Genomic DNA, 135030 nt, shown 5'->3' with positions numbered 1-135030 from the left:
TTTTAAATCTTTAAAACAATCAAATAACTCTTATCTTTGATATTTTTATCTTTTTAACATTAATTACAAAATCATTTTATTTTTTTATAATTAAAATAAATAAAAACGCAACTAAAATAAACCCGTTTATAAATAAAGTATAAAGATAAGATTAGATTAGTCTATAAAAAATAAAAAAATTAAATTAGATTAGCAATAATAAAGATTAAAGAACAACAGCAACAAAGGTGGTGGTGACCAACGTGTTTTCTTTTTCACTCACTCTATAAATTTATATGAGGCTACAGGGTTTATTTTTATCTTTTTAATTTTAAATAATCTTCAGATAATTTTATAAATTTAAATATAAATTTTAAGTCTTTAAAACAATCAAATAACTCTTATCTTTGATATTTTCATCTTTTTAACATTAATTACAAAATCATTTTATTTTTTTTATAATTAAACTAAATAAAAACGCAACTAAAATAAACCCGTATATAAATAAAAGTATAAAGATAAGATTAGATTAGTCTATAAAAAAAAATTAAATTAGATTAGCAATAATAAAGATTAAACAACAACAGCCCAATATGAGTCAATAGGGTATTTGTACAATGTGTATAATAGACTGCTTATTTAATTCAATATGAGTTAAAATAAAAATTACCCACGAAATAATAAATTTAAAAATTCTTATTCAGTTATTTCACATCAAATTTCAAAAAAATCTAGTTAGTTATTTCAAAAAAATAACCATCTAATATCCTCAAATACTCTCTTCTTTTTCGACCGGCGGTCACCCCACCTTCATCAATAATCATCCTATTTCACCGTCGCTACTTGGCTTGCCACATGCCACTCACCCGTAATAAAAATAACCATCCACTTAAGGATAAAAATAATCATCTGCATACCTAATGAATTGAACATCTAACATATTTTAATTATATATAACTAAACTCAATCCAATCAAAATAATCATCTACATAAAAATAAAAATAACCATCCGCATACCTACTAAAATGACCATCCTAAATTGACCATTAAAATAGAAGAAGAAGATAAATAAACAGAAGAAACTATTATTGTGGTGAAACATAATTTTAAAGGACTAGTCACAGGGGCGGAGTTAAGACAAGGGGGCCATGGCTCCCAAACTTTTGGTAAAAAAATTAGTAATACTTCTTCAAAAAATAAAAAATTAGTTCAATTGGCTCAAATACTTTGCTATGATTTAAAATACCAAAGTTCAAATCTTCATCTTTTGTTTTTATTGCACAATAATTTTTAGTTTTAACTATTCAAAACATATTAGATTTGGACTTAACTAAGTGTATTCGTATTTCGCAACTCTTCTCTATTCAATAAGCAACACTTTCTATATTTTTGAGTTCAAATATAAAAAATTAGGTATTTTTTATTTATGTAATTTTGTATTATTTTACATTTTACTTTCTATACCTTTGATGTTATTGTATTTGTATAAATTGATAAAAAAAAATTTAATAAATATTATAAATTTTAATATTTGTCATTCTAACTTCTTTTTTACATATTTTACAGGATATATATTCAAATTTTTATATAAAATAATCATGAAAAATCAAAGAATTGATGCATTTTTTAAGAGGAATGCTAATATTTAAGAAGGAAAACATATAACTTTTACAATATCAACACATGTAGATAGTTTTTCTACTTTAATGAATCACGAAAAAAGTGAGATACAACCTCCAAAAGTTCAAAGAGTTGTATCTGATGAGTTTGACCTTAATTCTTTCGAACAAGACCCTGGAAAACGACTTTAAATTTGGCAATATCACCCAAATCAGAGAGATGAGGTTAGACGAGCTTATCTTAAATGGAGTCCATATCAAAAGCATCTTGACAATTATCTTCTATCTGCCCCCCCAAATTTTGTTTCAAACTCCGCCACTGACTAGCCATGTTGTGAAGCATAGGGCTCAAATTATGAAAGAAGCTAACCATGCTTAGATCCGAAGAAGAAGAGCATGGTAGTATCATCGGTAAGAAGAGGCTTGAAGGAATGGGAGAAAGCGAAGTTGGTTCGGAAGAGAGGCACGAAAAAAGCGGCAGCAACGTTAGGCTGAGCGTCGGAGGGCGAGGCGCATCGGGCTGACCGGCGGAGGTGAGGACGGTGTCGGTGAGAGGATGAGGCAGCCTCGGTATGGCCGCGCGAGAAATTCAGTGACGCGAGGTGAGAACCGTAGAAGATGACGGTGAGTTTTGGACGTGTATTAGAGGTTACGGTAAGATTAGAAATAACTGTATATAGTGTGAATGGATTTAAATACTAATCTTAATTTTTAAATTTTAAAATTTAAAATTAAATAATTAATTAATGATCTAATTTTTAATTTTAATTTTATCTTTTTTTTAATTCATTGTACACATTGTACACAATTAATATTGGTTCCAATACTTTCTCATAAATTTATATGAGGCTACAGGTAGGGCTGGAAGTGAGTCAAGTCAGCTCATGAGTCAGCTCGAGCTCGACTCGTTAATAGCTCGATAAGCTAAGCTCGTGAGCTGGTGAGCCAAGCTTGAGCCTGAAATTGAGCTCATAAATTAAATGAGCCGAGCTTGAGCTTGGATAAGCTCAGCTCATTAGCTCGTGAGATGACTCGATTATATATATATATATATATATATATATATATATATATATATATATATATATAACAATCTTAATTATTTAATATTTATATTTATTTTGTACATATAATTTTAATATAGGACATAAATAAAAAATTTATAATTTATTGATAGATAACAATATATAAAATTAATCTTTTCAAATATTTTTAAAAATTTATAAGTTATAATTTATTGATATAAAATTATAGATTATGTATTTATGTTTCTCTTATTTGAGCCAGCTCGTGAGTTCGAGCCAGCTCGTGAGCTTTTGGTGAGCCGAGCTTGAACTTAAGAAATAAGCTCGATTGTTAATGAGTCTAGCCGTGAGCCAAGCTCAATTTTTGTGAGCCGAGCTTGAGCTTGGTCTAGCTCGGCTCAGCTCGGCTCACTTCCAGCCTTAGCTACAGGTTTATTTTTATCATTTTAATTTTAAATAATCTTCAAAAAAGATAATTTTATAAATTTAGATATAAATTTTAAGTCTTTAAAACAATCAAATAACTCTTATCTTTGATATTTTTATCTTTTTAACATTAATTACAAAATTATTTTATTTTTTTATAATTAAACTAAATAAAAACGCAACTAAAATAAACCCATATATAAATAAAATATAAAGATAAGATTAGACTAGTCTATAACAAATAAAAAAATTAAATTAGATTAGCAATAAATAAGATAGAGTAAAATCTGTAATTGTGATAATGTAAAGCAGTCTTGTTATATATACAAATTTTTGTGGCAACTAAATTCAATCAAGTTGGTTCAAATTCAAAAAGACAAGTCACCAAAAAAAAAAATTCAAAAAGACAAACTTTAAGTTAGAGTGCGTATTTGTACTCCTCTAACAGTTAAATAGTGGAAACGTTAGTATAAAAAACGGTTCTTTCCCCTCAATCAAAATCACAACGCTAAAATTTAAATCAGATTCAAAATCTCTTAAAATTGTTGTGAAAAGTCAAAGAATTTTTAAAGTTAAATTCAAAATCTTCACTAAAAAATATAGAAAGAGAACACAAAAGATTATTGAAAGCATTATCCACTAATCATCCAGAAGTGAACAAATATAAAAAATAAGAAAAGGAAGAAAACAAATGATAAGCCTGCACAAAAATATGTGGTGTTTTTTGGTGTATTTTTCTAATTTTATAGTTTTTTTTATGATTGTTTACTTTTCCAAAATGCGGGAAAAAACTATTGATATTTCGCAAACTAGTTCCACTCCACAGAAATTCACTATGACTCTTTGCAAACGTAAGGTTCAATATCTAAAATTTTTTCTTTGATAAAATTTTTTAAAACATGATGTAATTACTCTAGTTTTACTTAATAATATTTATTTTGTTCTTAGAATGCCACATGTAAATTTGGCAAGTGAAAATGATCCTATGTTTTAAATACAGACAAATTATTATAACAATGTAATCAACCAAGTGATAACATATAATTTATGTTTCTCTTACCATTTGTTTAATTCTTGTGCTACTATATTCTGCTTTTGATTTCATATTTTTTTTAGAAAAAAAAAGTAATTTAAAATTTTATGCAAGAAAAAAAAAAAGAAAAATTACAACTATATAAGTTCTTATACAGCAGAAGTTGTATTTTTATTGAATGTTTGAAATGTAGTTGTGAGATGATTTCGATGTATTTTAAGTTCAAAGAACAAGAAAAATCATTGAATAAACCAGCTTCTATTCAGAAAGAAATAATAGATAATAATTCAAAAGGATAAATAATTGTTCTTCCGAAACAGACTCATTCTCAATAAGAACCAGTAGATATGTGAGTTTTTCAATTCACTTTCAATGTTTTATTCATTGAGTTAATTATTTGCACCTAAAAATGTTTATATCATATTAACTTTTTTATTTTTGTTTATTTTAGAATTCCACCTCAAGTATTTGCTCCTCTTTCGAAAACGCCTGATCAAACCCTCCCTAAACTCACAAACTGCTACAAAATCTTCCGAAGAGGAAGATATAGACGAAGAAACTATTAATCGTAAGTATTACTTAAATTCTTTTTTAATATTTTTGGTGGATTTGATTTATCTTTCAATAAATTACTTCTGATTTGAGGTGTACTTAACGTTATTATTCTTTTTTTGTCCATTTTGAGAGACTTTGTTGATGCATTTGTTATAATTAGCCCATAAAAATTTGTTATAGTGCTTCTGGTGTCATTTTATGCATATTTTATTGAGTTGCATGTCTTTTTTTAAATAACGGTATATTTAGTTTGTATTTTAGTATATTTTATATAAATTGAGGTGCATTTGATTTACTTGTATTAATTAAATTATTTTTTATAATCCTGCAATCCTCCACAATCTCAACAACTTGAGACAAAATCTCCAACTGAGGAATATACCAAAGAATAACCTCAACAACCTCAAGAAGAATCTTATGAGTAAGTAGCTCCTACTAATGTATAAGTTCTACTTAATAAAATTCTTTTTTAATATTTTCTGTATATTCTTAAACTATTTTATGTGTCATCATGCAGTTGTCCACCCACTCAAACCGTGAATGATAGAATAATGATGGTTGCCAATGCTGCATTGAAAAATAATTTTCTTGCACCATAATTTAGTCTTGGCTTTTCTCAATCAAGTGAGGAAGCTACACTTACTCAAAAGGATGAACCACCAACTGACAAAAAAAATATCAAAACAACCCAATATTGATGGAAGAGTTAGCTGAGGTAATGAATATTAGGGTTGCAGCAACATTAAATTATGCTAAGAAAAAAAGCTTCTCACCAGAAAAAATACAGCCTACATTGAGTTTCCTTGACAAGTTCAAAATTTTCGTGAGACAAAAGAAAATAAGAGACGATTTTAAGAAAAATGCTTTCATTGGGTCACAAATATCAAGACTTATGATAATGAAAGCTATCTAATGAGTGGAAGACGACTTTTAAGTTGAACTATAAATCTCAACCAAAAATAACTAGAATGCACTTTGATTCTTTAAAAGCCAATTTAGATATCGAAAATAACATTAATAATTTTTTTTTATGAGTTGTTATGCTATGTATGTATTAAGTTTGAGTTTTTTTTATTTTCATAGGTTATCTCGGCAATGTGTCAAATTGTGAACAATAAAAAAAATTGAAAGATTTGAAAAATTCATATACTGTCTCTCTCCTAATATTGCGGTAAGCTGTAGTATATTAAAATTTCAATGTATTTTTAAAACATATTGTTTGTTGTAACTGTTTCTTTCGGTATATTATATAAATTTTACAGAATGCCGCATTGGCGAGTCATGAGGACAAGTTCATTCATCCAAAAACTAATAAGTCCTTCCATATTGAAAATTATGAAGACTACATATCGTTTTTAGACAAGAAAAAACTTACATCCCATCTATTTGTAAGCTTTCAGTTATAAATCTTTTTAAATAATTCTTTTATTAGGTGCCAATTAAACTAAAGAATTGTTCTATCTAGCAAAACTTCAAATATTTGCCCCAGTTTGTTATCCACAGCAGGTGGATATGGACAGCGGATGTTGAAAAGAAGAAATTTTATGTCCTTGACCCATTAAATAAAAAAATCTTCTTCGAAAGGCAAAACAGAACTTAATAAATTTGTTGTAAATAAAGTTATACCAATAAACAGTGCACCAATTAAAAAGAGAAAGTGAAAATTATAGAAAGAAGCGAGAAGCCAGAAATAATTTTTAATATAGAGATTAAAATAGTGGTTTGGTTGAATATTGATATTTAAAGTATATTATAATATTGTGAAAGTACAAAAAAAATATCTAACACGCATTTTGCGTATTGCCAGAATGATAACACGTGTTCAATACGCACCCTGTGTGTTACTAAAATGATGACATGTGTCCAACACGTATCCTACGAATTACCAAAATGATGACACATAAATATCCTATGTGTTGACTTTCTATCTGCAAAATTCACCCATATATAATTACACAAAATAATTATATTTTGAACAAAAATACCAACACTTTTTTCATATAAAAAAAATTAGGCACCAGAGGCATACTTTACCAACACACCTCCCCTTTTCTTTTCTATTGAATTCATTCATCGCAATATGCTTTTTGCAGTCACTCCCCATTTCAGTAAAACACTTTTTAATTTAGATGTGGTTGGGAAAATGGTGTAGGATGCAGTTATAGAGTGTATAGGTATTTTACGCAATTATGGTATCAGGAACAAAAATCGAATCGTTTAATTTTTTGGAACACAAATCAGACCCTCCGATTTGTGTATCCCAAATTTTTTTAACGTTTTAAACACAAATCGGAGGTCCGATTACCTTTGCCAAAATTTAAAATTTTTTTTCTACATCCATGTCTAACATCCACATCCTCCACAACAACGCATAACACACACATCCTTCTCATATCCAAAAAAATAAGCCTCAGTAAGAATGTATCTGCATATACACCAAAGCAAGACTTTGTTCACAATCTAAGCTAAATTATATTCAACCATCAACGACCCACCCATTCTCTTTTAATCATCAAATATATCTGCATATACTACTTGTTAGCTTATTTATATATGCTAATTAAGTGGCCGGTGTTTCATTTCCAATTAACTTATCTGATCATCAAACAAAACCCAACTTCTTCTCATCATCATGCTCTTCAAACTTGTTAATTTAATTTGCTGATACATGATGGATACAACAAATTAAACCTGCAGCAGAATAATAATGCTACTGTCTTCACTACTGCTACTTGGACAGAAGCTGATCATAATCACATCATTCACCAAATCCCTAACATCATGCCTTCTTCAAATGCATCATCATCCCTCAACAACCACTACTGCACTACCCTCTTCTTCTTCTTCTTCTTCGGGGTTCCTTGGTGACATACTTGGAGTAGTGCACCTAGAACACCGAGAACAAGAACAAGATCATGATCATGAAGATGAAGAGCCAGAAGAGGAGCTTGGAGCCATGAAGAGACAAATCAGGTTGATTCAATCCACTACTCCTCATCAACCCTCTTCTTATATAGTGTTTTTTGTTATGGCCATATTTTAATGTGTTATTTTATTTTTGTTTTTGGATGGGATTATGCAATATATGTGATAAAATAGTTAGACATAATTAATCGGAAAAAGATTAAAAAGACAAAATATTCATGAAAAAATTAAAAAACATGTAACTATTTTTAAAAATAGAAAAATTTTTATTACTAAATTAACAGAGTTTAATAAAAAAATTTTTAAAGCCTTCCAAAATGAATCTAAATAAAACTGAGTTTCGTAATTTTGTTAATTATCTAATATTGATTTCATGAAAAGATTACATTAAAGCTAAACGAATTTTTTTTTGCAAATAGCATAATCTTCCCGTACTCACTTAAAAAGTCGTGGGTTCGAATCTCTTTATATTTGGTAAAAAAAAAAACGAAATTTTTTAAACATTTTAAATTTTAAAAACCAAAACAGAATTAGACCCAAACTTAGGGGACTAATTTAGTATTTTACCCTCAAATTTTTCTAAATTAGAGAATTTTGTTATATATTTAATTATTTATTTCTAATAAATTATTATATTACTGTTTATTATCAATTTATCTTTTTATTCCTGATATTATTATAAAGGGTCATATTTAAAAAATACTAGAAAACCAACACCTTTAAAAAAAGAATAATTAGCCAGTATTAGTTCAAAAACAATAAAAAAAAAATATTGACTACCTGAAATCTCTCGATTATAAAATATATTATTAGCCTTTGAAATTCTAATTCTTACTTTAAATTCGTGAATAAGATCTATTCTGTAAAGCTACAAAGAGACAAGTGCAAAATGTGATGTTGGTTTTAGAGACTTTTTGCAAAGCATCTGGGATGAAGATTAATGTGGAGAAGTCTAAAGCGCTTTGCTCCAAGAATGTCTCTGCAAGAAGGAAAGAGGTTTTCACTGGGGTATCCTCTATCAGATTTGTCCAGGATTTGGGCAAGTATCTTGGAGTTACCCTTAGCCATTCTAGAGTGACTCGTTCAGCTTTCAATGGTGTCTTGGATAAGATTCGGAGTAGGCTAGCAAGCTGGAAAGGGAGTTTACTCAATCGGGCTGGTAGACTCTGCTTGGTTAATTCTGTTGCCGTTGCTATTCCCACGTACCAGATGCAGGTTTCTATTTTTCCCAAAGGAATCATTAGTAAATTGGAGTCTATGATGAGGAATTTTCTTTGGAAAGGACAAGTTGATGGAAGAGGATTGAATCTTGTTAGTTGGAAGGTACTGGTTACTCCAAAAAAATATGGAGGTTTGGGGATTAGAGATCCTTATTGTGTAAATATTGCTCTTCTTGGGAAGCTAGTTTGGACTTTTTTCCAGCAGCCAAACAAGCTATGGGTCCAATTATTGGATGCCAAATACCGATCATCTCTATATGACTGTTTTAGTTATCCTAAGAACAAGGACTCTCCCATTTGGAGGTGTCTTTGCAAGGCTTGGAAAGTGTTGAAGGATGGGTTTGCTTGGTGTATTGGAGATTTGAACCAGAATTTTTGGTTTTCTAGCTGGAGGAGAGAAGGACGGTTATCTAATGAGATGGATTATGTCCACATTTCTGATTCGAATCTCCGGATACAGGATATTTGGTCGGTTGGCAGGTGGCATTTGGCTACTCTTTATTCTCCTTTATCTCAAAATCTGAAAGATAATATTCTCTCTTACAATCCAGATGAACAAGCAGGTCCGGAAGTGGGTTGGTATTGGAGTGGGTCTGCTGCCAAAGTCTATGACTCACGCAATGGTTACTTGTGGTTGTGTAAGCAGCTGTTTGGTTGGGAGGAGAGGGAGAATTGGCTTTGGCTTTGGCGTCAGCTTGTTCCGGAAAAGCATAAGTTTTTGGCTTGGTTGTGTCTTAAGAAGGCTCTTCCTACTGCAAGTTTTCGCTTTAGAAGAGGGATGTCGTCATCGGATAGGTGTCCAAGATGTCTTTCTAGCCAGGAATCGGTTATTCATTGTATTCGGGATTGTCCAAAAGCTCAGCTTGTCTGGCAAAGGTTAGATATTCCTTGTCATCCTTTGGATTTGAAGAACTGGTTCTTGTATCATAGCAGAGAGCACTCGTTCAAGTTCTTTTCGGGACTTTGGTGGATATGGCGAGTAAGGAATAACGACATCTTTAATCCCCATGAAACTTGGCCTCCGGAAAAAGTCATTTGTCTGGCATTAACTTCAGAAAAGGAGCTTAGAAATATTTTTGAATTACAACGTATGTCCCTTCCCTCTACTCTAAATGGTTTTTGGAATCCCCCATCCATTGGTACTTTTAAGATTAATTGTGATGCTAGTTATTTTGGTTCGGGTGATAGTGTTGGTTTTGCTTGTGTTATTAGAGATTGTAATGGGAGCTGGCAAAGGGGGTGTTTGGGAATGATTGAGAGTAATAGTATTCTTCAAGGAGAATTGTTTGCTATTTGGAGAGGATATCTCTTAGCTTGGGATGTGGGTCAACGAGATGTTATTTGTGAGACGGATTGTGTGGAAGCATTTAATCTTGTTACTCAAGATGGTTTTGGGTTTACTGATCCACTGGTGCTCAAAATAAGAGATATCATGTATTGGAATTGGCGTGTTGACTTTCGTTTGATTATGAGAGATGCAAACACGGTGGCAAATACTATGGCAAAGATGGCGATGAAGTTACAACTTTCGCATGTGGAGCTTCTTTCACCTTGGGAAGAGTTTAAGAGTTGTCTTAAACGGGACTGTCCCTCTATTTAAGCAGTTTCTTGTTTTGTTTCTTTTGTTTTTCTTTGTTTAATTTATTTCAGTCACCAAAAAAATTCGTGAATAAGAAGAAATTTAAAAATTTTAAACCCATCTTTCACTTCTCTAGAGCCTCCTTCAAATCCTTCATTTTTTCCTATTGTCCCTTAGAAGTTACAACTCTAGAATACACCAATAAGACAACGAGGAAAACGATTATTAGGAATACTTGTCACTAATCCAATTCGTAGCCTTCTATCTCTGAATTTTATAAATATGATCTAATTTGTAAGTTTATCAAATTGATTCGTAAGATCAGATTATGAATTTTAGAAATATATCTGCATTTTTTTTGTGTCTATATATCTGCATATTTGATTTACAAATTTGATTAAATAATAAAAATATTATAAATAGATAAAATATATTATAAAAAAGAATTGATGATATTTTGAAAATAAACAAATCTAAAAGAGTGAAAAAATTGATTTAAAAAAAGTTTTTTTTGTTTTATTTTATTACTAGTAATATCCAATATCCAATTATAACGTACTTAATGTTATGAAATATTGGAATATGAGAATGAATATGTTTATCAAAAATATTTTATAAATACAAAAAATCAACCATCGAATATAAAGTGGCATAATCATACCTATACATATTATACATATAGCATTGTCGTATATTTATCTAATTCAATTAAAAACACCTTCAAATAAATTTTTCAAAATTAAAAACTTTAGTAAAACCTTATAAATCAATAAATATTACATTTATCCTTATATTTATGTTTATTAGAAATAAATAATATATAATAATAATAATAATAATAATAATAATAATAATAATAATAATAATAATAATAATAATAATAATACGAATAATTAAAAATAATTTTAAACACCATTTAATTAAATCTGCATGTGTTATATAAAATAATTTATAGTTAATTTCAGTTATATTAATTTAATGAATCATTTTAAATCAAAATAAGAATTTTATAATAGTAAATCAAATAATAAAGTTTGATTTTTTTTATATTTATTTGAATTTAAAAAAAAAACTCAAGTATACAAGAATAGTAAAAAAATTAATTCTTCTCTTATAGAATTGCACATTTTTTATATTATTAAATATTATTTGAACACATTATTATAAACAAATATAAGCAAAAGAAACAAAAATAAAAAATATATAATTGTGAATAAATACTAAAATATATATGCTTAAAATATTATTTTAATGAAATTATTTATATGATTTAAATCACAAATATTAATTATTTTTTTATAAATTTATAATTTATAAATAAGTTATTAAAAATATCAATATACTATACTCAACAAAAAATTTAAAGACCAAAAAGTTATTAAAAATTTGTTATAAAAAAATAATATTTGTTGCTATGAACATAAACAAAAAAAATTTTCTAATGATAAGTTGATAATTGTAGTATATATGTTTGCACCCTAAAAATGTTGTTATAGAATACGTTTGGATAAAAAAAATTGGATATAAAAGAATAAAAAATTCTTTTTAGCATATCTCAAATTAAAAGACATTTATATAAATATTCATCATATATTTAATAACAAAAAATATATATAATATTAGAATTTATGGCCTTACATTTTGAAAAACTACTTAAAAAAAACAAAGAGCTGAGACTAAGAGCATGCCTCAAACAAAAGAGAAAAAAAAATCAAAGAATTGTAATTACTTCACATATACTTTTTTGTAAACTAAGGCTTTTTTTATTGTTAAAAAGGGACAAAAATTATGTTAATCCAATAGATATAGGTCCACTATTAAGCATTTACTAATTTATTGTATTAAAATTAATTATTAACACAATAATCTCTCATCACATGGATAAATAGTATAAAGTAAATTGTCTATCCTGCAGTCATGCTTTAAAATATTCAAAAAATATCTCCTTCTGTGACACTTGTCATTACCACAAGTTACCACTACAATTCTATACTTATAGAAGTCAGCAGCCATCTACGTAGTAGAATTCACCTTATTAGAATCATGTTAAATATCAAAAGCTACTTTTAAAAAGTGAATATCTTACTGTTAAAATGTCATTACATGTGCATGATTTCATCGATTTTGTCAAAAATTGTCGGAAAAAGTAAAACTGGAAAGACATGACAATTGAATTAATTCTTAAAATGACCTTAAAATTTGACCTCCAACTCAATTTACTTCTTCAATTTTCAATTGACCTAAATTGTACCATGAAATTTTAAGGCTTAAGTCAAATTACTCCCTCCGTCTATTTCCGTCGCCAAAGAGATGACGTAACACGATTAAACGACGTCGTTTTGTTGTTTAGGTGTTTGTGCCTAAACAACGTCATTTTACTCCTCTCCTATTCTTCTTCCTCCTCCCCAATGTCTAAATCTCCCACCACCCCCATTGCCACCACCCTCAATCATATCTTCCAATAAAAGGGTGGGAGGTTCAGACATTGAGGAGAAAGAAGAAGAGGGGAGAGAAGTAAACCAACATCATTTAGGCGCAGCACGGCAGCAAAACGATATTGTTTAATCGTGCCACGTCATCTCTCCAATGATAGAAATAGACAGAAGAGTCAAATTGAATCACGCTTTAAAATTTTAGAATACAATTTAGGTCAACTAAATTGAGTTTGAGATCAAATTTCAGAAATTATTTTGAATGGTAACAATTGTTTCAACTCCTCCAAAACGAAAGGTCATGCTCGAAAGTCCAAACAATGGATCTTAATATTAATTTATAATACCACTGCAACGATTATTACAATTTTAAAAACTTAGACAATGATTTATATATATAAATGAGCCAACAGTAGATTATTTTACAATCCTTTCTGCAAGCAAACCAGAGTTACAAAATAGTTGAGGTCGGAAACCTAATAATAAAAGGAGTATGCATACAAAAAGCTACCAGAAACGGCTAAATATATGCCAACTTCCCTAGCACTTTGTACATTCCCTAACCTTGCATTTTTCTTTTTCTTTGGATACACCATGAAACAACCTACCAATATAATCCAATGGATTTAATTTCATCTCCAACTACGAGAGTAACGATCATCTGAGTGCATTCGAGATGTTCGATCATAATCTCTGTCGGGTAGGCTTCCAGAGGTTGAGCTTCCAAATCTACCAAAATCTCGGTCAAAGGAGGAAGAAAGCCTCTCTGAACTTGAGTAATGAAGAGAATGAAAGGAAAAAGGCCTGGAGGGTTCTTCTTCATGCAAAGGACTTCTCTTACCGTCTGAATAGGACCTCGACATTGAAGGACTCCTTGCCAAAGAATCATGCCCACCATACCTAGGATGAAAACTATGCGTATAGGAACCGTATCCTGGGTCCCCGGGGGGACCATCATCCCGGAAATCCCCAGAAGATCTTTGCTCACGAAAGTATCCTCTGCTGCCATAGTCTGAGCTATAATTTGATCTATGGTGTGTCCTTGAACTATTTGATGTATCTGAACCCGAGGGCCCGGCTGCCCACAATTTATCATCAGCATTTTTTGGAATAGGAGCATTTATTCCTGGGAATTCAATGGTCATCTTTCGTTTTGGTTTTGAATAATCAACTTCCACAATTTCTCCATCCTCTTGCTCTGCAATCTCCCTATCAGTGTAGATTGTAATACCAGAAGGTTCATCCTCATCATCCACATCTAAATTCCATACCATGTTATTGGAATAATTAATTAATTTGATAGACAAAATAAGAAAAAGGAAAAAGATAGAATACAGTACATGGAGCAAACTTTGACAAATAAAAGACTAAAAGAGACTTGCAAATAAGAGATAACAGCATGTGCAGCATTAAATTGTCTAAAAAATTACTATCATATATAAAAATTTAAAACATTTAAAACATTAATAAGTATCGAATCCAATACCATATATTATACACCACTTAGTAGTCTCGTGTCATGCCTACAGTAACTGACATCTAAAAATGAAATGCACTTGTGAAATCCTCACACATGACTTCACACCACTATTATATGAAAAGCGCATTTTTCTAAGAGCTTGTTTGGAATGCTAGGAATTAGAATTCACTCAAGAGTTGAATTCTGGTTCTTGCTTTGGAACAACTAAAAATGAATGATTTGAATTTCTTTGAGAATTCCAATTCCCATTTTTCCTTCATTTGTAAATCAGGCCAAAAAGGGTCTGATTTCCAAATCAACTCTCACACTCTTTAAATTAAATGCTATTCCATTAATATATTATAGTTATTCCAAATCATGAAATTGAATTTCAAATAGAAATGAATTCTTTTCTTAAAGGAAATAGAATTCTTTTCTCATGTTAAATGGTTTCCAAACAAGCTGTAAATAAATAAATAAAATTCTGTATTAAGAGGTATGTGAGCAAAATGCAAATATTTCTTGCTGTCTTGATCTTGAAGTTGCCAAAAGAGTTCAGCCCTTGGGTTGTTATATGAACAATTTCACTTGTTTTTAATTGGGTTTATATCAGAGGTTCAACAAAGTGATCATGAAAATAATTTTACAACTTTGGCCCTCTAAAAAAGGGTAATTAAGGTCAAAGAAATGTATTTTACCAAGATATCCAGGTGGGTACCCTAATTCCCGCATTCTGTTAAGCCAAGGAGGTGGATCAAGTTCCTGCACAAGAAAACATTGTATAATTTTATGAAAAAATAAAATAAAAATTATGATGTCTTATTACTCTCCATTGTATAGTTATGCAACCTATCAGTACAATCATTTTGCCAATATTTAGACTAGAAAATACAGTACAAACAAGTAGTTGAACAAGCAAAATATTATAAGCTACTTCACATGACATACCATAAATAAATCTATTCCTTGGGGGATTGTGTTACTAGTAGAAACAAATCACATTTTGTTGGTTAAAGAAAAAGGAGAAACTCATGATACCCCAAAGTTCAGTTCATCGTTAAAGGAACACTCTATCTATATTGTTAAGGACCAAATAAATATAAATTTCATGGGAAACTTAAGCAGTATATCTGAAATGGCATCTAAACTAAAGTGCACAAGTGTCATTTAGTTATTCATACAGGGTCAAGACACTCAACTTTTGAGTCACTAACTATCTAATTAACATTTTTCTTTCATCTCCTCTTTTCACCTTTCCATACTTCCGAGGGACTAGAGGAAGGTAACCACCCCAAGTCATGTGCTTCACTATACTGTCAACAGAAGTGCAATATAAATTCCTTGAATAGATTCTGAGTTTGTATGGATTCCTTGAATCCTTTTTTGCATACCCAAAGGATACGACCGTTTTGTTTTTCCCAATTTGGAATATATCCTGTCCTCCCCTAGTTAAATTTTCCCTAATTTCTCTTGATATAACTTTTTTTTTTGGGGGGTGGTGTGGGGAATTGAAGATTTCATTGCCTAAAATGAGCAAAAACTCTTACCCCCAAGCCCAAGAGTTGACGTGTTACATCATCAAGAGCACCTGGCCTCAAACCAGCATACTTTCCAGTTGGAGAATCCTGATAATATCGAGTTGGATTTCGAGAACTCGCATTCTGGTTTCGACGGGTCTTGTGCTGCTTGCGAGCAATATTGACAGCAGCACTGTCACGAGGCCTTGTACAATCTCTCAAGGAATGGCTGTAGGAACCACAGTTGAAACACCGGGCAGCATCATCCACAATCTCCAAACCACTACAATATGAAAAAGGAAGTTAAGTACAGCAGTTTCTAATCGAAATTTATCAAGTACAATCAAATAACTGGATGCTTCATCAGGAATTAATGACAAACATGTAAGTTCAAAATGCTGAAAAAATATAGAACATATCAGATGTGAAAGCAATGTAATTGGCCTAAGAAACCTCTATGCATTATGAAGAATCCAGAGATGTTCCCATAACCCCACAATGGTTGATCTTAACCCAATAAAATGTTTCTCCCCTTTTTCCTAACATTGGTGTGAAAAAGAGAAAAAACCTGGAACTGCTTTGATTTCTCTATTTAAATGATCATCCACAACTGTGAGCCCAACCAGAAGGAAAAGCAGCTCCTTCACATCATTAGGCACAAGGCACAGCACTACAAAAATACAAGATGCCAGAATTGTGGAAGCAACAGGAAAAATATATAAGCAACTGATATTTTCTTTTTCTTAACCATTGTGATAATGTAAGCGAAATTCAACTGAGACTGACAATATCCATATCCTTGCTTACATTGTATTAGCGTAACAGGCAGTCAATATTTCCCCATATGCTGCTCCCAATAAAAATTGAACAAAAACACCCGAATCTCAGTGAACTTCAGTTTGTAAATGAACTTTCCAAGTAAAAAGAATTAGGAGCATCCCCTGGTTCAAGCTGGTTGTCTATGTCCCAATATCCCAGGATAACACAGTAAAATAAATGATGTGTTCAAAGCATCAAGCAGCAGCTCTTGTACAGGTTTGAGAGCCACACATGGTAAAACCCCTCCCTTAAACACCGATATCAGCAAATCTTTCCAAAACCTCAAGAAAAAGAATCCTACAAGGTACATACATTATCCACCAAATGTCTATCCAAAACCTTGCCACCTTAATACGAACTCTAATGTTAAGGCAAATCATTGCAGAGAAACAGAAGCAGTACAGAAAATATGGGCTATTCTGCAAGCTATTTACCATAGACAGCTTAACTGATAAATCCTACCACCAAAACAATACACCATAGTCAGCTACAATCATCTGCCATACCATATAATGTGAGATAAAAATTACTGTAACTGGCCAAGTAAGGCTTTGCCTGAATGTCAGCATGGCCCTTGAGCCTAAGCTTCCAGTTCTTTCCTAAACACATGTATTCCCTTAGCCTTCTTAGCCACGAACACAGTTTGAATACTTCAGAAGATCAATAAGGGTGTTTCAAATCACCAAAAATCCGTAAGCTTTATTTGTACCTTTGAAGACATAAATTTGTCTATTCCAAAAGTCTTTATCTGCCTCAATGATGGGTCATCAAGCTAAAAATGGAAGGATGGAAGCTTACAATTTCCCATGACAGTAAGGACATGAATGAGCAACGAGATATTCTCTTAAATCATGTAGACCAAAAAATACTCACTACTAGATAACTAATTCCGGCATATAACCTAACATCAGAGAACTTTATGGTATTCATTACAAATGGAAGTTGTATTGCGGCATTCATTGTAAATGAAAGGAATGTCAGAGGATATAAATAAATCAATATTGTAACTTTGCTTTAAACACCACTTAAACCTCACAATAGCAGGCAGTGAATGTCTCAACCATTGCCAAAGAAGTGGTGAATGCTCGTTGGGATCTCCTACAGTGTGACACAGTTATGAACAAGATTTTTTAAGCCTCAACTATGGGCTACAGTAACCATGAATCTAAGCTGAAAATTGTCCTGCGAAAATTTGCAAAACATTATTGTAGATCCTAGACAGAAGTGTCTTTGCTGAAACACTAAAACCAATTGTTCTCATTCATCTTAAACACAAAACAATTGTACTCTATTAAGGGGGAGTGGTGTCAGATGGAATTTGGGTTAGAGTTTGGTAGGGGAGAGAGAGAGAGAGAGAGAGAGAGAGAGAGAGAGAGAGAGAGAGAGTTAGTTTATATTGGACAGCTAGAGAAGAGCCAAGTGTAGTTCAGACAAATCTCGAGAGGTAAGCATAATTTACCCTGAAATTAAATAATATATTACCACTCAACTGTTCTTAAATCAGCATATCCCAATAAAGATTTCAAAGCGGGTATGACCAACAGAAGGTCTTGTCCCAATTAATTTTCAAATTACAACACCTTTGGTAAAAATATTGTTTCCAGGTGCCAATATTTTCCAATAATTTGATCAAATACATAGCATTTTTACCACATCTCGGTCTTAGATGCTGCTGTAATACCAAATATTGTTGCCAAGCGCCAGTTTCTACCACTTAAAGGAATATGTCCAGCTTTAAATAGAAGACACTGGGAATACAGTTGCTAACTCGAAAATATGGACAAAATGATCTTTATAAAGAAGTATTGAAACTCCTCATTGCAGAGTAAATAAAACGAAAAAGATAGTGTCAAATACACTGTACACAAGAGTTCTACCAATTGCTAGTCTGCTCAAAGCAAGCTCCCAAAGAACCAAGAAGGCAAATTTTATAAAACTAAATAGATACTTCTAAAAGGAAACAGACTTTCTTTCTCAGATCATTCTCTAAACCATTAAGGGAATCTAAAATATGGGAAACCTAACACACTTAAAAGTATGAAGGTAATAAAATTAGAAATTTAAAATAGGAATAAATTTTTCAAGGCAGCATTTTAGTTATGATTCTTTTCTAGAACCACAAAACACAAAACTCTGGTGAGTAGCCACAGTGATCAATTGTTGAGCCATCAAGCCAAGGCTTTATGAGCAGTGCAACATCACATTTAAATAAGAATCAATGTTTTACAAGCCAACTGTTTAATTATGATTCTTTTCTAGAAGAAAGAAGAAACACTGTAGCCACAATGATCAATTATTGTGCTAGCAAGCAATTGTTGGATATGCACTGCACAGTTGCACATGTCATAATAAATATGGTATTAATTAATTAATAGAAAGAAGATACTTCCACTACTCATATTTCATATTATTTATATTTCAAACATCATAGAAGCACATGACCAAGAACTAGTAAATTAGATGCAACTAGTTTTCATCTAAAATAATAATAAGTGACAGCATATACCCATCCAAGTTACTTGAACCATCAGCTGAAGTCAATCCCAAAGCATATCCACGATCATATAGAGGTACAGAATTATCATCTACAGGTACAAAATCTTTATTCTTATCATTTCTTGTCTGTTTATCCATCCAGAATGACTGCAATATAAAGAAATTGGATAAAAAAAACTGGCATAAAAAACAATAATATTTTCCTGTTTTCTAAGGTGAATATTGTTAACAAGTGCACATATTAGTAATATGATAACATGCTAATTATCCTAATAATTTATGGTGTAACCGTAACTAGAGATGGGTTTCCACAATCCACATTGATATAATAAATAGTAATATAGTGCATTAAAATTAGTAACCAATAACAAAAATGGACTGACAAAAATAGAAGTGTTAAAAACAATAGAAAAATAAAAATGGACAAGGCAGTTATAACAAGACGCAATGAATGCACGCTGCAATGGCTACTGTAACTTATCACTACGACTATGCGAACCACAACTAAAACATCTATTCCGGGATAAATCAGATTACAACCATGAGAGTGACTGGACTAGTTTCCTAGCAGTGGAATTGAAAGCATACAGGCCCACAGTTAAGGAGGTTGTCATAAAAAGACTAACTTACCACAGCCGAGTTCTTTTCAAGGCCAACGTTCAGAGCAGGAAAAAATGTCTCCTCGCCAGATTCCAACACATCGCTAGGATCCTGGAGAGACAAACATAGCTAACTAATTCATATCATGGTTTGGGAAGCTAAAAAAGCAAAATAAATAGTATTCAAAGAATTGGCATCATTTGTTTGCCAACACATCAATGATCTAATCTAAGGATCCTTCCAATTCAAGTTCTCAAGATCACTCAAATTGTCTACAGGTCAGTTCCTACAAGACTTCGGTCAATCATAGACAAATGATGATTTCTTTTCTCATGAATATTCACAGAAGACAACTTTTGACAATAATAAAACTTTGTACCTCATTCATCCCACAAAATAAATACCTATCATATGTTTACCAATCACTGACACTACATGGACTGTAGCTCCACAATTATAAATATAAAAACTACAATTCTCATTCCAACCGCATGCTAATAAAGATATTCACATTTTTGTCTATTTACATGTTTTATTTTGATCATATTTTATTCTCTAATTACTCATTTAATCACTTTAAACTTTAAAGAAACATAAGCTTTCATCAAAAGAATTTTAAAACAACAGGCCTTACATTGGATGAAGAAACATGTTTAGCATGCCACTCTGACCACTGCTGTAGTAGCTCTTCAAGCTTCTGTCTACTAGCTCTGGAAAGGGTCAACACATAAAAAGTTAATCAATGAAACCTATCATTCAATTAAACTTAAAGGCAAGATCAGATATTTGACAATTAAAAAGATACAAAACTTGGTTTTTCAATTTTTTTTCCCCTTTCCATTTGCGTATAAAGATCATATCCTGTTGTAATATCACATACCTTGTTAGGGAATTATACACAAAATGAACTGATGGTTGATGTTCATCAACAGCAATCCGGGCTCGTTTAGCACCTAAAATAGCTATTACACATATTACGGAACTACAAGTCTTTTGAAAATAATAAGAAGCAAACCATCATCACCTAATTGATACTACATACTCTTGGTCTGATATGAAAAATCACATACATTGTTACAGAAAGGATTTACTGCAATGACAGCATACAGAACTTAAGAAGCACAAGAGAGACTAATTAATTTTCATTCAAGGAAATCAACTTTCTTCAACAAAGAATTATATATGCAACATTTTGGATGACCCCTGGTAAATGTGTTTGGTTGTTTTATTCTAGGAGCAATGGGAGAGAAGGGAAGGGGTTCCAACAGTAGCTGTGAGCTTATTTTCCTTCTTTAAACCCCTTTCCTTTCCTTCCCTCCCTCCTCCCCCTTCAAAAATAAAACCCACAGACACAAGCAGAAACTTCAATTGACTCTCCAAGCTACAAATCACTAGCACATAGGAGAATAGACAAACACACACAAGGATACATCTTCCATCCAACACACAGTTTCTGGTGGGACTCCCTTCGCCCTTCAAAGAAGACGAGAGGCTGCCATTCTCGCCATTCGCTCCTTTAACTTCCTCGGAGATCACGACAGTTTTGGTTACTTCGAAACCCACTTGCAAGAGAGGGGCACCGCACATGGTGGCGGCAGGCTCAGCAGAATCCTCAGCTTGGCATGGCGGCTTCTCATCTTCCAAAGAGCCACTTACACAGTTACTAGCTCTGCTCTTTTCACCTTCAGAACCCGAATCCATCTCCATATCCATTTCCATTTCCTCGTTCAACTGTTCGTGACTATCCATATCCAATGAAACCCCTTTTCTCCTAATTGCAGAGGATAAATAATAAATTTAAATTTTCATCAGAGAATTACACTGAAAAGGTGAATATATGCACCCGCAAACATGTACATATTGCTAGCATTGCGTGTTGGGTTAAGAGTTCAAAATGAGAGAGGGAAGTGAGTGAAGTGCGAGTGTTAAAACATGAACACAGAGAGAATTGGGGAAGAAACGTTACCGATTAAGAGAAAGGTAAGAAGAGACAAGAAGCTGAGTTGCGGTAAACGACGTCGTATTGGCGTGGCGAGGTGGAGGAGCGAAGGACGCGAAGGGGGAAGAAGCTGAGCAAGGGAGGTAAAATTGGAGGAACCCTAGAGCTGGGAAGTTAAAGCGTCCCTCAACTGAAATTTGATGGTGGATCCAAAATCCAAACGCTGCCCTATGAACAGACGCTGCGTTTTGGTCTATAACTACTTGCCACTTGCCACGGAAGATCCATGTGACTGCTAGTATTTTTTTTTTTGGTGACTGCTAGTATATTATAAAAGATAATAGTCAAATTGGTCTTTTAAAGATTATTTATTTTTTAAATTGATTCTCAAATAATTTTTTTAATCATATTAATTGCTAAAAGATAAAACGTAAACTAAATTAGTCCTTTCGCCAATTAAATAATGACGTATCACGTTAAGTACCATGTGTCATGATGGTATGGTAGGTTAATGTCATGTGTCACAAGATAATTAGTTGACGTGTCAAGTCAATAAGACAGTGACTGTCATTTGACATATCATAAATTTATTTATAATCAAATTAGTCCTTAAAAATATACATGTAAGTCATTTTTATCCTTAAAATTTTAAAAATTGATTAAATTAGTCTTTATATAAATTTTTTATAATATTAAATTTTTAATATTTCTTAATCCTACTCATTTTAATCTTATTTTTCATACCATAACAAATAATTTTTTAAATAAAATAATAAAAATAATCAAATTATTACAAAATTATTTTATCATTTGTATTTTAAAATTTTAAATTATAATTTTTGTAATAAAAATATTTATTTAAATGAGTTTATCAAATTATTATTGATTATATATTCAAAAATTTAATATTTTGAATCTTACTTAGTAATATAGTGGTTATTTTAAAATTTAAATATTTTAAATCTCACTAAATAAATATAATAGTTATTTTAAAAAAATATATTAAAATATTAAAATTTAACGAGTAATCTCACATTGTTTTTTTAATTATTGAGTTCTACCATATACATTAATCAATAATAAAAATTATAATTTTATAAAATCTAAAAAATTTAAATTTTAAAATAATTGATATTTAGTGAGATTTAAAATATTAAATTTTTGAATATATAATCAATAATAATTTGATAAACTCATTTAAATAAACAAATTTCACAAAAAAACTACCATTTGAAAAATATAAAATTTTAAAATACAAATGACAAAATAACTTTGTAATGATTTAATTATTTTTATTATTTTATGTAAAGAGAATTTTATTTATTAAGATCTAAAAAATAATATTAAAATTAGTAGTATAAAAAAATATTTAAAATTGAATGTTATGAAAAAATAAGATAAATTTATATAAGGATTAATTTGATCAATTTTTAATATTTTAGGGATGAAAATGACTTACGTGTGTATTTTCAATGACTAATTTGATTATAGCTAAATTTATGACATGTCAAGTGTGCCACATGTTACTGACCTAGCCCGTCAATCAATTATCTTGTGACACGTGGCATTAATCTACCACATTATTATTAAATTGACCAAAGATGATAAGAAATTAATTAGGGTTTAATAAATTCGAAGTATTAAAATCCAATGGAATGGGACAAGAAAAGGATGACACCAAGAAAAGGAATTTATTGGCATAAAAAGACACACCCCAAAAGATACCATAGAAATATAAAAGATAGATAAGGATTTTTTTTCTACTAGACCTCTAAGATACCTGTTCTTAGCAACCTAAGTCACCGGAAAAGATTCCCTACTAGACCTTCAAAGAACTTATCCTTGACAACCTAGATGGGATGAAGTTGAAGAAACTCCACGCAAAATCACCTTAGGTTGGATCTTTCAATTTTCTTCATGCAACAAGCGAAGCAAATCACTCAACTCACTTAATCACACAATAAAACGTGCTTAAAGCAATTGAAATTTATTCATAGAAAGTTGTGTAAATCACTAAATTGTCTCACAAAAGATGTTAAAATAGGCCCTAACAAACTAATTAAAAGATAAGATAAGATACTTAATTTGAATCTCTTAAAGATAAAATAACTAATTTAAATCAAATTTGATCTTATTGGATTAGTTCATATTTGATTTAAATTTTAAAATTCTAAAGATATGATAATTAATTTAAATTAGATTTGATCTTATTAGATTAGATCATGTTTGATTTAAATTTAAAATCTCTAAAATTACTATTAAACAAATCAGAAGTAAATCAAATCTTTCAACAAACTCTAACAGGTAACAGCAAAATAAATTAAAATAAATGTCTTAAAAAATTTGAAAATTAATAATAAATTATGCCTCCCATTAAATTTAAAAGAATAAATTACCATTTGTACCCATATAAGAATAAAACGACAATTGTAACCACGGAAGATGGCCTTCGTGTGCCAAGAGTACCCTAACGGATCAATTACGTAACCAACATCTGGGTACTCTTGGCACACATAGGCCATCTTCCGTGGTTACAATTGTCGTTTTTTTTCAGCGTCTGTATCTTTCATTGGTACAAATAGTAATTTATTCAAATTTAAAAAGTATTATTGGGTTTCTTATTGTCCTGCGTTAACCCAATGGGCCTTTTGACTTGTTGTCCTTTCAACACCACTGTTTTTGAGATGAACTATTGGTCTTTTTGATGTCCAAGACTAGCATGGTACAATTCTTCTAATATTCAAATATTTGAACATGACGGGATTATCATTCCGCCCCTTAGTTTTAAAATGACAAAAATACTCTTCTAACCATGTATCATCATCTCCCTCTTCAAAAAGATTTGTTCTCAAATCTTGGATGAGAACCTCTTCTTTCCTCCAAGGAATCCAAACGCAATCTTCGGGTTCAAATATCATGGTTTGATGGCTATTTTCTCCCCACTGAATTGTGGCTATATCCTTCATGTTACAAGTTCAATCTTTTCAACCATACTTTTACCATCTTGTCTAAAGTGTATAATTTATCTTTCTTCCTTTTCATCCATAATGCCTCTACAATTGACCAGTAAATCTACAAAACCTAGAAAAATTGATATAAAAATACTAGAAATTTCATGGTTAGATGTATGAAGAACTAAAGATTCTGTGAAATTCAATGATACTAATGCACTCCTGTCTAAGTTAGAACTTTCTAAATTTATTTCACAAGTGTGTTTATTGCTCTCAGTTTCTTTTTCGCTCATTGACTCCTTTCGCTCACTATTCTCCTCTTTTCTCTCAAAACTCTCACTTTCAATCAAACATGGATTCTTTTCACTCAAACAGTCACTCTCTTTCTTAGTTTCTTTTCTCTCTTATATTTTTTAAATTGCTCACATCCCAATGACCCTATTGAGAAATTCTGCACTTTTGAATCTTTCAATGACACATCTCTATGTACAACATACTAAACAAATTCTTCCATCTTTGACTTTAAAGAAGATTTAAAGATATGTGTAGAAGAAATCATCTTCTTATGTCGATCTAAAATATTATTCTTGAAATCAGAAACTTTGACTTTTGTCTTATCCTCACATTTTGCTCCTTTTTTATTAACAAAACGTGTTTAAAGTAACTGAAATTTATTCATCAAAAATTGTGTAAATTGTCTCACAGAAGATATTTAAATAGCCCTTAACAAACTAATTAAAAGATAAAATAAGATAACTTAATTTAAATCTCCTAAAGATAAGATAACTAATTTAAATCAGATTTGATCTTATTGGATTAGATCAGATTTGATTTAAATTTTAAAATCCTAAAGATATGATAACTAATTTAAATCAAATTTGATCTTATTATATTAGATCATATTTGATTTAAATTTAAAATCCTTAAAAATACTACTAAGCAAATTAAAAGTGAAATCAAATCTTTCAACAAATTCTAACAGCAAAACAAATTAAAATAAATACCTAAAATATTCAAAAATTAATAATAAATTATACCTCCCATTAAATTTGAAAAGCATTATTGGACTTCTTGTTGTCCTGCCTTAACCCAATGGGCCTTATGACTTGTTGCCTTTCAGCGCCACTGTTTTTAAGACGGACTCTTGGTATTCTTGATGTTCAAGACTAGTATGGTACAATTCTTCTAGTATTTAAATATTTGAAAGTGACAAGATTGTCATTGTCCCTTAACTCTAAAATAATGAAAATGCCCTCATGACCATGTATCAGAAAGAGTTTCGACTTATGTTTTATCTTTCAGGGGCTAATATGACTAAAAAATTCATTTGAGAACTAGTTTAAAAAATGAGTGATCTTTCAGGGACGAATTTGACTATTAACCCATATTATATACGATACAACTATATTTTTCTTTTCCATGGTATCTACCAGCCCGACACAGTAAAGACTAATCCGTCGTGAATCGGAGCTTCATTTAAGGATTTGTTTTTAGCCAATAAATTACTTATTCAAACAAACTAATGAACTAACTACTAGACTTGTAAACCTCGCGAAATTAATAAATAATTAGCCAATAAATTAATTATTATTCAAAAAAATTAGAAAATTAAATTTTATGATTTAGAGAAGTAGAAATACTAAAAATACGAATTTTGACATTAATTTTAACGATTTTGACTCAAAATAAGATTAACGGACCGCACCAGTCAAACCAGACCCAAACCGAGCCTAAGGCCTTATATATAAACCAAGATCCAGCCTTCTTCTCCCTAATAATTCCTTGGAAGCACGTCGAACTTGTGGGAGAGGAAGGAAACAACATAACCCTTCCAAAAATTCAATCGTTCGTAACTTTCAATCCGGAGCTCTAATTGACGAGCTGTTAGTGACCACATGTTTATCTCTAAATTCTCTACAAAATCTTTCGAAGAATTTGGTAAGCACTTTACATTTTCTCACTCATACCTTCTCTATTCAGTTTCAAAAGTTGAGAATTTGGGTATTGAAAAATTACATGATTTTGATGATTTAGGTGAATTCTAGCGGTGTATATTCATTGGATTTTGTCTATTTGACTCGTGGTTAACGGTAAAAAAACCCTAACCCTTGTGAATTGATGATTTAGTGAGCTCAATATTAATTATAGTGACATTGTGTGAAATTAGACTGTGTTCTTGTTGATTTAGAGTTTAATTGGGTGATTTGAAACGAAATCCAGGTGATTAAGCTTGAGGAATTGACATTTGAAAGCTTGGAGTTTGTGAAAGGAGAGGTTTTTGAGGTGTTACAAGTTTAGGGAGGAATTGGTCAAGGTATGGTTTTAGTTTCTCGTAGATAATATATAATGTTTTTGTGAAAACATAGGCTAGATGACCATAGGATATGTTGAAAATGTGGGGATATGTTAATGCTAGAAACCTTGATGAAAATGTAAAATTATATTGCGAATGATTCGATGAATGATGATTTTGTTGAGTTGGTTATAGGAATTGTGTTAATTAAAGTTATTAATAGGAGTTGATGAATGTGAGTATAGATGATGAAATATTGAGGATTGGTTGAGTTATGTGTGTGTGTGTGTGTGTGATGAAAGATTGAGGATCGGTTGATTGTGTGAAAGTTCTAATTTTAAAGGAGATGCTGTCGAAATTTTTATAAAAATTAGAGATTTGGTTTGAAGTATTATTTAGATAAGTATGGATAAAAGAATTATATTATTTGACTTCAACTTATAAAGAAAAGAAATGCATTATGTTTTAGAACTTGATTTATTAAGAAAAATTTTAGGTTGGAGTTTCAATTTATCAAGAAAAGTATTATGTTTTAAGTTTTATTTAGTTAAGAAGAGAATTATGTTTTGAGTGTGAATGATTGATGAACAGAATGAGAGGTGTGAGATGAGGATGAATTTGATATAAAAATATTTTGTGGAGATCGTGGTTATTTACCGCCCACTAGATTTGATAAGAAATTGTTTTGTAGGGATCGTGGTTATTCACCGTCCACGTGTGTGCTGTTTTCCAATTGAAAACGTCTGTGGGGATCGAGGTGGTTTACCTCCCGCAGATGGTGGGGACCGAGGTTGGCTATATAACCAACATATGAGACTCCTCAGCTATAGGGCAGGCATACATCATATGCATATGTGTGTTTTGTTTGATTGTGCGTTAATTGGGCTTGCCTATGTGATTAGTATGCTTACTTGCTATATTTAATACTTGTTGTATCTGTATCCTACTTGTATTTGCTTTGTTTGTATTACTTGTCTGTACACCGGAGTTTTGGAGAATTTGAGGAAGGCGAAAATTAGGGCTTAAGTTAGAAAGGAATTAGAAATAAGAACCTTAGATAACCTACTCCGCTTATGGTTTTCAATTTATAAACTTTAAGATTTAAATCTGAGTGTTGGAGTTCTAGGATCGTCTCTGACTTTTCTAAGACCTTATATATTATGTATATAGGCACCATTACCATACTTAGAACCTCCAATTCTTATTCCATAGCTATGTTGTTTTCAAATATAGATTGAGATGTGCCTCGATGAGCATCTGGAGGTTCTTATGGCAAGCGTAGTTGAAAAGTTATATATATATATATATATATATATATATATATATGATGTTTAATCTTCTTGGAAGCTTTTTGGAGAACTAGGTGTTTTTTTTTTATGCATGTTGAGTTACTTTGAGATATATACTTATGCTTATATATGTATTTATACTCCAACTAGCCTTAACTTTACAGGTTGCATCCGGAGCTCGATATTCTGTATTTTTGTTTTTTGGTACTCGACTCTTTGTATATATTCATGTCTTACTCTTGTCTTTTCTCCAATTTTACATTTTCGAGTATAATGCACTTTTCTTTTTGTAGTTTTTGTTTAGACTTTTTTTTCAAGATTTTTAGTTACAAATTTTTTTAACTACATTTATGTATATATTTTATTTTTTAGAGGTCGTAATAGCACACCACCTTTATTTTATGGCTTAAACATAAAACTTTATGTGATAAAGTATTACAAGACCAATCCAATTTGGTTATATACTATACAACTATATTAAGCATGTTTTGATAACCAAACCGGACCCATGAAAAATATCTGAATAGAGCCCTGAGGAGGGATCATGGGTTTAAGCTCAACTACGAATTACTTGACTTTTAATAAATAGGAAATAGTAGAGATGTCAATATTTCTCACTTGGGGATCTCCGCTCTTTGTTTTGATATAAGAAAAAAAAAAATAATAAGAAGAAAGAAAATAAAAAAAAAAAGGTGATTTTTTCGTGTTGTTTGGATAAGAAAAAAATAAATAGAGAAAAAGTAAAAAAAAAATTATTTGGATAAAAAAAAGTGAGAAAAAATTATAAAGACATAAAATTATATTAATATCCTTATTTATATTATATATAAATTATAATTTATTAATAATAAAAAATAAATATATAATTTTATTAATGTTTGCACATTTTTCTCTATTTTCATCTTATCTTTAGAGAAAATATTTTAATGGACTCTACACTATTTCTTTTTTTTACTTTATTTTCTCTTTCAATCCAAATAAAAAAAATTTTAATTTTCTACCTATTTTGTCCCTTTCAATTTTTTTTTCTCTTCAAATTTCCTCAATCCAAATAATATATAAAGGTGGAGAATAATAGTCTCGGGGGTATTCCTATCCTATTCTCTAAAATCACCAAAATTCATGAAACGTCAAAATAAGTTAGTAGTATTTCTTAAAAAATTGGTCGTTTGTCAAATTTATCTCCAAATGATTTTATCAATTAAATTAGACTCAGTTTAAATAAATAACTTAATTAAACTCTTTAAAAATAAACTTAAAACATAAAAAAATAAACTTAAAATTATTTTATATTTAATTATTTTAAATAAACTTAAAACGTAAGTAATTGGTTTTCGTTTTCGTTCAGTTGCAAATCTTAGCATTTTCAATTAATAAATTTAACAGAAGTTATATCAATAGTTTGAAAACATTAGGGGGCAAAATGAAATAAAAGTTTTAATTTTTGGCACAACCGCTAGGAACCAAAAAATAATGCATTGCAACAAAAACGCAAAGCGGGGAAGGGGGAAACTAGATACTAGATAGGGCTCCAATACCTAGAAAACTAATATTTAAAACAAACCAGTTGTTTCTGCGGCCTGTGGAGAGAAAATGCAGTTACATTACTGACTACAAAAAGAGCAGTACTAAAATTATCGTCAAGTTCCTATAACAAACAAAGCATTCATTTAAATTAGCAAATACATTGCATAATGAAGTCAAAATTGTATCCTGCACCAGAATGCAGATCCCTTCAGCTCTTTTTATGAGCTTCGTCTATTTTCTTTTTCCGTTGCTTAATGAGATCATTTTTAGCCTGCTTCCGTTCATTCGACATCTGAATGACATTAAAATAAAAAGAGTCAGAGGAAAATAGTTAGAATTTAAAGTAAACCTGCAACTTTGCAACCATAAGTTCAGGCACATAATTAATTGATTGGGGAAAAAAGAAATAACACACAAGCAATACCATCGCCATGAATTAAGACACTACTTGTTTCCTTGATTTATTTGACAGTACCAGGTCATACCATATTATCTTAACACTATATTGCAGATTAAATTCTTACCACTTTCTATATAAGTTTTGTAGTTATGGGATACATTCGCTAGTGTGTCTGACACAGGATAGTACCAAAACTTATGCAGTGCTAGAAGAAAAGCCTAAGCAACTCGGTATACAAAACAAGGGATAGAAAGCTTTACCTTCATGGCTTCCAATAGCTTCCGCTTTTTACGAGACATCATAAGTGTACCCATGTCGTCAGCATCATCCTTTTGCTGAGCATTGGCAGTGGATTCTTCCCGAGTTTGTATCTCTCCAGTTGAGAGTTGTTTATCAACATTGGAATCCATTTTACCATTCGTAACACCTTGAAGTTCTTTTTTCAAATCATTATGGTATTGCTGCTCTAGCATCATCATCTGCAATGCAACCATTGGAATTGAAATACTTGAGTACCCGAATAAATCTAAAAATATCGACTTCAGGGCTCCACTCATTGTATCGTAACTGTACACCGATCCAAGAATATGCATACCTTTTGCTTTCTTTGAGCTGCTTGGTTGGCCTCTGCCCGATCCATAATACCTTCAACCAGAATATTTTGAGGGTCTTCCAGATCTTCTTTTCCAACACCTGGGAGTGGAAGGACTTCTTTTCTGGCGGCAGCTTGCAATTGTTTAATAGTCTTTGCATAGTCAGGAATATATGCTCCTTCTTCCTCGTAATCAATAAAAGGCGACAAGTGTGGAGGAGGTATCCTATTGACCAAAATGAAAAATTATTGTTAAGATTGAAGTACACATACATTGACATTACAGGGTAAACTATCGCAAACGTACCCAAAAATTCATGCCACTGAAAAAACTAACCCTGAAAGATATGACAAATAAGCCCTTGAAAGAGTTTAAAATGTGACAAAAAAAACTAGATTAGCTATATATTCTCAACAAGAGCTTTAGAATATTGAATTTTGATATGACTTTTTGCAATTATGATTAGAAAAATAAGACCTTCCATCATTAAAATCTAGAGAGTTTATGCCAAGTGAATTTCTTTTTTGCGATCTTTTTTGTAAATGACCAAAAAGTTCCCTAGAAAATTGAAGAAAAAGGTATTGAGATCAAATTTTGCTCCGTATTCTCACATGCACAATGTAAATAGTTATCCAAATGTTGAAAATATAGATCAAATGCCCAAGCCCTTAACCAAATACAAAAGCCATTTGACACTTGTAAAAACATTGTGTCTTTGTAATATTCATCACGTTTTTAAACCTGTCAAATCTTTTTGTAGTTCATACCTTCCAAGTGTCATTTTGGTAGTTTACATGGATTAGATATCAGAGCAGTTCCTTCATGTTATAATAGTGTACATGGGTCGGGGCCAGGTTTAGCTAGACCCGGACCTGACCCTAACCAGAAAGGACCAAATTAGACCGGGTCGACTCGACATTTAATTATATATAACAAATTAATAAAATTTTACAATTAAATATAAAATTTAACAGAACATTTAACCAGAATAAATTATTTTATAGAAAATATAGTATTATATAATATAAAAAGTATTTAGGTATAACATACGCCTTTGGGTTGGATTGGGTCTACCCCAAGCATATGACCCAAACCTGACCCAAAAATGGCACCGGGTAAAAACAAGAAACCTGAGCCTAAAAAAACATGCTACAGGTCAGGATTGGGTTGAATCTTGAACACCACTATATGTTAATGACTCAGTAAGGACAATAAAGAAGTTGAATTGGTGTTCTATATAACACAAAGTGATGGATTTGGAATTGTGTCTATTTTATCCAAGTGTAAAATGCAAACAAAAAAATGTTTACACAAACTAAACAACAAGCCCATATAACAAAGTACATGTACATCTAGACAATATAGAAGATAGATGTTGCAAATAAATAGCTAAAACACAGCACATCGGAGACAACTCAGTAAATCAAAACTATGAAATTACCTTCCAACCATATAATCCACTGTTGGCAAAATAATCCGCGCATTCACAGAGTCAAATACCCACTGTGGTTGAACATATTCTCTTGAGAGGAACTTATGTCCTTGTGCATCCCTGTCAACAATCTTAAAATTGAAACCAATAGCTAAGTGAGTTGACATCATAAGGTATAACAAGTCACCTAATCCTAGAAGATAGTAAGAAAAACAAACCTGATGTGTGATGCTCTGGTCAGATTCCTGAAAAGGTGCTCCCTCTCCTTCCCAGGAAACTATACCACCAAAAGCAGGAATGACAAAAAGCAATGATTCCCTTGGTACCTAAAAGATTAAGCCAAATTAAACATGATTAGTATTAAAATGTTGGAACACCTTGATAATGGTTGCAAAATTAATCTCGGAAGGAGATACAGCCTCAAGAAAAACTTCAAAAATAGTTTGGTATGATGGATTGTATTATATAAAATGGCATCCATTATTGATTAACAATTTCAACAGTAGTCATGTTGTAACACTGAAGCATACAAAATCATGTCATAAAGTCACAACACAACATGTTCACATTTTTCAAAGCATTGAAAAAGAATAGGTTAACCATGCTAGGATTATATAAAAAAAATCTCATTTTTCCAATTCGAAATATGGTGATTATCTTTAGGCAATCTTTTCTTTTGCTACAAACAAATACAAGGTTGTCCTGTTCCAAGGTTTGGCATGGCATGAGTCTCAAAAAGGTCTTACAATGGTAATTGCAGATAACCTGCCAACAGAAGTCTACCAGCAAAGCATTAAAGAATCTATGCAATAACCCAAGACAAGATTATTTCATAAATTCTTACAATCTTTACAGGTTGAACCAACCCTCCAACAAATCTAATGCTATCTAATAGAATCTAGCAGAAATTTTAAAACAAGGTCCTTACAAAACCTGACACATTCAAACAATACATAACTAGATAATATGGAACGTGAATTGTTGGTATGTTCTATAAGTTTTTATTTGAATTATTCAATATTTTAATTATTAACATCCTCACTGAAACCTTTTTTCTAAATAATTGTTAGATAACACAAAACATAACTTAGCAAATACTATGTATCCGGAATCTCTTGGAAACAGTAACTCACTTCTCTGCTCAAGAAGAATTTCAGATCTTTAAAGAGATTTTTACATTCTCTTGTATCTTGATCCTCTTCTTCCTCAGAAGCAGCTTCTTCAACAAGTTGCATTAGTGCACCAGGTTCATTTGTAGGAAGTTGATGCTGAAGTTGAGCAAGTCTTAGTTCAGATTTTTCATGTTCAATATCATCCCTTTTTGGCTTGGCATCACCTTGCTCAGACTCAGCTACCTGGGATGCTTCAGAATTGACTACAGAGGGTATGGCATTGACATTGGCATTGGCATATCTTGACAAAGCGTAAAGATCTGCATAATTTGAAAAGAAAATTATACACAACATTATTCATAAAATACCTGCAGCAATTGAAGTTGAGAGTTTCACATAAGTTAAAGAAAACACTACCTGCTGCCAAAGCTTCCAACCGAGGATCTAGTATAGGGGGATACTTCAAATTTATGGAATGATAGAGCCGGAAATTCACAAAACCAAGAAGAGGCTACAGCAAAATTCATCATGGCAGATTATAAATTAATGAACTCAACATCACAACCAAACCAAAATAGAGATGTATTCCACCACCAATGGATTACAACATGCACAACCAATACAATAGACAGACACGCCACAGGTGTAGGCACCTAACGTTGGCATTACATGATCCTTACACAATACTAATAACTATTTCAATGAAATATTCACAACATTAGAATTCACAGAAATATAATCCTATTAATTCAGGTAACAAGGTTATCAATGGTTTAATATTATGAAGAACAAATATAAACATTAATATGAAACTAACCTCATACAATTGCAGAAAATTTAGCATGGTGATGACGTCAACATCATCAGACACAACCTGTTGTAGTGAATGAGGAGTCAACCACGTTATCTTCTGACCCTCAACCTCTGCCTGCAAAAACCTCTTACATAAGGCAAATGATGCTCACCGGATTAATTAATGAACATTATATTTACCGCAATTGGTACCTGGTAGTATATGCCTTTGACAGATACAAATGCTTTTCTCAGTTTGTGAGTGCGAGATATGAATGCTTGCCATTCGTGTGCCAATCTAACATAGGTAAGCCACAAGAACAAGAGAAATCAATAAAAATATCACAGCCCTATAATATTGTACCTTTTTGGAAAAAAAATACTTAGGAAATGAAAGAATTAGACACAAAGGCCTAAAATCTTTCTCATAAACTAACTCAAATTTCTCAAATTCTGATTATATACCTTCTACATTTATGGACACATTCTATATCAATTTTTTTGCTCTCAGCGGCAGGTAATGCTGCAAAAAGATGCACCATTGAAAGACAGTCATCTAGTTCCCCAAGTGCATCCACAAATCTTGGGTACCTATAATTCATAGGAAAATCTAATAAACTGGAAATTCATCACCAGCTACAGGATAGAATATCAAGACCACCAAAACAAACAAACCTCTGACGAATAATCCTATCTATCTTGGGTTTAGGTGTCTTCTCCCGCAGCCTTTTTGCACGTTCAAGGTTTTTCTTTGCCTCTGCTTTCTTTATTTTCCTCTCATGTACTCTTATCTCTCTATGTATTTCAAGCAAAGGTTCGTGATGAAGAAAGGCAACATCCTTCACATGGTAATAAGTCTGATGAGTTCCTTTGAACTTCTTCTTTGGCTCTCTAGGAGTTACACCCTTCAAAATGCATAGTTTCCTAATATTCACAAAATCCAATGTAAGAATAGGTGTACAGTACAGTACAGTACAGAAGGATAAAGTTGAACCTTAGATAATTCCTACAAGGGCACCTTAGACTGATTCATATATGTGGAAGATACCTGAAAAGGGGTAGATTGATCTGCAGTTGTTTGAGTGCTTGTGACCTAGTAACAAACTTGGCTGCATTGCCCTCCTTTTTCTTCCCCTGCCACAAGAAAAAAAAAAAGTCAAAATCTATTTCCTCTTCTTTCGGTATAGACATTAATTACTGTTTACAGGGAAACACCAATACGAACAACAAAACACACACACCACCGGATTAAAATACTGAGGTAGAATGAAACCAAGTGTATGAAGTACTTACCGGAGGTCTGTAGTGCTTCACAGCCTTCACCATAGTTGGCTATTAGCAAGAGAAACTGCAAAGAACGAAGAACAAATTAATTCACCTTTGTCAACGGAGTTTGGATCTGTAAAATGAAAACTTCATCACTTTATTAGTCTTCTCAGTTTTAAAGACCCCACCAAACTCTTAACATCCACAAACTCTAATAAATATAACACCTACTTTGCCTAATTAATTCTTTGACAAGCTAAAGACAGGAGCAAAGAATGATTTCCTATTTCCAATATATTGCTCATACCATCAAGCTAGAACAGTAATCCAAAGTAACAAATAAACATACTTCACAAAACAAATTAAATTAGAGAATGTAACAGGTCTAGCTGAGCCTTATACGTTAATTACATTCCTTAATTACAATCTTCACCACAAGCATTTAAATTTAAATTAACATCAGTCTTCATACTATATTCTCAAGACATCTAAGTAAGACTTCCCATCCAGTTCGGGAGCAAAACTGCCCTTAATGTTACAAAACTTTCATCATTTTCAGTGTTAAAATTATATCCAAACTTTGCAAGTAAAACCATTAAAAATAAAAACAGCATCCGCAATAACAATGGCAGTTTAAAAAAACAGCAGCAGCAAAACTAGCGGTACTAAGTGAGAAACCGTAGCAACAATAACAATGTAATAAATTAGGGTTCAAAATATAATCCACAGTAACAACAAGTGTTAAACTTTAAATAGCAGCAACAAAAACAATGCAATAACCAGTAAACAACGGCAGAAACCAGTACCAGGAGGATAGTTCGACGACCGAAGACGGCAAAGCTCGAGGAGGAGTTCCGGTGAGATCGCCGGAGCCGATTGAAGTGGAGCAGACCAGCAAAGCCGCTCGAGGGAGAGGGCGGCAGAGTGGCGACCGAAGAGGGTGTGAGGAGAAAGAGGAGAAGTGAATAATATGTCAGCGTTAGGGTTAGGAAATTCTAGTGTTTTAATATACACATTTTTTTTTATTTTTCATTAAAAATATCTTTTATATATAAAACTATAGGCTCACTACTCACTAGTCACTAATTTACTACTCACTACGCTTATCGTTAAAATTTTTTTTTGCTATAAATAAATAATAAAATTGAAACGCTGCCAGATTTTTACTTTGAAAGTTGAATTTTATCTATTTAGTTGAAATGTTCCCAGAAATTTGTGTTTTTATTAAACAATTTTCGTGTTACCTTTTGATAATTTATGTAGTGCTTGGAAAAGGATTTATGTCTTCTTAATTGTTATTTATAATTATTTAATAGAATAAATTATTAAATTAGTTTTCAAAACATCACTTATTTTTTAAATTAGTACTCGAAAGATATTTTTAATTAAATTTATCCTCCAAAAATTTTAAGTTAGTCATTTTAATCTTTTCGTAATTTGCGTTAGCTAACGACAAAATTTATTAAAGTGACGCCATAACACACATTTAATAGTCCTAATTTGCAACTAATATAATAAGTGAATTATACGATAAATATGTAAGTTTACAAATCTCTTTTTTGATGGGATGAAAGAGAGATTAAAAAATGTATGACCCACACTTTGAATAATAATAAAATAATAAAAAATAACTATAAAAAGAATTTATTTTCTCTCTCTATACCACTTTAATCTGTATAGTAGAGTGCCCCAATTAAATTAAATCAATCCGAAATTGAGGAATTTCAATGTCTCAAGTTATCCCTTTAATTAAGTTTTGATTCGATTTAATTTGTAAGTTCATATATTTATCTTATTAATAGTCAATTAAAATTCTTATATATATATATATATAATTGAGGAATTTCAATGTCTCAAGTTATCCCTTTAATTAAGTTTTGATTTGATTTAATTTGTAAGTTCATATATTTATCTTATTAATAGTCAATTAAAATTCATATATATATATATCTTAACGTATCACATTAATAAATTTTAGCACTGATAACTGTTATAAAATAACTAAATAATAAATAAGGAAGAGGTAACAAATAAAATAAAGAAATATAAAGAGAGATATTAATAGTGTGAAAAGAAAGAAGAGAATGTTTATTGTTGCTGTGTGTTTTTATTTCTGTTTATAGGTGCACATGATGACATTTTTCAAACTACAATAAATGGAGTCATCCTTGATAAACCAAGCTACATTGGAAATGTGCATCCACATAAGATCTTATCACAACACTCCCCCTTGGATGACCATTTAGGATTATTGCCTCGTTAAAACCTTACTAAAGAAAAATCAAGTGGGAAAAAACTTTAGTGAAGGAAAAAGAGTACAATATCCTTTAGTGATAGGGACTGCCTCATTAAAAACCTTGTCAAGAAAAATCCAATAGAAAAAAACCTGACCAATAAAAAAAGAGTACAGTCTCCCCCTCTTGCCAACATTATTTTATATCTCGAAATCGGCGCATCCCAATCTGATGTACCAATCCTTCAAAAAAAGATTTTGGGAGTGACTTTGTGAATAAATCTGCCAGATTATCACTTGAGTGGATCTGTTGGACATCAATTGTCCCTTGATTTTGAAGATCATGAGTGAAAAAGAATTTGGGAGAAATATGCTTTGTTCTATCACCTTTGATATATCCGCTTTAAGTTGAGCAATACATGCTGTATTATCTTCAAACAGGACAGTTGGAGCTATCTTTTGATCAATCAGTCCATATGATGACAGAATATATTGGATCACACTCCTCAGCCAAAAAACACTCGCGATTAGCTTCATGTATCGCTAGTATTTCAGCATGATTAAAGGATATTGCTGCAATCGTCTGTTTTGTGGACCTCCATGATATAGTTGTACCACCATATGTGAATAGGTATTCTGTTTGAGATCTCCCTTTATGTGGATCAGACAAATATTTAGCATCTGCATAGCCAACTAATTGTGACTTGGATCCATAGGGATAAAACAATCTCATATCAACCGTTCCATGAAGATATCAAAAGATCTGTTTGATTCCACTCCAATGTCTTCTGGTTGGAGAGGAACTATATCTTACTAGTAAATTTACAGCAAATGATATATCAGGTCGTGTATTATTAGCAAGATACATTAGTGCGCCAATAGCACTAAGATATGGTACTTCAGGACCAAGGATATCTTCATTCTCTTCCTTAGGACGGAATTGATCATTTTCCACATCCAAAGATCTTACGATCATTGGGGTACTCAAGGGATGTGACTTATCTATATAAAATATTTTCAAGATCTTATCTGTGTATGTTGTTTGATGAATAAAGATCCAATTTTTTATATGCTCGATCTGCAGGCCGAGACAAAAGTTAGTTCTTCCAAGATCTTTCATCTCAAACTCTTCTTTTAAAGTTTTTATAATTGTTGGAATCTCTTCAGGAGTTCCAATGATATTTAAATCATCAACGTACACAGCAATTATAATGAACCCAGATGCAGATTTCTTTATGAAAACACATGGGCATATATCATCATTCTTGAATCCATTTTAGCCAGATACTCAATAAGACGATTATACCACATTCGTCTAGATTGCTTTAGACCGTATAAAGATATTTGCAATTTGATTGAGTATAACCCTTGTGAATATTCATTGGATGATTTAGATATCTTTAGTCCTTCAAGGAGTTTCATATAGATATCCCGATCTAATGAGCCGTATAAATAAGTTGTTACCACATCCATTAAATGCATATGCAGTTTATGATATGCAGATAAACTGACCAAATAACGCAATGTATTGCATCCACTACAGGAGAATACGTTTCTTCATAATTTTTTTTCCTTCCATAATTTTTCTTGTTATCAAAATCTTGACATTTACCTCTTCTGGGGTTATAATTTGCCGCATTTGCTTCAGGAAATGGGGCGGCGCCAGCTGGACACGCTTCATAATTTCTCAAAAGTAACTCATTGTTGCGTTCAGCAACAAAAAAGTAAAAAATTAACTCAGAATATTTTTAAATTCTTTTTCTCGATACTGCTGCTGCAGGAGCACATTCGAGGTATAGAAGGTCGAAAAAATTTTCTAACATATCGGGTTTGAGGAAATATCACCGTCTTTTGATGATTATACCTTTTTTCAAGGCCTTTCCACAGATCTGCAGGATCTTTTAATGTGAGATATTCATTTTTCAATCATACGTCAAGATGACGACGAAAAAAAAAAAATGATGGCTTTGACTTTATCCTTCTGGGATGTATTATTTTCAACCTTAATGGTATCTCCAAGATCCATTAAATTAAGATGAATTTTAACATCTAGTATCCATGATAAATAATTGTTTCCAAATACATCAAAAACATTATATTCAAGATAAGAGAATTTCGACATAATGAAAATTTGTTACCCGGAGTCTTCCTAAAATTTCGTTAGAGTTTCGTGCTGATAACGTGTTATAAAATAACTAAATAAATAAATAAGAAAGAGGTAACAAATAAAATAAAGAAATATAAAGAGAGAGATATTAATAGTGTAGAAAGAAAGAAGAGAATATTTATTGTTGGTGTGTGTTTTTATTAAGAGAATTTATAGGTGCACATGATAACATTTTTTAAACTAGAATAAATAGAGGGATCCTTGATAAACCAAGCTATATTGAAAATGGACATCCACATAAGATCTTATCACAACAATAACAAAGAGACTAATGCATTTTATTTAAAATCTTTAGAGGATGAATTTGATTAAAAAAAAAATTTAAAAACTAATTTAAAGAACGTTAACTATGTATTTGGCTATTTGCCGGTTATATGTGCTGAAGTTACTAGAATTGATCGACTCAAACAAATTTAAGACCGACAAACATCCCATTAAAAAATGAATAGAAATAAAAATGTCTATATTTGATAATATTTGTTTATAAGAATGTTTACAATATTTTCAGAGGTAAATAAGGAGAATGAAATTTAAAAAGAAATTTTAGTTACAAAATGAGTAGGATGATAGCATATAAATTACTTATTTTTAAATATATTACACATAGTACTTGTATTAAGAAAATATGACCAGTTTTTAACAAATAAAAGCACTAAAAAATAGACAATATATTCTTTTCTATATTTTTATTTTTTATTGTGTTGGATGTAAAGAGAGCGAAAAGATTATTTTTAGGCAAAGTATACGCCACTCATAACTAGATTAATCTGCTAACAAGGAAAAGTACATAAATATAACATATGGTGATAAATACATGTAAATACAACTGTAACATGAAGAAATATGGTTAATCAATAAAATAGGAAGTAAACTTATAAGGTATCTCGAACTATTTCTCACTAGAAGTATGGTTAATCAATGAAATATTGAGGTATATACATAGTTACATACAATACAACAAACGCAGACGAGAATTTCATGAACAAGCACTATAACAAATAAGGGTGGGCATGCTTTAATTTCTGGTTTGGATTAAGTTCTTGATCTTTTAAACCCCCTACTTTCGATCAAGTACAAGATGAATGAGAGAAAGGCCAATAGATGATGAGGACCCTGAAAGGTACCAAAGCTTAGAAGGGACTGATCTTGCGAGCCATCTGTAATAAAATCTCAGGAACAAATCTTCTTCTTGGTGCTGCAGTTGTACCCTTTGCAACAGCATCTTTGTCATTGGAATGTATCACAGAAACTACATGATCAAATAGGTCGTCTTTGCCGCCTCGCAACGGATCCTGAACACAGCATGGTTGAGAAATAAGTTCATTGTTAGTAGCTGGCACTATAAAGCAAAAGGAAGATTGAGTTTACATAATGAAATGTTCAAAACAAAAAATTTGAAGTATACCGAGTATTTGAGTTTGTATTAAGTCAAAATTTTTTAAATAAAATACAAGAGAATCTGATTTGTTATATCTTTTCACTTACTTGGAGGAACAAATCTGTATGAGTTTTCCCATCATAGAGAATCAGCTCAACACTTGCTCCTGCCTTCTTAAGAGCTTCGGCAAACCGTTCACTGCAAACAATAACTTATTAGTACAAGGATTTCAACAAAAAAAAAAACATAAAAAAGACTCTTCGATGTAAATATTTGTCAAAATTCAGGAAACAAAAATTAGCAAACCACTGGAGGTATTCCTGTTTGGGCATTGGAGTTTCCTCCTTTTTTTTTTTTGCTTTTTTTGTTTTTTTTTTTGGGGGGGGGGGGGGGGGGGGTTCATGCCTCTACCCAGACCATTGGTTAAGTGGAAGGATATTTACTACTACAACCGATCATGTGCTTGTTTTCCATCAAATTGAAATTTTCATTTATAAAGTATAACATTCCCATTATGGTATTCTGTCCATAGAAATAACATAAGATTATGTATAAATGAAAGGGCGCGTAATAGCATGAAATTTATCTATTTTCGCGATAAAAACAGTCATCAAACTCTACCTCTCCCATTCTTTGTTGCAAATTTTATATACTCACTCCCAGGTTAGGAAAACTGAAAAGGCTTGCATTAGGCAGTTTATAACTTTATGTAGCTATAATGAAACTTAATTAAATCCATTAGGACACAACCAACAGCCACCAGCATTTTTTTTATGAAAATACATAAGTATATTGAAGAAAGTTGCAATGCATTAAAAGACAACTGAATTTCAAGTCTATATACTAACCTTGCAACTGATGGTATGGAATAGTCAGCAGTTCCATGGTACAGATATATAGGAGGCAAGAGAGGAATAGATTCTTTGATGCATGGATCTTGAATTTTGATTTCAGGAGAAAATATCTTCAAAGATTCTTCACCTTCCATGATACTATAAAACAAGTCAAAGTTGTTAAGGAGGAAAAAAATCTTTAAATTCCAGCTATAGTGGAACTCAGTTATTTGGTACGCACCTTAGAAAAATAGAACGATACAAGCCACGATTGTGGAAGTGATCAACTAATTCCAGTAGGTTATATCTGCAGACTTGTATTGAAAGGGTTAGCAGATGATCCTTTGACATGTACATATTACGTAACAACTAGTCAGTGAACATAATTAACAAACACAGTTTCTTAACACCAAACAAGCCTGAAACAACCCTTTTGTTGTTTTCTTAAATCAAGTTGCCTTGATAATATCATGAAAAGGCTTATGGAACAATAGTCCAATTTTCAAATGAAGAGACTCCACCAATTTTCTATCACTTTACAACATGAAACACAACGAAACATCCTTTTTCCACTAGTTGAGCTAGGCTACATTGATCAAATGATGTCATAGTGTTCTATCATAAATCATCTTTATGTTTGAACCCTAGTTAACATTTAAATCTCTATGGTTATCCTATTAATAGTTTCCCATGGTTTTCCTACATCCCCCTTTATCTCTAGCTGTATAAACTGAATAATTTTTCCGTCACTAATCATATATTTCATAGGTTGATGCCTTTGCAGTAAGAGGGTGCCATTTGCCAAACTAGGCTTTATGGATGTTAAGTTCTAGTCAATCACAAATTCAGCCTTTATCGTAATTGTACATGTAGATAATGTTAGATGATAGATATTGATGAGCACCCTTTGGTAACTATTTCTGATTCAGCAGTCTGTTTAGAGTAAAGAAGTTTCAGGAAATGTTGAGAAGAGGTATATGGTTATATATTGGTGGTGTGAGAGGGTTAGGGGAAAAGTTTAGGCCATTGGCTCATATACTCTGTATCTTTCATTTTTGTGGTTACATTTTCATACGGGCCTCACTAATACCACACTGATATCAGCTTAGGGACCATCAATACACCAGAATTTCTTCTTTTTTTTGGTTAAATACACTGGAATATCTACTTCTCTTAGCCCAAATGACCAGGTTCCTTACAAAGGACACCAATCTTGATATTTAGCAAAGGATAAGATCTTGAAGGATGATTTGTGAAATGGCCATTCCCTACCCTGAATACAATCACTGCCCACAAAGCATCACCTATATTCAATTTTAATATCCTGCAAATGTGAAATCTGTTGTTTTTCTATAATGAGCATTTTTAAAAAGCAGTATCACTCAGCGGAGCCAGCTTGACAGCCTCAAAATCATAGTATACAATGAAATGAATAGCATGCTATTGGTTTTAACAGGATAAATGGTGCATATATTTCACAGGTAGTGTCCATAGAGATCATTCCCTACTCCCTTCGATGTTATTTCTGTGGCATTAATCAGTCACTATGGAAAATTGATGGTCAATGTTGCATCAAAGCTCAAAAGCCTACCCTAGCAAATCTAGGTAGGTGCAGCAGAAATGCTATATGCTTTAACAGAATAGTTCAACAGGTTGATTTAACAGTCAAACCAGTTATCACGAAATAGAAGGGTATGCTCCTTATATTCAATCATTAAGAATCACCAGTTACCACTAGTGCTTTCCATTGCAAGAAGAGTTTTGGATATTTCCATGATTCTTTATCTAGGAACAGAAGCAAGAAAACATTTGTTCTTCAGTGAAACAATGAGAAAACGTGACCAAATGGGTAAAATCTCAGCTATAACAAATCCTATTAACTCCATCCACGTTTTCTAGACAATATAGAAAAAATCATATTATTGAATTTTGAAAAATTGCTCAAAAGTCAGTCTATGCTCATAAAATGCTAATAACATCACTTAACAACTTACCCTCCAGATAAACCAAAATAAGCTTTTAGCTGGGAAATGCTCCAAGAAACTTTATTTCCTTTTCCAACTTCTTTGATTGCTTGATCCAGTAAAGCACAAGAAGAAATATGAGCACCAGCAGATTGCCCCATCAAATATATCCTATTAAAAATTTAACAAAGGAAAAACATATCAATCTGTAAATTGAATGTTTAAAGGTAAGGGAAAGGTATCTTATATGGTAGCATGTCACCTATTAGGATCGCCTCCATAATTAGTTATGTTATTGATGACAAAAGAGATTCCTTGAGAAGCATCATTTACCATGTCACTGATTGTTCCTTGAGGAAAATTTCTGCATCACATGTAAATGAAGATATATTAAGTAAAAAACATAGAATAAACATTGCAAGTTAAATGTGACGATGTATCTAATAGAAAGCTGAGTTCTACAGTGCAACAAATCTATAAAAGTCAAAGCTATTAAATTGTTTAAGATGTCAACAGACAACAATGACTATGCTTATCTTAAGTGTGATGCTGTTTTACTCCAACATTTTATGAAACAACAAACAACTCAACTTAAGATATGCATGCACCTCTGAACAACATTTTATGTTTAAGAAAGAAAAAGCTATAGCCTCTAAGAAAAATCAATGTTGTTATAAATAGCTTTGACTAAATTCCTTTAAACGTAGATTACAAAAAGCACCCAACTTGTCCATTACTCCATTAGAATACCTCAAACATAGAGCAAGTCGGACCAAAGGAAAATTGTAGATTCAATCTTGCACTGCTGGAACTGAGACCAGGTACCTGTAATCAATGCATGCCACTATAATGTCTCTTTCTGCCAACTGTAGTCCTAAAAGGGATCCCCACGCTTTATACCTAAATCAAAATCCAACAGACATCACTTAATCTTCAAAGATATAGATAGATGAAACAACAAAGCCTTTACCTAGGAGGCAATACCATTTAGACGACACTAATGTGTCATATCATAACCACAACTAAATTGTTTGCGTCTCATGGAGACCAATTAGTTTGGTCATAAGTGAAGAAGATTTCTGACTGACTGTTATACCAACAAAGTAATACGCATTATTTTATGATTTTAAGATTCAATTACAATGACCTGATATACTACTTAATTGAAGTAAAAGCAGTGTGCCATTGCAGAGACGGAAATGCTTGACATAAAAAGGATTAAAGAAACGAGTGCCCCATAAAATAAAATTGACACATCAACTAAAAGAAAATTATGCAGATAGTTCAAACCACTCACCCAATAATCCATGCTCCTCCAGTTACAAATATCAAAACTGGCTTGGGCTTATCAATATCAGCCGGTAGATACAAATCCAACCTGAAAAAAAATCCAAATTTAGAAAGAATATTGAGCAGAAAACACAATACATGGAATTACCAACATCACAAGATAGATTCATAGATTTACAAGCATTTCAAATTACCTGTTTCTTGGTTGATCCCCATAAACAATGCTTCGCTTTACCTTGCTCGTGAAGTAATAATAGTATGCAACTGCAGCAAGTCAACAGTAAGAAGAAAATAAAAGAAAGTAAACAAACAAAACAAACAAACAAGCAAACAAACCAATAAACAGTAGATCCATTTTCCATGATCAATATTACTGCAAACAAAATGTCCTGTGTAGATTGCCACCTAGCACGGCATGATAGATGGCAGCATATAGCACAGAAAGAACCAAGTTTCTACATTATCAACAATGGAATCAAAACATGATAAAGCAAGATTATCCTTGGGGGATATATATATTTTACTTAAAAACAGAATGAGCAAGATAATATCTAAGAAGCTCAAGCTGCCTAACTAAAATTAGAAAGCTTAAGATATACTAAATTATTACCACAATAACACTATTGAAGATAAGAAAGAACTGCAAAAGTATAAAACCATATAATATTGAACTAAATTCATTCAATGACTACAAATACACCCTACGAAGTAACTAAAAAATAATAATAAAAAATAAATATACATAGAAAAAGAGATTAATTATTAGATCTTTAGGGTCAAAGTACATCACATATGAATCCTAAGATTAAAACAAACCTTGTAGAAATCCAGGCATAAGAAGCATGGCGTAACATCCAAGGGCAAGTAATTGCTTAATCCAGCGGTAACCAATCCTGAATGAAAAAATCAAAAATTAAAAATTGAAAATCGTCTACACACCACAAAATTACACACGAGTAACAAAAATTCACATCACAATACATTTAAATTTTGAATTGAGTAAAAAAACAAAGTTTAACTATTATTCTATTTACGAACAAGTAAGCATTTCACTACCAATTTAGAAGCCACAAATTAAGAAACAAAAATGAAGTTATGAAGTAGAAGGAGAAGGTACCCGAGATACTGAAGAAGCGTGAATGTGAGGCTAGTGACCAAGTAGGTTTCGGCGGCGACGTGACCGATGTCTCTGGTGAGAGATCGTTGGCGAGTAGGGCGGTGGCGGAGGCCGTTTTTTCCGGCGAGGCGGCGGGTTTTGTTGGTCGGAGCTGTGTCAATTTCCGGCTCGGAGTTCAGCGGCTCGGCGGAGTCGAGGTCGATGTCCGGGGACACACGGCGGCGATCGGTGAGGGTAGGCATCGCCGGTCGAATGAATCGGATGAGGTTGTTATTGCATGGAACGGAATGGCTGCTTCGCTTGCTAGATTTGAGTGGTGGAGTTTGGGAGGGAATCATACCGCGTATGAGGTATTTTTCCATAAATTTATAATACCGACTCACGTGTAGATATATTTACGTAAAATTAATAATTAAAATTTATTAAACGATAATTTAATTAAATATATTAAATTATTAATTAATTTTTTTATTTATTAATTTTACATAAAAAATAAATATATGTGAGTTTTTATCTAAATTTATATAATAAATTAGTAATGAATCGAAGAATGCCTTACATTAAAAATTTTCTCTGTTTTGTTTACATGTTGAATGATATTTAAAATTTAAAAATATTAATTATTATTTTTATATAAATATATTAAAAAATTATATATTTAATGTAATAATAATATAAAATATTTTATATAATAATTTTATTAAAGCTTATTTAGATAATCATTAAAATAATAAATTAAAAAACATTTACTTTTTATGATATAAAAATACATAAATTTATATGTGTGACATGTTTTTACAAGAAAATTAAATCTTTCAAAAAATAGAGGAAAAACAAGAGACTTATTGACTAGTTTCTTATATATGAATTTGCAAATGCTTAAGATTAATCTATGAATTTTTATTCTAAAAATGTCAAATTTCATGAGAAATTTTTTTATATAATAAATGCATGTATCAAGGATAGTTGTTTGAATTAGTTTATTTTCTGTTTAACGCTTTATTTTAGTTTTTGAATTCGTATTATGATCAAATATGAATATAATTTTGACAATGTTATATGATAAATAAAATGTATTATTATTTTTAATTAATACTCTAAATTCTAATTATAGTAATATAAAAATAAAATGTTGACTAATTATGATAAAAAAAAACTAGTCTCCTAATATTTTTCTATAATTTTTACATATTTTAGTTTTAAATACTAAACAAAATAAAAATGATTGACATAACCTCTATTATATTAAAAATCATGCAAATGTATTTATCTATCTAAGTAAATGAGAAAATTAACAAAGTGTTATTCCTTCTTTGAGTAAATACTCAATCTGATGTCCATTTTTACGAAAGGACAAAGCGATCTTTGTCAAAAAAAATGGACATTTTAATGCTCAATCTTTTTTATTTTGGAACAATATGATTCTTATGTTAAAAAATTTGTTAAATAATAATAAAAATTAGTTTTGTGGGAATTTTATTTATATTTTGTGGAGAGTTTTAAAACTTTTACAAAATTCTTTTCAACAATATAACCAATTACTACCACTACTTTCTTCGTTCTTATTATTATTACGTCTACCTCTATTATTTTTATTGCTTTATCATCAACATTATCTCCTCTACCGTCATCATCACCAATACCAATATTATCAACATTAAAATTATCTTCTTTCATTTTTTATTCGATGTTAATTTTTCTTTTAAAAGGTATTTGTACTACAATTACTTTTTTTACGACATCATTTTTATTAATGGCTTTTTTTCACTTAACCATCATTGGTGAAGGAATTTTTAAAAATCAAACTTATTAATAGTTTGTGAAAATTTAAAATTCTCATAAAATACAAATAATCTCCCCTCCCTCAAAACTAATTTTTGTTATTATTTAACATATTTTTTAACAGAGTAATTATATTATCCCAAAATAAAAAGATTAAGAGTTAAAGTGTCTTTTTTTTAACAAAAATCACTTTATCATTCGCGAAAATAGATAAAGAGAAAGTTCAGTGACTTCCTTCCTTTCACATAAAACCATTAAACTATTCAAAAGCACGAAACCAAAGCAAATTTTATTGTTACTAAGTTAATTTTACATTTTTTAAAAATTTAATTTTAATATATATGTAAAATAATTTTACACATGTATTCAATCATATAATATTACATTAACAAAATAATTATTTTTTATCATATAAATAATTGTTTAAAAGATAAATATAATTAAATAATTGTATAAAAAATTTATATTATTAATACATTAAAATTAAAATATTCTTAACATGGGAAATATAAGAAAATGAGTATGCAAAATTTGACGTGGTGACATTATGATTTATGTTGTTGTGGGTCATGGGATGAGATTACAATTATTAAGCTTATTAGCTGTCTTGATGGAATTATTCTTGTAATGTTTGGTCCTTTCTTGAGTAGGCTTGTGTTTGTGACAATCTCCCTTATTGACAGAAACAGAGTTGCGTGATTCTTGTTTACACAAAAGAAGAATAAAATAATAGCAGTGAAGCCTTGTTGGCTGCGAAACAAGAAAGTGGCAAGTGGATGGAGACAGGTGAGATTTGCTGTTAAAGACGGCACTCGATGACGCTTATTCTTTTGTGTGTGAGAAAGAGAGGGTGTATCTCAAAAGTCAAAATATCCGGGAAGAAATGAGTTTTACGCTACTATAGCTTAAATAAATTGGTGTCTTCGTTTTGGTTTAGAATGAATATCCATCCGGTCCTGACAATTATCTCGAAAGGACAAGGAGGTTCTTAAGAAAAAAAAACACTCAATTCGACTCTTGATAATTTTTTTGGGACTGATTAGCTTCTGTGCCAAAAAAAATAACATTAATTTTTTTTGGCACAGGGGCCTTGTTGTCCTTTCGAGGTAATTATCAGGGGTCGGATTGGGTTTTTTTTGTCAGGGGCCGGATTGAGGTTTTTTTTTGTCAGGGGCCTCGTTGTCTTTCGAGATAATTGTCAGGGGCTGATTTGGGTTTTTCTCTTTGTTTTATTTTTTAAATCAACAATAAATTAGACGGTCTGATTTGTATTTTTAAAAATAAAAAAATTTTTAATATTAAAATCAGACCGTTTAATTTTTATTTTTAAAAATAAAAAATACAAATTAGCCTATCTGATTTATAGTTTATTTTTTTTCAAACAAATCGAACCCTCTGATTTATAATTTATTTTTTTTAAATAAATTGGACCAATTTAAATAATACCAATAAAAAAAATATCATATAAAAAAAAACACCTCATTTTTCAATAACAATGTATTACATATATATTTAATCAATATAAAAAAATTAGTCACTTGATGAAATTTGGGTAAATAATTTAATTAAATTTTTTTAAATTAAAATATAAAAATTTATATTAAAAATAATTTATAAATAAATTATTTTATGTTTAAAAAATTATTATAAAAATTTTTATTTTAAAATTTATAATAAATAAAAATAATAAAATAATTTAAAAATTAAAAGTATATTTAAAAAAATATATCAAATACCATTAATATAATGTTTTATTAATTAAAAGTCTAAAAAAATAGTTTTGAAACTTTTCAAAGGATGCCCAAAGACGTGGGATTTGGTTGGATTTAGATTCGGTGGATGTTGTGTTGCCAAAACGCATTCCAACACTCCAACCTCGGATAATTCACACAAGGGGATAATCATGTATTAATCTATCTATGATACTCATCCAACATTAGTTTAATGAGTATTTTTCGTGTCTAATTATTATTATATACTATATTTAAACAAAAATTTTAGATGAATGCTAATTTGTTTTTTTTTAAATAAAGAATATAACGTTTACTGAATTTTAAATTTTAAATTTATCCAAAATTTTAATTCTAATTCATAAATTTTAAATTATAATTTTTTTTTTGAAATAACTGAAGTTCGATACATGAGAGTGGAGCATAAAACAGACAGATACAAAAGTAAATCTAAACACAAGGTTAACAATTCTATGTTATCTCTGATATTGCCATCAACAACCAGTAGAATCAATACCCATCCACTTCGTGTGGCTCAAAAAAATCCTATTCTGTATGACATCAACAGTTACTTCTTTATTGTTGAAAATTTTGTTATTGCGTTCCAACCAAACGTTCCAGAATAATCGTAAAGAATCTAATCAGCCACCTCTTATGCTCCTCTTTTCTATTAGGTGTTCCATTCCAACTCTCAAACAAGCCTTTAATGCTTCTTGGGACAATCCAATCTCTATGAAAACATCTCAACCAAATCTCTATGAAAACATCTCAACCAGATGCACCACATCTATCACGTAAACTCACAGAACACAAACAAATGATGAACACATTCGATCTCCATTTTACATAAGACACAAATACTATCATGTTGGCGAGTTATGCCTAATCTACTCAACCTTTCTTTAGTATTCACTCTATCGACTAAAACAAACCAACCAAATAGTTCAATTTTAGGCGGAACCAACCCTTTCCAGATCGAACCTATGAAGCTATAACTCGTAATCTCCTCCGAAAGAGTCTCCGATTGCAACACCTGCAGAAAATAGTTAGTAGAAAAAATACCTTTATTATCAAATTTCTAAACAAGATTATCTTCTCTGTCAGCTGATAGCTTCACTGGTCTTAACATATCATGAAGTTGGTGAACTAGTTCCAACTCCCATTGAAACAGCTCCCTCCTCCAATGAAAATTCCAAATCCACTCTAACCCATCCCAAAACCCACAATCTCCTATCACAGATCCTTGCTGGTTTGAAACAAACAAAAGCCTTGGAAACGCGCTTTCAGAGGACCACCCTGGATCCAGTTATCTTCTTAAAACAATGTCCTTCGTTCATTACCAACTTCCATTGCCAGCCCACTAATAACTTTTTTTTATTTACTATGCTTTTATATCCAACTAACAGATCTCTTTTTAAGGACTACCCTTCACCAGTAAAATCTACTTGGATTCAAATTGTTAAAACATAATAAATATAATAAATAAAGAATGAAGAGTTATTTCATTTAACAAATACAATATTTTTATTTAATAAAACACGTTTAAAAATGAGCTAAGGTTTCAATATATTTTTTAATTAATGATCTGTTCAAAAATAAAGTTTGTCCTTTTACATCTTTTAAGTTATTCAGATTTCATCGAGGAAATGTAGCTACATGGATTTCATTGAGCAAGCCATTTAACATTTAGTAGTTAACTATTTTTTTCGGTGAGCATTTAGTTAACTATAATTGGTATTATTATACGTGTCTCTTATGTGTCTGCATATGAACCTATCCAAATTTGGTTCTTATCTATAAAGGTGTGTAGAAGAGTCATTTCGTCGAGGACATCTCACGGTGGTGACTAGCAGCCAGCCACAAACACTCCTTATTTTTTCCTCCAATTGTGGTATGATTTTATCTGATCAACTGATAGAAAAAACTCATTTGATAAATTTTTTTAATTAACTAATTTGGCTTCTTATGAAAAGCAATAGTTTAATATTAAATAGAATTGGAGATTAAATTTACCGTTAAAATAATTTAAAAAGATTAAATTATAATTTTTCTTTTTATATTATCATTTTATTAATATTTTATTAGTATAATTTTATTAAATTTTAAATTAAATTTTATATTTTTTTAATTAAATCTATAAAGACTAATTTTTTGGAAATAGATAAACATGTGTCATCTACTGTTATGGATATATTGAATTTTTTTTTAATGTGAAAATAAAAATTCTAAGAATTAGAAAAAAATATTCAATCTATTCATAACAGACTCACAGTAAATAACACATTTTTAATGCAACTTTTAATATTAAGAAATAACAAGATTCTCTATTAAAAATGCATCCACATATTTTTGTTTTATTCTTTTACGTTATAAATATTTAATAAAATATAATATTTATGTTAATAATTATATATAATTTAAAAACATTCTAATATAAATTCTAATAATTATGCTACATGTATGAAAAATCCAACTCACTGTACAAAAATATATATTTACTATTCATGAAATAATTTATCATGCTACTGTGAAAAGGTTTCAATTATCCGACTATTAGGTAACGTTTGTTTTGAAGTACTGAGACAGAGACTGAGACAGCATTATATTTGTTGCTTTAGAGATTAGTACCAGTATTTCAGTACCTCCAAAAAGTAAGAACACAGAGGACTAAAATTTTTAGAAATGAAGACTGAAACTTTAATAACATTTTATACCTAAAATACTCTCATTTCAATTAATTAATTCCAATTTTACCCTTTGTGCAAATTAAATTAGAGTTTCATTATTGTTTTAATTCCTGTCTCCCATTTTGCACCAAACAGAATACTGAGATTTATTTCAATCTCTGTCTCTTAGTCTCTGTCTCTCAGTCTTTCCGTCTCTGTCTCTCCACCAAACGTTACCTTACTAATTTAATTATTTAAATTGAATATTTTGTTAAAAAAAATATGAAACATGAATAAATACATAATGACTAATTTTTTATTATCACAATGAATGTCTTCTTTTTTTTTTGTCTAATTTTCAGGGTCTGGAAAGGGGGCGTGGGAGCATTTTTATTAATATGAAACTCATAGGAATCAAATAGACGTTGACGATTTAGATCAGTAATATTGAACCCAAAATCTATTCCAGTTCTCGGTGCCATTCATGTGAGAAATGAGAAATCAGTTTCTATTTGAAGATGATGAAACCTAAAATGTCTACATGGTGAGGGTGTTCATATGATGCAATCACTTTATATTTGATTATCTAAATGAAGATATTCACGTGGTTTATATTTGTCTTGGTGGTTCTCCAATCTCTAACCCCAAGCTTTTTCTACCTTAACCACCATCTTTGGGCTGCAGATATTGGAGTCTTCAAGAATGGTGCATAACGATGGATGTATGGATTGATCGACCTCCCGATTTGAGCCCAAACACTCTGATGATATGCGGCAGTAACTGGAACATGATACATGAGCTTTAACAGCTGCAAGAAAAGACGGCAAAACAGGGTGAAAGAAAATTATGTCTGAATTTCAGTGCAATATTTCCTAGTAAAAATTGGATAAGCATAACTCTTGTGGATGCATGAATGAAAGGCGAAGTTGTTTATCAACTCCAACTAACACCCTTAAAAAGAAAAAGAATGAACACCCAAATTAATTCTTAAGAACTTCCAAATCGAAACTTTAGCCTTAACAAATTTATATTCTCTAGAAGTCCTCGAGAATTACTTCTGTTAGACAGATTGGTTTCTCCGTCGTTTTGAAGGGGGACTAATTCATCTGATTGAAATTTCTCTGAACTGTAACTTTCTTATAACAAAATTTGATACAGATTTATGTACCCAATACACATACTAGAAATTTGAATGAAAGCGATGGTGGGACCAATATGTTCAACAAGAGTAATTCTCGAGGTGGGAAGCTGCCTAGATTAAGCAATGCCTTCTATCCTAAATCATAAAACATATTTACATTTCAATCTGTTGTTATATTTAAATCTTGACACTTATGGTTCTCTTGGTCTTCCTCTAACTATGGTTTATGGAACTTCCACCTAATCCACCTATAGGTCTTTTCTCCACAAAAGTTCCAACCACTTAAGGAGATGTTTTATCATCTTCCATATTGTAGGTGCTACCCCAACTCTTAGCCGTAATAAACTGTTCTTAACCCAATCTCCTGGGTCCACACTTATTACTAGTCCATTGGAGCATTTTCATCTCGGTGATAATAATCTTATTTTCTCCAACTAACATAATTCCAAAAAGAAAAAGGGAGACCAATGCTTCTACTGTATGTAATTTAGATTAGACAGCAATGAAACACACCTGCCAGTACATGAATGTCTGTATTACATTACGCTGTGACCTGCATGTGTGGTAAAAAAAATGGGGGATTCATGAGGCAAACAACATCCTCCACATAAGAGGGAAATTGTAGCAAAAGAACATTAGGGAAAAACAAAAGGGAAGAGCCTGAGAAACTGACGAGAACAGTGAGAAAATCAGCAAGAATCCAAGTCCAATCTCAACATGTGATGTTAGTATATTGAGAGTAGTACTGTTTGACTCTACCCAAACACAGGGCTCTTCCAAGTACTTCCTAATCAAAAGTAACAAAATAATAAAAAAAATATTATTGAGGTTTTATGCAAATAAATATGAATAGTCTCAAACAAAATGGTGTCCAATGCATTATGTACACTTGTGTCACTATCCAAATCCAGTGTAGGTGTTGTTGCCTAGGAAGTGGAGATGACTTTTGACCCCCATCCACCCACGAAAAGAAAAAAAGGAGGGGGGGGGGGGGGGGGGAGATCCTGTTGCCCAAAATACAATATTTGAATTATTTATTTATTTCCCATTGTGATGCTATAAACTAATGAGGATCCATTTCTTACACATTTTCTAAATTCAGCTCCTGATGACAGTTGTCGAGAAAAGCTAAGAGTTACAAAAGCATTAATGGTTACAAACATGAAGATAATATTTTTTTTTTTTGAATGAAAGAGCTCAACACAACAAGTGGAGCATAAGAAAAGACAAAAGCACCAACCTAAAACAAATAAAAGAAAGCAACCATAGCAAAGGACCCTAATAGATATCCCCCTGTCATCTTCGGCATTGCCATCAACAACAAAAGGGATCCACACCTAACCACTCCTTATAGTTCATAAAAGACCAATGGATAACATCCTCAACCCCTTTTCCTTTATTTTGAAAAATCCCCCTTTTCCTCAACAATTACTAAAAGTTGCTTACTTAGCTTAATTCTAGACAAATTATCCACATAGTTTCAGCAGAGAAACCACCAAATATATTAAAGTTATGTAAGGAATACAATGCTTGGCTTTAGAGATTATATATTATAATAATGCAAGACTGAACTTCGCAAAGGTTTACACTATTTTGTGAGGAGGAAGGGAACCAGATATTAGTGGCATTGAGCGATTTATGGCTTTATGCTACTGTTTGGGGGCATCTAGCTGGAGCAAGATTCCCACATATTTAATGACACACATCAGGACAATCAAGAATTGAGGTATAGGGTTAAGACACCTTGCTTCTACCGGCTGCAAGGTGCATGAAATTTTCAGAGGGGGTATCTCTCTGAAAGATGCAGAGATTGGAGTGTATGTGCTATTGAAGTACATTTTGTCCTTCCAAATCTTTGTAACTTTAGGATCTCTTGTCCTCCATGTCTTTTGTAATATCCTTTCTCTCCTTGTTAATGATATTTCTTCTTTATCAAAATAAATAAATAAATAAGATTACACTATGTCACAGGCTAAGTTGTTCTCTCAATCCGTTGTACACTTAGGAAACCACATATTAAAGAATGAGATTGACAAAATAATAAGAAACAATCAGGAAAGAAAAAGACAAGAAAACAGGATAGAAGTCTTAGAGCAGTGTTAGGAAGGCAATGGAATTCTAGTATCAATAGTAAATCTAATCTAAAATGAGACAAATGATGGTACCAATGCTATGCTTAATGAGATAAATGTTGCATCTTTTAGCAATCTTATTTGCCTTCATGCTACTAGTATAAAATTATAAACCAATAAAAGGTTACTCACCTGTACAAGGTGGAGCGGCTGAAATTACGCCTAAGGAACTTTGCTACATGTTCAAATGCCCAACATATGATGGGGATCAAAGCAACTGCAACATAATTATGGAATGTTATACAGATGTAATTGATAGGAATGATAATGTTTACTGCCTTTCAGAAAGAAACAACAAACAACATAACAGGATTATCTGAGGACTACTTACATTTTAGACAAAGTTGTGATGTAACGAATGTAAGGGAGTAGAGGAAGTATATAAAATTTTTTGAAGCAATTATGGATTGAAAGTAAACTTGCAAGGCCTGCATATTCCATGCTCTTGGTTTCTGCAATGGCATATAATGTATAATAAATAAATTAATAAAAATCATTATAGATAGAAGAGTCAAAATATTGAAACATAATGCTAACTGCAAAATTAAATAGAAGCTCTTACCCCATGTTGCGAGTACAATGAGAACAGAGCAGAGCAAGTAGTACCCATAAAAGAAAGTCGATAAGCCCTATGAGAAAGATAAGTAGGTACCAATGGGATGGCTGCAACAACAGCCACAACAAATACCTAAAAAATAGATATTAAGATTAAATGACAGAATTGACAACGTAAGAGATCCATATCAACAAGCAAACAGTACAAGGCCCCAGAAGACCATGTATTATATAACTTCACGTATATATTCACAATTCCAATTCATCCCCTTCCATATTCTCATATCCCCATCTCTTTCCTCAGCAAGTGAAGATGGAAATTTGAAAAGATAGGGGTGCATTTGATTTGCATTTCCATTCTTTGTTTTCATTTTCAGTGTTTTCTGTTTTCAGAAATTTGCAAAGACAAAAAAGAGAAAACAGGAGGTGAAAACAGAAAACAGAATTTTATTGTTTTTACTGTTTTCTCTTTTTCCTTCACAAAATCCAAAAAAAAACAGAAAATACTGAGAATGAAAACGCAAACCAGAAGCACCCTAGAATTCTTATGAATACCCAATTGTTAGAATGTAAACATTATATCAACCATGTAAAGGCAAAGTAAGAAATGAACAGCACAAAACGATCAGTCAAACACGGTCATGAAAACAGTTATATGCAAATGGGGTATATATTAACCAGAAACGATGCAGTGATGAATTTCTGTTCAATGTGAAAGACTGTACCCAAGCATTAACAGAAAACAGAATCATCTGTCGATCCCATTGCAGAGAAGTTGGACCGGAACCTGCAGTTGTGGATGTCCCTGAAGTTCTATCAGTTGATCCTGCAGGAAGATTCAACACAGAGTAAGACTAAACAAAGCACTTGAAAAGATGATGACCGAATATGTTCTTCATTTTAGTTCTTTATTTTCAATCAGTTATACTATTAGATTAGCAGAAAGGACTAAACACCAGAGCTTCTTCTGCGGGTTGGTTCATTTGCTCCGGATGGCGATGTTGATGCTGTTGAGGTTCGTGCTGGCTGGGATGAACCAGAAGCCGACATTGGTTCCACAACCAGATCAGGATCCTGTTCAGCATTCAGCACTCACAATCAACTAACAAATGTAGTGGAAATGGGACAATTCTTGTTACATGAAGATAGTCCACGCAGCTTGTTAATTTATTAATTCACAAATACCATTAGTTAAAAACTTAGAAGAATCAATTTACCAATTCCTTAAAGATAAATAAGTATACACCACGTTCCAAGATATGAAAATTGTATATATTTGACTACATTGTAGCACACAAAAACAACAAAAGTAAAGAAATCACAAATGAGAAGTTATAAGCAAAACAATGAAATCGCTATAATAGATACTAATTTACAACTACATAAATAACCCAACAGCAACAATCAATTGAACTAATCAAAATCAGAAACAAATTCTTCTACACGCAAAATAAAAAACAACGAATTCTCCAGAAGTGTTAGTTATTCAATGAAAAAAAATTACTCCCAATATTCCCCACAAAAACGCACTACTAAGATCACTAAAAGAAAAAAAAAGGACTTCCAATAAATAATTGTGAGTTGAATAGAGGGAAGAAGTAAGAAGAAGAAGAATACAAGGTAGCGCTGGTAGAACTTGCGCTTGTAATGCGAAACGACGTCGTTTCGAGAGGCCATGTGAGGAGGGATGAGGACGTTGGACCAGTAATCTTGCCATCTGGGGTCGTTGTCGTAGTCGTATGAATCCGCCGCTATTCGCTTAATCTTCTGTGGATCTTCTCTCTCTTCACCCATATTTTCCACTCTTCTTCTTATTCTTCTTCTTCTTCCTCCCGAATATATAGTATTAGGGGGTGCACGTCATTATGACCTTAAACGCAGTCTACCAGGTGTCGTTTACTACTTGGTCAACAAATTATTTCCCTCTTTTTTCATCGTGCATATCAGATAAAAGAATACAGCATTTCATTTGTAACATTACTCTGGGAAATACAAAATAATAAAGGTAATTTTTCTCTCCCCAAAGGTTAGTAATATTTTGCCAATCAGTTATAACTCAAATGGCATAATCTCCCCATACTTAATTAAGAGGTTGTGAGTTTGAGTCTCTTATCTTTGATAAAAAAAAAATATTAATAAAATTTTTTTTGAGCCAACTAACTATAAGCTTATAAGTCAAATAGTATAATTTTCTCATCCTCATTTAGAGAGGTCTCAGATTCGAGTCTCACTCCTAATTTTGAAAAAAAAAAAAGTTAGTAATTTTTTTTTATTTTCTAAATTTGGATTAGAAAATATTTGCTTTCATCTATTTGTCTTTGTTTTCCATCTTTATAATTTTGTCTTAGACAGAAATTGTAATGCATTCTAAAAATGGAGACAAAAACTATTTTTTGTTTCTCAACCTTCATCTCTTAGTGAAATAAAATCCAAGTGCAATTTTAGTATTAATAGTTGTTAGATGAACACAAAGTGGTGTAGAAATGAGATGATATTATTGATTTCACTTATAACTAACTAATTGATAGAATTAACTAACTAACTTGGCGAATTAAGTTAAAATAACAAAAAGAAACTAACTATCTACCACTCATGCATATTGCCTAATAATAATTGGGAACAATGGTAGGCGATAGAAATATCAACTATGCTGCGTGTACGCAAAAAATCAGCCACCAAATCAGTAAATAATAAGGAATGCTAGGGTGCCAGCAATTTTTGTGATTTGTAGCCATCAAATAGCCTTTAAGATAGTTTTAATGGTGTGAGATTAGTGTAAGATTTCATCCAATAACTCACTTTTCTTTGCTAGTTACATGCGACCAGAATTTAACAAAGTTGCTGGTCCTAGACTTTTCCAATAATAAGTAATGCCAAGTTCAATGGTTGATGTACAAAAGTATCTTTAGTCACTTTTGGGGTAAATGCTGTACAATTATACACTGTTAAAGACGTTTTAGTAAAATGAAGTGTTCCTAAATCCTAGCCCATACAAAGTGTATATTTAGCATCATGCCAAACAATTATCCTTATATTGTAGCAAACACTGTAATTGATATCCTAATAAATTTAGATGCCAGTGTTACCGTTACATACAACATATATAAGACTAGGGTACTTTTACTTTGGATGTATAGCATACCAAGCTTGAATAAAAGTGAGAACTAATGCTAGTAATGCAGCAAGAAAGGCAAGCAGAGACCATGGGGTATTGAAGTAAGTACTACGTGCTTCAGCAAGCCACTTATTCCATCTTTTTCTATAATGCTTTTGAATTTGAAACTTGACTTGGATATACTTTTTGCTATAGGCCACAGCATCAGTTCTGATATAATGAAACAATTTAGTTGGCAAGTCATGGCCCAATTCATTGAAGAATTTCGCCAATTCTTCGTCGCTCCCTAGCAAGTTCTGGAACACACCAGCTAATCTGAGCTCTTTTACATCTTCGGCATCATCAATCAAAGAATCCATGAATGAAAAGAATGAGCTACATCCGAAATTGTTATTAAAATCTGGACACATCTCATATGCAATCATGTTCCGGAAATAATAAGGTGAGTTATCATTGAACAAGAACATAGGAAGTCTTAATTCTCCACCAAACCATTTGGAGGTGAAAGAGATGTTATCCCATTTTAACACATTTGACTTGTTTGGCTTAACTCGAATCCCTGCCGACTTAAGATCTCGAATGTTCTTGTACCTTTCCCAAAAACGTGATGCATCTCTGTCCACCGGAGGTGCATCTAGATCTTCGGGAGGGGGAGAGACTTGAATATCTTCATCATCAACTTTATTATCATCTTGCTTCATGACATACTTTCCATTCTCTGCATCGACGAAATTCGAGCGATAATAATCAAGTATATGAGTTGGATTCTGCTTGAGTTTGATTGCGTACATTCCAAGTTGCTTAGCATTTCCACCTGACAAAAAATTGTGCATTAGAAACCCCAAATCAGCACCCTTTTTCTTGCTTAGTAACTCTAGCAATTCCATTGGAAGTTGATTTTCGAGCAACATAATATCTCTGTAAGTATACATCAACTGATCAAGCTTTAGCCTTAGTTTTTCCGGCCGGTGATCTTCGACCTTGTCCATGTAATAGAGCAAAGAACATCCATCCACAAACAACATCCAAATAAGTTCCTTGTCAACATAGCATTCGATCACATCCACGCTAAACAACAACTTCAATCTCCCAATGTTATCTTGTATAATTTTATACAAAAGCTTGGCTGCTGCTTCCTTATTAGTGCTTCCATTAGTTTCCTCACCGTACTCATCTATATAGAGGGATGTCCATTGAAGTTTGAATTGTTGTCCTTGCTTCAAATCATCATTCTGGTAATGAATGGGACCAAATGATATCATTTTGGGTATGCAGTACTTAGCAAAATCAGGATTCTGACGCAAAAAGGTAGGAACTCTTTGGATCTTGGTCTTGGAACTGGAAATTTGATTATGAACTTCAAATGTTTGATGTAGGAGCTGGGTAAGCCTTTCATCCACAGGGGTATGTAATATCTCAGCCATTGTTGAAGTTGCTTTCCTTTGCTCTCTCTAATTTCTTTTTCTTTTTCTTGTTTACTAAGAAATTTCCCAGCCCCTAGAATCATTGTACCACCAAAATAAACTTAATGGCATACCAAAAACATGAATATCAATCAAGATTAATAAAATTATTAATTAATTAATCCATATATATATATATATATATGCTATAACCTCCAACTGCTCATGGCCAACTAACTTAACCTTTGTGTTTTCTAACCAAAGACAATATATCAGTTCATTTTTAACCAAAAGTTAACACTTATCTACTTCTATTTTGTGTATTATGTTATCCACTTTTTTGACTAGCCAAACATTGCCTTTACATATTTCTTCAAACTCACATAGTGCTTCATTATTAAAAATTTCTTAAATATAATAATTTCTAAATAATATATAAGTGAAAACTTTTCATAAAGTATGCTAAAAACTTAAATTTTAAAAGAATTGACTAATAATAATCATGGGACTTATTTGTTTATATTTCTAGATATAATAAATACATGATAACTTACCCTTTATCCAATAATCATGGAATTTATTTGTTTATATTTCTAGATTATCATGTGTTTATTAAGAGACTGATTGTAGTTATCTTATGGGAAGTTAATAATTAAAAATGGTAATAACAATTTAATCGAATATGTCAAATCATCTAATAATTCTCAACTAACAATTCTACGTAAAGATAACTACACTTGAGTTTCCACTAAATTATTAACATTATAATATTGAGAGCTAAATTACCTGCAGCATATGAATGCAGTGACAGAATTACAGAAATGAAGAACTCACCTGTATGACTCTAGTGGTATAAACTTAACGCACTCCACCAAGGTGAGAATGCTTCACATCCAAGGATGCGTTTAAATCTGATCTGTCTCGAAACCAATCAAGAAAGCAATAAAAAAAGAATTATATTCTCAAGTTACCAGTGAAATAAAAAGGCCAAGCTAAGAAGGTAGTGTTGAGAACTTACCTGGTGAAAGCGCAACTACGAAGAAAATCAGGGTTGGAAACGGAAAAGAGGATACTGGAGAAATTAAACACTATAACTCCGAATTCTAAGCGAAAGAGAATTTAAGAAAAGTTTAGGAGATTGCAACTTTTTTAAATTTTGACGAGCATGTAACCAGCAAGAAAAAGTGAGCTATTGAATAAAATCTCACATCATTAAAATTATACTATTTGATGATTACAAATTATAAAAGTTGCTGACTCCTAGCACTCCTCTTTGAGTAATATTTTTAATCTAAAGAAACAAATAATGAAGTGGAAAATGGGGGAGTGGATCAATATGTTTATGCTAAAAAATAATTAAGTTATTGTTTTATTTTATTATAGATTAATATGTTTATGCTAAAAAAAAGTGCTCAATTTATCGCATATACACTAGGCAAAATGCAGGTTGCACCTAGGTGGCGTTTTTCTTTGTCAATATTATTGAGTTACACCATTTTTTTTATTTAAAACTTAATTTCTAGTATATTTTTTCATAAGATTAAAATAACATATACGTCAGCCTATTTAATCAAAATACTGATCAATATTATTATAATTATATATAAATTTAGTGATAATTATTATTATTTTAATATTTTATTATTTAATATAAAATATTTAATTTTTTACAAAATTATTTAATTTAAAATTTTGTATTTTCATGATGATTAATATGATAACTTTTTTACTTATTTTTAATATTTTATCATTAATCATAATATATAAAAAATTATAAATGTATTTATAATAAGTTAAAACATTGTATATTATACGATAAAACATTAACAGAAAAGTTCTTACAATAATAATAAACATATTATTATTGTTATTTGAGTCCACCAAATAATTATACTAATATATATATATATAATAGTTATAGATTGATATTTGGTAAAATAAATTAAAATATATGTTATTTTAATTTTTTTGTCAAAATGTTATTTTAATCTTTTAAAAAGTTAAAATAAGTATTAAAATTAAAATTGAGTAGGTCTAATTTAATTTTAAAAATTAGTTCATGAATTTAATACCAAATTAAAATTAATATTGAGTGAATTTAAATCAACTCAAAAAATTAGTTTATAAAATAAAAAATATTTTATATTTATAAATTATTTAAAAATTTTATCATTAAAAGATATAAAATTTATAATAAAAGATAATATTTTATAAATAAAAGAGAAAGAGAATATTATTTTCTCTTTTTATAAAGCATAAAGCAAAAGCCTTATATTAGGGCTTTTTGGAGCTTTTTATTAATACATTGCAATCAGACACATCAAAAGTAAAAGCAATAAAATTACTTCTTATTTGTTCTCTGTTATTAAGTCTTAATCTTATCACAACATTGTAAAATAAAAAAATAGTAAAACATAATTTATTTAATCGTATAGGAAACTTCATGATAGTTTCCTACTTTTTACTTCTTATTTGTTCTTTCTTAAGTCTTGATCTTATCACAACATTGTAAAATAAAAAAAATAGTAAAAAATATTTTATTTAAAGTTAAAATTCAGGTGCAGTCAACTTCACGTAAAATTGATAACGATTACTAAAAATCGTTAGATGATTTAATTGATTTGACTAAATTTTCATCTAACGGTTTTCGACTATCAACTTCACGTGAAGTCGACTGCACCTCAGTTTTTTCACCTTTATTTAATTGTATAAGAAACTTCATGATAGTTTCCTACTTTTTATGTTCTCGGAATGCACTTTAATTCTTTAATTAAGGCCGGCCAAGGTATCTATGACTAAGGTATACTTGCCCTTCCTCTGTTTAAACGGCAAGTCATTGCATCTAAGATTCTAAGCTAAATCTAACATCTAAGGATGCATTCTCTTATTGGACAGTTAATTTGCAACCAATAATTCATCACTTTTGTAGAGGTAAGTATATATGCTGCCATTATTCTTTTTTCAGTTTCGGATATATCATCAGTGTTCAGTATGTAGTGAGAGTTAATCGAACTATATATAACAACGAACGAGAGTTGTTTAATTTTTCGTTCTAGTGGGAAGACGGACATGCAGCATTGCACCATATTAGATAGTATTATTGTTGTTGTTGTTGTTAGTTGGTATTCTTATTTATAATAGTTCCATCATATATGTGTGATCTTGTAACATATGATACATCATTTTAATACATAAATCTATTTATTTAGTCTCCTCTATCTCTTGAATTCAAACCTTATCTCAGAATTATAATATCTTTTTTTAAGAGCATATGTTATTTTTTTCGGAAAATTATCGTTTTTTTTCACAAATATTTTTTTATTCTTGTGTATAGCAAAAAATAGTTGCTTAGAATGATTTTTCTTTAGACTTAGTTGAATTAGTAAAGTTTTTTAGGGTGTTAGAGGCAGTAAGTTTTGTGATTTGTAGTCATCAATTAGTTATTATTAGTATTTTTAATGGTGTGAGATTACATCTGATAGTGTGAAATTACTCATTTTTTTTTGCTATTTTAAGTGTTAGTCAGATTTTAATAAAAGTACTAGTTAAAAAATATTTGTGTTTTTAGATAGCATTTGGAAGGAAGATAGAGACAGATAGTAAATTATATCTTTATATTATGTTTGGTATAAAATATACACAACTAAATTATATCTTAATATTTTGTTTATTTTAAATTAAAAATAGAAATTTAATTAATGAAATAACTAAAGTACCCTTATTAAAATCGAAAATGTTTGGTAACCAAAGAAATGTTTAGTAACCGTGTTCAGGTCTGTCGTGCTGCCTCTGTTCTCTGCTATGCTCACCGCACCGCTTCAATTTCAGTTTTGCGCTGTCCAATCTCTCCCATTATTCTTTTCTTTTCTATTCTGAGTTTGAAATCTTTGAGATTATTGAATCTAATTTGGATATATGTGGATGATGAGATTGTTGTTGTTTTTGGTATTATTGTTGTTGTTCGTGGTGGTGAGGTGAGAGGTGGGGTTGAGGATGAGAGGTGAGACTGTGAAAGTGTTGACAATAAGAGAATTGTGAAGGGTAGACTTGGAATATAAAATTTTAAATGAGGGCATTTGAGAAAAAAAAAAAGTTATTAAAGTTTTCGTCTTCATCTTTAAAAATTCTGGTTTTCTGTATCTCTATTTTCGAGAGGTATTAAAAAATTAAAATTTTGTATCCCAGCTTAAAATTTTAGTTTTAGTCTCTAATTATTAAATACAACACTCAGTTCTAATCTTTTAGCCTCAGTCTCAATATCCCACACAAAACATAGCTTTAAAAAAAATACAAATTTTTTATTTTATATTTGGTAAATTAAAAATATTATATATTTGTGTTGTAATTTTTAAACAATAAAAACATTTTTAAAAGCATTTAATTTAAAATAAAATTTTTTAAAATTAACATGTACTTATTAAAATTAAAAAATATAATATATTATATATTAATAAATTTTTAAATTTAATTATTTTTTATTTATTATAATTTTTTATTTTTAAATTATTTTATTAAATATAATTATTATTATGTGTGCTTATTATTTTTTTTAATTTAATTTACTAAAGATAAGTACTAAAATTTTTTAAAAGTTAATTTTGATAAATTATTTTATAAAGTAAAATTTTTATTAAACAAAGCCTTAGTATGTTTCTTAAAGTAAGTTGTGTGTGTTTCACTCAGAATTTCCATATCAAGTTTCATGTCTGCTCTATTTGTAGGCACCAAATCACACTTCAAAGCAGCAGAGGCGGTCGAATAATGAGTGGTGAGTAATTATAATTCATATCACCTTTATTTTCACTAATTTTTCCCATAGCCATATATATGGATGTAAATAATTGGCTTTGTGATACGTATCACTATTCACAACCGAGCCAAAGAATTTACATTTAATATCTACAGATATTTTAATATAAAATATATATTGAGATTATATAAATATTATTAACGTTAAGAATATATTTTTTTATATATTTTAATAATATTTTTTATTTTTAAATTAAAAATATTGTAAAGTAATAAAAAATATTATTTTAATTTAATAATCTTTTCTTAAAATATCATAACTATTATAACTACTATAATATAATCACTGTAAAATGTATCTAATATCTATTTATCTATACTACTTTACTTGTTGATAAAGACAATATTAAATAACTGAAAATGTTATATACACATAAAAAATAAGTTATTATGTATTTATGTATAAATATATTATATATATATTTAATTTATTTTTAATATATATTTTATATTTTAATATATATATTATTAATATATAGTGACGATTTATAATTAATATGATGATAAATAATTAGATAACTTTTTTAAATTATTTAATAATTAATGTTATTAAGTATAATTTTTTATTATTTAATATTTTTTACGTGTTTTTTTTGTTTTTTTTTACTTTAAAGAGCGTAGCATGAAAATCAAACTTTACAAAAGGCTATTTGTTCTAGTAGTTAGTAGATATAACTCTTAATATTTTTTATAGCATAAATGATTAAAATAATCTTTAAAAGATTATTCTTTTTTTAAATTGGTCTTCAAATGATTTTTTAATTAAATTTATTCTTTAAAATTTTAAATTAGTCACATTAATCGTTTTGTCACTTTCGTAATTGACGGCATCAAAATTTGTTAGTGTGATATATTAAGTGATATTTCATTAATTACAACATATACCTGATAATTTTAACTAGCTTTTAATATGATATATTTATGTAATTAGATCAAATTAATTTTAAAATGAAGGAGACCTTAAAATATTAAAATCTTTTAATTTTGAATTAATTTAATCTAATTTAATACTTATCATATTAGACAATAATAACTACTCTAAGACAGTTATATCAACAAATTTTAACACTATAAATAACAAAAGTGACAAAAAATTAATATAAATAATTTTTTAAAGAACAAATTTAATTACAAAATTTTTTAAAAATCAATTTAAGAAATAAATAATTTTTTAGAATGAATTTAACCATTTATCCATATAATTTCGAATTCATACATCTTAAAAGATCAATAATGTATGTTTCTGCATTGGTATCATCCGATTACCGTGAAAATCTGTGTGTAAAACCTCTAGCTTATTTTTTTTGTTTGTTATAATTTGACCTAAAGCATGTTAACGTATTAATGCCGTAATATATATTTGAATTGTATATATTGATCTACAAATTTTCTAGTTTCTCCACTTTCCATGGAAATTTGGATTTCATAGATGAGCATATGTGGAGCTAATATTCAAAAGAATCTCCGAAATTTGATCACCGATTCAATTTGATTCTCTAATTTTCAATTGACATAATTTATACCCTAAAATCTTAAGGCAGGACTCAGATTGGTTCTTTCGTCCAACTTCGTCACCAAAATGATGATGTGGCACCCAAATCTCATCACATGCCTCTCCTTCTTCCTCTTACCATTGCCATCACCACCTCTTCTCTACCAACACTCTCTCTCCTCCAACAAACAACAACATTCACAACCAACAACACCTACACATTTCTACTGCCATAGTTTTAAAGAGCATAACACCTATACTTACCATTCCTTCATGACTGACTGCAAGCAAACAACAAACCATTAAATGTAATATCGTTAGGGACAACACCATGAACCACTATTTGTGAAAAGAGCTGCTATGCTTGCTTACCGTGACCATTCATCGCAATGCCGCAAATAATAACACCCAAAGAAATAACATCCTTATGCACAATCATGTTGAAAATCTTGAACCCCATTATCATGTAAGTACACTTAGCATGAATGTTGAGCAATGCATTTCTAATGTCACCATCAGTCACAAGGTCACACCATCCATTGCCCCAAATTCGAAGTACCGTCAGAAGCATCCTCACTCATTGCAACCATCTTTGTGTTCCTATTAAGAGGGATTTAAAGTGTGGTGTTGTGTTTCTTTTTCTATTTCTCTTCAATTTATTAACGTTAGTGATTGTTAATGTTGTTTGTTAGGGAGGGAGGACGTTGGTAGAGAAAAGATGATGATGGTGATGGTGAGAAAGAGAAGGATCAGATAATAGAAAGGCCTTTCATAAGTGGCGGTGAAAATGTGTGGGTGTTAGTGGGTTGTTAATATTGTTGTTTGTTGGGGGAGGGAGGGTGTTGGTAGAGGGGAGGTGATGATGATGATGGTAAGAGGAAGTAGGAGAGACACGTGGTGAGGTTTGGATGCCACATCATTATTCTAATGATGGAGTTGGACGGAAAGGCCAATCTGAGCCACGCCTTAAAATTTTAGAGTATAAATTGAGTTAATTAAAAATTGGAGGATCAAATTAAGTCGGTGGTCAAATTTTAGGGGTCATTTTGAATATTAACTCTTTGTTTGTTCTCCTTGTCATCATATCATTATCATATCCTTTTTGTAGTTGTCTAGAATAACAAATTCTCGCTGTGCCGCATCAAATACCAATTAGATTTTCTTTGTAATCCGTGGCAACTGGCAACTCTATAAGGTTGGATTTGTTTTTGAAAACAGGATAAAACAAGATATCAAGAATAAGACATAAAAGATAAAGACATAAAAATTTGTATTTTTGTATTCAATTTGGTAAATGGTAATAAACTAAAACAAATTATGAACATCTAATTTATTTTCATTCAAAAAATTTGAGACAAAAAATATAATAATAAAAAATTAACAAGAATAATGACAGAAAAATAAAAAATAAGTTATTTCTTTTATTAGTGTTTCTGTATCTTTCTTATCAAAATAGATACAAAATACACTAATTCAATATTTCTGAACATATTGTTTTTGTCTCTGTCTTTATAAACAAATACAGTCTAATTTACTTTCATATCTATGACTATGAGGTGATGATATAGTGTTTGTATTCCGCATCATAATGATTTTGGTGAAGCTTATTAGAATGAGGGGTGGCAAAGCGGGCCGGCCCGCCCCGCCCCGCATAGGCCCGCCCTATAAACGGGGCGGATCGGCCCGCCCCGCCAACTAAAATGGGTTCAAAATACTAGCCCGCCCCGCTTTATGGTGGATTGGCGGGTTGGCGGGCTAGCCCGCTTCTTTATTTTTTTTAAATAAAATTCATTAAAATTAACCAAAAAATAATAATTAAAAAATCAAATACAAATAAAAAATAGTCAAATTATAATATAATTTTTTTTTAAATTTTTAACTTCAATAAAATTGTTCAAAATAATATTTGTCAATAGAATCATCTTTATTTTAAAAAATAAGTCACATAATTTGAGCATATATACAAAATTATAAAATAAAATAAATAAAGTTAATAACTAAAAGAAGAATAAAAACAAAAAATAAAAAAAAGTGTTTAAAAATTCTATAATTATTAATTTTATAATAATAATCACACTTTTATTTAATAAAAAAAAAGAAAAATAAAAATCTTCGGCCCGGCGGACCGGCCCGCCCCACCCCGCCAAAACCCGCCAATTTGGCGGTGCGGGTTTGGCGGACTTTTTTAATTTGGCGGACTTCAAATCCCAACCCGACCCGCCTTTTTTAGCGGATCGGCCCGACGGGCTCGACCCGTTTTGCCACCCCTAATTAGAATCAAGCGAATTATTCAAAATTTTTACTAACTTCATGAGAACTGGAGTGATGTACATGATATTTTTTCTGTAAAGATTAATATATTCGAATGGTAAATTTTTAAGAATTTATTTATTATTTTATTCTATTTTTTGTGAGTTTTATTGTGATTACACCTAAAATGACTAAGCTGTCTACATTATTAACTATTTAATAGCATGGTTCAAATGACAAAAGTTGTTATTATTTGAAAATATTTGGTAACCAAAGAAAATTAGTTAAAAAAACAGTAAAAAATTATCTTATTTAACATTTATTAATTGTTGCCACAATTAATGAATGCTAAATAAAACAAGTTTTTACTATTTTTTTTGTTTCTCTAGCATTACGCTACTAATAAGTTGGAAACTCATATGTAGCCAATTTTATGAAAATTTAATTAAATTAATCAAATTATTTAACCGTTCTTAACTATCAATTTCATGTAAAAATGATTGTACGCCAGTATTCACCTACTATTAATCTATTTACAATTGCATTAAAAAAAGTTAATCTTTGTGTTACCGCATTGATAGCAGTGTAGTTTCACATCGATTTGTAATAAAAATAAAAATGAATTGGCTGAAAAAGGAGACAACCACCGGGACATTATTGTAAAGAAGGAGAAGAAGCGGCCATTAGCGACGACTGAGTTGGCTTCGAACAAAATTTTTAGTTAAAAGTCGATGAATGATAACTAATATGTCAAATTATTTAACAATCGTTAACTATATATGAATTTATAACTGTACATGAGTTTACATAGTTAAAAGAGTCCAATGCTTTATTGACGATGATTAATGCTTTTTAACCGTTAGAAACCACAACTCCTCCTCCAACCACTAGCGACTTTGGAATTGGACAAGAACAACTGATTTCGTTATCAACAGAGCAAAGTAGTGCTGCTCTCGAGCTCTATGGAGGGGTAGGTAGTTTGATTATTTATTAGAACCCCTTCCTCTTTGTTTTTCTTAAAGTAGTAATGGTATTGATAATCATATATATTTCTCAACCAGGTTGTAGGGATATCGAATTTGCTGAATACCAGTTTAGAGAAGGGAATTCATGGTGATGAGGCTGATTTATTAAGACGAAGAAGGGCTTTCGGTTCTAACAATTATCCTCGAAGGAGAGGAAAAGGTTTTCTGGTAAATTTTGCCAACAATCAATCATTCAAGTCTTAATACTTCATTGGTCACAGTATGCCATTGTTTATTTACTTTTTTAAATCTTAAAAGCTCCTAAAAATTAATTTGAAAAAACAAACCAAATACTAAAAAATATATATATATATATATATATTTTTTATTTTTGTTCTTTATTTTTGTAATTAATTTTTTTATTAATATTTTTTCTGTATTATTGGAATAAGCTTAGGATTCGTTTGGATAGGTTTATAAGTTTTTTTTTTTTTTTACTTTTAACTTATGAAAATGTATAGTATTAATGTTTGGTATAATTTTTAAAACTAAATTGCAGTTTTTTAAAAAGAAAAGTCTAGGGGTCAGCAAATTTATTAAATTTTGGCCAGCATATAACCAGCAAAAGAAAAGTGAGTAATTGCACACCAGATGAAATCTCCCACCATTAAAAACATCATGGATGGTTACTTGATGACTACAAATCACAAAAGTTGCTGACCCCCTTAGCACTCCTCTTTTTAAAAAGCTATTTTAGTGTTTATGGAGAAGTTAAAAAAAAAAACGACTTCTCTTGTACTAAAAAGTTTTTTATGAGGAGTGCTAGGGGGCCAGCAGATTATGTGAGTTGTAGCCATCAATTAGCCATCAATAATGTATTTAATGGTGTAAGATTTCATCTAATGGTAGAAAATCACTCATTTTCCTTTTGCTGGCTAAGTACTGGCCAAATTTTAATAAATCTGCTGGCCCCTAGACTTTCCCGTTTTTTATTACTATTCTCTTAAAATAAAAATTTTTTAGAGCTAAAAAACTAAATACGAAATAACTTATTTATAAGTTACTTTTAATATAAGCATTTATTGTTTAAGCTATTTTTTAAAAAGGAGTTTAGTTAAATTATTTACCCAAACTTGACCTAAGAACTAATTAAAATTTATAGATTTTTTTTTATTAAAAATCTCATTATCTTTTTAAAATAATTATCATGACCGTTTAGTTTTTTTTTTTATCTTTTTTAAATATATTAGTTAATTTTATTGTATAAAATTAAAAAAATTAATATTTTTAAATTATTTTTATTTATAAAAATCAAATAAATAATATATTAATAATTAATGTCACATAAATATATTTTTAAAAAAATTATTAATAGAAGAATTAATTAATTTTATAAAATTAAATATTAAAAACTGAAAAGGATATTCTTTATAAAAAAATCTAAAAATCTGACTAATATTTAACTATTAAAAGAAAAATAAACAATTTTACACCATTAAATATAATTTTATATTAGTAAACATATTTATAATAATTAATTAATGACTGTAAATTATAAAATTTGTTGGCCTCTTAACACTTTTATTTTTTATTGAGAGTTTCGTATTCATTTAAAAAAATTACCGGGAGCCGGAATAAATATTCACCAATTTTTTTTTCCTGGCTTTTTACAGATATTTGTATGGGAAGCTTGCAAAGATCCTACCTTGCTTATTTTACTGGTATCTGCAGCGATTTTATTGGCATTAGGGATAAAGTCTAAGGTGAGCGAGATTCGATGAAAAAAGGGATTACGAGCTAGATTTATTGAAATATTTGTATAATGTGTATAATATGAATTAAAAAATAAATATTTAAAATAAAATATTACTAATTTTTTAAACATAATATATTTATATTATTCAGAATAACTATCTGAATACTAGAGATAATAAACATCTAATATTCTACTGAATTGAATATTTTTAAACTTCCATTGTACATATTATACAAATATTCTATTGACTTATTATATTTTCTCGGTCAAAATTTATTGTTTTTATTATTAATTTAATTTTTTTTATTTTAATAATTTAATAATATATTTTATTTTATATTTTTAAATATTAATAATTAATTAATAGTTAAAAACAATAAATCTCATTTTGTATAGTATTTTATTTAACTTCTTCCTACTGTGTATGAAAAACTTCACCTTCTCTGCTCCCTCACTCTGAGTCACACCTCTTCCTTCTCTGTTCAAAAGAGATTCTATTGCTTCAAGCTTTCGAGCTCGTTGTTCGATGAATTACATCGAATGCCCCGCCAATTTTGGTTGGGTAAAGGCAAATCCAAAGGGGAGGGGCTGAGAGCTATGAACTTGCCCTTGCTCGCTGAACAAGGTTGGCGCTTCATGAAGAACACCCATCCCCTGGTTTCACAATGTTTACAAAGGAAACTACTTCCTGAACGATGATTGCAAATCGTTCAAGTCTTAATACTTTTTTTGGTTACATGTCACATGATTTAACATTTAAGCATCACTCGGTACCAAATATTCTGACAATTTAAATTAGTGAGACATGTTAAGTAGAATAATTCATGTATCATTTCTCCTTATTAAAGTTTGCTCATTATTCTTGTATATATGATGTTTGCAATTATTCTTGAAATGAGAATGTTTTGTGCTCATTGTGCATTTGGAGTAACATTTTCTATTGCCTGCCTAATTGTCTATTAATTTTTCGATTGGAAACCTAGTTGTCATCATGACTTGCTAATCTTTGTTGAAATGCATGAAATAAGCTTATGACTTTAGATACTTAAATGTTCTTAAATCTTTCATGTCTTCTATGGTAGAAACTTTATTTAACATCAAAATTTTTTAGTAGACTGATCAATGTCTTTTCTGACCTTACTATTTGAAAAAGTATATTAATTTTGTATATTAATCTTGTATAATAGCTTTGTTAATATTCTCAAAATCTTTCATTTCATCTTTGCAAACTTTTTCTTGAGATATTGAAGACCATGAAATTTTTTATCCAAAGCTTAGAGTGATTTGATAATTGACTTTTGGTGTGCACATAGAAAAAGATTCCGAACTTGGTCCTATTGTTATCTAAAATATCTGATTGTTGCATATTTTAATTGTATTCATTAATTTGTACCATCAATCAATTCTTCCCATTTTCTCTTTCTTTTTAGCAATGAAGTTCGAACCTAGGATCTCGTACATATTACCCAAATCCTTCACCACTGAACTAATCCTAGTGGCTTTGATTTTCGTCTTTCTTATTCTTTTGTTTGTGAATCTAGACCTTTAGTAATCGGAAGTCGATTCAGCATTAATTTGCTATTGCAGGGTGTCAAGGAAGGATGGTACGATGGGGGAAGCATAGCTTTTGCTGCTTTTATTGTCATTGTAGTTACAGGTATTTTATTTTGTCTTTGTAAAGGTGCACAATGGATATAGATTTGGTTTAGTTGTTTACACTTTTGATTCACAATTTACCATTTGATATGAAGCAGACAGTATCACAAGTTCTATCCACTTTGTCTATACTTGTTGAGGCTATTATAATTAATAATTATAAATTTAGTTATTTTTGGTTTGTAGTGCTTGTGCTTGTCAATTTGTTTCATTTGCCTTTCATTGCAGCCATGAGTGAATACAGGCAGTATGTTCAATTTCACGACACAAATGAAAAGAAGAGAAATATACACCTAGAGGTTTAACTAATTTATATGTCAAATGTGGCTTTGTTAAATTTATTATTTTTGTATTATATATCAACAATGCTACGTGTATACTAAAATTAGCTACCAAAATCAGCCATTAGTATGAAATTCATGTTGAAATACAAATACACATTGAAAATAAATTAAACCACATATGTATTTATACACAAATACATTGGTGGCTGATTTTGGTGTACAAATAGCATTTTTGTATATATATACATGCATATTCTTCCCATCATGTTTCCAACCTTTTAAACTTGTATTTGGGTTTGAGAAGGTGATTAGAGGCGGGAGAAGGATTAAGATCTCAATTTATGATATTGTCGTTGGCGATGTTATACCCCTTAATACTGGTGACCAGGTACAACAACTCTTTTCTTTTATAATTTTTGCTTGCCAAAATGTTGATGATTGCTTGTGTGCTATTTAATTTTAGGTCCCAGCTGATGGAATTCTAATCACTCCTCACCTTGCAATTGATGAATCAAGCATTCATGGGGAGAGCACAGTTGTAACTATTTAAATTCAGTGCTATCTCTTGTGGATACCAAATTATTTATTTTATTCTCATTTAACCACTTTTTGGTGTTTCTTTTATCTCAAGGTTCATAAAAATTCTAGGGCCCCTTTCTTGATGTCTGGATGTAAAGTTGACGATGGTAGTGGCACTATGCTGGTAATTATTTAGTCTTGTTCTACGAAAAAACATGGTCGATTTGAATAATAGATGTTCTCTTGACTTTCATTTTTTAGTTTTATTGCCATGGTTTTGATGAATACATACAGTAGTTTTCACTTTTCACATGATTCTTTGGGCTAAATCACAATTTGTACAAGTTCCACAAGACTAGAAATGCACAATTGTTGGGGAAGTGTTTCCCAACTTTATTCGTATCAAATTGTTATTTGATTTTTTATTTATTTTGTATTTATTGATCAAATGCAGTAATTTGCTATCTCTCTTTTCTGTTCTTTTAGGTAATAGGTGTTGGCATTAATACTGAGTGGGGTTTACAAATGGCTATTTCTTCAGATGACCCAATTGAAGAAACACCTTTGCAGGTCTTCTTTGCTGTGATTTCTCAGTTTCGTTTTAGAGATGATTTTTGAGTTATTTTGTTTCTTAATATTGTACATTATATATTTTCTTTCATCTTTTCCCAATATAGGCTCGTCTAAATGGTGTAGCCACCTTGTTTGGTATTGTTGGTCTCTCTGTCACAGCCGTTATTCTGACGGTACTGCTGGCCAGGTCATTAGTTATTGGTTTTATGGTTTATGCTTTTGTGGGATAAAATTATAGCTTTTATTATACTTGCCTTCTGAAATGGTAATTTTTTAGCAGATACTTCACTGGCCATACCAGAAACTTAGATGGGAATGTTCAATTTATAGCGGGCAAGACTAGAACTGTTGATGCTATACATGGAGCAGTTAGCATAGTAACAATTGCGGTATGTGCCTCGAATTAGTGCGATAGCCTGCTTATGGAGTTACATTTTGCGTATCTCTATATTAGTGATTATATGCCAATGAATATTTAGGTCACCAGTATAGTGGTTGCAGTACCTGACAGCCTCCCATTAACAGTCAACTTCGCGTAAGTTTACTCTCTATATTCACTATCAAAAGCTTTTTACTCAAACTTTTCTTTTTTTTTTTTTTTCCTATTTCAAAACTTACCATTGATTGAAAAGTATATATATTATAGATCACATCTATAATATATAATATTTATTTTAATCCGATATTGTTTAATAAACTTTATATATATACTTTTTTTTTTAAAAACAAAATTATGTATAAATAATCCATATGATAATAGTTTGATTGATAGATTTGATATTTTATAGTACGTTATTGAAGGTGAAAGAGTCTATGTTTGCCTGTTTTGTTGCCATCCTTGATAGGCAATTACTTTCTATATAGTTTTAGGGATAGAGATAACTTAATAAGCAAGAAAACAAAAGCATAATGAGTACTGAGTAGGATAACACAATCAGATAACTCAAAAAATTATAACTGGGATATGGATTATAGGTAATATGGTGTTGCTAGCGTAGTTGTTAGTATCATCTGATTCTCAATACGAATGCCACGAATTGATCCAATTTGATATCTTGACGATACAGAAACAAGATTGAATTGGACATGTCAATGAATCGCAAACTAATAGTTAGAATTTGTCCGATTCTGTATCATTGTTATGATTCACCGGTCTGAACGATACAAAGATAAAATGGTCTGTTTTTTTTGTCTTCTTCCCCCAAGCACCCCGACAATCATTTTGTCTCGTCGTGATTGGTGGTCGCAACTGCTACTGTTGGCTGATTTGATGTACTAAGGGTCTCTATACAGCACGATTCTAAGATCTTACATGCAAGCTGGGAATGATTGATATCCATTCACTAGCTTGTGGGGGAGTGTTGTAACATAAGGATTAATGAGTTGTAAAACAGTTCATACTTCACTTACATGCACCACATCCACTTGCATATACAAACAACAAGTAAATCACAGTTTAGTGAATTTACCTCATCCACTTGCACAACTAACACAATACAGTGTACCTCTTAAACAACTCAATATGAGTTGTAATGAGCTGTTTTTGTCCCTAAATTGTGCCTATAAATAAAACTATGTATAATGTAACTTTGTATATAATTGAATTAACATTTTTTTCCTTCAATAACCTACGAGCCTAGAAGAACAAGAACGAGAAGAAGCAAGCATAACTATTTTAACACTAGTAGCAACCACTGATCATCCTCCAAAACTAGCCACAAGACATATACAAACATGTAATTTCGCCAATATTGAGTTTGAAAGCTTTGAGGAAGGAGCAAAGCAAGAAATATGGAGAAATGCAATGGAAGAAAAAATCAAGATGATTGAGAAGAATAACATATGAGAGCTGGTTGATTGCCCTCTAAATAAAATGTCATTGAAGTCAAGGTGTATAAAACCAAGCTCAACCTAAATGGAGCTATTCATAAGCATAAGATATGGCTCATAGCAAAAGGATATACACACATTCCTAGGATAAATTATACAGGGACATTTGCTCTGATAGCTCACCTAGATACAATAAGGCACTTATTGCACTAGCAGCAAGAAGATATATTGGCTTGATGTGAAATCGACATTTCTAATAAATGGAGACTTGAAAGAAGTATATGTGGACCAATCACAATGGTTTTTTGAAGAAGGGAACGCAAGGTGCTAAGATTGAAGAAAACACAAGGTGCTAAGATTAAGAACGCAAGGGAATGCATCCAAAATTTGCTGCAAAGATTCAAGATGAGGAATTGCAAACCAATGGCTACTCCTCTAGTTCATAACGAGAAATTAAAAAAGATGGATTTGGAGAGGTAAATGCTTCACTGTGTAGAAGTCTTATTGGAAGCCTTCTATATCTAATTGTCACACGACCAGACATTATGTACGCATTAAATTTATTGTCAATATTCATGCAAAAGCCAAGTCAGAAGCACTATGGAGGTTCTATGGCATTTACTATAGATCTAATGAATACTCAAATCTACTTGGATACAGACATTGGTTAGGTAGGATCAATTGACGACATGAAGAGTACTTCTAGAAAGGCGTTCATACTAGAATCCGGAGTGATCTCTTGGGCATAAAAGAAACAAGATACTGTGACTCAATCATCTGCTGAAATTGAGTATGTTGCCATAGCAAATGCTCGAAGTCAAGCAATATGGTTAAGGAAAATATTTGAAGACATGCAAGATCCAACAACTATGTTGTGCGATTGTAAATCAATAATAGCAATGGCAAACAATCCAGATCATCAGAAGAAAACACATAACTATCAAGTATCATTTCATACTAGAAGCTATATCAAACAAGAATTAAGTATTGCAACACAAATGAGTAATTGGCTGATATTTTCACCAAGACACTACCCAAATTTGTAGAAATCTCTAGATTTATAATGAGTTTGTTTGGCAAAAATAAATATCTAGATATTACTATAGAGAAATCTAGAAACTAAATAAATAAATCAAGAACTAGAAATATCTGAGATATTATTTAGGAAAAATTATCTGGAAATTAATAGAACAAATGTTAGATTAGAAAATTCTAGTTAAATGAGTCATCCCAGAACTCATTTGTTCAGGTTACAACAATACAAATCACTCTTGGGTCATTGGAGCATTTGCATCTCCTTGTCAATAATAGACTATATTTAATTTCTCTAATCCATTCATCAAACTATCATTACTTTATTCTCCATCCTTGATAAATAATTCAAGTCTATAACACATTAAACCAACTTCAAACTATTTTATAAAACTAACGAGTGCCTTGATTGATAGCCTTACTAAGAGATTGCGCATGCCTCATCTTATGAGTTGGGCTCACTTAGTTTCAAGAACTGTGCATTTGAATCTATAATGTATTGTGTTTTTATTTATATGTGCTTTTGGATCTATAGCTCTTCATGTTTCTCTCATTTGATTTTATTTATTCACTTATTTCTTAACTTTATTTTAGGTTAGCCTTCTCATTAAGGAAACTGATGGCATCTAAGATTTTGGTATGCTAGTCTTTGGGCTTCAACTGGATTTTCCCTTTCCATTTGTGAAAATATATTAATCTAGAACATTTGCTTGTAGGTGAGGAAGCTTTTTGCTTGCGAGATGATGGGCTCTGCCACAGTTATTTGTAGTGACAAGAGTGGCACATTGACTATGAATCAGGCATGTCATGCAATCTTTGAACCTTTGAATTGAGTTCTCTCTCTCTCTCACACACACAAATATGTTGGAGAGCACTTCCTGAAATGTTTTTCAATTTTAATGGTTGAGTATGTAGGTGCATATATGATGCGGTGGTTAACTTTGATGGTATATTAGAGCTTTGAGGGAAGGGGGGGGGGGGGCTATTAGAGCTTTGAGAGAGAATTGGGGGGGGGGGGGGGGAGACAAAACCATGTCTCTATGGCACTGTGCTTTTTACGCAATTGTTGTTGTTGTATTTAGATGGAACATGTCAAATTTTGGAAGGCGCTTTGACATGCTAATCTGTTTTTATTAAGGATCTCTTGTTCTACACGTTCTTTAAGAATCCTTATATTCATGTTAATAATTTTTTTCTTGTTATCTAAAAAAAAAATAAAAATTAAATATGAAAATCTTTATAAAAAAAAAATATTCTATTACCTAACTTTTTAATAGATGATTGTGGTTGAGGCATATGCTGGTGGTAGAAAAATTGATCCTCCTAGCAACGGGTTAAGAATCTCTCCCAAGCTCCAATCGTTGCTCATTGAAGGTGTTGCACAAAACACTAATGGCAATGTTTACTTACCTGAGGTATGCTTGAATTATTTAACATTTTGTTCTGCCCCCTTGCATATGGGTAAAAGTAGATGGGGTTTAACGTAAAATTCATTTTGAATAATTTTATTCTTAATAGGGTTGCACTGGTATTGAGATTTCTGGATCACCAACAGAAAAGGCAATTTTACATTGGGGAGTACAGGTCTATTCTTATTTCCTAAAGTTCATCTTTACGTTGAATGTTTTATTTTTTGTTGGGGAATTTCTTTGGTGAAGAGTAAAGTTGGGTGAAGAGTAAAGTTCATCTTCACCATCGTGTATTACCCTTTTTGTTGGAAACTGATGTGCTTGCAAATACTCGTAAATGTTACTCAAGTAAGTAGGTATAGAAGGTTTAAGAACGTATGAGAATATTGCCGTAGGTATATTTATTTAGGAAACGAGTTCTTTATAAATGTTGAAATATGAGAAGAGATATTATTGCTAGATAATAGTAGTTAAGCAGGTACTCTACGTTTATTACTCTCCTCTCTTTATATGTTTGTTCATCTCTCTTGTAACACAACAATTCACGCAAATCAGTTATAATCTTTTTTTCTTTTGGCTAATTATTCTATTATTTCCATTAAGTAACCATAAATCTTAACAATAACTTAATAGGTTTATATATAGAATAAGTTGAGAAATAACTACGGCAATAACTTGCAACTAATAGGGTACAAATATATCAATATTATTTTCTTTGTTTCATGCAATCTTTCAAGCTAGAGCATATAACAACAATAATGCTTCAAGATTATGAAAAAAATATGTTAAGTATAATGTTCTCATGGATATTTCATAAAAGCATCTGCTAGTTAATAATTCAAATTAGTAGATTATCAAAAAATAATTTATTAGAACAACTTCTTCATGAATATAACACTCGCATCTGTTGATAATGATTGAGATGAGAAACTTGCCTATCTTCATTACCTATAATGATTGCATAGCCTAAATAAGCCAACAGGCACATTTATTAGGAGCGATATGATGGTTAGATGGTCATCCTACAAGCTTGAATAATACTGCTAAACTTTCCCACAAAACAAATTATTTAAGTCCATTAGAATAAGTATGTTGTATTGTGCTAAGTAATCAAAACTTCCCTTAAGCAAAAATTCCATGTTATGAAGCCAAGCACAGAATGCCATTGAGCACACCATCAAGCATAGCATATAAAGAAGTTACTTAGCGTACAAGCAAGCAATTTCGTTTTGGTATTAAAACTGATTTAACAGATTCAGTTAGTTCCATAACATGCAAGCTGTATTGGGCTTATAACTAACTCTTAGTATATATGCTGCATATGTAACACTGAAAAGTAACAATTGAGGTTTCAACTTACAATCAATATTCATCACAGATTTCATCTCTTGCTTTCTCTCCTCACCTTCTACTTCTTCCTTTCTTACGTCAAGAACTTACTCTTCTTCAAACTCAAATACCATGTAAACCTCGTATAGTTCATGTAAAATGCATGTATAATATCAAGGCCATGATGGAAGGCAACAATAGAAAGACAATGAAAAATTGAAACTTTTGGCCTTAGGGAGAAAGTATTAGAATATATAGTTATTAAGACTACAAATTTGTGTATATTCTTTAGCAACCAAACGAGTCTTAAGATAATCAATTTGACCATGGGGTCAAATATTAATAGCATATTCCCAAGAAGTCCAATAGTTGAAAAATGGTTTATTTCCATCCTGGATGATCAGGTGCCCCATGAACGTTTCTAGACATGAAAATGGATGATAGTGGTAGTTCAAAATAGGTGTCAAGAAGTTTGTACTTTGTAGTAAAGCTATTTGGAGGAGAAGGACATGCATGATACTCTTAGATTTCCTTGGTAGTGAAAGACAACATTTTGAGTGATACCCTAATTTGAGTGGTAATTTCCATCCCAAGGGAAAAAAGAAAAGTGCTTTAGTTTCCCAAGTTCTTTGTATTTCAAATTCAGTTGCTAGTGTCTCCTTTAGCAGTTGTTTCTCAATTGAGCTATCACCCGATATAGTAATTGATGTCATCAACATACACAAAAGTATAATAAGTTTTCTTCCAAGTCTATGTTTGAATACGAATGTATGGAACTTGTTTTGTTTTGACACATGAAAATGTGATATCCAGTTGTGGCTTAACTATAGACAAACTTGAGCATGTTAAATTGTGTATTCACACTATATAATGTTTTTCACACTAGATTTAATTTTTTGGTTGTGTTTTCGATAGTTTAAGAAAATAGGAAAAAAACTTAGCCGTTAATAAGCAGCATCTATCACTTATAGATGTTCAGTTTTGTATGTACATAGGAGAATTGATCAGTTTCTAGTTGAAAGGCCTTAGGAATGAATAGAACTGGTGATTTTGTTGATGTTAAATTTGGATGATGATTAGAATGCCTTCACGGTTTGGGAATATCCTAATCAACAGGTATTTGAACACAACAGCAATGCAATATTTAATTAGTAGGTTGTACGGTAAATATTGAGAAAGTGACGAACACCAAGAGGTTATCTCAGAGTTGGAATTTCAGCCTAGGAGAAAAGCTTGGTCTTTCTAGCCTATGATGAAGTATAGCAAAATAAAGGCAGTATCGAAGTTGCCATGATGCCTTAAGGAAGGTTTAAAAGAACTTTAGATGAAGCATATGAAAGTAATTTACATTTGTTTTTTTCTTTTAATTTATTTAGAACTCAATAAACTAGCAATTTGTATGTGCATTCTTGCACACACCCAAAAAAAAAAGGTTCATGCAAGGCAATTAATCCAATAACTTATATTTTAAAAGTTGCCAGAGAATCATTATATAAATTTTTGTTAATGTTCTTATTTCTTAAACGCAAATATTAGATTGGGATGGATTTCGAGGCTGCCAGATCAGAGTCTTCAATTATTCACATGTTTCCTTTCAATGCAGAGAAAAAACGTGGCGGAGTTGCAATACAGAAGGTATGTTCTCATTGATATTTTAATTCCGTTATATAGATATTTTGTTGTTAAATGGCAATGCATTATTATATAATTCATTCCTATACTGTGTATATATGGATTTGAGATTGTAATTAAGTACTCTTATTTTAACATCTCTTAGTATGTATTGTCCATATTGTTTTACTCCCAGCAGAACTTAAACGTAACTCCATAACATATTAATAACGGGAAACTCAACATTAAATTAATCATCTTTTTCTCCATTTTATGTCACGTTATAAGATAGTTATTTTTCTTTGTACTTTTTAGGACTTGTTTGGGTAGCATTCTAGAAAAAGATCTTTTATAAAAGTAAAAGTGATTTTATGTTTGGATATCTCATGTAAAAAGATCTTTTTATTTATCAATTATATTTGGGTAAAATAAGATAAAAGTACTTTTTTATTCATTTATTATGGGAAAAACATTTTTTTTAAAGAAAAAAGATCTTTTAAAAAAAGATGTAAATTGTAACTTCTCAAAAAAGATGTTTTTTTTTTTTTTTTTTTTCTGGTGCTTTTACTTTTACTATTAAAAATTTACCAAACACACTAAAAATTAAAAAAAAAATCTTTTTTTTATCGATTTAATGGCACTCAAACAAGCACTTAGTCTTTAATTTGTGAAAGTATATGGCTTTTGAGTCTGTTTAGGTAACAATCTTCTCTTTTATGAAGTGTTTGAGACATGAACCAATTATCAGAAAGAAATGTTATGAAATGATCTATCATGCACGCTGATTAATATGTTAATGGGTATCATTATGCTAGTATCATGTAATGATGTATTTTCACTTATGATATATAATGAGTATAATTAGATTTAGCCAAATGAATAAAAAAAGAATTAGATAATAGATACTAAAAAAATAATAGTATAAATAGAGATAAGTATTGATGTAATGAGTATAATTGGGTTGGGTTTAATTATTAGAGATAGAATTAGATAATAGATATTAGGTTTAATTATTTTTTCAGTTTTTATGGTTTTACCAAATTTATAAATTAAGTTCCTATATTTTAAAACCTTTCAACTGAGTCCCTACACCGTTTTTAATTTTGTAATTAGGTCCTTTTCGTGTAAAACACATTAGAGTTAAAGGAATCTCCAAATTAAAAGTACTCACAATTAAGGACCTAATTAGATCTTTGGCCACATATTTTTGAGAATGAATATTCTGTTAGCTTAACGTTTTTTACACTAAAAGGATCTGATTATAAAATTAAAAACAGTGTAAGGACTCAATTGAAAGTTTTAAAAGTATAGGGACTTAATTACAAATTTAGTAAAACTATAGGGGCTAGCAAAGTAATTAAACCTAGATATTATCAAAAATAGTATAAAGAAAAAAAGTATTGTAATACTAAGGGTGAATATGTGATTTGTAGAATGTCTCAAGACATCTCTACTAATCTTATTCTTATTTATAGGCTGACCATGAAATCCACATACATTGGAAAGGTGCTGCTGAGATAATTCTTGCTCGTTGTACATGGTACTTGGATACAAATGACCATTTGATGGAGATGAATGAAGAGAAGGTATGCCAAAGTTGTTACATATAAGATCATTGGTATAAAAGGTATGATATTATAATACCATTAAATCATAGTGTATATGTTTTATATGCATTGCTAGGGATTGGGAAACTTGCAATGAATGTTATACAAGCAATAGGAAAGTAATTCTATGTAGTATTCAAGGTTAAAAATTTGAGAGAGAAAAAATTGATGAGTTATTCATATAAGAAAGGAGTTGAATGTTTATTTATCTATCTCGACACTCTTTTTCAGTAGAAATAATCTTAGCCAAATGTATAATCTTCTCCCATATCCAATGGATATAATTCAGCAAATTGATTTCTGAAGCAAAACAGACAATAGTGTGGATTATTCGAATAACTCAACCATTAACAACTCATTTGATTAATATAGAGAAAGTCACCATAGTGATTTCTTTTTTTCTGTTTTGTAGATGGCATTTTTCAATCAAATTATTGAAGACATGGCTGCTAAAAGTCTTCGTTGTGTTGCTATTGCATATCGACCATGGAAAAAGGAGGACATTCCAGTCAATGAAGAACAATGGGCTCACTCGTCTATACTAGAAGATGATCTTATTTTGCTTGCTATTGTTGGTATAAAGGTATGTATGTGCTCCAATCACTTATATGCCATTGTAATGTTCGTTCAATTGTTTATCTTTAAATATGATTTTCTCATGGTTTTGCTTCTATTTAATTTCAAATTGTACCTTCAAAAATTTTGGAAATTTGATTCTATTTAATCTATGATTGATTTAACTAAATTAGGATAATTATATTCTATCTCTGTGTTAATGATAATAATAATTAAAATTAAAATTTTTATGAATTGATCCTAATTATTATATTTCTTATACTTTACAACTAATTATAATTAATTTTATGGACATATAAGTGAAAATATAGGATATTACGTACGCTAATTGAGATTTAAAAATCCTAGTTGATTTGTATGTAATTGTTTTAATGATTTAAGAGATATGAGATAATCGGTTTAAGTTATTAGTTTTACAAAATTGCTATGTGCACGTCAAAATCAGCCACCATGTATTTGTGTATAAATACATGTTTAGTTTAACTAATTTTTAATGTGTATGTTGTATTTCAATGTGTATTTTACATTGGTGGCTAATTTTGAGATGCCCCGTATGGTTGTTAATTTTTAAATTATTATCTAAATCTGATAGGAAATTTAGTATCACGAGTAATTTAAGTTGCTTTAGAGCAGTCCCGATTAACTATACATAACTCGTACAAATACGACGACTTAAGCATAATTTCTGAGATTGCTCGAAATTACTACAAAAAGCCCTTGAACGTAAGAGCATTGGCAACCTTATTTTTTACTCCAGAATTATGTTTAACAACAAAAATTGAAGTGTTTGAATGTATTATATTATAAAATGTACAGGGAATCAGCCTCTTTATAGAGGAATTACAGAAATAGAAATAACTAGAAAATAGGAAAGAAGGAAAAAATACTAGCCTAAAATAAAGGAAAGATTTCTAATCATAAAATCCCTAAAATTAAGCTAAACCCAAAAAGGAAAAGATTTATAATTAATTCTATTTACATAAGATTCATAAAAGGAATTAGGAATCTGATTTTGATTTGATTTAGTCAACACTCCCCCTCAAGCTGGCTTGAAGATATCATTCATTGACAGCTTGCTTATTATGCTATCAAAAGTCTTCTTGGGTAATCCTTTAGTTAGAATATCTGCTAATTGTTCCGTGGTTGGAACATATGAGATGCAAATCTGTCCTCTCTCAATCTTTTCCCTGATAAAATGCTTGTCAACTTCAACATGTTTAGTTCTATCATGCAACACTGGATTATGAGAAATGGAAATTGCAGATTTGTTGTCACAATACAACCGCATTGGTGGAGAAATGGAAACTTTTAGTTCTCGTAGAATTTTCTCTACCCATATTGCTTCACATATTCCATGAGCCACTGCTCTAAACTCAGCTTCTGCACTACTTCGTGCCACAACATTCTGTTTTTTACTCCTCCAACTAACCAGGTTTCCGCCAACAAAAGTACAATACCCAGATGTTGACCTTCTATCCATGACATTCCCAGCCCAATCTGCATCTGTATAAGCTTCTACTTGAAGATGTCCATGCTTTTTATAGAGTAACCCTTTCCCAGGCGACCCTTTCAAGTACCTTAGGATTCTAAAGACAGCATCCATGTGTTCTTGACCAGGTGAATGCATAAACTGGCTTACCATGCTCACAGCAAAGGCTATATCCGGACGTGTATGAGATAAATAGATTAGCCTCCCTACCAACCGCTGATATCTCCCTTTGTCCATTACATTTTCTGGTTCAGCTGGCTTCAATTTTAAGTTAGGCTCTATAGGTGTTTCAGCAGCTTTACAACCAAGTAATCCCGTCTCTTTTAAAAGATCTAGGATGTACTTTCGTTGGTTCATAAAAATGTCTTCCTTAGACCTTGCAAATTCAATTCCAAGGAAGTATTTTAATGAGCCAAGTTCTTTGATTTCAAATGCTTTGGCAAGCTTCTCCTTCAAGTCTTTTAGCTCCAAAAAATCATCACCTGTCAGAATAATGTCATCCACATATACAATTAAGATGGCAGTTTTATTAGCTGCTGAATGCTTATAGAAAAGTGTATGGTCAGCTTGGCTTTGAGTATAACCAAGTCCCTTCACCACCATTCCAAGTCGTTCAAACCAAGCTCTTGGGGATTGTTTCAATCCATAGAGAGATTTCTTTAATTTGCACACTTTATTCCTCCCTAGTTCAGCTTCAAATCCAGGTGGAAGTTTCATGAACACCTCTTCCTCTAGTTCCCCATTCAGGAAAGCATTCTTTATATCCAATTGGTGTAAAGGCCAATTGTAATTCGCAGCAAGAGATAAGAGAATCCGCACAGAACTGAGTTTGGCAACTGGAGCAAAAGTCTCTCGATAGTCTACTCCATAGGTTTGTGTATATCCCCTAGCTACTAACCTAGCCTTATACCTCTCTATGCTTCCATCAGCATTGCATTTGATGGTAAAAACCCACCTGCAGCCAACCAATTTTGTATTCTGTGGCAGATCTACAATCTCCCAAGTTTCATTTTTCTTGAGTGCATGCCACTCTTCCATTACTGCTAATTTCCAGTTGGGATCATCTAGTGCTTCCTCTATGTTCCTAGGCTCAAACAGATTTGTAATTTTAGAAGTAAAAGCTCGATGTTTTTGAGAGAGATTTTGGTAAGAGACATAATTGGAAATAGGATGGTTGGTGCTGGTTTTAAGTACCTTTTTGGTGCAGGTTCTGGTTTCTTTCCTAAGGGCTATTGGCAAATTATTATTAGAAGTGACAATTTCAGATTTACCTGGAAGTTCCTGAAGTACTACAGTTGGGCCGTCTTCCGGGTTTTCAAATTGGGTTGGTACAGAGATGATGGGCTGGTCTCTAGTCTTCTTGGGATATTTCCGAACATAACACCGAAGCTCCTTTTCTTGTGGTATTTCTTTTCCTGTTTGGATTCCAACTAATTCTGGCACAATTTCAGAATTGGTTTTCACATCTTGTTTTGCAATTGTTTTAGAATTTACTTGATTAGTGAAAGTTGTATCCTCAATATGTAAGATAGGAGTAGGTAAAGGTTCATGCAAAAAATTTTCTTCCCTTAGACTCTCCCCTTGAAGAGAATTTTTTTGAAAAAAGGTTTCATGTTCCAAAAAAGTAACATCCATACTTACATGAAATTTCTTGGTGTGTGGATTGAAACATTTATAACCCTTTTGACTTGGGGAATAGCCAATAAAAATGCATTTTTCTGCCCTTGGATCAAGTTTACTTCGATATGAAGGTGTATGTAAAAACACAGTACAACCAAATACTTTTAAAGGTAAGTCAGAATGCAATCTACATGCTGGAAAATTCTTTTTGAAAGTATCCAACGGTGTGCAGTAATTTAACACACGTGTGGGCATTCGATTTATGAGATAGGCTGCTGTTAGAACAGCATCTCCCCATAAATACTTTGGAACATTACCCTCAAACATAATGGCACGTGCTACTTCAAGAAGGTGTTTATTCTTCCTTTCAGCAATGCCATTTTGTTGGGGTGTATTGGGGCATGTAGATTGATGTTGAATACCTTTCTTTTGAAGAAATTCACCAAGATTTTTATTAAAGTATTCAGTGCCATTATCACTTCTTAATATTGAAATTTTTGTGTCAAATTGTGTTTCTACCATTGTTGAAAAATACTGAAAAATTTTAGAAACCTCAGATTTTTCATGCATGAGATAGATCCAACATAGTCGTGTGTGGTCATCAATAAAAGTTACAAACCATTTTTTTCCAAATTGAGTTGTTATTTTCGATGGACCCCATACATCACTATGAATCAAGTGGAAAGGTTTAGATGCATGATAAGGTTGAGAGTAATAAGGAACTCTATGACTCTTTGAACGAATACAACTTTCACATTTAAGTAAGGAAGAATCAATATTTTTAAACAAACTTGGAAACAAGTGTTTGAGATATGGAAAACTAGGGTGTCCTAGTCTATTGTGCCAGAGAATTATTTGGTCCTTTATAGGCATAGAACTTATACCACTAAATCCTTGAGCTATTTTATCCTCCGAAATATCCTCAAAGTGATAAAGCCCATCCATCATCTTAGCACTGCCAATCATCTTCCCCGAAGTCCGGTCCTGAAAAATACCATGAGTGTCAAAGAATGTCACAGCACAATTGGAATCCTTGCAGATTTTACTAATAGAGAGAAGATTACAAGAAAGCTTTGGTACATGTAGGACATTTCTTAGGTCAATGTTTTTGGACAGTTTAATTGTACCTTTTCCAGCAATAGATGAAAAACTACCATCAGCAACTCTAATTTTTTCATTTTCAAAGCAAGGAGAATAAGTTTTAAATAAAGAGGAGAGGCTGGTCATATGGTCAGATGCACCTGAATCGACAATCCATGGTGCATTCAAGTTTGAGGTGCAGTTAAGGGACATAGGAATACTAAAATTACCTGTTTGAGCCAAAGAACCACTAGGAGTACTAGACACAGAATTGGAATTTAACAGCCTTATGAGCTGCTCAACCTGTTCCTTACTCAATGATGATTTTTCAGCCTCATGAACAGTTGGGGTAGAGCGTATTTTGAGACCAGGTTTGCTGCCTTTAAGGTGTGCTGGTTTTCCATGAATCTTCCAGCAGGTTTCTCGGGTGTGACGAGGTTTATTGCAGTGGTCACACCAAAGATTGGAGGGGTGCTTCTGATTTGATGAACTTTTAAGTGCAGCAGGTGCCACTAAAAGTGCATTAGACTCCAAAGAGGTCTGTTCAGTCTTGCCTTTTCCCATCATCACAGCTCTACGAGTTTCCTCTCTTCTAACTTCAGCAAATACTTCTCCAATTGAGGGTAGGATTGCTCTTCCAATAATTCTGCCACGAACTTCATCTAGCTCCACGTTGAGGCCTGCAAGAAACTGGAATATCCTCCCTTCTTCCACTGTTTGTTGGTGGTGTTTGGCATCAGCGGCTGAATTCCACTTGTAGTTATTAAAGTGGTCAAGATCCTGCCACACCCGCTTCAATGTGTGGAAATATTTGGTGACATTGTCACCCCCTTGTTGAATTTCTCTAGCTTTTAGAGTAAGTTCATAAATCTGGGATTTATTCCCAAGATCAGAGTACATCTCCTTGACACTATCCCACAATTCTTTAGCTGTGGTATAGTACATGTAGTTACTGCTGATATCCTCCTCCATTGAGTTCACCAGCCATGTCATCACCATGGAATTTTCGGTATCCCACACATGATATTGTGAGTCAGTGATGTTAGGCTGGCTTCGCTCACCGGTGAGATATCCAATCTTCCCTCTTCCACGGATATACATCTGAACTGATTGAGACCACCTAAGGTAGTTTGACCCATTGAGTCGAAATGTGGTGATCTGAACTGAATGGGAGTCACCACTAACTAATATCCGTTGCTCAGATTTTAAATCTGATGGAGTAGGAGTGGTGTTCTCCTTCTGTTCAGGATTAATGACTGAGGAACTGTCAGCCATAGCTATAAATCAGAGGCACAGTGCAGAGATCCTGCTCTGATACCAAATTGAAGTGTTTGAATGTATTATATTATAAAATGTACAGGGAATCAGCCTCTTTATAGAGGAATTACAGAAATAGAAATAACTAGAAAATAGGAAAGAAGGAAAAAATACTAGCCTAAAATAAAGGAAAGATTTCTAATCATAAAATCCCTAAAATTAAGCTAAACCCAAAAAGGAAAAGATTTATAATTAATTCTATTTACATAAGATTCATAAAAGGAATTAGGAATCTGATTTTGATTTGATTTAGTCAACAACAAATTTAAATTGTTGAAGAAATTCAAGCAATTTAGCATATATATCTAGGATTATTTGACTTCTTTTAATGATCAAAATAAACTCATGCCGAAGCAAATAATATTGCCAAAATCCTAACAAGTGCATAAAATTCCTTATCATAAAGTAGAATATAAGTAGAATACTTTTGTTAATTTCACTAAAAAAGCAACTTGATGACTATCTTAGCTCAGAACATTGTCATTTTGCCACTACCTAATCCTGAGGAATCACAAGAGACTTCAAAAATTTTAGAGGAAAAGAAAGTTTCAAAACCGGTGCTTCGGATATTCGATTTTTAATATTTTCAAAAGCTTTAGCAATCGGAGAAAGGAGAAAGAGGAGACACGATAGAAATAAAGCCTTTAATGAATGTCCGATAAAAAGAAGTTGAATCCTCGAGATGTATTAAGAGACATGGTCTCAAAAGATAAGTGAGGTTAATGTTCTGAAATTAAATTCTAAAGTATACAACCCTAGCTTATATAAAACCTTCAAATTATAAGCCCTTCTTAGACTTTCTGATGTGGGAGTTCTAGGTTATATAGTTTTAGGTTTAAAAAACATAAATTATGTTGGATGTTGGACTTCTAAATAAAATGTATAAGTAATAGGAAATACACATAAAACTTAAGAAACTATACATGTAATGCATCATATAGTTAGTACTTAGGAAGCTATCGGGAATAGTTATTTCATCTATAAAAAATGTTAGGGGGCCAACATTTTTTATTAATATTAGTCAATACTTTGGGCTAATACTTTATTTTTATATTAATAGAGTATAGAGTTTAGAATTTACTAATTTGCTCTTTAATGTTTAGAGTTTGTCAAATATTGACGAAAAATGATAAATTTTGTTGGTCATCTATTTAGCCTATTTGACAAATAACTCGTACAAACGTTATGTGTACAGACTTAACAAAGAATTTAACCAATCAATTATTGTAGTTTGATAGCATTTGTTTCAATCCTTAATCATATTTGTGTTTGAAATGCAGGATCCTTGTCGACCTGGAATAAAAACTACAGTGCAGCTTTGCCAAAATGCTGGGGTTAAGGTATTGCATACCTTACAATTTGGAACATGTTTGGTGTATGTTAAGATACTAAATTTTATTTAACATTTCCATTCAGCTGTAAATGTTTAGTTATCATTTTCTAGTTAAAATGATGTTATAAGGCAAAAGATCCGCACATGGTGACAAGAAGTTGCGCTTGTCCTGTGGACTTCTTTTTTATTTCCAATGTAATCCTTTTTGTTTTCTCTCCCCTTCATATTCTTTTTTGGTTTATCTTTTATTTATTCACTTATTTTAAAATTAATTGTAGGTGATAATGTTCACTGGTGACAACATCAATACTGCCAAAGCAATTGCTTTGGAATGTGGAATACTATCTTCCTTTGATAATGCTATAGAACCATGTGTCATTGAGGGAAGAGAATTCCGTGCCTTAACAGATGAACAAAGAGAAGAGATAGCTGAAAAAATAGTTGTAATGATTTAGCTATGACAAACCTTGTTCTTTTTCTTTTCATAGCGATGTATTTCTCTTGGGTAATGACTTTTCGTGGTAATATGATATGCTGCACTAGGTTATGGGACGTTCAAGTCCTAATGACAAGTTATTACTTGTGGAAGCGCTCAGAAAGAGGGGACATATTGTTGCTGTAATTGGGGATGGAACAAATGATGCTCCGGCACTATATAAGGTGTGAATGGTATAGCATGTTTCTTTGTGTTTGCACTTGTATTCGTAGTTAAATCAGACTTGTCCTTTCTCTTTCATGAGTCATAGTCTGCTTAACATGATAAAGATAAGATGCTAGATTCAGAATAATAGTAATGCTAAGATAAAGAGTAAATACCCCTTCCGGCCACTTACAATTTGCTCGAAGGACAAAGTGTCCCTCCACAATTCGAAAATCCCTAATCAGTTCCTAACCATCCAAGTAATTAGTCTAAGCGGCCCCTGTTATTGGTCTAAGCGACCCCTAACACATCAGCAGGTCATGCTTTATAGGGCTGCTTAAATTTAGAGATGTTTCACTACCACTTTATTTTGTATTTTGTGCTTTGAGTTTATGTTAGAATAATAGATCTTGTGATTATGTTTTAGTCTTCCAGTGAATGAAATCTCTGCTTCCTGTACCTCTATGTTAATCAATGAGAGAAAATTCTGTTGGGTTATTTCTTTGTGTGTAAGCTACTATCATGATAATTTATAGATATTTAATTTGAAGATATCAAACTAGTCTTTACCTTGTATTTGTTTTATTTATATACCATGTGGAACATAGGCCGATGTAGGTCTTGCAATGGGTATACAGGGCTCACAAATTGCAAAAGAAAGCTCTGATATCATACTTATGGATGACAACTTTGCTTCAATTTTGAAGGTTAGGCATGCTTGCTTATTTATCTAACTTTTTATTTCGCAGAATTTTGTTTTCAATGAATTACACATATTTATCATTTACTTCTTGAAAGGCTATTTGTGGACTTAGTAGATGTGAATCTAGGTAATATTTTTCAATAGAAAACAATTGATTAAATCCCTATAATGGTCCCTCGTTTCATAGCTTTAGCCAATTTGGTTCTTGAGATCCCAATTGCACTGTTATGGTTCTCAAGATTGAGCTTTGGGCACCGCAGTGGTCCCTCGACCCCTTTCCAGCACTGACTCAGTGATGAGCTAGCACTGTCAGTGCCGGAAAGGGGTCAAGGAACCATTATGGTGCCCAGGAGCTCAATCTCAAGTATCACAATAGTGCAATTGAGATCTCAGGGACCAAATTAGTGAAAGTCGTGAATTTGAAGAACCACTACAGGGATTTAGTCCAAACCGATTAGTTGGAGGTTTATATTAAACACTAGTATAAGGAAGGAGCATTGTATAGTTTTCAATTATTTACGTAAGCTAACAAAGAATTGATATTTAGAGCATAACTGATAAACAAATTTTGCGTAACTGATAAACAAATTTTGAATTGTTTTTATTATGTAGGTTGTGAAATGGGGTCGATGTATATATGCTAACCTACGGAAATTTATCCAATTTAATCTTACAATAAGTGTGACAGCTCTTCTTATAAATGTTGTTACTACACTCTCTTCTGGTGATATCCCACTAAATGCTGTGCAGGTTTGCTGCAGTTTTACTATGACTTTTTCTTTTTTTGGGTTGGACTATCAATTTATTATGCCAATATCTTTATACATCTTGTTGCTTCTCTCTAAAGCTTCTGTGGGTAAATCTTATCATGGATACTCTAGGAGCACTAGCATTGGCAACTGAACAACCAACGAATCTCCTGATGAATCTACCTCCAGTAGGCCGAAGGTTAGAAATTTCATTTTTCTGATTGTCTTTTTTCTTATGACAATGACATCTGTGGTATTCTAGTTGTTGATATTATATATTATAGTTCCTTCATGCATCAATTAGGATCAGTTAAGGTCCATTAGAATCAATTAGGAATAATTAGTTTCTTCCTTATTAGACATTGTAATGACGAAGAATGATTATATATACACAGATAGATACAGAGAGATATATAGTGACTGATTTAATGATTGATTTTTGGTTAAATTTTTACTTCAATAATGTATATAAAAAACGCAAACTAAGACTCAAGCATTCACATACAGACATACTGATCGCTTCTTGTACATAAGAGCCTAGGGTTCTTAGTCATCTACTATCAAAATCATTGGCCGCTGTATCAATTGGATATCAAGAATGCCTTTCTTCATGGAGACCTTGATGAGAAAGTATACATGGAGCAATCACCTATTCACCTGGGTTTGTTGCTCATAAGGAGTCAGGACTGGTTTGCAAGTTGAAACGCTCTCTTTCTGAGCTAAAATAATCCCTTGAGCGGTTAAACAAAGTCAGCTGTGTTGTTCCAGGATTGGGTATGAAAGAAGTGAATATGATCACTCCATGTTTTATCAACACAACTTATATGGGCAATGCATATATTTGGTTGTTTATGTAGATGATATAGTCATAACTGGTAATAATCATGAAAGCATAACTCAGTTGAAGAAACATCTATTTCATCACTTTCAGACTAAGGATTTTGGAAAATTCAAATACTTCCTTGGTATTAAGGTGGCTCAACCTAAAAAGTGGGTACGATGAATCGCAAACCTATTAACAGCTCAATGGATCCTAGTAGAAAATTATTGCCTGATCAAGGAGAATATTATATTGATAAGGGGTATTACTCTAAAAATAATAATCTATTTGCAACTCCCTCCTAAGAAAGCAGTTTTAAGACATGGAACTAATGGCTTTATTTGATGTATATAATTGCTCATTTTTACTTCTCTAAAGTGCATAAGATAGTAAAGTACAAAAATGAAGATGTAAGCAACATTTGATGATTTAGTTGTTCTTATACACAATTGAAGTTATAAATCTAATGATTCTGAACTCCTTACATTTGTACTTGTCTATCTTGTAAACTTTAAGGCAGCTAAATCATCATTTGTGTTTGCATTTACCTTTTTCATTATGAAGAATGGGCTGATTTCATTTGGGGCTATAAGAAAAGAAGTATAACATATAATATCTGTGTGCTTGGATGGTCAACATGGAACTGATAATAACTTGTATCCTTTTCAGAGAACCGTTAATCTCAAATACTATGTGGAGGAACATATTGATACAGGTAAATTTTATTTTGCATTTTGATAGCTGTCATGACATTTTATGCTAGTAGGATTATTTAGCCATTTATTTACCTATAGCCAATCAACTTAAGGAAATTTGAAACCACAATCTCTTGTTTATCTGTTACATGTTACTTGCAATTCTTCTATACTATTTTATATTTTCTTATTTAATTGATAATTATGAGTATGGCTCTTCAGGTAGTATATCAGGTGTCTGTCTTGCTCGCTCTAAACTTTCAAGGTAGCATTCCGGGTTTCACACATGATGCAACTGATCATGGGATTAAATTGAAGAAAACATTGATCTTCGATGCATTTGTACTATGTCAGGTAAGTACTCGTCTTCAGTAATCTATCTATTTATGATATATTACAAAAGATATCAAAGTCCTCTTATAATGAGCTAATGACACCTAAATTTGCTATAACTTTTATATGACAACACTAATCTATTCTCTAACAATATAGAGAATAACACCTATCTAAGTAATCACATTTATAATAACGTAGAAAATAAGATTTATATAACCAAACCTTGCATATATATCATAATTTTTCACATTAATTTCTCGAATCTTACACTAAGTACTGCCTTAAAAGATTTCATTATCATAATTCATTAGATTTATGCATCAAAAGGTTCTAAGTGTTCATTTTGTTAAATCTAATATGAAGAAGATATTATAAAGGATGTTAATTCTATATATCTAATATTCTAATATTCTAGGCCTTATTTTTGCTTTTGCTTCATGTACTTTGATCTCTAATCAATTCTCTTATTATTCTTATATAGCAACTAATCATAATTCAAATGGCTGGCATTTCATACTCATACTAAAGTTTATATAATGACAAAGAAATTTGAAACTAGTTCCCATTGCTATTGAGTACTCATCAATCTGAAAGGCCTATTGGCCAGAGTATAAGGCTGTCAAAATGGGTCAAACTCATTGGGTCAGTCCGTTTACCCGTTTAAACGGATGGATTTTTGTCTCTAGAATTAGGTCTGTCTATATGTCGGGTTAAATAGGCCAGCTCACAGGCTAAATGGGCTGCCATTTAATTTTTTTGCATTTCTAAAAAAAAATAGAACTTTTTTTTGTTAATATTCTCCATGATCTGACCCGAAAATCTGACTCACCAACTAAAAAATTGTTCGTACAAGGTTTTTGACAAAAAAGTGGCCTCTTTTGCTAAAAGTATTTTTCAAAAAATAAAAATAAAAGTAAATAGGCAGCCCTATTTAGTCTCTCGAGCTCTGAAAAATTATGGCCTATGAACAAAGCATGCTTAAACGGGCTAAACCCGTATAACCCGTAGGCAGAGGCGTGTCGGGCCTGAATGGGCCAGCCCTACATAGTATGCTCAATTTCTAAAGAAAGTGGAAAACAACACCTTAAAAGCTAGCTGTTAATGAGAAAGAACCACACTCTTTAAATACAACATTAAACATCCTATAATACTCGATTTTGGACACCCCATGCCCATATTATCCAAATCCCTAACACATGACCATTAGCCTGGTAGTAGTTGCATTGTCTGGTTGATTTTGCCCCAGAGTTGCGCTGTTGAGACGTCAACAGGGCGTAGGCAGTGATCCGGCTATCTTTGACATGGTGCTGATCAATCGGACTCTCGTAGCTTGAATTATGGTTCGATTAGTGAGAAGAGGCCTGGATTTATCAATTTTGGCTCCTTATGATAGATCCTGGTATCCTGCTTTATATATGTGCATTATAGTTTAAGTGATCCTCATATAAATTTAACTCATATAACAAAGTAGAAATCTAATATTTAATCAATTATGCAATTAGAGGAACAAAGCATAAAATTAGTGAAATTGAACGGTAAATACAGAAGAATTGACATAATGCAACTAAGCAAGCACATAAATATCATGAATAATTCTGCTCCTTAGCTTCTAGCAAGGAGTTAGCACTTAATCATCATGATCACATTCTACCAGATTTCTTGCTACTCCGTCTTTAATTCTTAAGAATTCTATTTTCAAAAGTGCAGATCTTCAATGAATTTAATGCAAGGAAGCTAGATGAATTCAACATATTTAAAGGAGTCACGAGAAACTACCTCTTTATGGGAATAATAGGCTTGACAGTTGTGCTTCAGGTTAGCGCTCTTTGAACTTTTCTCTAGATTTTGGCTTCTTTTTTCTGTTTGAGAACATTTTAAGAAAACAATAAAATCGCTATTTTTTTTTTGTTCTTCCAGTTTATCATCGTTGAATTCCTCGGAAAATTCACTTCCACAGTCAGGCTTAATTGGAAGCAGTGGTTCATCTGTGTCATTATTGGCTTTATTAGGTAAGAAAATCATTGGCATTTGAACGCTAAGATAATCTTTGAATGCTATAATAGATTAGGAATATATAATAGATTTTTCTCCACGTTTTCAGTTGGCCTCTTGGTTGTTTTGGGAAATTGATACCAGTGCCACACACTCCCATCAATAATAAATTTAGAAGAATTCTTCATGGAAGAACTCAAATGCAAAGTGGTCAGAGTACAACAGGAGAAAGACCGTACTCAAAACTAGTTATATGTTGCTATTTGATTGTAAATTTATTTTCAAGATTTCAACGTCGAAGAACATCAACGCACCAGGTTCTATACTGTAGTGCAGTCACATGTTTTGTTTATTATCAAGATTTTCAAATCAACCGTTAATAGAGTCCGATACTCTCCTTTTTTTTTTTTTATTTATATATATATGACGATATACTATATGATATTTATCTTTCTTTGTTTCAACCAACAATATTTGCGTCTCTGCATATGCCCCCACGTTTATGTGGCGAAGTACTTTTTCATTCGTTCAGTAATTTACATTTAGTGATATTGCTGTAATTTTTCATTCATCTTGATAAAAATATTCTAATTTTCTTGCATTGATAATATAAACTATCAAAATTCTGCTAGGTAGGCAACGGAGATTGTGAACTAAAGGTGTACATGGTTCAGTCCGGTCCGAAGATTTGGTCCAGACTCGAATATTTTAGGGTTAGTTTGGTGTGATTTCATCGGGTCTAGGATCAGGTACGGGTCTAAAAAATAGACCCGGTCATTATTTAAGGCCGGATCTGGCCAAGACGAATCCAGTTTTATCCGATCCATGTGCACCCTAAGAGAATTAAAAAAAGTATATATGTTTTAAATTAATTCTAATATTATATTATATTAATTATAAGCTTATTGTTTTATTTTTAATCACACTTGTTGAATTAGAATTTATAAACAAATTTAAGTTCAAATATGGATATCAACTTTTCGGTAACAAGTTTCTTCTTTATAAATAAGTGTATCATAAATAAGTTTCTTTATAAATTATTGTTAAAGTTTTAAATGTTCGGTTTTCATCTGATTTGGATCCGGTATAAATCGGATCCGGTATAATTGTGACCCGAAAATGTTTAGGTTTCATCGGGTCTAGAGCCGGGTTAGGGTCTAAAAAATAGATCCGGTGTATATTTAGGGTCGTGTGTTAGGACAAACTTGGTTTCACCATCCTATGTGTACCCCTATTATGAACAATCAATTATATCCCAGGCCGACTAAACATGAATAAACCTAATTAATTCAAAATTTGTTGTTTTCACTGTTTGCAAAAAATTATAAGAAAAAGTTACAAAAAAATTATTCGAATGAAAACACCAAAATATAATATAAAATAATGATATATTTAAATGTACCTAGTAAGATGTTGTGTCGAATTTGAACTTACTTGAAGCAGTTTTCAACAATTTGTATAGTAATAAGAGTTAAGATAAGCCTCAATGTAGTCCCTGAATTTGCACTCGAGCCTCATAGTAGTCCCTGAATTTGCACTCCGGGACTCAAACTTGTCCTTCCGGTAATTTCTGGCCACCTGACGCTACCGGAAAGCTAAGCTGGCAGCCTTCGTGACACGTGGGCGTTATAGAAACGACACCGTTTTGACTGTGGCGCCAAAATGATATGAAACGACGTCGTTTCACGCTGAAAACCTCCCTCCCTCCTCAACGTTACACTAACATATTGTCTCCCTCCTCTCAAAACACAAAACAAACACAACACAAAGTGAGGTTTCTTCTTCTCCGATACGGTGACCAATGGCGCATATGCGATTGCATTAACCACACCGATTTCAGTCGAAAACTCAGGTTCTGGAGCATCGCTGTTGTCATCTCCTTCATACACAGAGTTGGGAAGGCTAGTTTCTCTGAAACAGGTAAGCCAAAAATGAAAAAAATATGTGGTTTCTCTGTTTTTTTATATTGTTGTTAATTTAATATTCACAAAAGTTCAGGCTGTTTTTTTCGATTGTAATCTGTGGGTATAAACGCCTCTGTTTTGTGCTCTGTGCTAGGGTTTGATGAGAACTAGGATTGTTAGTGATTTGGCCAACAAAATTATAGACTGAGAGTGTTTCTGGTGTTTTGATGATATAGAAATTTGTTCTTTATGTGTTAGGGTTTACTGCAGTTAGTTGTGGAGTTTTCAAATTGTTAATGTGTTTCAGGACAATGACTGTGATCAATGAACTTTTTTTTTTTAAATGGCAGATGGGTGATCCGTTGATTACCATCATATTTCACCATGGAGGGTCGTTTATCACAGAGGCTGATAGAAGTATGTCTTACAACGGTGGAGAGATTTGTGAGTTGCCGGGCATTGATACAGACACACTTGATGTATTTTCGTCCGAGACTATCACAAGAAAATTGGGTATGACAAGGTTAGCCAAACTTGGTGGCTGGTGCCTAATAGGCCTTTGCAAACTGGTTTAAGAGCAATAACAGATGATAAGGAGCTCATGGAGATGTGTTACCTGGCTCAGCAGAACAAGGGGGTTATACATGTGTACTACGAACATGGAGTATCAGAACCAGTGGCATCTAAAGGCAAGGAGCTGATGCTGATACCAACCATTTTTCCCACCCCAAAACCCACCACCAATGCCATAACAGAACCAATTCCCACCACAACACCATGCACTCCAACTTCTGAGCCAAAAAAGCCAACTGATACATCAAAACCAAAGGAGCCACCTGCTTCAGTTTCTGCTGGTAACCGAAACATACCAAAAAAAATTTTCCCTAACCCACTGCAAGTCTTGGAGCTAAGCCCAATCCACCACCAAAAACAATGGCCCAACCCAGTAAAACCAAGCCCAAAATCTCACAAAAAAATGGTCCAACCCACTGCAATTCCTAAACCTTGGTCCAAAGGAAAAAAACCAAGGCTAAACCAAAGAGAAGCTGTAAGAATGTAAAAATAGCAGCAACATGTGGAAGGAGACCACTGACAAGAGCTGCTGCTACTGGAAATATTGCAAGAACAATTCGTAAGGAAAAACAGGCCAAAACAACCTATGTTGCTTTGACTAGTTCAGAAGAATTCTCAGACAGCCATGACAGTGATGATAGTGCAGAGGATGAACCATATAGGCCTGGTGGTGATGAGGTGTCCAGTGAAGAAGAGTTGCCTCTGTATAGATCAGCAGCAAAGACTAATGTGAAACTGAGAAGTAGGACAGACAAGAAACTTACAAAAGTAAAGAAGGTTGTTATGGTTGAAGATGATGGTTCTGTTTGTGCAGACTCAGATTCTGAGGATGATGAAATTATTTTTGGACCGATTCCTAAGTTTGGAGAATCAGTTGCTCCTTATCATGATGTGCAGGATGAGGCTTATAATGATTATGATGGTGGAGACTCATGGCACTCGGAAGAAATAAAGACTCCTCCGAACTCTGAGGATGAGTTGGAGGAAGTTGATTCAGATGACGTCTTCCCTGCGTTCAGAGAAGGAGGGAGGTTTAGAGAGCTTAAGCTTGAGGTTGAAATGACATTCACTACAAAGATGGAGTTCAAAGAGGCTGTTCGTGAATATTGTATACAAGAGGGTAGAAGGATTTGGTTTAAGAAGAACGATAACGTGAGGATGAGAGCTGTGTGTAAGGATGAGAGTTGTGGCTGGCTTGTGTATGCTTCTAATAATACTGAGAACAATTGCTGGCAGATCAAGACGTTTATGGATGACCACACCTGTGCAAGAGAGACCAAAAACAGACTAGCTAATAGGAAGTGGCTAGCCTGCAAATTGGTGAAGAAGCTAAGAAAATATTCGAATCTGAGACACTCCGAGGCTGCACAATATTTTAAGACAAAATGCGATTTGAATCTAAACAAGTCTTCACTGACTAGGGCCTTAGGATATGCTAGATCTATTGTGTACGGCAATGCTGCTGCCCAATATGGCATGGTGATGGATTATGGGCTGACACTGCTGAAGAGTAATCCAGACTCCACTGTCACAGTTGGTGTTATACTTCAGTCCAACCCTGATGATGATCCAATATTTGAGAAGATGTATGTTTATTTGGAGGTATGTAAAAAAGGATTTCTGGCAGGTTGCAGACCCCTCATAGGCTTGGATGGAGCTTTTCTGAAGACTCGGCATGGTGGTTAGATCCTGTCTACTATTGGCCAAGATGCAAACAACCATATATATGTGATTGCCTATGCAATTGTCCCTGTTGAGAACATTGAGAACTGGAGATGGTTTTTAGAATTACTTCATCAAGACTTGGAGGATTATAAGAAGAACAAGCTGTGTTTTATCTCAGATATGCAGAAGGCATGCAATATTTGTTGTCTTTATTGGTTGTTAATCTATTGTTACTTATTAGTTGTTACCTATTTGTTAATCTATTGTTACTTATTAAGTGTGAATCTATTATTACTTATTAGTTGTTAGCTATTGGGTGTGCTTTAACATGTTGTTTATAAATTGGGCTGCTGTTTATACATGCTGAATGATTCCTGGCTGATAACATGCTGCATAATGTTCTGTTTGTATGTAACAGGGGCTAGTCTAATGTCACTTACATAAGTGTAGGGACTAGTTTAATGTCACTTATATAAGTGTAGGGACTAACTTGGTGCTCAAAAACAAGTATCTGACACCCTTTTGTTTACCTGAAACAGAGCCTTATAAATGCAGTTAAGGAGGTTTTTCCAGATGTCCATCACAGATTCTGTGTTTGGCATTTGTGGAAGAACTTCAATAAGTAATGGAAGGATCTCCAACTTAGAGGGCTGCTATGGGATTGTGCAAGGTGTACTAGCCAAGATGGATTCCTTGAAATCATCAAAAAGATTGAGAGGGTTAATAAGGAAGCCTGAGAGTATTTGAATAAGTGGCCTAGAGACTCTTAGAGCCGGACATTCTTCAGTAATGCACCTAAAATAGACAATATCTGCAACAATGCCTATGAAATCTTCAACTCCAGGATCAAAGATGCTAGAGCTAAGCCTATTATCACACTCTTGGAAGAAGTCAGGATGTATGCAATGAGGTCGATAGCTAGGAACAAGGTGAAGCTTAATTCAAACAATGGAATTCTACCTCCTATACAGCGCAGCAGGTTAGAAAAGATACAGAAGGAATAAAAAAGTTGGGTCCCGATGTGGTCTGGTGACGCAGACTATGAGAAGTTTGAAGTACATGACTGGCCAACCAACATGGTTGTGGACTTGGGAAAGAGGCTCTACACATGTGATTTCTGGCAACTGAGTGGTAATATTTTTTAAATTCATTGTTTTAGTCTTATTATTATTATCAGCCTTTGTTGTTGGCTTACTGTTGTTGTCTTTGTTGTTGTGTGAATGCCGTTTAGGGATGCCATGTGTGCACGCGTGTGCTGCACTGGCAATGGTTGGTAAGAGACCGGAGGAGTTTTGTCATCAGTGGTTGACCATGGAAGCATATAATAACACATATGGCTTCCATATCAATCCAATTCCAGGTCAAGCACTATAGGAAAAGTCACCATACAACAGATCACAAGCACCAAAATTTAGAAACAAGCCAGGACCACTTAAGAATAAAAGAAGAAAGGATGCAGATGAGGAGCCAAGTGGGAGTAAGAAGTTGAAGACCAAAATGAAAAGAATTTATAAAAAAGGTCGATGTCGTTATTGTGGCGAAGCAGGACACACCAAAAGGAACTGTCCAAAGAGAGCTGCTGATGAAGACGCTGCTGCAACTGCAGAGGCTGCTAATGGTAGTGAAGGTCAGGCCAACTCTACTGTCCCTGTCCCAGAAGCCCCAACTGAAATCAATGTTGATCAAAATGAACCACCCTTGAAAGCAACTGATGACTCTCAACAGGTTCACAAACTTATATGACTTTTAATTTATTATATTTACATCCTTACCTAGTTCACTAACTATCTTATATGTTTTCGCTGATAGGTTTTACCCTCACTGGTTAGGTCACCAAAGCTCCCTCTAAGAAGAAAATTTGCCAAGTATCATAAAAAACTAGTTTCAGGGAGTAGCAATCCACCAGCAACCACCACACATGCTGCTATCCCACCAGGAAGCAATCAGAGAGCAAGGAATCCCCCACCTAATCCTATGCAAGGTGCAACAGAGGGGACTGCTACAAGGCTTGCAAACTTCATGAAGTTTGTGCCCAACCCTGGATTCAAGGCACCCAGACACAAAAAATAAAGATTAGGATGATGTTTAGGGACACATGCTGTTTTGTGTATCTATTTTGCTGAAGTTTTTTACCATGTATGCTTTCTTAAACGTTGTCCTAGTGTTGGAAATTTTAGTATTTGAAACTTATGAGGTCAATATGTTAACAACTTTGATATACTTGATGTTTTGGCTCTATAATGCCTTTTTTGAATGAAGCATTACCAATATGAATTATGACTTTATTGAATTGAGTTTTGTCAGCTTTTTTGTTATATTTTGTCCTCTGTTACAGACTTAAGAGTAATTCAAATCCTGTCCATTTCCATTTCATTGAACAGAAGTGTAGGAACAGAAGTATGCATATAATCAAACACTTTAATTTGCATTTCTTTCAAACAAAAGGACAGGAACAAGTATATGAACAATATATGCATATACCATGCATGTCATTTGTTTTTTGGTAGATACAGTTGACCCTGTTGTCTATCCAACTTTAATACAAGAACACCAATTACAATCAGCAGCATGAACACAAACATCAAAATTCTTCCCATTTTTAGAACCCTAATTTCAGTCTCTAATTTACCAAATTTTCAAGCAATCTTCATCTTCCATTCTTTATTATCAACTGAATGTCTTGTTATATCATCACATGCTATGACATCTTCTTCCAAAACTTTATTAACCCACAAAAACAATCCACACCATTTCTTGCCCACAGTCTGCATAGTCAAGAAAATTGAATCAGCAAAATTTATATCAATAAATACAGCAATCAACAACAATAATACTTACATTGTAGTTTGGGCAACCCAGGAACGGTCTCCCTGGATTAGAATCTGTCACTAACCACCGCAGCACTGGTCTCGGCCTGCAGGCACACCATTCTGGCAAACAAGCTTCTCTGTTTCTATTCATTCTCCTCATGATGCTTCCAATTGATCGTGGGTTGTTCGAACTCTCAGTTGCATTGCTCGCGCTTGCCATAACCGTCGGGATTCAATGCTGGAGAAGACAAGAACACAGAAACAAAGAGAAGAGAACAGAGTGAGCAGTGTAGGCTTCAAATTTGGGAATTAGGGTTTTAACTTGAATTGAGGGACCAAATTGATTCGGGACAGTTTACTCTGCCACATCAGCTAGCCGTGTAATGCCCACGTGTCACGAAGGCTGCCAACTCAGCTTTTCGGTAGCGCCAGGTGGCCAGAAATTGCCGGAAGGACAAGTTTGAGTCCCAGAGTGCAAATTCAGGGATGAATATGGGTAACTTTTAAGTTTAGGGACTACTATGAGACTCGAGTGCAACTTCAAAGATTACATTGAGGCTTAACTCGGTATCGACTTGTGCAGATTATAAATAGATAAAGAAACAAATTAGATAGTCAATTGGTTATAATATAAAAGGTTGAGGTATTCAACATATATAACACTCGGAAAACATCTCATTCAATTCAATGCTACCTTTTCAATGACACAAATTTACAAACATCAACATGAAAGACAGACAAGGGTTAAATAGCTAGTTACTCTTAACTTTAGCCCCTCTTAAATTTACATTATAGAAACATGAAAACATAAAGAACAGCACCTAATGGCAATAATGGTCAAACCAACAATAATGTTTTCCATGATCAAACTCTTCCTCAACAACATCACCTCTACTATGAATCCACCACAGCAAATTGCTTAGAGAGTTTCCATCATCAAAAGCCTTCAAGTTTCTTATCTTCTGCAATGCACTTTCTCTATCATAAGTCCCTTCCATGGCATGGATAAAACCTTTCCACCCTTCACCAACACCTTTCCTATTCAAATTTGCCTTTGTCCATTCCACAAGCTCCTTCACATAACCAACATCAGAGAACAATGTCTCTGTTATAGGCAACAATGGCAGAACCTGAATTCCAAGCCTACATTCTCTCCATTCTGGTGGAGCAAACCAAAGACCACTGTCTCTTTTATTAGCCCAAAGAACACCCATTATTCTATTCTCTTTCACAAATTCTTCATCATACAAGTTTTCTCCTTCTCTTACATGCCACCACATTTGAGCTGCATGCATTTCCAATGCTACAAGAGTTGATCCTGTTGCAATAAGATGGGTGTCGCCATAAGCGAGACCCATCAACGCTGCAGAGTAATATGCATTCACAGCTTCACTTGTGCTCTCTTGGTTTCTTCCGTCTGCGAATTCGGTTAGGCCTCCAGCCCAAGAATGCAATTTGTAAAGATCAAAACATCTCAAACGGGTGTAACTAGAGTTTGATCTTCTTCCCAAATTCATGAAATCTGCCATAAGCGAATATGCTTGAGGCTTATACTTCCTTCCCCATGCTGGATCAATCTTTGCAAGCACTGCAATTGCATATAGAAAATATCCCAAATGATAATGATGATCATTGTAAATACTAAACCCGAAATCTGCACTTGAATCTTTAGATCCTTGTGAAGTAACAATTCCTCCCCATTTTGAATCATAGAGAAAACCGTTTCCTTCGAAAGTTCCATCTAACCATGGCTCAATTGCATCCTTCAAAAACTTCCTAATCACCGGGATGACATCATGAAATGAAACCTCTTCAGCTATCAAAGCCAATCTCGCTGCTCTTGTTATGGATTTCCCATAGTAATAGCAAGATGTTGTTGTGATTATTCCCGAGTTGTTCAAAGAATTTACATCTTCAGAAAGTGCTGCAGAAATTTCATCATATGAAGATTCTTTGATTCCTCTAGCGGAATGCCAAGTAACAGAAACAGGGTAACTTTTCAAAACCCATGAGTCTCCAACAATGCCAACAAGGTCCCCATCAATGCTTCTATACTTGAAATCATTCAGAATCGTTACATCACAATCGTTAGTTGACAGAAGCTGAAGGTGAAGAGGGTGAGCTAGCATTAACAACTCACCCCATCCTTTCTTTTCCCATTTGTATTCGACACAAAAAGCTTTCGCGAACGAAGCATCACCAGAGATGGCGAAACAAGTGCTGAACCTATCAAGAAATGACTCGTATTTGGCGTCTGAATCAGGCAACAATGCTATTCTAATAATGCCAGAGAACCCATCAGAGGTAACTTCGGAAAGGCAACTATTAGTCATGGTAACTGCTGTTGTAGTATATATGAGCCATGTCTGACCATTATTGAGTTGCATGGTGTGCTTAGTCAGACTGCTGTTCGAGGAGAATGAAGTGATGGCATGAATGGTTGTGATAAGAAGTGGCGAATTATTGGTTACTAATGATGTAACAAAAGGGCTTCCTCTAACAAGGAAGAACCGCAAGTTGCAAGAGGGAATGTCTAAAGTTACACTCAGGTCGCTGTAGGAAGTGATTACATGCTTCAAGTGAGAGTGACCATGATCGGGTTTGGTTATGGAGGAGATGGTTATGTCAGGGTTGAAGACTTGGGATATGAAAGTGGGGGTGGCCAAGTGAGAAGGGTAAGAGAATGAGAGGGAGGAGTTGGAGGATTTGATGAGGTAAGGGTGAATATATTCGGGTTGATCACCGTTTTTTATGACAAAGTTTTGGAAGAATGAGTTTGTGGGAAGTGGATTTGATAGAAGGTTTTGGGAGAAGAAGTTTGAAGGATCTGGGAGGATTCTGGAATCTGTTTTAGGGAAGAGGAATGGTGTGTTTGGTTGCTTTGGTGATGGCGGAGGTGGAGGTGGTGGGGGCGGAGGTGAAGGTGGTGTGGGCGGTGGCAGTAATGAGGATGGTGATGGTGATGATGATGGCAGAGGAGGAGGAGGAGGAAGAGGAGGAGGAGGTGGTGATGCAGGTGGTGGAGGAGGAGGAGGAGGAGGCGGTGGTGGCGGAGGAGGAGGAGGAGGAAGTGGTGGTGGTGGTCTTCGTTTTTTACCTTTAAGTAATCTTTTTAGCATTGTGAATTTTAATTTGGCACTGCTAAGTAATTATATTGTTTGATTTATGAATGAGATTTGGATTTGGTAGGGGTTTAAGTTAGTTGGAGGGAATGGGTTGTAATTTTTTATATAGTTGGAGGGGAGAGAAAGGAGAACCAAAAAAGAAAGGAATTGGGGAATGGGAATTGTATGAAGAAAGGAATTGTTTGATGAAAAATGAAAGGATGATGCCATGCGTGGCTAGTAAGAAACTAAGAATACATAAGAAACAATTTCGGGTGTTTAGAAAGGAAAGAATAAAAAAGGGTCATACTTTATATCCTTCAGGATTCTTGTGGTTAAGTTGGAAAATCACAAGCCTTGTGAATAAATAACTTTCATAGGTATTTGACCCCAGATACAAAATTTAAGGGACAACATACTGGTAAAACGAATTCACATATTTTACACTTCCAAGTTTCTGCTGCTAACAAATCATTCAAAAGGAAATTACCATCATAGTTACATTACCAATATTTGTGTAGTGTTGTTTCCTTTATTAAAGGGCATCCATCTGTTTTAGCCACCTTAACTTCACTAACTCAAAATGCCAAAATTTATGATGTGAACATAACATTAAAGACTCAGAATAAATGCGAACCGCCAAAGACTTATACTTACAGAGGAATTGTAAGAAACATACACCAAATACATAAATAGGTACAATGCCAGAAACTATGTAACTTATTATCTTTTCAAGTATTTGAAATCATTAACATTACCTAGTGGCAGTAATGACCAAACCAACAGTGTTTCCCATGCGCAAATGAGTCATCCTCATCGCCTCTGCTGTGAATCCACCATAAGAGGTTAGTCAACGTGTTACCATCATCGAAACCATTCAAGCTTCGTATCTTTTGCAGCGCACTTTCACTATCATAGATTCCTTGCAGGGCATAGACAAATCCCTTCCATCCCTCTCCAACCCCTTCCCTGTTCAAGGCAGGTAATGTCCACTCTACAAGCTGCTTCACAAAATCAACATCCGAGAAAAGGACTTCAGAAATTGGCAGTATTGGTAAGAGCTGAATCCCAAGCCTACATTCTCTCCACTCAGGAGGTGCAAACCATAGTGCACTGTCTCTTTTGTTAGCCCATAGAACCCCAACTACCCTGTTCTCTCTTGTGAAATCTTCCTCATATACATTCCCTCCCTCTTTAACTTGCCACCACATTTGCGCTGCGTGAATTTCCAACGCTGTAAGCGTCGATCCCATCGCAACAAGGTGGGGATCACCATAAGCCAGACCCATCAATGCTGCCGAATAATATGCATTCACAGCTTCACTAGTACTCTCTTGATTCCTTCCATCTGCAAACTCAGTTAACCCTCCAGCCCAAGAATGCAATTTATACAGATCAAAACACCTCAGACGCGTAAAACTAGAGTTCGATCCTCTGCTCAATGTCATAAAATCAGCCATAAGCGAATATGCTTGAGGCTTATACTTCCTTCCCCAAGCAGGATCAATCTTAGCAAGCACTGCAATTCCATATAGAAAATATCCCAAATGATAATGGTGATCATTGTAAATTCCAAACCCAAAATCAGCACCAGAATCATTAGACCCTTGCTTTGTAACAATGCCTCCCCATTTCTTATCATACAGAAATCCATTCCCATTAAAACTTCCGTCGAGCCACGGCTCGATGGTCTCCTTCAAATACTTCCTAACAGCAGGAATCACATCAGGGAAACACACTTCTTCAGCTATCAACGCCAACCTCGCCGCCCTGGCAACCAATTTGCCATAGAAATAGGACGAATTCGTCGATATCCCGGCCGAATTCAGTCCCTCAACATCCCTCACAAGAGCCGAAACAATTTCATCATAAGATCCATCCCTAATACCTCTAATAGAATGCCAAGTCACAGAAACATGATTTGTTTCCAATATCCATGAATCCCCAACAACACCAACAAGATCACCATCAATGCTCTTATACTTCAAATCCTCCAAAACAACAACACCAGAACCAACATTAGACAAAAGCTGAAGATGAAGAGGGTGTGCTAATATCAACAAATCACCCCACCCTTTCTTCTCCCACTTATACTCAACACTATAAGGCTTTGAAAACACAGCATCACCACTCACAGGGTAACAAGAACTGAACCTATCAAGAACCGCCACCTGCCGCGAATCGGAACCCGGCAAAAGAGCTACCCGAATCACACCACAAAACGGATCAGAAGTGATCTCAGAGAGAGTGTGGTTAAGCCTGATCGGTGAAGAAGCATAGAGGAGCCACGTTTGGCCGTTATTGAACTGAAAAGTGAACTTGGTTTGCGATTCATTGGAAGAAGAGAAAGAGAGGATTGCGTGGATGGTTGAGATTGAAAGAGGAGTTGGTTGAGTAACAGAGAAAGTGACAAAGGGGCTTCCCCTAACAAGGAAGAATCTGAGATTAGAAGAAGGAATCTCCAACGTTACACTGAGATCACTGTAGGAGGAGATTTTGTGATTGGAATGAAAGGTTTTTTCGTTTGAATTAGTGATTGTGAGATCGGAGTTGAAGGCTTGGTAGGTGAATGCGGTGTTTGAGATTTGCGAAGGGTATGAGAGGGAAAGAGAGGAATTTGAGGGTTTGATTAGGTAAGGATGAAAGTATTCTGGAACGTCACCGTTTTTGAGAACGAAGTTTTGGAAGAACGAGTTTGTTGGGAGTGGGTTTGAGAGAAGGTTTTGGGAGAAGAAATTGGAAGGTTCTGGAAGCACATTGGAATCAGTCTCTGGGAATATGAATGGAAAACGCTGCTTATTGGTGCGTGGCATTGTTGTTGGAACTGAAAACTCTGGTGATTGTGATGGTGGTTGTGGTTGTGGTTGTGATTCTGATTCTGGTTTTGGGGTTTTATAGGGTTTAGGGCGTTTTTTGAGGCCTTGTGTGAATGCAATGCTCACCTTGCGTCGCAGTTTCTTCAGCATTTTTTATTTATTTTTATTTTTCACTTTTTTTTTATTGTGTGGAGGTTGGGATTATGATGGAGGGGTTTGACTATGATTGCATTTTCTTGAAGGAGTTGGTTAAGTTTGTTGAGATGGATTTTATGGAAGCAGGTGGAGAGAGGAGAGTCAAGAGTGGGTGTTTTTATTTGGATTGAAGTTGACGGCGGCAGTTGGGAAGGTATATGAATATGTGTTGGCATGTGAAGGAAGAAAGGGAGGTAAGAGGTGCAAGGAAGAGATGGCATCATTTTGCGTATCAAGAATTTGTAAGACGTGTGATCTGTGCGTGTGCAAATGAGAATGGGAGTAAGTAACTGCGGGGAAATTATATACAACTCTTCGTCGTTAAGAAATTATGATTTATGAATATGTTTATTCAAAGGGGACAAAAGCAACCAGGAAAATCAACATTCTTTGGCTCTATAAAGTTTTGGTAATTGCTTTATGAGTTTAACCATATAAAAAGTTTTACATAATTATTGATGAGATTCATGTATTTGATAATTTATGGGTGAGTTCTATGGTGAAGAAGTGAATTTTTTTTTTTTTGGGTGAGAAAATATCGTGGATGCAGGAAAAACAAACGCGTGTAGTGTTTGTTTCTGTTGGTCTCAGTAGATACTGTTGTAGTTTTAGAGAGCAGAATGTACCGAAATTGTGGATCAGGTTGTGTTTAATTAATAGGAGTTACTTTTGTAGATAATCTGATGATTAATTATTTAGGGTCGTTTGGAAATTATAGAAGTAGTTTTTTTTAACTTTTGACTTATAAAAAGTAGTAGTATTAATGTTGGGTGCAATTTTTAAAACTAAATTGCAACTTTCTAAGAAGTTATTTTGGAGCTTATAGAGAAATTAAAAAAAATGACTTCTCTCATAATACTTCTACTTTTCATTATATTTCTTTAAAATAAGTACTTTTAGAGTTAAAAATCCAAATACAAAATAACTTATTTATAAATTACTTTTAACAAAGTCATTTATTGTTTAAGTTATTTTATCAAAAGGAGCTTAATTAAGTTAGTTACCCAAACTGGCCCTTAATCTTTTTAGTCTGGAACAGGTAATTTTTGGAGGAGTATGGTTGGGATGGGCTGGACTGTTCATTTGGTATGAGTATTTTTTTTCTCCATTTATGAAATTGTGATGCTATCTGAGTCGGGTTGGATATTTTTGGTCTATGACATCTTATAGTATTAGCCCTGATGAAAAAAATAAAGAAAAAATACTGACCAGAAAAACATGAACAATAATAATATTGATATGAGATTATAATAAGAACAATAAATTGATAAGGTATTAATAAACGCTATGTTACTTTAGCTAGTAGTCAACTTTAAAAATAAAAAAATGTCTACATATGTTAATTTTCAATTCAAAATTAAATATCCTTGCATTATTTTAAATTAAATAAATTATTCTAAAATATATTAATTTGAATCGGATAGAATTAACCATTTATTAGTTTATCATTATAAAATAGTTAAAAATTAACTAAACCCAATAATATCTGCATATGTTAAATAATTAACTAAACACAATCTAATTTATTGTATATTTAAATTATAATATCAATTTTTTTAGAGTATTTATTTTCAAGTCATTTAATTTATACTAAATATTTGTCAAATTTAAATTAATATTCACTAATTTAACATTTATAATAGTACATTTGTTTAACTTGTTTAATTAAAATTATTTATTTTAAAATTTATTCTACAACATTAATCATCAATAGTTTTAATTTAAAATTTTTCAAGGATATAGTATTGTAAAAATTTAAGCATGATAATTGAAATAGAGTGCCGAGGAAATTAAAACTATTGTATTTATACAATATTATATCCTTTAATTTTCAGTACAATTTTATACAATACTAGTATAAAGGTTAAATTTCCTCTAAAATTTTTGGTACAAATTTATACAATACTATATCCTTGAAAATTTATACAATACTATATCCATGATTTTTGGAAGTACTGCCATGGTAGAAGAAACGCGGAAGAGACGCAACCACATGTAAAAGAAAAAGAAGCAGTGAACACCAGAATACAGTAAGATACTACCATAGTAGAAGGAGACACAGTGGTGTGCCATAGCAGTCTGGTGGAAGGGGACGCGAAGGGAGACGCAACGACATGTTGAAGAAGAAGAAGCGACGAACACAAAAAACACAGCGAGGCCATAGGGTCTTCTTCTTCAAGTGCCATGGCGGAAGGGGACGCAGCGGTGTGTTGAAAAAGAAGAAAGAGGTTGCCATAAATGTCTACCATCATAGGAGCTCTTTTCTGATGGCCACATCAGCATTTTCTATTAACTGTGACGTCATTCTTTTATGGTCGGGTGATTTTGTCAAATTTAAAATTTTTCAAAAACTATTTTATTAATAACAAAAGTCAGATACTATTTTATCAGATCTTTCAAATACTAATTTGATATTTACTTTAATAATTATTTTATATTCGAATATTTAAAATGAAAATTTATTTTAGATAATGTATTGTATTTGAAATGTATTGAGGATCATATCTTATAATTTAAACAAACATCTTTTAGTTTAATTAGAATTTTATAATATCATAATCTAATGTTAAATCTAGATGATAAAAATAAAGATATGAATGTGAAAACATAAAAGATCAAAATTGAGGAGAATCATCATCATTACATATTTTATCATTACTTCATTAGATAGAAAATTATATTAATAATTAAGAACTTCGTTAGTATTGAACTACTTATTCTAGTTAGACTTAAATTTTATTTAATATTTATTTTATAATTAATATGTTAAATAAATTTTTATTTCTTAATTTTGTAGTTTGTACCTGCAAAATTGTTCTGCATATAAAACTAATTAATAATACATAAAAATATAAATTATTTTATTTAAACAAAAAAATATGAAGTGAAATATTAAAAGAAGCCATCTAAGCCTAAATCTAACACTACTTAAATAAGATAAGATAGTCCAAAAAAAATCAAAAAAATAAGATAAGACAAAAATTAGGATAATCCTATAAATATATTAAATAAATTAATATTAAAATTTAATATTTATAATTTATTTTTATTTGATGAGTATGTATGTGGTATGTTTATAAAATTCTTTAAATCCAAAATAATAGCGCGCGGATGAAAAATTTATGTATGTATTTGATATATTTAATAATTCACACATTCATTGGATTACAAAATTTATAAGTATTGACATAATTAAAGAGGAGAGGAAATTTTTTCATTCGTAAAAAAAAAAGAATTTATTAATAAACTTTTTTAAAATAAATACAAATAATAAAAATTAAGAATTACTTCAAAAAATTAAGTGCTTCTTAAGAAAAAATTTAAATCAATGAAAGGCAAGAGATTGTAGAATATTTGGTCATGACGATAGATCAGTAGTAATGGACTAAAAAAAATCTAAAAAGACTTTATATGAGATGATCCGAAGATAATTAAGTATAAGTGTGCTTATTTTGAACATAAATATTTTAGGATACAATAATATGTTTAATTTATGCAGCCACACTTTCAGAATTACGTTTTATTAAACAATCGTAACACGTAAGACCTTGTCTTTTCTTAATGAGAAACATAATTAGCTATTTACGCATTGAAAATTGACACGAGACAAACACACATATTTTCATTGTTTTAGCGTACATGTAGTTTTACAAACTCTATTAGGTAGCGTTTGGTAGAGAGATAGAGACTGAAAGACTGATACTGAGAGACAGAGACTTAGAGATAGAGTCTGAAATAAATCTCAGTATTCTGTTTGGTGCAAAGTGTGGGAGACAGAAATTGAAACGAGAATAAAGTTCTAATTTAATTTGTACAAAAGGTAAAATTAGATTAATTAATTGAAATAGGGTATTTTAGGTATAAAATATTATTAAAGTTTCAGTTTTCGTCTCTAAAAATTTCAGTCTCCTGTATCCCCACTTTTTGGAGGTATTGAAATACTGAAATTTTAGGGACAGAGACAGAAATTTAAATACCAGTCTCTGAACCAACAAACATAATACTGAGTCTCAATCTCCCAGTCTCTGTCCCAATACCTCAAATCAAACGCTACTTTAGAGAGTAATATAGGAACAAAACATGTAGTTGCACCAGTAGGAGCTGACACAAATACAGAATTTTCCATCCGCTACTGCTCGAAATGGATTCTTATAATCGCACTACTAAGCACCATCATCTTCCGGGTTGTTCACCCGTTCACATTCATCAATCCAGTCACTGTATCTGCATTGTTCAATCAAGTGGTTGTGTTTGTAAGACAAAGCGAAGAAAGAAGGGGAAAGGGAGAGGTTTTCTATAGAAATATTTAACTTACATGTCTATTGGTTCAGATAAAGCTGCAAAAGACAACAAACATTCTAGGATCATCAGCAGATTTAAAAGACAAACTTGAATATGAGTTCAGAAACAAACCTGTGACAGTAGTGCTAAAGCTCTCTTGGCAAATCCTGCAAGAAGCTTCCCCTATCAAGTTCTTCATATCACTGTTCAAAAGAATCCCAACCATTAATCCTCAAAGGAAATACAAAGCATGGAATCCCCTACAAATGCTAAACGAAATAGCTTACATTCGGCATTCGACACTGGCGTCGTGATTGCAGAAAGGGCAGCTGAAGACAGTGTCAAGCTTATCCATCCGCTTCTTTGGAACTGGCTTTGCTGATGATTTCCTCTTTCCCATTGCTCAAATCCTGATTTTTACATAAATGTTTGAGCACACAAAATCAAAGCTAGAACTTCAATCAATCTCTCAAAAACTTGAAATTTTTTTACGATATTATTCAAACTATCTAACCACCAAAATTCTAAGATCTTTTTTGTTTCCCCTCCAAAAAACACATTATTAAACCAAAACGGTTGAAAATTGAAACTTGTTAATTCAATGAACCCTAGAATGCACATAATGAATCAATGATCGAAATCTACAAGTACAAGCAATGGAAAGGCCAATAGAGAAGCAAGAACTAAAGATGTAAACAAGATGAAAGGAAAACGTAAGCGATAAGGGAATAGAAAGCATACAGAAGTGGAAGACTCCAAGATCAAAAATGTTAATCGAAATGACTGGCTTCAACACTTTCTTTTCGTCTTTTCGAAGGCTATCTTGCCTCTTTCCGAGAAAGAATGAATGATACTAATCAAAAGTGAATCCCACCTATATGCTTTCGTGCTTTAGCTTAACAAGCGCAGGCGATGAGAGAAAGAGAGAGTGGATGTGATTTGAGAAATTGAATGAAATGAAAATTTAGTTTAGATCATTTATAGTATTTGAAATGTATTGAGGGTCATATCTTGTAATTTAGACAAATATCTTTTCATTTTATTAGAATTTTATAATATTATAATCTACGTCATAAAGATAAACATATGAATTTAAAAACATAAAAAGATTAAATCTTTATCATGCTTTATATATTATGAAGGAAGAAAAAAATTTAAATCCCTAAAAACAGTGAATTTATTAATTCTCTGCTATTTATACGACTGCATAATCAAACTTAGATATGCCCACAAAGTATCAAGATTATCCATGCAGTTAAACACTTGGCATGTGTTGAGATAACTTACAATGATGCTCAAATTCTTTTTAGCCTTGGTTTTGCTTCACATGCCCCTGTATTTTTTTCCCTCCATGGCTTCTTTGCTTGACACGTGTCAGTCGTCAATTTGCTTAGCTTCCTTTCTTGCCTTGAGGTCAACGACTCGGATTGAGTCAAAGGAGCAACATCATGCGAACCAACCAATTTTTAGCGAATTTTTATCACGTTGATTTGATCAATTACTTGCTCGGTTTAACACTTAACCAAACCAATCAATAATCATAATAAGATATCAACTAATTAACTAGAATAAATGAAACTTGTTTGGTACTACGTGCTAACTCATCACTTCATGTCAAAAATCATATGAATGTTTTGCTTGTTTCCAAATTTTGATGACTTCCCTTATCAAGATATGATCCCTATGAATGTGTCGGTTACTTGTCTTCATCACGTTGACGCGTTTTTCACTTTTTTCTAATAATTTTGTTTTTCTGATATATAATACTTGGTTTTGGGTTTTCGTCAATTATTGGATTGGTATTTAGTGTTTACATTGATGAATATTGGTTTCTTTCTAGAAAAAAATGACCAGATGCATGATACGAGGCCGGGCTGATTTTTTTGGATATGATTTGGTGGTGTGAGTTATGTTGGGTTATGATCATTAGGAGTGATTTACACTGTTATGACGGCGTTGCTTTTTGAAATCTGGGGGAAAGAAATCGGACCGACCGATTTCAAGCAGAAAGAAGAAGTAACATAAATCGGATCCACCGATTTGTGTAAGGAAGAAGTTGAGGTTGCATGAAATCGGTGCCACCGATTTTTGGGTGGCCAAATTTTTCAACCGAAGAGTGCAGTAATCGGACCCACCGATTTGGGAGTGCACGCGGCCGGTCTGTCCGATTTGCCCGTTAGTACATACATAAACTGGAAAGAAATCACAGAAGCCCCATTTCTTCATCGCAGGTCTCAGCTAATGTTCTTCCTCTTCTCTGATTCTTCTCCTTCATTCTTGTAAAATAAATTTCTGTGAGGTTGAGAATAGTCAAGTACGTATAGTGTTATGGATGATAGAGTTGTATTGAAGATTTATTGTTACGGGCAGATTTTATTGCAAACATATGAGGGAGTTCAATTTGTGTGTGAAAATTCATTAGATGTTGTTATTCCGTTCACATTGTCATTTGAGGAATTGAAAGGTGTGATTTGTGAGAAGATAGATTCTCAAAAATGTAGGAGAGTATCGTGTATTTTGTACAGGTATCCTTTATCTGTGTTTGGTGGGTTTGTTCAATTTCAGACCAAGTACGTGACGGATGAAGCGAGTATGCATGAAATATTTTCAATGTACATGGAAAATCGCCACCGAATGTCGTGCATCGAGATATTGAGTTTGAGCAATCTGAAGCGGACTGTAACATTGAATTGGAAGATTATAATAGTGAAAGCGAGGATGAATTTGAAAGTAACTATGAGATCGTCGGTCCAGGTGAAGACGAAGATGAAGCTGGCGGCGCCATGAACGCAGATGTGGCGGAAGTTGCAAATGCACTAGCAAACCCGCATCCGTTTCAGGAGCCTTCTTTCATGCGGTCGTTGGATTTGGAGGCTATGCATGCACCAGAGTTTCTGCAATATATGAATGCAGGTGCGTAAAGCTAGGTTGCTATGTGAAACTCTAAAGTAGCAGATCAAATAAGTCGGATGAGTAATATATGTGATATGTGACTAGGCATTTGTGACCATAGCATTTAATTTTTTTATTAATTAATAGTTCTTTGTTATGAATTATATTTAGTTGTTCTTTACGTAGATAGAATAGCGAAAAAAAAAGACTATTATGATCTTACATGGTAAAGTGTGTTTATTAATTGAGTTGTAATAAATGACTTATTACTGAGTACATAATAAAGCATTTATTACTTTTGATGTATGCAGCGCTTCCTGTTGTGGCAGATGGTGAGTTCACAGTGGGGATGTAATTCAGTTCAAGGAAGGCAGTAATCAAGGCAATAAAAGATTATACCATCCGGAGAGGTGTGGATTATCGGGTATATGAGTCGGAACTAACGACATTCTATGCCAAATGTACAGAATATAGCGATGGTTGTGACTAGTTGATCAGGGTTACCAAAATGCAGAAGAAGTACTGTTGGGAGATAAGAAGGTACAATAGAAGTCACACTTGTACCAGGTCTACTATTTCTCAAGACCATTCGAAACTGGATTCCAAGACAGTTGCAGAAGCAATTAAGCTGTTGGTAGAGGTTGACCCGTCTATAAAGGTGAAATCAGTCATTACTGAAGTCCAGTCAAAGTTTAACTACACCATCAGTTATCGCAAGGCTTGGTTAGCAAAGTAGCAGGCGGTCGAATCAATTTTCGGAGGTTGGAAAGCATCATATGAAGCTTTGCCCATATGGTTTGAGGCCATGTGCCACAAAGAGCCATCAGCAGTGGTTCACTTTGAAACAATGCCTGCTTACCAGGAGGATGATTTGGTTCCTGATATACGTGTACTATACAATCTTTCAAACCCCTAAACCACGTTAACTTTATAAAGCTCCCTCTACAGTCCGTCTTCCTCGGTGCAAGCAAGCACTCGGCTTCCAATGCTTCAAAACTACTCATGGTCGGTCCTGTAACCGGAAGACCATTTGTCGGCAGACCGAGAATTACCACCACATCCTCCAAGGTCACGACACACTCACCAACCGGAAAATGAAATGTGTGAGTCTCCGACCGCCATCTCTCAATTAGAGCATTAATCATTGCTGACTGACATTGGATAACTCCAATCTGGGAAACATAATAAAATTCAGTCTCGCGTAACTGTGACTCAACAATTTGGTTGTATGGATCCGGCGGCTTTAAATGATCACACATCAACGTCCGTAAACCCTACAATATCACATTTCCGTTATAAGGACAAGTATAATATAACTATATTATCAAAAACACAATTATCCTTACATATCCTTTATAACTAATTCCCAGCATAATTGCATTTCAAACATACACAATAAATCTGTTATACAAAAATCCTTCAATCATATTCATTATCTTATAACAAAAATTAATTAATCTTACACAGTAAATCAGCCTCTATTATTATTATTATTATTATTATTATTATTATTATTATTATTATTATTATTATTATTATTATTATTATTATTATTATTATTATTATTATTATTATTATTATTCATAAAACAGCATACTAATTTTATTATTCTTATTCATAAAATAGCATACTAATTTTATTATTATTATTATTATTATTATTATTATTATTATTATTATTATTATTATTAATAACACAGCATACTAATTTTCTAATATAAGTTTAGTTATTACTAATTTATTGTCTAAATTTTACTGAATTAAAATTCAATTATTAATGCTCATAAATAAAATAATTTATTAAATTTTTATTATTAATCATAATAATTAATTAAACTCAATTACTAATACTAATACTAATAATAACAAAAATAATATATCAATATCTACCTACTCCAATCTAATATGTACAGATCTCATTTTCCTTCTTCTTTCATTCATTCATTATTTACATTCATCACATTCATTTATTTTTTCATTTTATTTTAACCAATAAGCATAAAAAAAAACCCAATTCAACGGTAGAACTTACTTACCATATCATACATACATACATAATTAATTACTATTTTAATTTCTATTTCTAACCACCTAATAATAAAATCATACATACATACATGATTAATCTCTACTTAGTGCCATTATAATATATATTGCTAATAAAATATAATATTATCACTATTATTATTATTAAATCAGATTATTAAAAAATAAAAACTTACATAATTTGAATGTCCAAGATAATTAACAATATAAAACTCTGATTGATTTACTTCTTTAAATTTTTGTCTTGGCATTTTTGTTTAAATGTTTTTATGAGGATTGTTGTGGTCCAACAATGGTGAAATGAGGAAAGTGGTGGGGTTGGGAGCAAGAAGAAAGGGATACGAGAGTGAGAGTGAAAGAGATAGTGCTGGGAGGGGTGAAGCACTGGTCCTTGGAATAGAGAGTCACGGGTCAACCAAAAAGCCAAGTGCATGCATGACGCGTGGACAAGAAGTCTCAAATCGGACCCACCGATTTGTACACCTTCCGCGTCCTAAAATCGGTCCGTTCAATTTCCGTCCCCTTAATCGGTGCGTCCGATTTCTTCTACACCGCCGTCACATCTCGGTGAAACACCATAAACCCCCATATCGCTACTATACTCCATCAACGTCTCCATATCAAAATTAAAAAACTCACGAGGCCCAAGCGTATGAACAAAAGTTTATTTGAATTTGATATTAACGAGTTTACTAAGATATTATTCTCAAACTCAATAAATACTTATAAAAATAATTTATAAAATAAAATTGAGGCTAACTAAAGAACTAATTATTTATACGTTAATATCAGTTTATTTTTTTAATTTTTATTTATAATAACATTCAAATGAATAGCTAAAATTATATATAAAAAAAAATTTAAAATTTTACTTAAAGATATCCAAAAGTATAATAAAAAAAATACTTAATAAATAAATTATTTTTGTAATAAATTTAATTAAGTCTTTTTTTTCTTATGTTTATTATTCTTTTCTTTTTTTTTCGACAAAAAATTTTAGTTATCAATATTTAAGTTATTAGATTAATTTAGTTAAATTTAATTACTAAAATAACTTAGTAATGTAACATCATCTTACATGTCAAATGTCCAAATTTTAAAGATCATAAACGTAGCATACATAAAAAAAAAAACTTATTTTATCCAAATGAATATTTAAAATCTAAAAAAAAAAGAAAAACATTATGTTCACATAATTGTTGACTGATTTTAAAAATGTTTGCTGATGTATATTAATTCCCCAAATTTTAGTATCATGATACAATTTAATTTCTACCATTTCTATCAACTCTTTTTTTCTTTAATCTACATCTATAGCCTAGTTCCATATTCCTTCATTTGTCATTTCCCATCTTAAACTTGAAGCAATAATTTCAGTCTTCTTTACTCCCACCCTTCCCATTTAACGTCCCCATCAAGAATTCCATTATTTTCTCAACTTGTGCTAAACCAATCTAAAATCTAAGTCACCAACCCAATAATCTCCAATATACTATATTATTTTAATAATACTATTATTGCCTATATAATACTGATAATAGGGACAAGTTGTAGTGTTGAGAAGTTGCCAATGCTGAAAATAGAAGCCTTCATATCATCTCAATTTGAAGAATAATTCTGAGCCAACGAAGTATTTATACAATGTGTATAATAGGTTGTTTATTTAACTCAATATGAGTTAAAAATGAACATTTAGGATAAAATACTATTAATTTATTAAATACAACACATCCATATTATCTAAAATAACTATTCGAGATACTCTATTGACTCCTTATACTTCCTATTTGAAGAAACCTCCTTTCTGAACATTATAAATTCCACTAAAACCCGATCACCAAAACCACCACCATTACCATCATAATCAGATATTCACATCAACAATGTCTTCTTTTGTTTTCCCAGAGACCAATTCCACTGTCCTCCCAGACCCTTCCAATTTCTTCTCCCAAAATCTTCTCTCAAACCCACTCCCAACAAACTCTTTCTTCCAAAACTTTGTTCTCAAAAACGGTGACCAACCAGAATACTTCCACCCTTACCTCATCAACTCCTCAAACTCCTCACTCACTCTCTGCTACCCTTTCCACAACTCAAACTCTTCATTCATATCCCAAGTCTTCATCAACAACCTCACCATCACTTCCTCTAACAATAACAAACCCGAGGGCAAACACGTCATTTCCTCCTACAGTGACCTTGGTGTCACATTGGATATCCCTTCTTCCAACCTTCAATGCTTTCTTGTTAAAGGAGCCCCCTTTGTAACCGTTTCTGTTACACAACCAACCCCTCTTTCAATAACCACCATCCACGCCATTCTCTCTTTCTCCTCCAATGATTCTCTCACCAAGTTCACCTTTCAGTTCAACAATGGCCAAACATGGCTCTTATACTCTTCCTCACCAATTACCTTGACTCACACTCTTTCTGAGATCAGTTCTACTCCTTTCTCCGGCATAATTCGGATAGCTTTGTTGCCGGATTCCGACGCGAAACACGAGGCTATTCTTGACAAGTTCAGCACCTGTTATCCTGTCTCCGGCGAAGCCATCGTCGGAGAACCGTTTCGCGTCAAGTATAATTGGAACAAGAAAGGCTCCGGTGACTTGTTGATGTTAGCACACCCTCTTCATCTTCGGCTTTTAGATAAGAACAACAACAATGATGTTAATGTAACCGTTCTTGATGATTTCAAGTACAATAGCATCGATGGGGAGCTTGTTGGTGTTGTTGGTGATTCATGGATTCTGCAAACCGATCCAGTTTTCGTAACATGGCATTCTTCAAACGGTGTAAGGCAAGATTCATACAACGAAATCGTTTCGGCACTTTCGAAAGACGTTGAATCTCTTAACTCATCTTCAACATTATTACAAACTTCATCTTACTTCTATGGCAAGTTAATTGCAAGAGCTGCAAGACTTGCATTAATAGCTGAAGAGGTTTATTCATTTGATGCGATTGCCAAGGTTAGGAACTTTCTTAAAGAAACCATTGAGCCTTGGCTTGAAGGAACTTTCAATGGGAATGGATTTCTTCATGATAAAAAATGGGGTGGAATTGTTACAAAGTTAGGATCTACAGATTCTGGTAAAGATTTTGGGTTTGGAATTTACAATGATCATCATTATCATTTGGGATACTTTATCTATGCAATTGCAACGCTTGTTAAGATTGATCCAGCATGGGGTAGTAAATACAAATATCAAGCTTATTCTCTTGTCTCGGATTTTATGAACTTGGATATGAAATCAAATCCAAATTACACTCGTTTGAGGTGTTTTGATCTGTACACATTACATTCTTGGGCCGGAGGACTAACCGAATTCGCCGACGGAAGAAACCAAGAGAGCACAAGCGAAGCAGTGAGTGCTTATTACTCTGCAGCGTTGTTGGGTATGGCGTACGGCGATGCAAGGCTTTATGGCGTTGGATCAACGCTAACGGCATTGGAGATTCTTGGAACACAAACATGGTGGCATGTGAAAGAAGGAAGTGGAATGTATGAGGGTGAGTTTACAAAGGAAAACAGGGTAATGGGAGTACTGTGGTCTAACAAGAGAGACAGTGGATTATGGTTTGCACCTGCTGAGTGGAAAGAATGCAGGGTTGGGATTCAGGTGCTGCCATTGCTGCCAATATCTGAAGCTTTGTTTTCAGATGTTGGGTATGTGAAGGAGCTTGTGGAGTGGAGTTTGCCTGCTTTGAAGAGGGATGGTGTTGGAGAAGGGTGGAAGGGGTTTGTTTATGGTCTTCAAGGGGTTTATGATAATGAAGGTGCATTGGAGAATATAAGAAACTTGAAAGGTTTTGATGATGGTAACTCGTTGACTAATCTTTTATGGTGGATTCATAGTAGAGGATGAAGGTGATCTTGAGAAGTGGAAGAATAATGGAGAAAAATCCAATAGCCGCTAACAATTGCCTCGAAAAACAATGAGGTGCTTGACAAAAAAAAAAATCCAATCCGACTCTGATAATTATTTCGAAAGGACAACAAGGTTTTTGTACCAAAAAAAAGTTAATGTTATTTTTTTTGGTACAGAGGCTAATTAATCCCAAAAAAAAAAAAACAAGAATTGGATTGAGTGTTTTTTTTTTCTTGGAGGCCTCATTGTTCTCGAAGTAATTGTCAGGGTTCGGATGGGTATTCACTATTCACTCAACAATAATGTGGTGAATCATTAGTCACACTGTGTGGGAAATAAAAATCAAATTAGAATAATGTCATGTATTTGAGCTTTCAACTCATGCTGGATTACTACTTTTAATTAAAAATAAAGTTACGTTACTAATAAAATTTATTATTTTTAGTTAATATTTAGTTAATAAAAATATTTTTGTCCTAAATGTTAAATTTTAAATTTTAATGATATAAAATAAAATAAAAAATATAAATAATCAAATTTTAGTTAATTAATATTAGTTAAGGGTTAACTATTAAAAATATTCCCGAAATTTGTAAACGATGACAATAATGCCTCTCATTTTTATTATTGACAAAAATATCATTAAATAATTTAAAAATGTACATGAAATGTCTATCCGTCAAGTGATGTCTTTTTCGTTAACAAAAATGTCTGATGTGACAAACAGAAAAACTTATGTGGCAAACGAAGATCTCACCTGAACCCATTCTCAAATTTCTCAATTCATTAACCCTAATCTCCAATTGCAAAATGAGAACGTGATACATCTGAAGAGGGGTTCAACCATGAATAAAGCTGGAATGAAGTGAAGGTCTGCATCAATGACAGAAGGATGCAACGATAGGTGCAAAGACTCTGGTTCGAAACAGTATGATAGTACGTGTCTCTGCTCTCTTGTTGTTGTTGCTCTGAAATCGAAGAAGAATGCTAACCCAGGGAGGTGGTTCTTTCGGTGCTCACTATGGAAGGTAAGCATGACTTGGTTTTGCTTACCAATGGGTCTTCGTTGTTGTTCCTATTTTAATATGTTTTTCGCACCTTTTGATTCATTACTGTTCTTCATCGATTTTCAATTTGTGTTCTTGGGAGAATAAAAACCACGATTGCAAATATTTTCAATGGATTAATAAATTGGAAGAGCAACACATAGTTGAAGAGGAGGAATGTTCTTGGAACAACAAACTTGTGCTATCTTCACGTGAAAAACTCAAACAGAAGAGCGTTAGGAAGCTGTCTGAATCAGTCAAGTGTGAGGACATAGTCTCCATGGTGCTACCTGTTCTTACAAAAGAATTTAAAGAGAAATTGAAGAAGATTGAAATTCTTCTAATCATGATGTGCATTGGGATTATAATTGGTGTCTTCATCAATTTCTTTGCTCTGTGAGCTGTTTGTACTAATGTTAAATAGTGGATGAAAAGTAAATATCAATCATTAAAGTGTATTTTGATAATTGTAGATGTGCCAAATTTGGTTAAAACATGGAATGACAACTCTTGTATTGTATTTTGATGAGAACTTGATGTGTATTAAGAGTACCAAATTATTTGACTGTAGCCTTGATGAGAACTTGATGTGTGTTGTATTTTTCAAAGTGCAGTAAAACTAAATAGAACACTTATAGTACAAACTTCATAATTAACATTTAAATGTAGTGTATCTAATCACATTGATCATAACAGGTTACATAACATTTATCAGCAATCTCCAAAAAGTAAATTAACATTTCCTATAATCCATGCATAACCTATGAACAAGTGATAATATCTAGATGACATAAGCTAATTAGGTAATGTACCATAAGAAGTACTAAATAGAGTCAAACACAACCTAGTCTAATAAATTTCAAAACAACTTAAACAATTCATCCGAAAATCTCATTAACACCCAAAAAAAATGCTAAATCAGTTCCACAATATTAAAAGACCTTAATACAACACATTCATCATGACTTTTTTTTTTTGGGGTTCTCTGAAGGCTTTGAAGGTGCAGGTGTGGGCATGAATTTCATGAACCTCTTTGTGGTGCCTTTACTTGCTGCATTCATTATTTGTTGAGAAACCAATGAGAGAGCACTGGAGCTAGAATTTGGCACATACACTTGGCCTGGAATATTAGGTCTTACAGGAATATTGGGCCTACCAGCCACACTGGGCCTGACTTGTGGTGGCCTAAAAGGTGCATTGGGCCTCACTGTAGTAGCCCTTGAAGAGGGAGCAGCAACATTCAGTGGAGCAACCCTAATTAGATCATGTGTACCTGCAACAGTGGACCTAGCACTAGATGCACCCCTCCTCATAGGTCTTGGTGCAGCAGCAACCGCACGAGTAATCTTTGGTGGAGCTGACTTCTTAATAGTAATGGCTGGTGCTTTTACTGAAAATGCTAGTATTGGTGCAGAGCCTGTTGAGCAAGATGTTTCCATTGTTGTGCCTACCGTCGTGGTTGAAGCAGATGCTGATGCAAGGTTTGTACCCAACCCTTGGGCTTGCTACAAATTGAAAACATAGATTCTAGAAGTCTGTATGTGTTGCAGAAAAAATAAGTACATAAAAGAAAATACCCGGTGTTAACAACATGGGAGTTTAGTATTTATATGATACCTGAATTGCATAATTTTTCTAAATGAAATTACCTTCCACTGCAGGTTCAACATATGGATTCACATCTTCACTTGACACTTCCTGCGCAGATTCTGCTTCTCCTCTAGCTTCTTCAGTTGGTGTTTTCCCTCCTAATTTGGTGATGCCCAATGATGGTGGCCTTGCATGTTTCTTTCTAATCCTCTTTCTACCATGTCTACCTACATCCTCAAATGTTAACTCACCAACTACTGCAGCTTTGCCCTCCCTATATTGTTCCTCATTGGTTTCATGTCCAGCAGTTTGATCTCCCTCAACTTGGGATGCCTTAGTTGGTAATACATTAATGGTCTTTACACTATTGTTGTTTTCATCATACACCTCAGAATCAACATTACCCTTCTCTTGACCCTCATCTTCATTACCATTGTACTGATCCTCCATCACATCATGTTCTCCCTGCCTTTTATCATTACCACAAACATCCTTATCATCCACCTCTACAACTTCTACCTTATCATCAGATACCTTGACTTCATCTACGTACTCAGGATTTTCTACAACAGCATGCTCAAAATACAAGTGAACCCTATTACCATTTTTCATAGTTTCCTCACACATACAAACAACATCAGCATTCCTCTTAAGCGGCCTTAAGCCATTTGATAAGTCAAAACTGGCCTCCAACCAATGAACGTCCTTAAATCCTGTGTAACTTAAATCGAGAAACAACACTTCTACCAGAAATAAATTACAAATATCCACACATATCCTATCAATGTTGCTAACAGTACCCCCAAAATATTACATTCCACCCTTTTGATTGCTCTCTAACCTACCCATGTGGTGCATCACAAATGTTATGAGTGTTGACATCTGAAACTCCAAGCAGAAAAAAGACACATTTTAATACTAATAGAGCTCCAATCAACTACTAAAATTGTTCTTCCAAAACAGAAAAAAATAAAACTAACTAAACCCTAAACCAATGCAATACAGTAACACAACGCATACACTAGAAAACAAAATTTTAATGCCCAAAAATCAACATTGTCACATACTTAGTTGCCATTTTTTCCATCAAAGACCATATAACCACAACAACATAAATGACACAAAGTTCCTAACGGAAAAGATAATATGCGTATCTTGTCAAATGAACAACCACCAAGATGCGACAATGCCCTTCCAAACCAGCGCCGCGGAAACGGTGGACGAACGATGGTCTTCGACGATGAGTTAAAGAGGAGAAGATGGAAATGCAATAATGACTACAGCGTTAACCCTTTTACTCTCTTTGACCCTCTTTTACAGTGTTAAAATGTTTTAACTTCTTAATACATTAGTTGAAATTAGGTTATTAATTAGGGATTAGGGTTAATGAATTGGAAAATTTGGGAATAGGCTCAAGTAAGATCTCCATTTGTCACATAAACTTTTTTGTATGCCACATCAGACACATTTCTGTTAACGGAGAAGGCATCACTTGACGGGCAGACATTTCGTGCCCATTTTTAAAGTATTCAAAGATATTTTTGTCAATAATAAAAGTGGGGGCATTATTGTCAACATTTATAAAATTTGGGGGTATTTTTGGTGGTTAACCCATTAGTTAATTTTGTTTTAAGATTTATAATTAAGGGTCTAAATTAAAAATTTATGACTTAAAATCTAAAAATTAATATAAATATACAGTTTCATAAAAAAATTGGCTAATGTTAAAAAAAATAACTTTCTGACATTATTCAATAAAATATTAATTTTAAATATTAATTTAAAATATTAATTAATATTGATAAAAAATATTAACATCTAAAGTTTATTATATAATTATTTATATTCACTTAAATCTAACTACTATAATTTTACCAGATAATTCATAACATATTATTGAGACAAAATAAAAGATAATCACAAACATAGTATCATCAATTTTATAACAAAACTATTTTTTAAAATAACGATAAAAATTCAGCATATAGGAAACCAATTAAATAAATATATTTAGGAATAATAAATACTACTTTTATTATTAAAAAGGAAAAATTAAATAATATTATTTAAATATAAGACAGAATAAGAAAAAAGTGTTGATTACCTATAATTTCAAAATAATAAAAAAAATTAATTTTAACGCACTATTTTTAAAGTAATTTTATACAAAATAATTAAAAAAATAATTTTAACGCACTATTTTTAAAATATATATATATATATATATATATATATATATTTATTTATTTTTATCTTTATCTTTATAGTAATACAAATGGAAAGATTTTTTGCTGACATGGCGCTCATATATTGAGTTTGAGAGTTTATTTGCTTAGGTGTCGTTATTATGAATTTTTACATTTTTATTTATAAATTGTAACTTATTATTTGCTTGGGTTGTTACTTTTTAAATTTTTAAATACGCTTTCTTAGGTAGTTAGGTATTTAATTGAAAAAATTAATATAAAGGACCATTAATAAAACTTAATTAATAAAAAGGATTATTAATTTTAAAATTATTAAAAAGGACTCATTTATATATTATTAAAAATAAAAACAAAAAAAATAAAAAATGAAAAGACAATAATATCCAATAATCTTTCTTCTCCTTTCCCTTGTTTTCTTTCCCCATCTTCTTCACCCGTTCTCAAACCCACTCCATACCCAACCTAAGGGAAACGTTGGTGGCGCGCATTTGAGAAGATTCGCCAAAGGTAGAATCGTCGTATCAGAGGCGGAATCGATGCCGTCTTCGTCGCGTCAAAAGAGATTCGTCTTCATCACCATCCAGCAAAGTTGTCAGAGGCAAAATCATCATCTTCGGACAGAATTGTCTTCTGAAGCTCGTCGCCGGCGGTGAAACTCATTCGTCCCACGTCGACCATCGCTCCTTTGACTCCTCCAGTCGCTCGCAGCAGCAAGCCCCACCTGAAGCTCCCCAAAGCCACACGCTTATTTCAGGTTCAAGTCCCTGCCTTAAGCTTTTGAGTTATATTAGTATCCCTGAAATTAAAAATTGTATAGCTTTTAAGGTGAAAACTGCAATACATGATGAAGTTTGAACATTTTCAATTCATGAATAAGATTTTAGTGTGATCTGGAAATGCCTTAATTCAAACCTGATGATGCTATTAGTCACTGTTTTGTTTTACTGATTATGTAATTTTCAATTTTGTTTCTTTCAAGTTATAAGGGCATATGCATTAAACAAAACCTAAGTTACATTTTTTTTAATGAATATAGTAGTGCATTATTGATGTTAAGAGCGTTATTTTTGGCCCCAGTAAGAACTCTAATAACACTTGTTGTCTATATTGAAAAATACATTAAATGAATGAATGAATCTGAATTTGAAGGGTTTATGTTCAAGGTGTGTTTGGTATGAGGCTGAAAATAAAGATGGATCAGTTTTTGTTTCTAAACTTGTGTTCTAAAATTGTTCATGGACTTTAAACTCAATGCTTTGGCATTGCTTATGATTGTAGCATTTCTTTCTATTTGTCTAATTAAAAGAACCTGATTATATGTCATGACTCTTAATTATGTTTACACAAAAAATGCAGGATTTCAAAGATAAAGAGCTTACTTCAACAATTTAGTCTAATAAATTAGGTCATGTGGTAAGTATCACTACTAGCCTTTAGGTGGCTACAATTTAGTGACCTAAAATAATTTATATTGGTTATAATAATAAAAGTTTATGGTGATTGTTTTGCCAGAGAATTAACCAAAATTCTTGATTTCACTTTGTACTTTGTTTCTACAGGCTCAGGCAAGACAGCAAGGAGAATATGAGACTCTCCACCGTGACTTAAATATTGAATTTGGTAAATGGAATTTTAGTCTTTTGGATCTTGAAAACCCGTTTCCAAATAATGAACCTTCTGTCCATCTTCTTTGGCATAGAGAGGAAGATTTGATGGTGCCTGTTATAGTGCAACAATACATCGCCGAAAATCTTCCCTGGATTCAGTATCATGAACTCAAAGGATCTGGTCACTTGTTCCCTTATCTTGATGGTATGAGTGATACTATCATTAAGTCACTTTTAGGTGCAAAGTAGGCTTCTATGTTATGGTTAGTGACTGTTCTGTTCCGGCTTCGAGATTCGGCTTCTCCCTATCTGAAAATTCAAAGAGTTGATTAGAGTGAAATATATTATCTACATTGAAACATCATTGAGTACACATGGCTGTAGGGAGAATCAGGTTACTTTCAAACATGAATTCTATCTCTTGCTTGAAAACAGATTGAAAGAGAAGCTGAAATGTTTCTCTATAGCCTCATTGAGTCTATGAACCTGAATTGATTTGAAATATGAATTTCTTTTCGATGAGTATGATGATTATTGTCCATGATTATTAGTAACTAACAACTATCAAGGCTATCAATGAAGCATAAGGAATAATGGTATGAAAATATTAGAGTGGTCTAATTTTACTGGAAGACTGGTACGGAAGCACAATTATTCATTGTATCTTTGACTTGTAATGAAAATATCAATTGAAAATTTTATAGAAAGTATTTCTTTTTCTAAGATTGTTTTGTTTAACTATGAGCAGAGTTACACAATTTTAGTGTAAAATTGCAGAGTTTGTGCAGAAAATTACAGAACATTAGTGCAAAATCATAGAAAAAATTAAATTACAAATTTTTATTTACTAAGTGCAGCAACTTTAATGCAGAATTGCACAATAGAACTAAAGCCAAACCTGTTGCATAATTCAAGTGCATATTTGTAGAAACGCTATTAAATCAACGTAAAACTACAAAATTCAAGTGTAAGATTACACAAATTTAATTAAAAATCAAAGTAAAACTATAAAGTTTAAGTGCAGATACAATTAAGAAACTCGGCAGAATCACCTAATATGCATAACTTAAGAAAAACCAATATTGCAATTCTAAATGTGACAATCTATAAAGTTAGAACTACCTAAAAAAATTCATATTTTTTCTGGATTAGGATTTCTACATTTAGAACGATTATGACCACTCTGATCACATCGGCTACATTTGTAAACATGCACATCTTGAAATTGTGACTCTCGGCCCTTCTTGCATGGTCTTCCCGGAGGACGAGTTGTTGTAGGTGGCATAAGAAAAATATTATTCTCCCAATCTGTTAGGGTCAGGTTGTTGACATCAGGCATGTCATGAGTTTCAATTGGGATCATACTGCTCACATAAATCTTTTCTTGTGAACTTTTCAGATAGCACTCCTCTACATAGGTGTAGATATTGCCATGTAATAATTTAATTGCAGCACAAGCATGTGGACATGGAATTCCAGTCATTTGCCATTCAAGACATGTACATTCTTTGCGTAGTAGATTCACACATACATCAACATTTGACCCTCTAACCATAACATTATGATCTCCATATCTCACTGCTTTAAGAAACTCACTTCTAGCTACATGTTCCATCAATATTTTATCAATCTTTGGCCCAACTTCATTTTTCCATTTAGTCATCTCTAACTTTGCAGTATATAACAGATTTGCAAGTTTGTCTCTATGCTCTGTTATTAAAGCACAAATACTATGAGTCCTCTCTTTTCTTATCCATGAATTAAATGATTCAGCTACATTGGTAGTTATGAGGTCCCATCGTCGATGAGGGAATTGAGACTTTGCCCATTTGTTAATATCTCCTTTAGTCTCTAACCAATTTGCAAGTTCTGGTGAAAATGCACGAAGTTGTTCCACAGCTTCTGTAAATTCTGTGCCAAAATGGGTATAACAAACTGCGTCTAGTAGTTTTTTTGCATCTTCTTTTACTTCACCGCGTATTCCCCTCTGTAACTTTTTAGTTTCTGCACAAAAATTTTCTTTCACATGTCGATAACAATAAGCATGTCTATCCCTGTCATATACTTGCTCCACAGCTGCAATAATTGATGGATGCCTATCATATATTAACGTAACTGGAATTGACCCAGTTAGTTCTTTCAAATTAGATAGGAACCAAAGCCAATTCTCATTATTTTCAGCACTAACAATTGCATACGCAATCGGAAATAAATCATTATTTGCATCGCATGTAGAGGCAGCTAGAAGAGTTCCCTTGTATGGACCACTTAAGTGGCAACCATCAATAAATAATATAGGCCTTGCTCCACGAAGAAAACCTGTCACACAACACCCATATGCAACAAAAAGCTTTTCAAATTGATAACTAGGAGAGCATGTCCATTTTGCAACTGTTTGTGGATCAGTTTTCACTAAACGATTACATATCCAAGGAATTAGCATATATGAATCTTTAGGTACGCCATTAATTTCAGCTAATGCTTTCTCCTTTGCAGCCCAAGCTTGGTGATATGTTAGTGAAAATCCGTATTCCTTGAAAATATCATTTCGTATGTCATTAGGCAACTTGTCAGGAGTTAATCTCAACTTGTCGACAATAATTGAAGACACCAAATTAGATCTGAAAGAGTGAGTACTCTCCAATACATCTTGAGCTGAGTGCTTATGATTCTTGATAAAATGTCTCACCACGAGGAACGAAATATTTTTTCCCATAGCATAAGCCGACAATTTCCACGGACAACCTTCAACCTTGCAGACACAAATTATTTTACCCGGACTGTTCTTTAAGAACTTGTATGTAAACTTATGAGCAATACCATATTCAAACAATGCTTTCCTCAGCTTACTTGCATTTTGAAAAATCTGTCCTTCTTCCTTTATAAGATCATTCCACTTAGCAGAGCCATTGATAATCTGAGGTGTAGGGACAAGTTGGGTTGTACATAGAATTGGTGTCAATGAATTTTGACCATCAATATTAGTAACGACGTCTCCTTGAGTTGAATTACTTGATAGTGTACTAATCATAAAAAAAAATTAAATTAATTTCATAACAATTCACTAATCACTAATATAAGAAAATTTATAAAAAGATAACCCAGTTGGAATACATACCTGTCATGGACGTTGTCGTCATTGTCCTCATGAGGTGCAATATCATGGTTAGTCTTTTCTACCTCCATGATATATACATGAGCTGTATCATCATTGAATGTGATCAATTGGTTAACACTATCAGTATCAATGAGATCTATGAGTTGAGATTGGTTAAACTTGAATGTGTAGGTAATGCGTTTATTCTGCATATTTTTCTTGGTTCGAAGCCATATCTTATGCATTAAATTTGAATGTGTGCATCCTTCTTCAATTAGCTCTCCTATGATTTTTCCTCCATGATAAATAATTTGCTGGTTTGGTACAACTTCAATATTACCTCCAATGTGAAAATAACAAAAAATTTGTCGACGAACAGCAGATTCCATGTCTATGCAAAAATATAAAACAATAAATAACCAATAATGAGGGAAGAGACATTAAAATCTAAAAACGAGTTTGAAAGAAATATATTACTCAATAGCAATGTTTCTGCAAGGATATACCAGAAAATCAACTTACATGCCAGGAGTATACTCATAGGTACTCCCAAGTCTTAAGTTTTGTGATTGGCAACAACAAATGTCTCTATGAGTTATAGATGAAGAATAAGGATTTGAGTGTCATAGATAATTAGAAAAAAATTATGTTAAAAAAAAGAAATAAATGAAAAAATAATATAAGGATATATTTGTCTCTTCACAAAAAAAAAATTAGTCCTTTTTTTTAAATATTAAAAAATAAGTCTTTTTAAATAATTTTAAAATTAAAGATCCTTTTTAATAATTAAATCTTCCTAATGGTCCTTTATAATAATTTTTCCTATTTAATTTTTAATATTGTTGAATTAATTATTTGTTTAGCTGTCGTCACAAAAAATTTTAAAAATTATAAATTATTATTTACTTAAGTTGTTTACTAGAATTTTTTAAAATTGTATTTATAAATTATAAAGTATTAATTGATTGGATTGTTACTTTTTAATTTTAAGATATTTGCTTCGCTAGATTGTTTTACTTAAGTTGTTATTTTTTAAATTTTAAGTTATCTGCTTATGTTGTCCTAAATAAGTTCATGTAATTATTGATTATTGTAGTTACCTTATATTTCTAAATTAATAAATTAAATTTTTTGAAAAAACTAATCTAAATTTACTTTAATTTAAATTTATTCCTAAACTAATAAGTCACATAATTTTTTAAAAAAATAAGTTCTATTTAAATAAACTAAATAGAAAAATAAGGGAGTAAGTTCACATAATAATGATAATAATTGAATAAATGACCATTTGCACCCATCAGAGTTCAGAACACTGACATTTGTACCCATCGTAAATGAAAACTGACTTTGTAACTATGAGAGATGGGCTCCGTGTGACAAAAGTAGCCTGACTTGGGTTGGCACTTGCTTTGGGATTGTAGGACCCTACGTGGCTCTCCGAACCTCCCAAAGCCCTGTCTACGTGGATCTGAACGACGCCCTTTCGACCGGGAACGTCGCACCACCCTGGATTCCGACCTCTCCGACGATTATCGTCACCGCCGCCGAAGCCCCAGCTATGACTCATATGATCGTAGTAGAGACCGCAGCCGTGATCGCCACCAACCCGAGTCGTCTGAACGTAGAAGCCCCAAGCGCGTCACCACCAACGAAGGACATCCTAACGGCGACGCACTTCCAAAGAACTTCGGCCGCCAGAACGGTGGCTTGTTTCACAACCGTGACCGTCGCAATGGTGACTGGCGACGGTGCTTCGATTCCGAGTCCGACGAGGAACTGAAGGGATTGCCGTTCGAAGGGTATCGGAGGCTGAAGAGGCAGAAGATGCGGAAGTCGCTGAGGCACTGTATCTGGAACATCACGCCAACCCTCCTAGGCGCGAGAATAATAACGATTCTAGCGACAAAGAGATCAAACATTACGAAAAATCAAAATCTAAATCCAATTCGGAGAGTTCTTCGGAGTCTGAATTGGAATCCGACGTTTCGCGCTCGAGGAGAAAGAGAAGAAAGAGTTCTGGTTCCAAGCGCAGTAGACGAAAGTCAAATAGCGATAACGAATCTGATGAGA

At 32.4% G+C, this 135030-nt stretch overlaps 11 protein-coding genes across 19 annotated transcripts; 2 read left to right on the top strand and 9 right to left on the bottom strand.

The window, feature by feature from the left end:
* Positions 1-13154: 13154 nt before the first annotated feature.
* On the bottom strand, positions 13155-21905 carry LOC107622699 (uncharacterized). Its single transcript, XM_016324682.3, has 9 exons — positions 21651-21905; positions 21115-21455; positions 20565-20646; positions 20319-20394; positions 19715-19795; positions 19095-19231; positions 15800-16052; positions 14951-15014; positions 13155-14051 (listed from the first exon to the last, which is right to left on the bottom strand). The coding sequence occupies exons 2-9, from the start codon at positions 21431-21433 to the stop codon at positions 13426-13428; spliced, it is 1638 nt and encodes a 545-aa protein (XP_016180168.1). The 5' UTR covers positions 21434-21455; positions 21651-21905; the 3' UTR covers positions 13155-13425.
* A 7775-nt stretch (positions 21906-29680) lies between these two features.
* On the bottom strand, positions 29681-36292 carry LOC107623100 (pescadillo-like protein). 2 transcript variants are annotated; one of them, XM_088485414.1, is made up of 14 exons: positions 36085-36292; positions 35306-35360; positions 35061-35146; positions 34688-34936; positions 34478-34603; positions 34226-34310; positions 34038-34148; positions 33638-33731; positions 33242-33540; positions 32327-32434; positions 32118-32239; positions 30679-30901; positions 30344-30562; positions 29681-29975 (listed from the first exon to the last, which is right to left on the bottom strand). In XM_088485414.1, exons 2-14 carry the CDS (start codon positions 35336-35338, stop codon positions 29892-29894), a joined length of 1839 nt encoding a protein of 612 aa, XP_088341540.1. In that variant the 5' UTR covers positions 35339-35360; positions 36085-36292; the 3' UTR covers positions 29681-29891. The 2 variants fall into 2 exon arrangements, with proteins under 2 accessions (XP_088341540.1, XP_088341548.1); XM_088485422.1 differs by having other exon boundaries at positions 35306-35411; positions 36085-36259.
* A 4220-nt stretch (positions 36293-40512) lies between these two features.
* Positions 40513-46624, bottom strand: LOC107623473 (isoprenylcysteine alpha-carbonyl methylesterase ICME). The gene is made up of 11 exons (XM_016325746.3): positions 46261-46624; positions 45960-46036; positions 45338-45407; positions 45151-45231; positions 44679-44753; positions 44116-44217; positions 43884-44024; positions 42131-42196; positions 41905-42048; positions 41164-41254; positions 40513-40970 (listed from the first exon to the last, which is right to left on the bottom strand). Exons 1-11 carry the CDS (start codon positions 46620-46622, stop codon positions 40809-40811), a joined length of 1371 nt encoding a protein of 456 aa, XP_016181232.2. The 5' UTR covers positions 46623-46624; the 3' UTR covers positions 40513-40808.
* Positions 46625-52825: 6201 nt separating this feature from the next.
* LOC107623375 (uncharacterized) lies at positions 52826-58236 on the bottom strand. Its single transcript, XM_016325610.3, has 9 exons — positions 57884-58236; positions 57223-57340; positions 56992-57092; positions 56274-56399; positions 56043-56163; positions 55844-55928; positions 54253-54366; positions 54093-54132; positions 52826-53246 (listed from the first exon to the last, which is right to left on the bottom strand). Exons 1-9 carry the CDS (start codon positions 58058-58060, stop codon positions 53094-53096), a joined length of 1035 nt encoding a protein of 344 aa, XP_016181096.1. The 5' UTR covers positions 58061-58236; the 3' UTR covers positions 52826-53093.
* Positions 58237-59269: 1033 nt separating this feature from the next.
* LOC107621688 (UPF0481 protein At3g47200-like) lies at positions 59270-61886 on the bottom strand. Of its 2 annotated transcripts, none has more exons than XM_016323705.3 (3): positions 61803-61886; positions 61619-61700; positions 59270-60878 (listed from the first exon to the last, which is right to left on the bottom strand). In XM_016323705.3, the coding sequence occupies exon 3, from the start codon at positions 60803-60805 to the stop codon at positions 59387-59389; it is 1419 nt and encodes a 472-aa protein (XP_016179191.1). In that variant the 5' UTR covers positions 60806-60878; positions 61619-61700; positions 61803-61886; the 3' UTR covers positions 59270-59386. The 2 variants fall into 2 exon arrangements, with proteins under 2 accessions (XP_016179191.1, XP_088354376.1); XM_088498250.1 differs by having other exon boundaries at positions 61619-61695; positions 61803-61843.
* Positions 61887-63530: 1644 nt separating this feature from the next.
* On the top strand, positions 63531-97737 carry LOC107622554 (calcium-transporting ATPase 8, plasma membrane-type). Of its 7 annotated transcripts, XM_088485374.1 has the most exons (33): positions 63531-63584; positions 63680-63715; positions 65506-65552; positions 70199-70305; positions 70397-70528; positions 71974-72063; positions 73644-73713; positions 73941-74011; positions 74301-74384; positions 74460-74534; positions 74628-74699; positions 75002-75085; positions 75193-75275; positions 75369-75477; positions 75568-75623; positions 78545-78587; positions 78667-78750; positions 79228-79365; positions 79469-79534; positions 82225-82323; positions 83775-83885; positions 84319-84489; positions 91269-91328; positions 91600-91764; positions 91865-91981; positions 92570-92668; positions 93277-93414; positions 93512-93612; positions 94903-94948; positions 95151-95282; positions 96972-97079; positions 97182-97273; positions 97366-97737. In XM_088485374.1, the coding sequence occupies exons 3-33, from the start codon at positions 65546-65548 to the stop codon at positions 97634-97636; spliced, it is 3081 nt and encodes a 1026-aa protein (XP_088341500.1). In that variant the 5' UTR covers positions 63531-63584; positions 63680-63715; positions 65506-65545; the 3' UTR covers positions 97637-97737. The 7 variants fall into 7 exon arrangements, with proteins under 7 accessions (XP_088341500.1, XP_020969871.1, XP_088341503.1 ...); XM_021114212.2 differs by having other exon boundaries at positions 63557-63715; XM_088485377.1 differs by having other exon boundaries at positions 63563-63715; positions 74460-74531.
* A 7124-nt stretch (positions 97738-104861) lies between these two features.
* LOC107621296 (glucan endo-1,3-beta-D-glucosidase-like) lies at positions 104862-107327 on the bottom strand. The gene has a single exon (XM_016323328.3). The coding sequence runs from the start codon at positions 107325-107327 to the stop codon at positions 105030-105032; it is 2298 nt and encodes a 765-aa protein (XP_016178814.3). The 3' UTR covers positions 104862-105029.
* Positions 107328-107940: 613 nt separating this feature from the next.
* On the bottom strand, positions 107941-110590 carry LOC107622856 (glucan endo-1,3-beta-D-glucosidase). The gene has a single exon (XM_016324908.3). The coding sequence runs from the start codon at positions 110276-110278 to the stop codon at positions 108071-108073; it is 2208 nt and encodes a 735-aa protein (XP_016180394.1). The 5' UTR covers positions 110279-110590; the 3' UTR covers positions 107941-108070.
* A 3333-nt stretch (positions 110591-113923) lies between these two features.
* Positions 113924-115570, bottom strand: LOC107621782 (transcription elongation factor 1 homolog). The gene is made up of 5 exons (XM_016323783.3): positions 115346-115570; positions 114892-115014; positions 114737-114807; positions 114639-114660; positions 113924-114547 (listed from the first exon to the last, which is right to left on the bottom strand). Exons 2-5 carry the CDS (start codon positions 115002-115004, stop codon positions 114487-114489), a joined length of 267 nt encoding a protein of 88 aa, XP_016179269.1. The 5' UTR covers positions 115005-115014; positions 115346-115570; the 3' UTR covers positions 113924-114486.
* A 5805-nt stretch (positions 115571-121375) lies between these two features.
* Positions 121376-123862, top strand: LOC107624050 (glucan endo-1,3-beta-D-glucosidase). The gene has a single exon (XM_088485365.1). It carries the CDS (start codon positions 121425-121427, stop codon positions 123408-123410), a length of 1986 nt encoding a protein of 661 aa, XP_088341491.1. The 5' UTR covers positions 121376-121424; the 3' UTR covers positions 123411-123862.
* A 7133-nt stretch (positions 123863-130995) lies between these two features.
* Positions 130996-133208, bottom strand: LOC107621297 (uncharacterized). The gene is made up of 3 exons (XM_088501432.1): positions 132982-133208; positions 132771-132886; positions 130996-131441 (listed from the first exon to the last, which is right to left on the bottom strand). The coding sequence occupies exons 1-3, from the start codon at positions 133203-133205 to the stop codon at positions 130996-130998; spliced, it is 786 nt and encodes a 261-aa protein (XP_088357558.1). The 5' UTR covers positions 133206-133208.
* Between the last annotated feature and the right edge of the window lie 1822 nt (positions 133209-135030).

This window comes from Arachis ipaensis, chromosome B10 (genome assembly GCF_059453495.1).
Source record: "Arachis ipaensis isolate K30076 ecotype BB chromosome B10, ASM5945349v1, whole genome shotgun sequence".
In the NCBI taxonomy this organism is placed as follows: Eukaryota; Viridiplantae; Streptophyta; class Magnoliopsida; order Fabales; family Fabaceae; genus Arachis; species Arachis ipaensis.
This window is presented reverse-complemented; position numbering and strand designations above follow the sequence as displayed.

What these genes read in the sequence shown, in the direction of transcription:
- LOC107622699 (XM_016324682.3), bottom strand. Translation starts at nt 21,433, where the DNA reads ATGGATAGTCACGAACAGTTGAACGAGGAAATGGAAATGGATATGGAG. An exon ending in CTGTGTGTTGGATGGAAGAT is followed by an intron (nt 20,647 to 21,114) that starts GTATCCTTGTGT and finishes TATGTGTAATAG; the next exon opens with CTATTTTAGGTGCTAAACGA. An exon ending in GGTTCAAGTAACTTGGATGG is followed by an intron (nt 16,053 to 19,094) that starts GTATATGCTGTC and finishes TTCATATTGTAG; the next exon opens with TGGTTTGGAGATTGTGGATG.
- LOC107623100 (XM_088485414.1), bottom strand. Translation starts at nt 35,338, where the DNA reads ATGGTGAAGGCTGTGAAGCACTACAGACCTCCG. An exon ending in GATAGGATTATTCGTCAGAG is followed by an intron (nt 34,604 to 34,687) that starts GTTTGTTTGTTT and finishes TATGAATTATAG; the next exon opens with GTACCCAAGATTTGTGGATG. An exon ending in AATTCTTCTTGAGCAGAGAA is followed by an intron (nt 32,435 to 33,241) that starts GTGAGTTACTGT and finishes TTAATCTTTTAG; the next exon opens with GTACCAAGGGAATCATTGCT.
- LOC107623473 (XM_016325746.3), bottom strand. Translation starts at nt 46,622, where the DNA reads ATGGAAAAATACCTCATACGCGGTATGATTCCCTCCCAAACTCCACCA. An exon ending in TATGCCTGGATTTCTACAAG is followed by an intron (nt 45,408 to 45,959) that starts GTTTGTTTTAAT and finishes GACTTGCTGCAG; the next exon opens with TTGCATACTATTATTACTTC. An exon ending in TCCATACCATCAGTTGCAAG is followed by an intron (nt 41,255 to 41,904) that starts GTTAGTATATAG and finishes TATTGTTTGCAG; the next exon opens with TGAACGGTTTGCCGAAGCTC.
- LOC107623375 (XM_016325610.3), bottom strand. Translation starts at nt 58,060, where the DNA reads ATGGGTGAAGAGAGAGAAGATCCACAGAAGATTAAGCGAATAGCGGCG. An exon ending in TGTTTTCTGTTAATGCTTGG is followed by an intron (nt 56,400 to 56,991) that starts GTACAGTCTTTC and finishes TCTATTTTTTAG; the next exon opens with GTATTTGTTGTGGCTGTTGT. An exon ending in AGCCGCTCCACCTTGTACAG is followed by an intron (nt 54,367 to 55,843) that starts GTGAGTAACCTT and finishes ACTTTTGATTAG; the next exon opens with GAAGTACTTGGAAGAGCCCT.
- LOC107621688 (XM_016323705.3), bottom strand. Translation starts at nt 60,805, where the DNA reads ATGGCTGAGATATTACATACCCCTGTGGATGAAAGGCTTACCCAGCTC.
- LOC107622554 (XM_088485374.1), top strand. An exon ending in CATTAGGGATAAAGTCTAAG is followed by an intron (nt 72,064 to 73,643) that starts GTGAGCGAGATT and finishes TTGCTATTGCAG; the next exon opens with GGTGTCAAGGAAGGATGGTA. An exon ending in GCCAAAATGCTGGGGTTAAG is followed by an intron (nt 91,329 to 91,599) that starts GTATTGCATACC and finishes AATTAATTGTAG; the next exon opens with GTGATAATGTTCACTGGTGA.
- LOC107621296 (XM_016323328.3), bottom strand. Translation starts at nt 107,327, where the DNA reads ATGCTAAAAAGATTACTTAAAGGTAAAAAACGAAGACCACCACCACCA.
- LOC107622856 (XM_016324908.3), bottom strand. Translation starts at nt 110,278, where the DNA reads ATGCTGAAGAAACTGCGACGCAAGGTGAGCATTGCATTCACACAAGGC.
- LOC107621782 (XM_016323783.3), bottom strand. Translation starts at nt 115,004, where the DNA reads ATGGGAAAGAGGAAATCATCAGCAAAGCCAGTTCCAAAGAAGCGGATG. An exon ending in CTTTAGCACTACTGTCACAG is followed by an intron (nt 114,661 to 114,736) that starts GTTTGTTTCTGA and finishes TGTCTTTTGCAG; the next exon opens with CTTTATCTGAACCAATAGAC. An exon ending in TTATCTGAACCAATAGACAT is followed by an intron (nt 114,548 to 114,638) that starts GTAAGTTAAATA and finishes TGAACAATGCAG; the next exon opens with ATACAGTGACTGGATTGATG.
- LOC107624050 (XM_088485365.1), top strand. Translation starts at nt 121,425, where the DNA reads ATGTCTTCTTTTGTTTTCCCAGAGACCAATTCCACTGTCCTCCCAGAC.
- LOC107621297 (XM_088501432.1), bottom strand. Translation starts at nt 133,205, where the DNA reads ATGCATAAGATATGGCTTCGAACCAAGAAAAATATGCAGAATAAACGC. An exon ending in GACGACAACGTCCATGACAG is followed by an intron (nt 132,887 to 132,981) that starts GTATGTATTCCA and finishes TTTTATGATTAG; the next exon opens with TACACTATCAAGTAATTCAA. An exon ending in TACACCTCAGATTATCAATG is followed by an intron (nt 131,442 to 132,770) that starts GCTCTGCTAAGT and finishes TTCTTAAAGCAG; the next exon opens with TGAGATATGGAGATCATAAT.